At 38.7% G+C, this 129,861-nt stretch overlaps 2 protein-coding genes across 4 annotated transcripts; one reads left to right on the forward strand and one right to left on the reverse strand.

The window, feature by feature from the left end:
- Window positions 1-15,513: 15,513 nt before the first annotated feature.
- GDAP2 (ganglioside induced differentiation associated protein 2) lies at window positions 15,514-91,536 on the reverse strand. Its single transcript, XM_045801402.2, has 14 exons — window positions 91,359-91,536; window positions 82,770-83,012; window positions 81,394-81,533; window positions 72,812-72,965; window positions 72,321-72,409; window positions 67,000-67,076; window positions 65,340-65,499; window positions 61,421-61,577; window positions 48,997-49,073; window positions 48,174-48,250; window positions 39,176-39,315; window positions 38,436-38,490; window positions 27,663-27,806; window positions 15,514-23,504 (listed from the first exon to the last, which is right to left on the reverse strand). Exons 2-14 carry the CDS (start codon window positions 82,943-82,945, stop codon window positions 23,457-23,459), a joined length of 1,494 nt encoding a protein of 497 aa, XP_045657358.1. The 5' UTR covers window positions 82,946-83,012; window positions 91,359-91,536; the 3' UTR covers window positions 15,514-23,456.
- Window positions 91,537-91,647: 111 nt separating this feature from the next.
- On the forward strand, window positions 91,648-121,560 carry WDR3 (WD repeat domain 3). Of its 3 annotated transcripts, none has more exons than XM_045801400.2 (27): window positions 91,648-91,688; window positions 94,556-94,757; window positions 95,720-95,929; window positions 98,176-98,294; window positions 100,195-100,273; window positions 101,384-101,479; window positions 102,364-102,477; window positions 102,674-102,775; window positions 103,219-103,316; window positions 104,177-104,284; window positions 104,806-105,036; window positions 107,324-107,417; window positions 109,398-109,499; window positions 110,844-110,929; window positions 111,102-111,237; window positions 112,149-112,205; window positions 113,242-113,342; window positions 113,540-113,651; window positions 113,798-113,932; window positions 114,194-114,244; window positions 114,983-115,048; window positions 115,548-115,640; window positions 116,110-116,157; window positions 117,056-117,099; window positions 118,786-118,914; window positions 120,402-120,495; window positions 120,801-121,560. In XM_045801400.2, the coding sequence occupies exons 2-27, from the start codon at window positions 94,587-94,589 to the stop codon at window positions 120,954-120,956; spliced, it is 2,832 nt and encodes a 943-aa protein (XP_045657356.2). In that variant the 5' UTR covers window positions 91,648-91,688; window positions 94,556-94,586; the 3' UTR covers window positions 120,957-121,560. The 3 variants fall into 3 exon arrangements, with proteins under 3 accessions (XP_045657356.2, XP_087722327.1, XP_045657354.2); XM_045801398.2 differs by lacking the exon at window positions 91,648-91,688 and adding an exon at window positions 91,701-91,971; XM_087866201.1 differs by lacking the exon at window positions 115,548-115,640.
- Window positions 121,561-129,861: the final 8,301 nt, after the last annotated feature.

A 129,861-nucleotide genomic window follows, 5' to 3' on the forward strand; every position in this document is an offset into this window, starting at 1 on the left:
ATGATGGTACACTATATTTTCATACAATGCAACAATAGCAATCTTTAAAAAGAATGAGGCATCTCTATATATACTGACATGGACAGACCTTCAAGATATATTGTTTAATGAAAAAAGAGAAGGAGAAGACAAAAAGAATGTATATGTTATATAATATATATATTCCTTTTTTACTTAGAAATACTTCAAAACTTACAATAATAGTTGTAAAAAAATGGTATGAAGAACACCTATGTACCCTTTATACAGATTCACTTATTGTGAACATTTTACTGTATTCATTTTATCACTTGAATATATGTATAGTTTTGATGTCTCTGGAAGCTATCATAAGAAACCTGTAACAATGGCTACTTCTGGGGAGGGAACTGAATGAGTTCAAGGGAGGAATGAGCAGGGGAGGAAGGCTTTTTATTCTATGCCCTCTTGAACTTTTGAATTTTGTATTATATACAAAAAAGATAAACAAAAAGTTATAGGGGCATCTCTGTGAAAATTCTGAGGTATGTACTTTAAAATCACTATTCTAGTTAAAGAAGTCAGAAACCTGAGGTCCCCTGGGTGGCTCAGTAGGTTAAGTGTCTGAGTATTGGTTTTGGCTCAGGTCATATCTCAGGGTTGAGACTAAGCCCTGCATCGGGCTCCACGTTCATTGCAGAGTCTGCTTGAGATTCTCCCTCCCTCAAAATACAATAAGTAAATCTTAAAAAAAAAAAAAAGAAGAAGTAAGAAATCTGAAAGGGTAAAAGGGTAAAATGAAAGTCAAAAGATCACCAAAAGTGACCAAAGGGTGATAAGGGATAGTTTCTCTTAATAGAGATCTTCCAGCTGGTAAACAAAGAAAGAATGATAAAATTAGTTTATCAGCATTTGGAAGCCCTATTGTGTCAGTGGGTCAACAGCTGTTTACACCAAAAAGGACATTTCTATTTGTGTGCCCCCTGATGCATGTACACACCACTGCCCGGGAGGATTCATGCCAAAGTGATCCCACACTGGATTGCCTTCTAGATCTATTTATCAGTTAAAGGGCATACTGGGGTCAGAGAAACATGTTAGATGATAGTGTCTGTCCCTAGGCAATACTCACAAATGCAGAAAGATATTTAACCTCAAGAATATACAAACTTAGAAATAAGAAAGGGGAACTAACTACAAATATAGAAGAGATTTGAAATGGTGAAATGTAATATTTTATGCTACTAATTTGAAAACATTTTGAAATAGAGGATTTTCTTAGAAAATATTAGATGACCAAAATTAGAAGAATTAGAAGAAAAATTGACTAGTAAGTCTAAAAAAGGTTTCTGGGATCAGGTGGAATGCCCTCCGATCCACTATGTGCCCGCCCCCTGCTAGGCATTATCTTTGGAAGGCTGTCCCCTGCAGCATCTGCTTCCCAGGCTCCTGGTCATCTGGCTTCTGGTAGATTTAAGTAGTTAGCGATTGCTGGAAGGTACGCAGGAGGCTGGAGGTGGGGGGAAGAGAGAAGCCAGGGTCTGTCCTATCCTACTCTGCCCCTCATGGAGTCTCTTCCATTGGTTACCTCTTTTCTGGAGCTCAAGCTCCTGCTAGTTTACACCAACAGAATTCCAGCTTCCAACTCATGAGTTTAGCCTTCAGACTCCAGTAATACCTCTTTCTATCTTTGGTCCCTCCAGATTAGGGGTGACAGTTGTTTCTACTATTGCTAATTTCACTTCGTTGGCTTTTGGGTTCATTCTATCTTGATTTCCCTCTTTTTAAATACTGTGGGGGGGTTCTGTTTTCTTGATTGGGCACTGACTGATACAGATGGCTTTTTAGATTTAACAAATATTTCCAAGGTACATATTTTTTCAGAGCATAGAAAAGGGACCCTCTGGTCTTATTTTATGAGATCAGCATAGTCTTGATACAAAGTCTGTAAATGCAGCAGAATAAAACTATAAACAAGGCATAAGCAATGGTTTTCATATGGCTACCTGATTTGTAACAAAGATACCACTGCAATTCAGCACAGGAAAGGACGGTCTTTTCAATAAATAGTGTGGGGTCAGCTGAAATCCATTGAAATAAAAGGTTCACTGATCCTTTATTTCATACTCTATTTCACAGTATACCAAAAAAATTTTTTAAACATGTAGGCCTATGTATGATTGTTAAAGCAATAAGGTCCTAGAAAAAAAATACAGGCGTTATCTCTATAACTTTAGGTACGCAAACATTTTTAAAACAATATATAAAAACCACTAAACAAGAAAAAAAACTTTAAAAATTGGATTTCATTAAAATTAAGAACTATTCATCAAAAGACAACATTCAGAGAGTGGAAAGGCAAGTGACAGGCTGGAAGATAACTCCCTCCCTCCCCCATCATGACAAGGGCCTCGTCCAGAATAAAGAAGTACAAATCAAAATAAGAAGACTAAGAATCCAACAGAAAAATGGGAAAACACCTGAAGTAGGCATTTAACAAAAGAGGATATTCAAATGACCAATATGCATATGAAAGGGTGTTCAATGTAATTTGATCAGGAAAATGTAAACCATAATGTGGTACCATCACACTACCACCAAAATTAAAGGACTGATTAAGACCAAATGTGGTAGACAACCAGAATTCTCATACATTGCTGATGGAGTATAAATTGGTCCAACCACTTTGGAAAACTGTTCAGTAGGTTTTTAATTTTTTAGCTTTGAGGTATAATGCATATACAATAAATTGCCTATTTTTAATGTGTATACTTTGATGAGTTTGACATATGTCTGCACCCATGAAGCAATTACCACAGTCAAGAACATAAACACATCCACTACCCCCAGAAGCTTCCTCAAGCCTTTTGAAACCCATCCCTTCTCTCTATTCTCCACCACCTCATCCTCAGGCAACCACTGATCTGCTTTCTATCACTATGGATTGGTTTGTTTTCTCGAGGATTTCATATTCATGGAATCATATAGTAGGTATTTTGTATCTAGCTTCTGTTACTCAAATAATTATTTTAAAATTCATCCATGTTGATGTATCTGTTTGTTTTTTATCGCTGAGTAGTATTCTACTGTACGGCTGTAGCCCCATTTATCGTTCTCTCCACCTGCTGATAAGCATTTATGTCGTTTCCAGTTCTTTGCTATTACAAATAAAGCTGCCATGAACATTAACGTACAAATCTGTGTATGGACATATGCCTTATTTTCTCTTGGATAAATACTTAGAATGGAATGGCTGAGTCATAGGTAGATACATATATCTATATAGCTATAGATACATAAAACTTTCAAACAAATGAGCAGCAGTTTTTAATAGAGCTAAAGGAACGTATTCCCTGTGACCCATCAAGTCCACCCTGGCTCTATTCCCAAGAGAAATGAATGTGTATGTCCACCCAAAAATACGTATAAGCAAGTTCATAGTGCTTTATTCATAATAGCCAGAAATTGGACATATGCCCAAATGTCCCTGAATGGTAGCCAGAAATCCTCCACCACTGTGGTGTTCCTGAGTTGCTTTGAGCCAGTGGTGGGTATTTTGTTGTTCAGAAAACCTGACTGTTATAATCACTCCACTACACATACCCTCAATTCCCCTGCCCCTCTCTCCTGTCCGTGTTCTTAACTGTCACACCCGAAAACTCCTAAATTCAGATTTCTGCCTACTTTCTGCCAGCACCTGAGGAGCTGAACATGACTAAAGAAAAGCATGCTCCCTTGTGACTAATGTCTCAGTTCTTCTCAATTAGGAACGGTTCAGAGCACCCTAGGGGGTGTTTGGAAATGTGACAGGGAGCATTTTCGATCATCACAATCATTGAGGGACATGACTAAGGGCCAGGGATGCTAAATGCCCAGCAACATGCATACTCAAAAGCCAATAAGATCTCGACTGGAAAACACTGCTTGATCACAAACCTCAAGTGGTAAGTGCTGTCCATATCACGCTATAATTCTGTCATCAATTCCTTTTCCCACTCCCTTAGACGACTTTTATCTCTTCTCACTTCAAACCTCCCAAACCTTTTCCTTCCTCCTCATTTTCAGCTGAAAACCCTATCTCTTATCCAAAAGAAAAAACAGGAAAGTTCAGGAAAAAATTTCCACATTCTCTTGATATCTACCAATATACCTACAACTATACCCACATACTCAGTGTACCCTATTGTCCTGATGGGTACCCTGTCCAGGCTGTTTTCTGAGTCCTGGACTGGATCCCGTCCCCTCTCACATACTCAACAATTTCCCTCCTGCAATCATTGTGTCCTCGATTTCCCCCTCTCTTGCTCTATTATTCCCATTAAGATATAAACAATCAGTTTCATTTCACAACTCCCAAAATATTCTCCCTTGACATCATATGCCCCTCTCCACATTTTAGAAGGTGGTAACTTGCAGGGAGTCAGGTGACTTGGCCTTGCCACCATCTCACCAATGACCTTGGGTGTTTGGCCTCTGCACATCTCTTTTTCTCATCTATAAAATGAAAATGTGACACTAGTTAATCTCTAAGGTTCCTTCCCTGATTAACATTTGATATCTATGATGTATCACCTCACAACGTATATATGTGCAAGGCACAGAGCTAGGCTGTTTAAGAAAGGTGTTGCACAAGGAGTGCAGGGATGGGTAAGCCACACACTCTTCCGCTGGAGGAACATGGGGCATGGGACAAGAACAGAAGTGCCTCTTCTACAAGGAAAGTTAACAGTAGGGGCCTTAAAATAGGGGTCAAGTTCAGTGAGGGGGAAATCAATGAGGTTTGGGAAAATTGGAGGAGGTTTCTTGGAAGATAGGGTTTATGACAGGGCTTAAAGGATACTCAGAAGAACAGTATAAATTCAGAAATGGAGAAACTCTGGTAAGATTTAGCCCGATTTCTTTGGAGGTAAAGGAAAGTAGTGGAAAAAGACAAGGCTGTAAAAATGGCCTGGGGCCTTATTGTTGGAATTTTGAGGTCTGAATGAAAAACTTGTTCCTTTACATGCAGCATGGAAACTGATGCTGAAAAAACTATAGATGATGGAAACAAATATGTTTTACAGCCTGGTGAGTTCCACATCCAACATGAAATTGGTTTAACTACAGTTCCAGTCTCTAATAGAGTGGATGGGGCAGAGATAAAGAGAAAACCATCAGATTAATTTGGTCAAAGCACATCTAGAAATTGTCCAAAGAGAATAAATAAGTAATCCCAAAGTACTGTTGTACCAAATATATATATTTTTCTGACTGTAACTATATATTTAACTCTGAAACCTAGTCTCTCCATATCAAGAACATTCTGCTCCAAATTACCAGAGGAGAATGCCTATTTCTTATTTCATATTGGGACATGCAGTTATTTGGGTGGTTACCAAGGCAAGTCTTGTCAGAGGAAGGGCAAATGTTAAATGACAGAACAAAGTCTCAGTTCTAAGATCAAATATACATTCTCATTTAATTTCTAGCACATTCTTGGTTACTTCATATAAAGCTCAACACTTAACACTTGAACAGTGTTCAATAGCCTTCAACACTGGTACCAGTTGTAGGGTCCATAAAGCTGTGTGGGGAGCCCAAGAGTTTGAATTCCCATTGATCCCACCACCAATTCACAGGGTATCAGTAGGAAAGTAACTGCCTATCATTATTAGCTGACAAATTGGAGGCCTAGATACTTCAATACCAGGTTCAAATCCTGGCCCTGCCACTAATGTGACTCTGGGCCTTAATTCTCACTGTGCCTCCATTTCCTCATCTGCAGAATGGGGATAATAAGAGTTCTAGTCTCACAGGATTGTTGGGAGAACCAAATGTGTTCATCTATTTAGAATAATGCCTGGCATATGGTAAGGGATTATAAACACTGGCTACTCTTATTTACCTCACCACACTATTTCAGCCTCTCTCTGAGGCTATCACTGCTTACTGATGATTTTAAATACAAAAGGCGGGAAGATAGTTTCAGTAAACTCAAAGGACCGTGAAGCAGAATTTAGGATGCTCAGAAATGTGACCTTATACTTCCACTTCTTCTCCCAGCCTCACTGGTGTGTGTCCTATGATCAGAGACTCCTGGGAAGAAAGAGAGAAGTTCTGTCAGAATTCTTTCTTTGAGGTGGTCACACGCATCCTCTGATACAGCATGTTCTTCAGGAAAACTCTTCCTCCCACCCACCACGTTATCCGTTTCCATCTGCCTCCTTCAATTTTTTTGGTAGCTCCTTTCCCTTTTTTCCTTTGGCTGGTTCATTGATACCCATTTTTCTTTTCTTGCTTACCTAGCCCATTTTTTAAGTGTGCTTATGTGTATAAGGACAACAGGGCAAATGTGCCAAAGGTCAAAGCCTGATGATTGGGCCAGAATATCAGTTTATCTGGTAAGAGACTGAGAAAAAGAGTGCAGAGCCTCTTGGCTCACCAGTGGGAGACAGTGCTTTGGCAACCATGTAGTGGGGTGGACTCAGGAGATTTCTGTTAACCAAATTTCCTGTGCAAAACATGGAGAACATGCATTTTCTATTCCTGTGTGCCTTCCTCACACCTGATGCGAAGAGTTTTAAAAATTCAACTCAGGAGTGCCCATAGGAGTGTTCTTACACATGTTGCAAAATTCAGTTGAGCTCAACATATTCTCAAATATGATTTTCTCTGGAAAATCTCTGCAAGGTCACACCTTACAAGAACCATGACCAAACAAAGACATGATTACCATGTAATCTCTCTGGAATAGTTGCAAATTCATATAAAGTTCGCCTCCTCAAATGCTCACTTGCAACTGTCATATCACGTGTCCTAAATGTTTATTTGAAAAACACTAAGTGTTAAAACTATAAGACAAGAAAGTACAGTATGCTGCTTCTGTCCATAGGTCACCGAGAATAAAGGTCAGGACTAACAACTCTGCTGGAATGTGTTTGTTTTCAACACTTCACAGCAAAGTGAGATTCTTCAAATAAGACCATAATAATTTGGTATGGAGATGGCCAAACCTCCTGGCCTTTATCGCCGAACACAATGTCCTAGTCTACTCTAACTCATTCCGTGACATATCTGCTTGAGGAATCTTGACATTTTCGTCACTTCTTTTCTCTATCTCCAGGTTGGTTGCCAACCCTTGCTAACACTGCAACAGGATGTAATCATTGACCAAAACTCACAGGACTCTGTGAACTGCTTCTGTTGCACTGTGTTCTTTTCAGGAATTTGCCTTGGCGAAGTTCTTGCATTTATTATATTACATTTGGGTGAGCAGAAGCCTTTTTTAAAAGATGTAATTCTGGCAAGTTCTTACAACATCCAGAGTCAGGGGGTTAATCTTGATATATAAAGGATGTGATGATGATATTATTTCTAGTCGGATATTGTGCTTTCTAGTTCATCATTTACCTTCAGCTACATTTTGAGGTGATGCAGTATAACTATAAGACAAGCATAAGGTCCAGGGGCGCTTCAGTGGCTCAGGTGGTCAAGCCTCCAACTCTTGGTTTCAGCTCAGGTCACGATCTCAGGGTTGTGAGATGGAGCCCTGCATTGGGCTTGTGCCCAGTGTGGCGTTGGCTTGAGATTCTTTCCCTCTCCTTTTGCCCCTGCCCTCCACTGTCATGCACGATCACTCTCTCTCAAATAAATAAATAAAATCATAAAAAAAAAAGAAGAAGAAGAAGGAGAAAAAGAAGGGCCAGAGATAAAGGCCAGATAGGTGAAAAAACTGAGAAGCTGAGGTTCAAACCCAGGCTTTCTAATCCTAGAGCCTATGTTCTTTCTGCAACCCCACCAAGTTAAGTGGTATAAACAAGGAAAACAAGAAAAAGAATCTTCAGCCCATAAAACATAGCATACTATTAGGCCTTTCTTTCTAAACTGGGACAGACACTCTCTCATTTGCCAAAGAATGCATTTTTGATGAAAATACATCCATCTTTTATATCTTCTTTGCAAATAACACATTTGATACCAAAAGTCATTTAGCTACTTAGATAGTAAAAAAGGCAAGACTGATTTTCCTGCCTCCTCTTCTTCCTACCTTCTCCACCCCCTAGTTGTAATGCATGTCTCTGTAGATACATGCCTAATTGCTTTTCATGATAGTATTACAGTATAAAGTAAAAAAAAAAATAACAAAAACAAACAAGAAACATAAAAATGGGTGTGAAACAGTTAAATACTGCCCATACCCCAATAGTAAGTAGGCTATTTTTGAAATGTAGCGTAGTCAAGGAGTACAAATTTATGTTACGTCCAGAAGTAACTATAAAAGGCAGGGCTTTAATGTGAAAATCCAAGATGGCATTTAGCCCAATTAGTCAGTAAAAAAACAAAACAAAACAAAACAAAAAAAACATATTTGGTGCAGGTATTGTGCTCAGGGCTGTGAATACTGTGGTGCTCAAAATAGGTACTGCATAGTGTGCCCTTGAGTGTACAGTCTAGATGGGAAGTTTCTGTCTTTCAACAAAACCCATCTGGAGGGTTAATAAAACTCCTCTTGTTATTGCAGAAATGCAAAAAAAAAAAAAAATTATGTAGCAGGCAGCATCCAAAGCCCTATTTGCAGAACTGGCAAACATTGGTCAATGTGATTACTGCAAGGATTTCCCAAGAAGCAAATAGGTGGAGAAATGGCTGCAGCAATAGAAATACAGCTGCTGAAGATTTTTTTTTTTAAGATTCTACATTTTAAAGCTTGAACTTAGAGCAACTGCTCAAAGTGACAAATAACCTCTGAAATTAGTTGCTGTGTAACAAGAAGGTCATCAGTCTCTAGCATCAGGGGGTCCCACACCATTCTGGATCACACAAGAGGATGGATGATACAGACAGGCAAGATGAGAAAGAATCTAGATGAGAATGGGGCTCTCATAAATCATGTATTAGCCTCTTGATGACATTCTGCTGGAAGAGGGAAGGGTTAGCAGGGACTGAGTCATCACAAATTTAAGTGGGAAATTGGTGGCTCCCTTTCTGAGGATGGGCATATGGTCCCAAAACAAGCTTAAAGGGCAGATGTTAGTATCTAAAGAAAGATTACAGAGTGAAACATGGGACGTTTTGGACAAGGAAGATTCTTAGAATCACATGGAAAATAGTAAAGTGCACAGCAATAGACTTTAGAATCTGTCTAGCCCTGATTAAGTAGAAAGTCTATATATTTATCACCATGCAGTAAGTGGATCAATGATTCTATGTGCTTCCAGACATTTGTATATCAGATATAGCGCAGCTATGGTGAGTCAGGCAAATACAAAATGCACCAGTTCTATGAGAGTCCAGCACTTTCTCCCCCCTCCCCCCCAGCTGCCCAGGAGGGAGCCATGGTCATTCGCATTACAGTGATGCAAGCGGCTGCAGCTGTAATCAGTTAGGATCCCAAACATAACCTTTATGCAGCACTTGGACTAGGCTTTTTCCAGACCTCTCTTATGAGTGGGGAAAGACCTATTGATTTGTTCCCTATCAGGATTCTCCGGGGATCCTGGACTGAGTGAAGAGGAACATTCAGGTAGCTGATTACATTTTAGTGCAGATAGGAGGACTGACAGAATAGGTGGGCAAGAACTGATAGAACAGACATTTACCAGTCCATCCTGGCTAAGGATTTTGTCCATCCCCTGTTGTGATAGAATTGGTCATTAACATCAGATTCACATTTGTCCTGCATGTTTGCAAGAACATTTTAAAATTAAATGTCCCTACCAGGCTATAAGATGCATGAAATTAAGGACTATGACCCTCTTGTGCGAGACTGTATTCCACAGCCCAGTGCATGGTAGCTGCTTAACCTGTATCTTCTGAGGAAGCAGTAAACTTGTGTCTATTAACTCTTTAGTAGGACAAATGCAGTAGTGCCGTTCAGTTGCTCACAACTGCAATTGATTCTTATTCTTACTATTTGTGGTAGTTATGTTCTATAAAGTTGCTGGGAACACTAAGTCAGTGAATCCTGAAACATCAATCCAAGGATAAATACAATATGAGGCTCCTCTGAACCTCTGGTCAAACATCTTCATCAACTAATCAATCCATTACTTTGTTTTCTGTATGTTCCTGTTTAAAGGTCCCTTATACAGCTGACTCACTAACACTGAACTCATGGCCAACAGCACTGTACAACTCATGCCTGAATGAAGCTTATCTAGCCCATTTATTTCTTCCAGAAGGCACATCGCAACCTTCTTGCATTTAGAAATACTAGATAGCACTTTAGCGCTACACCAGGAGCCATTTTTAAACAGAGGAATCAACAAAGAACAAAAATGCAGAACACATGGCACCAAATGAACCAAAAACAGGAAACTTGTTTATAGCATGAGAGCTGAAATGAGAAGGCAGAGCGCCATCTTGTTCCACCTCAATTATTTTGCTGTCATGAGGAAGAAAACATAGAACTTCTTTGGTGTGATGGAGAAGAGTAATGGACCCACGAGGCAGTTTATAGTTAGCATCCGGGTGCCCAGCAGTACCCCCAAGCACACAGGGCCTATTGAAGAACTACTTTCATCTGGGGATGATTACTTAAGACAGGAGGCATTAAGGAGAGGAGTGTGTACTAAATAATCACCAAATTATAAAATGCTAGCTTTAGAAGTTACCTCTTGAACATTGAAAAAGATGAATTTGGAACAAATGGAAGATTATATCTCACAGAGTAAAAAGAAAAAATAACAGATGGCATAGGCTCAGAATAGCTTCAGAAGTTCAGGGACATTCACAGGTAGATATTAAGGAAAGGCAGGAAGTGTTAGGGAATTCTTAATAATGCACCACACTGAATTTTTTGGACTCTGCTGAGGTGATGTGAAATGCGTGTTGTCTGTCTCCTAGCCTGACAAGAGAGGCATGCTGACAACGGTGCCCAGGTTTGTGTAGGGGACCTTTACCTGAGACCAGCTCCGTGAGTAGGTAGTAAGCATCCACCAGTGCCTACTGTGTGTGTGTGTGTGTGTGTGTGTGTGTGTGTGTGTGTGTGGAGTGGGGGGGGGCGGATAGCTGTCAGGAAACAGGACCAGCTCTGGCCACTCAGGCTTTTGGGCTCGTTCTATGGGTGATTCCGTCTCTTCCATCCCAGAAGACTGCACAAAGCTCCACAGCAAAACTACCTCATCACCTCAGAGCTTTCCCACAGGCTTCCACACCTTGTTGGCTTAGTGTAAGATGTTTCTACCTCCAGGTCTCGTATTTGGTCCTTAATGAGGCAGTTTGGGACCCGAAACCCAATCCTCACTTATATTCAACCTTCCCGGGAAAAGCAAATTATTGAGTTAATTTTGTGAAGGCTGCTAACCAAAGGAATGATCATTTGGCTGCCCATTAAAAAGTATTATATAGGAATCCTCTCTCAACTCTTATGTCTTTCCTGCTCATATGACTCATCAAGTAGTTCCCAAATCCTGGCTGATCAAGTGGTTCTCCTGCTTCAGATCTTACTTCTTTGACACCTTAAGCATAAACACACTCTATTTTTTTTTCTATTAGCAATTATTTAAAAGTCTACTGCATGTCAGGGGCTGTTCAAGGAGACACTGAGAATACTGTAATGAACGAAACAGAAAGGTCCATGCCCCTAGTTATTCATACATACATATATGAATAGGTCAACAATGTGGTATTTAAACTGGTACGGCACTGGCACGGACCAATCAGAAGAGGTGCTGGCCGTGGTCTTGGAGTAGGGTTCTGGAGGGGCAAGTGGTATTAACCCTCTAGATTATGTGGAGAACCAGGGAAACTGGGGGAAGGTGGGGATAGTAACGGGCATTGGGAGGGCTCAGGATAGCAGGATAGATCTCTTATAGAAGTATTTCAGTAACTTTAACAATTGATGTGGTTGAATATGAGTCCTGGTAGTAAGTGCCATGGGAAAAATTAAATGGCACAACATGGCCAAAGTGTGAAGAGTGACTTGTCCCAGCAACATGAGAGAATACTCATGTTTTAGAATGGAACTTCTCCGGGGAGGCATGCAGTAAAGAGAGTGCAAAGAGAGTAGCAAGTGAAGGCAGTACCTGAATATTTTTTTTAAGTCTTCATAAGCAACACACTTTGTTTTTACAGCATTCTGTGAAAACAAAATACCCTTAATCTCACTGTTTACCTGAAGTGAGTCATGATCTCACGGTCCTGATGTAAAGGATGAGGGTATGTAAACCACGGATGCTTTAGAGGAGAAAATAAAAATTAGTAACATCTGAATTTAATGTCTAAATGTTAATAACCCTCCCTCTCATCGTCTTAACGGGTGACCATGGTATGGAACGTAACGTCGTAAGTAAATGACAGGAAGTAGAAGCAGCAGAAGGCCCATCCCGAATAATATACTAGATTCAGATTTGGTTGGCCTCCAGGCAGTGAAAAGTGGATATTTCCCTCACAACTGTATTTCTGAAGACAAAAAATTGAATGTTAGTCTGAATAGGCTGTGGTTTCTCACTTTTCATGTTGAAGCACTTGGGTCCAATAAAAGTCATTTTTAAGTAATAATTTTAAGAAAGTGACTTGTAAAGGAATCAAGAGTTTTGAGAAGTATATCTGGGAGCTATGAGTGCCTATAGAGAAGAAAACATTTTCGGTCTTGTTTAGTATCCTTAAGATCATAATTTCAGGAAAAGGAAAGAAATAAGACATCTCCAAATCCTGTTTCCATGCTTATGACAAGAACTATATTGTTCAGAGTATATGAAAAGCATCTTCTTTCAGTAGTTTGCCAACTACTTAACATAAGGTTTCTTAGTTTAAGATTTATCTGGAGAGATGATCCAGATCTTTAAATTGTTTGTCAGAGGTGTCCCTGACCTATGAAAAGATTAAGAACCACTGGCATAATGGAAAAATTCATTCATTCATTCATTCATTCATTCATCCATCCATTCATTCCATAAGCGCTTATGCACTGCCAATTATATACCAGGTACTAGTCTAGGCACTATTCTCATGGAGTCTGTATTCCATTGAGAGGATTGGAAGGGTTAAAGGGAGTCAGACACCAGGGTTTTGATACTGGTATTGTAACCTTAAGCAGATTATTTGCCTCTCTGAGCCTCCATTTCTTCATCTGTAAAGTAGGAATAAGAGAGTAAGAACAAAAACGATTCAACTATCTAGCACAAAGGCATAAATTCAATAAAAAATAATTATTATTAAAGTCCTGTCACCAGGAGGAAGTAGGTATAGGTGAGAGAGATATCACTACTTCATTTTTATAGATAAAAAGGTTAAGCTTAAAGGGGTTACGTGAATCATGTTAGGCAAGGGAGTGATTAACATAGCTAGCTAGTTGATAGGTTGACTGGCTCTTGATTTTCTTCCTCCACATTCTTTTCCTTAATTAGGCCTCTGCTGGATTCATCAGCTTTAAAGAACCATTGAATTATTTATTTAAAACAGGAGTTGGCAAACTATGGCCCACTACCTGTTTTTATATGGCCCTCAAGCTAAGTGTAGCTTTTTACGGTTTTAAACGGTTGAAAACAAGGAGAAATGGTGTTTTGTTATACTTGAAAAATCATTTGAACTTCAAATTCCAGTCTCCATAAATAAAGTCTTATTGGAACACAGGCACGCCCATTTGCTCAAGTATTGTCTGTGGCTGCTTTCATGCTACAGCAGCAGAGCTGAATGGTTGTGACAGAGACCATATGGCCTGAAAAGCCTAAAATATTTATGATCTGGCCCTTTACCAAAAAAGTTTGCCAACCCCTGCTTTAAAATGTCATTTTCTCCCGAAGGAAAGACATACCAAATACATCATACATCTTCTGAATTGGGGATGTGACATAATTTAAAATTGAAGAGCCAAGTGTATCTGGTAAGTCTGGAAAGTGAGATACTTTGATCACAGCAATTAGAATATTTAAATAAGACAATAGCTAGTATTTATGAGACTTTCAGAAGTATGAAGTCATTTGATCTTCACAATAATTCTAAGAGGTAAGTGCTGTTTACATATGAGAGAGCTGAAATTCAAAGAGGTTGGGAAACATGCCCAGGTCACATAGCCAGTCAACAGCTGATCTGGGATTTGAATCAAAGCCTATGCTTCTATATACCAGACTAAAGCCATATAATGGATAGACCAATGGTAGAAGTAAGAAACTCTGAATAGGTACATCTACCCAATCTTCTCTGCCTTTCCAAAACCTATTCCCTAAGATGACCTTGTGGCTAGTTTCTTTACTTATCCAAGATTCTTCTTTTTCTTCCGTAAAATGGGGAAAATACCTAGCTTGGAAGTTTACTGTAAGCATTAGAGATAATATATTTACAATGCCTGGTATCCTGTAAATGATAGCTGCTACTAGTTCATTACTATTGTGCAGGAAACATTTTTGTAAGGTGCGTGGGTAGCAAATCTGCTAAGGCAACTCTGGAAGCAGGGGGAGGTGGCAGCTATGAAAGAAGATCGGTAAATACATTCCCTTGTCCCTGAAAGGCCCAGCAAGCAGTCCCAGGCTGCCAGTTGCCTAAATTAGGCAGCTCTGTTTCCTGGAGAGGGTTTCTGTACCATGGTGAAGGAAAGGGGCAATAAAGGTTGCTGAAGTTGGGATGAGGGGCCAATTCTTTACAGCTGATGGACAGTGCTCACTTTTGTATGAAGTACGGGCCCTATGTGAGAACCAACATCGGCACATGGAGAGGAAGCAGCTATGATGCTGGAGAGGAAGCAGGGAAGGCAGCAGTTGGGAGGTTAAGGGAGAATAAGCAGTTGTAAGTTGTACTCCAGAATTCTCTTTTGTGAGAAAGGAAACTGGGAAGATTGAGCCACAGGAAAGTGCTATGCCGCTACCTTGAACCCTTAGGTTGGTGACCAGGGGAAACACTTGCTGCCAGATTAGACATTAGAGAAACGTAGCCGCAGGTATTTCACCTGGTCACCAACCCAGGGGTTTCTCTGTCACCCAGGAACAAATAGCAATTCCTTTCTTAGTGTGGGCCAGGCACTATGCCAAGTGTTGTGACCATATTTTCTCAGGTGATTCTCACAACCATCCGGTGAAGTAGATATTGCTAGCAACACTTTATAGATATGAAAACTGAGGCTTAGAAGGGCTAAGTGACTCCACTCCCAGAACAAAACTGCTAGTAAGTAAGCATCAGTATTTGAATCTAGTCTTTCGACATCTATTCCACAGCCCTTTCAATTACTCCTCGGTTGCTACCCGTGGCTAGTGACTTATGTGGGTATCAATTCATTCCACAAATATTTATTGAGGCACTGTTCTCCCAATAAGTCTAACTTGGAGATGTGCCTTAGGGGAGGACATACTGCAGTAAAGCCCAAACAACACAGAAGGGAGGGTGGAGGAGAGTGGGAATGGGGAATGACTGGTAATGGGTATTGAGGCTTCATTTAGGGTGTTGAAAATGTTGTAAAAGTAAATAGTGGTGACGGTTGTACAATGCCAAGCATGCTAAAAACCACTGAACTATACACTTTAAGTGGGTGAATTTTATATGTGAGTTACTTTTCAAATAAAGCTGCTAAAAAAAAAAAAAGAAAATTAAAGGATGAACATACCAAAAAAGGATATACTCCACAAAATTAGAAGAGAAATAGGCTTAGTCATGAAAGCTTTTATATCCAAAACAACATAATATAGGATGGTATTATATTACAATTTGATTTTGGTACATGTCACAATAAGTTATAAACATAAAAACAAAACAAAACAAAAATCCTAGATGCAGAGTGGTCTTACCCAGTGCAATGCATTCCACTATCGTGAACTAAAAAAAAAAAAGGGGGGGGGGCTCTTGCCTTTTTCTCACTTCCTGTGTAATTTCCATGGGGGTTATATGAGGCTCCAAACTGAATTTTCTAGGATAGCATTTTCCATAGCAACAGGATGGGCTCAACAAGGAAATGTTAGCACTTCGTAGTTCTGGTCTTATACTAAGTGCTCTACAAAGAAAACAACTGTGCAGCCCGTCTGGGCTTCACTTAGCAAACTTTAAGTTGATTGATAACCTCTGCTGCTAACTCTTGAACTCTGGTCCTCCCTGGAACTTGGCTGAGCAAGTGCAACTTAGATAAAAAAAAAATAAATGATAAATAATAAATTAAAAAAAGAGAACTTCTTTAGAGGACACGAGAGGGAATGTCAAAGCCAAGCAGCTGTGCAAACATTGTTAAACCACAGAGCTCTAGCTATCGATGGCAAAAGGTCACCCTGAAATTACCTACAACCTACATGATCTGGCTAGGAGTCCAACCTGCCTTAACCTGCCTGGGCCTCTACTCCCTCATCTGTCTGAGAACCAAGGTGCCCCTTTATAATAAGTTTTAACACCTACTTTACTATTAGAAATAAAATTCATAGATAACAACCCACCTACAAACAATGTTTTAAAAAAAATCAATGTTAGAATTTACAATAAGCATTTCAAAATGACAACGTCAGATGTATCTAAACTAGAAGACACGATGAAATAGTCAAATGCTTAGTATACCTCCTTATAAAAAATAAATTTGGATTTTAAAGAAGCAAAAGATGGGAGGCCATTCTATCCAAAGTTATAATAAACTGGTCTTATTTATATTTAATAAGACAAGTAGGGCTCACAACCCACATCAAGTAACACACTGCTGAAATGGAGAAAATCAGGCAGAACCAGGCCTTATCTGTAATGTGAAGCCAGAACAATTTTCTTATGCTGTGCTACGGCATGAGGCAGTGAGGTCTCGCACAGGACGTATCTTCCGTCTTGATAACCCACATGTATGGAGAGCCATGCATTCACTGAACTTAAAGATCTTACAGATGGGTTAAAGATGCTGGATCAGAAACACAATAATTTCCATAACACAGATTATTATTATGCTTCTATATAGGATGGAATAAAGGAAAAGTATTTTCAAAAACAGACCTTACAAAATTCAGTGACAGCCTCACATTTCAGGTTATCTCCACTACCTTAGTAATTTTGTGCAAGTATATGTTTTGGTAAGTGGGGAAAGAATTTGAATTTGATACATCCTATCTCTGTCAATAAATAACTGAGTTCCCCTTATAACTCTCTCCTGGTATTTTCTCCCAGCACCCAATTAGAAAAAAATGCAAAAGAGTAAAAAACCCAGCCTACAGGTATGCTTGTTCATTTTACAGAACTCCAAAACTTATCTTAGAAACTAAGAAGAGAGAGGACTTACTTGAACTATTTTAAAGGACAGAACAATTTTTCAAAATAGGTTTCACAGGTGAAAATTAAGATGTTTGCAGGCTACTTCTCAGAACCATCAAGGAATATAATAGTGGTGGGGGGGGGGATCTTTTCTCTGCAAACAAGCTCTATTGGGATTCAGGAAGAATCTCATGTTATCCTTAGTTACAGACGATCAGTGTGCAAGAGAACAGTAATGTTCTCTCTGAAGTTGAGCCCAATGGTCCTAATATCCTTTTACCGGACCACAACCTTAAAAAAAGATTGTATTTATCTTGTGTCAATTTCTTAGCACATTACACAACTGTTTAAAAAAACCTTAGCCATTTCCCCTCCAGAGAAACATCATTAATTTTATAATAAGAATTTTTGAGAAAATAAAATTTAAAATTAAATAGCTTTTTAAAATAAGCAACTTATATTGATGTTTTACATTATTTTTTATAAGAGTATAAGCTTTGAAGTCAGACTTGGATTTGAATCCTGATTCTATCACTCAATATATAAGATAGCATATATAAAGTGCTTAGCAAAGTTGAAGGCACATAGTAAGTCCTCAAATGTTAATATTATTTCTAATCAAAGCAATAGTAGCTGCCTTTTATAAACACTTAGTATGGATGCTTTGTATTATTGCGTTTTTTTCCCTTAACTAATTATTCAATGAGATTATCCCTGTTTAACACATGAAAACCCTGAGGTTCAGAAAAGGCTGAGAAACATGCCCAAGGTCTGAACCCAGGTGTCCAGGAGCCAAAGCATCAGTGCTAACTAATTAACCATCACTAAAAATTCTTGTGTGTGTGGAAAGGGTGCAGGGAATGTGAGTGTGTGTGTGGTTATGTTTGGTGGGGGATCCATGAGTTTTCTATGATTATCAGACATTTTTCATGCAGATGAAAAATGTAAAAAGTTAATATTCATGTTCTGATAATTAATATAACTGACTTAAAACCAAATTTTGCCAGGACATTTCAGTGCTGAGGTCTGCATTTGTGTTTACTTGCACAGTAGAGCCGGGTTCTGCTTTAGCGGGAGGCTTATGGAGAACAGAGGCTGACTTAATAGGGAAATGATGCAGCCAAGCTAGATGAAGACCAAATATCACTGTGTTCTAAACAATGACAGTAGAGTCTGAACCCAGAAACACAGCGGGATAACTGAGTCACCACGCGGCACACACAGCACCTGGCAGGGGCATGCAGAACTCAAAAGAACCCGTGAGACAGCACTCTGTACCGTAATCACGTTACAAGTGACAGTTTTGTTTTGGTGAAACGTCATCATCCACCATGCTTCACTAATGTTATTTTAAAGTTTATTGGTTTTATAGTTTTGCTCCTATCTATAAACTTCTTTGGGTTTTATACTTGTACAAGAGCTATGAGCATAAAGCAGTATACGTAGCTTTATGTTTATATATACTTAGGTAACAATAAATAATGGAGTAAAAACTGAGGAACTAAGAGAGCCCTTCCTTATTAAAAGCGATGTACATTATTCAAGTTTGAGAAACAAAGCTCGATACCGTCTGTACTGCCTGTATGCGTGGGCATCAGCAGGTCGTTTAACCACTACTATCTACCTCATAGGATTTGTAGGATTAAGTGAGATAATAAATGTGAGTGCCTGGCCCACAGAAGGGATTACGACAGTTGGGTCTCCTTTCCTCGAAAGAGGGAAAGTAGGGAAGCTGAATATAGTCTGGTCTTTTACTTGTGGTCTTGGGACCAGGAGTACTGATAATCACCTGAGCTTGTTAGAAACAGAATCCCAGGCTCGACCTCAGAGCTACTGCATCAGAATCTGCACCGTAACATACTGCCAGCTGATTTAATATATGCACGTTAAAGTCTGAAAACTACTAGTCTAGGTCCCCGTAGAGAAGGCTGACAGTAAAATTTACTGCATTTTGCACTACTCTGTAAGTTAATTTCAGTGATTAGAGACAAGCCAGGGTAGATGACCAAAACACTGTCCTACCCTGCGGCTCAAAACAAACACTATCATTTTACTACTGGTCCTTCATAGGCTATATTTGCAGAGTGGGATCCTCTTTAAATGGGATCTAACCTCTAATTCAGAAAGACTAAAATAAATTTTTAAATGCAAGATAGTCATAAAAGCATTGTGAATTCTGAATAAACAAATTTTAAGATCATGTCAATAAAACGTTTTTTGGTCTCCTGTGCCCAATAGCAATTAAAATTATTTACATATGTTAAGCTCATAATTAAATATTCTGGCCCACAAGAACTGGTCTGACAAAGTGCTGGCTCAGTTTATGATGACTGTGTGCTTACACTAGCAAAACACATTACAAAAAAAAAAAAAAGTATGACTATATACAAAATGTATTAATTTTAACTGCTGAACAAAAATATCAGGTCACATTCAGTAGTTACAATTTTGTTAGTGTAATTCACTAGAGAGTATCTATATTTTTCTCCTTGAACTCAGTGGCCCTATATATTTAATGCTTACTTACTTCACTAAAAAAGATGAGATACTGTTCCTGGAAGCAAAGAAAACAAAATTAATTAATATCCAAGAGAGCCACTAATATATAAAATGACCTTGATATCATCTGCTTAAGGGCTATTTTGATAGAATCCAAGCTTGAACTATGTTATTTATTGCTGTGTTCTCTATATATGGGCCACAGAAACCACATGCAAAGAATGTAATGCAAAGCAGATTACCATGTGAGTGTATACACACATATATATATCATGTACATACGCATGAAGGTACATATGTACGTGTGTGTATATATGCGATACATATATATGGTTTGGCCTACTAAGCAATTCTTATAATCTCTGATTTCTGATAAACCTAGATCACAGGTACAGTCCTCCTTTAATCCTTCATGGTTTTGGGCAATCCTGAGCCAAGAGTCAATCATATACCATGAAGTATATTAGTGCCAGTATAGGGAAAACACTCTAGTGCATGTTGACTATATGTCTGTAACTTAATAAGAGAATGACAATCTGAAACTCACTGGTCAACTCCAATTATAGAAGTGTATAGGTTATCTTGCAGTCCTTTGGGTTCTTAATACAATCAATTCACTGTTCTTAGAACCATACAATCCTTCTCTTTCTAGTACTTCAAATTCTAATAATTTCTATTCATATATTAATATAAACTCTATATATACACACACAAACAGGGCAAACACAAAGAGTGATTTTTAGCTTATACTGAAACTACATTTTATCACTTTCCTATTAGCTACTGCGAAGAAAAGAAACCATTACCTACAGTTTGAATTCATTGAATGATATCTCAGCAAACAGAAAACAGGTAGAAATAGGCAAGCCACGTTTTTCTACTAGAGCAGTTACACACACGCATCCCTCTCTAGAAATGCAAGATATTTTAATCCTTCTACATTTCAGATATTTGATAAAAAATCTATACCCATTTTTCCTAGCAAAAATACTCTAAAAATCCTCTGTTCTTTAGCCTCAAGCTAATTGGATTCTTTTGAAAAAATAAACAGAGTACCAGCCAATGAAATCTTATTACACATCTTATTTCATTAGATGTGTAATAAAGAAAAGAAAATCTTGAACCACTTGGTCTCTAAGCCTTAAGAGTCTAACAAAGACAGTTTTTTTCAAGAGGTTATTTTCACTATCAAGAAACTTGGATATAGATGAGTTAAGAAGAATCCAAATATATGCTGAAGAAATGTACTTGTTTAAGAAAATTCTATTATGCCTCGCATGAATTAATGAATTCACTTAGCATTTTATACCTTGTTTCTTCCTCAATTCAACTAGCATTTGGCATGACCAAAGTTTAATTAAATTAAGGACTTGGTGGTGCTTTGAATTAACATCAGATGCTAGTACTCATCTCCACCCAGTCATCCTTTTATCCTCTAATATGTCTCTGAAAATGGCATGTGTTCTACAGGCAACCCAACTTTTTGACAAAGGCAGATATATACTGAACATTACATAATCATTTCACTATCAAGGTCACTATGTTCCTTTGGTAGGATTTAATACATTGAAACAACTTCATTACATAACACTTCAGACAGCTATGAAAGCATGACCTTGGTCCCATACCAAATTTAGTTTCACTGAGAAGCACAGCCGTTATCTTTAGTCACCATTATTTTATGAAACGTGGTTGGTATGTATGTAGTTCCATACTACCTTTATACCCTAGGACATCAACTGAATGAGAATCTCACTATATATAGAATCCTGCTTGTGTTACTAGACATTAATACACTCGTATGAATATAGCAAAGGGACATTCTTTCAAAATTACTGCCTATGAGAAATTCTACACATCAATTTTCTTCTTTTCAAATGGCGAAGTAGCTTGCAGCCTCTATTATCTATAGAGGAAATGATTCAGGCCAAATGCCAATTTGAGACAGCCAAGTCCACTTTCAAAAAAGAAAAGTTGGCATATTTTTATAACTGCTCCTAGTGCAAAGATACCTCAAATATGATCTAATAACGGACTGGAGAAGATGATGCTAATTTTTCAGAGTTTTAAAGCTCAAGGCTTAAGGGATTAAAAGTAGTGCTGTTTGAGGGGAAGCTTACCAATAGACATCTGACTGGCTGTTTGGATCTGATGACCTAGGGAATGTAACATGAAACCCTTACCCAATAAGCATATACAAGGAGCAAGTGGCTTTGATTTCTGACACAAAGCAAATGTGTCCATTTCATGCAAAAGATACTAGCGCTTTTCGAAAGAATGTAAAGCTCCTTCTTGTTTGTAGCGGAAAATAGAGGATGGGGCTAATACAACTATAGGGGGATCTCTCTGTCATAAAAGAGGTATGTTTCCTTTATCCACTGAAGAATTAATTTGGGCACAGAGTAATGGGACCTTTGGAAGCACTGATCCTGAACATATTAGAACAGAAGAGTTCTACTTTTTCTTCTCTGAACTGCCAATGTACATGATAGAGTGAGGGAGATGGGGGGGTGGGTGCAGGAATCAAAAGGAATTTGAAGACACCCAGATGGAAATTATACTGGTTTGACCTCAATTCAAGAAGAAATGTTTAAAATGGCTAACAGATGCCTCTTGTTAAAGTGTAGCACTGGGGGAGGAGGAGGCTAGAAGAAATTCTGGACAAAGTAGGAAGGCGGTCCTCAGGGTTGGGATTTTTTCATAACAGCTCTTGTCCTAAGACAAGAAAAGTCACTCAAAAGGTGCCAAGGACAAGAGGAGTGCCTGGTAGTACCCTAAGTACATTTATTATCATTTAAAAACTAACTCAGTGACACCTACACAAACTCCCCTAGCATTTTGCACCCAAAGACATCAAAAGCCCTTTCTAACTGCTAGCCTTATGATACCTCTGTGAGGTCAGTATCATAATTCTAATTTTTATTTATAAGCAAGCTAAGGCACAAATAGAGCCTGAGTGGCAACAGCAGTCTGGAATTTTGTTCACTGCGATGCACTTCCTCCATTTTGATGTACGCAACTCTAGAGACACTGTGAGGAAATGTCCTTAGAGGGAGTCACTGTAAAGCCCAACAAAATCACAACTCTGGGGAGATAGCACCCTCTCTAAAGGCTCACCAATGGAGAATAGGAGATGCCTTTCACATAAAAGTGCTAATGAGTGCAGTCCTTTAGAAAAAGGACACCAAATCACCCACGATTACAGGAAAAAGGCGGAAGATACAGTCTTCTTGTTTTCCCCCACTGTTGAGACCAGAACAGTGACAATCTTAACAAATCATATAATCCAAAATCTTAATCTTCACTGGCACAGTAAGATTCTAAGACCTATATTTTGCTAATGATTTCAATGTTTTGATCAGATATATTTCCACATCCTTGATCCCAGATAATTCTCTTTTACCATAACCAAATTCTCTATATGAAATATAACGCCAGGATCTGAAGCAAACAATGCGTATGGTCCTCATACATTGGTTCTATGTATTTCGAGAAACATTTAAGTACACAAAGGAAGCGTGCAATGTTAAAGAGATGGCATGAACGATATTGGTGGCTTGTCTAATGGAAAACCCAGTGTCCTTTCAGGAAACTGAAGATACTCAAAAGTTGCTCCCCAATTTCTATTAACAACCCTCTAAAAATGAACATTTTCATTTGATACAAATATACAAATTTAAAATAAGTGTGCAGTTCAGAATGGCCTACCATTGTCAGATTGCTTATGTGCCAGAAAATATACAGTCAATAAAAAAATACCAGAGAGGTGGGGACAAAAGGCTCTCTGGATCTGAACAGCAAAAATGAATTTCACTTCAATAGGTAGCGATTCGTGGAGAAAGTGACGTCCTTGGAAACCAGTAGCACTAAAAGACGGCAGGTCACAAATCTGGTGACGGGGGATAAGATGTATAGTAAGGCCCATTTTCCTGTGGAAGAAAAAAAAAGACAAGAACATTAAGTAATAAAACGAATTTAAATGGGCATGTGAAAGAAAAGGATTTATAGTCAGTGATAGCATGTATGTAAAATGTCTAGCACATGTCTGGCCCTGAGCAAGGCGCTCAGCCATCAAAACAGTTCCACTGCAGGCAGCCAGAGCTGGTATAGAGCAGGCAGAGGTAATCAGGATGATAATACTTTTAAATAACATTATTAGTTACTGAATATTCTATATGCCAGACACTTTACAACAGCACTTTTCTTTCATTATCCCTTTTATCTCCTCACATAATGCCATGAGGTAGGTAACAACTTTTTGCAGAAGAAACTGAGGATCACGCAGCTTGAACAACTCACCTAATTTCACCTAGCAGTAACCAGAAGAGCCTGAATTGAAATCCTGGTGTATTCAAATCTAACGCCCAGATTATTTTGTTAGACTGGGCTGTCTTACTGTGTACTGAGCCTTAATATAGAATGATGGAACAAAACAGTATGTGTGAATTTTCTGACTTCGTTTTGGCTAACTTTATCTTAATAAAAATGAAGACAGTTAACTTTATGATAGATGGAACTTTGATTACATTTATGGGACTTAGGATTCATTTCTCATTTTTAAGAAAAGTATTTGACAAGTAACTTATTTCTCAGTAAACTGTAAACAGAAATGCTTAGCATTGATGTAGATAATAGGAATGGAGAATGAGACACAGATGAAAATAGCATTGCTTTATGGTATATTTACACTATTAGTTATGATGAAGCATTAAAATCTAACTGGTTTTGAACATAGTAGGTGGTTAAATGTCATTTGAGTAACTAAGGGTATCAAAAACTCTTGACTTTTTTGGGGGGCTTTCAAAAGGGTGAGCAAGAGCGTTGAGTGGGGCGGGGGTGGGTAGGGAGAGGGAGAATCTTAAGCAGGTTCCACACCCAGTGTGGAGCTCAACTCAGGGCCGATCTCACGGACCCTGAAATTATGACTTGAGCTGAAATAGAGTTCTACGCTTAATTGACTGAGCCCCCCAGGTGCCCCTAAAAGCTCTGACATTTTTCAGACTAGATGCTCTGGAGCAAGAACTGATGCTAGGATCAAAGCCAGGAAAACAAGAAAATATCTAGGAAAATCTACTGTCTGATTATAAATCTGACCAGGTATTAAAAAGATTTTTGAAAATTAGGTAGAAACAAATCCTAGGGTTGGCTGCATTTCAGGATACTTAAAAAAAATTAATGAAAACCTTTTCTTTCTTTTTTTTTTGTATTTTAGAATTTCCTATCAAGATCTGTTATACTAACCACTCCTATAACCTCAACATGCATTGAACCTATGCTTAAGAAACATGCCTGAAGAGATAACTCAATTTTGAAGTTCATTTGAAAAAAAAAAATCGTTCACTAACCATCTTGAAGATTTCTCTATTCCATTCTACTACCGTTATTTTTTTAGGTTTTCCTATCTACGTTAAATTGTGATAAAGTAAGAAGGGCAAATCTAATTCTTAATGCTATGAAACAGAGCTTTTTATATTAGTCTCACACTGTGCAAAAAGACTGCCGAGCAATCTATTTTCTCTATTTCTGGAAACAATCTTAGAACTTTGAAGAACTGTTGCCAGGTAAATTTGTATACTCTCTTCTTTGACTGTATTTTAAATCTGTAAGAATGCTGACTAGCAGCCCTTCTGAAATGGTCTCCGTAACATTTTGAAATAGATAAAAATTACCTTCTAATTACCTTCAAAGGTTCCTTTCATTCCTATAAAACTTATATCACTGTTCTAAGTCACACAAGACACAGAAAATAGAAGCCCACTGAAACTAGCCAACAATGACACATCATGCCCGATCATATCTACTATGTACAAGGCACAAGTGAACATGACAATAAATTAACCAATTCAATACTCATTCCCTTTTCTCTGATTATATTTTTCATTTTCCTAGCAAAGGCAAATATTTCCTTACAAGATAATATCCAACCACCTACTGGATCTCCACCTCAATCCTAGTGTGTCAAAAACTGAACATACCACCTGTCTCTTCTCTCCCACCCCCTCAACACCCTCGCTCTTCCTCCAAACTGCCTCTCTGGGGTGGCAGCAATACCATCCAAGTCATTGCCATCATCACTACTCCTGCCCCAGCTCTAGTCTCGTTTCTCCTCTGACCTCTGATAGCCTCTTACTTATCTATTTGCCTAGAGTGTTAACCTCTCTAGTCACTTTCTATGCTGTTTCTTTTGCCATCATTCTAAACAGAAATATAATGGCAGGTCTCCCTTGTGGAATACTCCCCAAAGACCACAAAGCCAAAGTGCTGCAAGTAACATGTAAAGCTCTAGTATCTAGTGACCTGCCCTCTGCTGGCCCTTCCCAAGTCATCTCTGGACACCTTCTTTCGTTTCTTCCCCATTTTTATTTTTATTTTTGGCCTTTATATACAGATGGCCTAATATCTCATTTCAGAAAGCTCTAGTACAGGCACACAGAGATGATCCAATCACCCAAGAGTTAGATTATAGGTTGCTTTTTGTTTTGTTTTGTTTTAAGGATTTTATTAGTTTATTAGGGAGGGAGGGAGAGAGAGTGCGTGCAAGCACAAGTAGGGGGAGAGGCAGAGGGTGAGGGAGAAGCAGGCTCCCCGCTGATCAGAGAGCTCAAGGCAGGGCTCAATCCCAGGACCCTGAGACCATCAACTAAGCCCAAGGTAGAGGCTTAACCGACTGAGCCACCCAGGCGCCCTGAGATTATAGGTTATTTTATGAAATTCTGATTAATCACATCATCTGATATACAAAATATAAGAAAAATATAAGAAAAACCTAAAACAAGCATACAAACAAAACAAACGAAGAAAACCAAGCTTGAGTGTGGTGTTGATACTTAACGAAAGTCAGTTTTATAGGCTCTTAAGTATATAGAAAATGTGTTGGCTTAAAAAACAGCCATTTGGGTTTTCTAACCAATGCAATCCAACCTGTACATTATATCCTAGAAAATAAATTATAAATCCAGACACTAGCTCTGAATTGTCATTCCAAGTTTTTTGATCACAAAATGTCTTTTAGTATTTTTCATTTCCTGCTATCCATTTTTTTAAATTATTAAGAAGAGAGATGTATACTTCAAAAGAATAACAATAAGGCCATTTTCTACTCCAGCAATCTACAATAAACACAAACTGATGTTCTTTTCCCCCCTCCCATTTATTCAATAATCTTTGTATCTATGATCTAGCTGCTTCAATTACAAATCCTCTCTGTTCAAAAGCCAAGCATGAAATTTTATTAGCCATTAGAACACATTAAATACTTTGCTCTTCACATAAAGGGAGACAGAAATTATAGCTGAAGTTAAAGAAATGGTAGAGAGAAAACGTCTTGCAGAATATTTATTTTAGTGTATACATGCTGTACAATAATTAGGGAAAAACAATTCATATCAAACTTAATATAACCTTCAAATATATTCCCTGATTCACGCAGAAAGATATGTAATCAGCAACAGTTAAATAAGGAGATTGATGATCTTCTGGCCAAGCATGTTACTTACTTTTGTTTTTTTCTAACTACTGAAGTGGTAGCATGAATAAACACAATGGGATGGAGCTTTAATGAAATTCAAGAGTAGCCCTTTATCATTGTTTAAGTAATATATTCATGAATGCATCGATAGATCATAATACTAATATTACTGGTTGATACTCTTAAAAACATTATATAAACTTTTAGCAAAATGAAACTTAGGGTAAAGACTACTAAGCTAGGCCACCGTTTTGAATTAATGCTGAACATGTCACACACCAACAGGTTCTTCTGCCTCTACTTATGTAAAGTTATTCAAGCTTAAGAAAATTAGGCAGAGGTGGTAGAGAACAGACAATATAAGCAAGAACTGGCTTCAAACCAACAGCAGGAAAATCTCCCATTGAAAAGTTTACTGGGGAAAAGGTCCTCTCTTAGGACAAACTGTTTTCCTAGTTACTGGAAGAAAAGAATCTTAAATGGTACTATCAAGCTTACTAAAACCTGCTAATGGCATTAATATCATCTTCTACTAAAAGGATGTTGTGCCCAGCAGCAGTGCCCTCTTATAGAACAGCTAAGATACACCAGGTGAGGGAGAACTCCTGGTACTTCTTACCCTGGCATCATATTCAAGGACAAAAGGAGGAAAGTCAATCTGTTCTGGTGATATGGCAGAGAATAGCTGGTGGAGGCTGTCCACATGGTGGATTTTGTCCTTCAGTCCTGAGACAGAAAAGGTGGTAAAAAACCATGTTGATACCTGATTAATAGAAGAGAAAAGCACTTTAAGCCAGTGACCAAAGTTAGAAATACAAACATGATTCTGAAAATTTATACTAGATAGAAACTATATTTCAAAATTGAAATCAATGTCAGAAAAAGCATATAATAAGTAATGTTTTTCAAAGTGAGGGTTGTAGTTCATCAGTGAATTATGCAGTCAGTTTAATGGATTATGAACAGCAGTAAAAACAACAATAAAAAGGAACCACACTAGAGTAACAATTACTGGGGAAGGTGGTAAGGGTGAGCAAAGTGTTTCATGAAGCTTTTGTTTCTGTGTAGGTGTCTGTACGCTCCTATGTGTGTAATATGTTGTCATGTAAGAGTTGCTTTTTACTGTGCGTTGTGGGCAAAATCCCCTGCATTATTTGGTAGAATAATCAATTCATTGGTACTCTGAAAATGGTTAACATCTCCAAATTCACAAACACTTTTCATTTTTTCAAATGAGACTGAAAAGAAAGGTCTGACAATATTTGATACATTTATTTTTCAGCTGACATTTGGCACGTGGCCTCTTTCTTAATCAATCAATGCAAATCTTCTGGGGCTATACAGCCACCTTTGCTCATTTCACTTTACAACATGTAATCCCTCTATAAAAGCTAGTCTGCAAAATTTGTTGGCTCCAAAAACAGAAAAAAAAAATCTTAATAGCAAACAATACTGACATAAACTAGGCAACAGCTAGAACTCACAAATTATTGTTCATCTATCTAAACTGCCAACCAAACTAGTCATATTACTAATGGCTTACACAATGGTTCTATGAGGTAGATACAGTGTTGTTGCTCTCCCCATTTTATTTACGGAGGGAAACATGTGCATATGAACACGGGCACTGGGATAGTACAAGTGTATAACGGGGTATATTATATATACACGACACTCTGGGCATCTGCCACTGATGCCAATCTTATCACCTTTTCCAGGTGCTGTCCCAAACCTTTCACATATTCCATGCCCCTAATATGACATATTTTCTTCGTACCTCCTTATGAGAAAGGGCATGAAATAACAGAGACAACACCGTACTAACTTATCAGGATCCTGTCCACATCTGCATTTGGTAGAGACCCACTTCCATCATTATTTCTCCCTTACAGCGCCAGATTATCTCTTCTATTGAGTTCTTAATACCTGAAATTTCCATTGCATTTAGAGCACTTATTCCTTCTTCTTAGTATTTCAGTTTCTTATGTCCATTTCTATAATCTCCCTAGGACTTGGCAGACAATCATAGAATAACAGTCTAAAGTTTTATAAGATACAGACAGAACCATCATTCTGAAAGTATTTGATAAAGAATGAGTAAATAAAAATAGGACTTATTTTACAATGATTTTTATAGCCTGAGTCACTATTTTGGCTACACTACCAATGACTGGCATAAGGCCTCAAATATTAACATTACCCTCTGTACCCTCTCCCCTCTCATCTTATCAAGTTTATTTGGAGGGGGGTGATGGAAAGGAGGGAAGGCACCTGGCCTTGCTAGAACCATGTGGGTTAATTTAAATAAAATTAAACAGTCACTTACTTACATACCCCGAATCAGCTAACATCAGTTTCTTTAAAGTGCACACCGTTACATGCCTAATTAATATAAACTTCTGCAAACTAGATTAGTGACACTTCCAGATTAGGAGCTCTACAACCAGCCACAGGGGTAGCTAATAAACCAGTAAGAGCTATGGAGAGGTCACAGACATTTTACAGATTCCAGAAGGAGCTTAAGGAAATAGGAAGATTGTAGAGTCTGAACAGAGAAGCACCCAAACGCTATGTTAAGAGGTTAAATGTGTGTAAGGGGTTAAACATCTACTGGTCATCTGTGTATTAAGCACTGAGTTGTAGGTGATACAGAATAACAATGATAGAGCCATTCCTCTTAAGGGGGCTTGGATTCTAGTAGAGGAGCTAGGTTAGAAGCATAAGCATAACAACTACCTAAGGCAAAATGTATTAAATGCAATGAATGGCCCACAGAAACATGTGAATACCTACATACACAAGGAGCCCCTGCTACATGGAAAAAGGGAGAAAAATACAAAACTATAAGGGCCTAAGCAGAAAACTCCTGTGCCTTCGTTCTTGTTCCTCAAAAGCTTTTTACATGCTGCTTTTGTATGCCTGGCAATTGTTTTTCAGAGCTCAGATCAAATTCACCCCAGTTAGGAGGTCTTCTTTGATCACCCTCCACCCAAAATTGGAAAGAAGCTTCTAAATGTTCCAACAGTTTGTTTACTCATGTTATTGCATAATTAGCATTCTGTATTGTATTATCTGATTCTCTAAATAGACTGTAAACTCCCCAATGCAGGGAATGTCTTATTCAATACCATATTCAGTGTGTAATTAAAGCCCAACAAGAAAAGAAAGGAATTTAATGTGCTGGAAGAATAAACAAGTGGAGGAGTGAGAGTTTCTCAGTGTATTGTTTTAATACTGTTTAGGAATGGTTTAATATTTTTTCATTCTACAATAAAAACACATTGCACTTCAATCTGCGCCTCAGTTTCCTCCTCTATAAAATGAGCAAGTTAGACTTAAATGATCTTTAAGGTCTCTCTCAATTGTATAGTTCTATAAAAGGACTCTCGCATATGCCACACCATAAGGACATGGTGGGGTGGCGGTGGTAAACTCAAAGAGAAGGCTGGGTTGGGGAGACTAGGTAGTGACCTCAGGCATACAATCTGCGAAAGAGAAACACATTTCTCTGTCCCATTTTCTGCCATTACCACCTTCACATCCTCCAGTTACTGGCAAGAGAAAATTACTCAAAGTAGACAGAAGGAGAAACCCAGTTAGAAGGTTTCTGTTCAGGGACACTCAAGAGCACTGTCTTTGCTTTTTAAAATTTTAGTTTTACATAGCTTAGCTTTTAATTTTCAATTACTTATAAGTCATAAAGATACATTTACGTAAACTTGCATTACTTAGTATCTACTATTTTAATAAACTGATGAAAATTTAAAATTTGAAAAAGGACTGCTGTGATATTATACAAATGCTGGAAATTCTTTCACCCAATTATTCACAAATGCAAAGCCAAGAGCACAGGATCACAAAACAATATAAAGTAGAAAAAGGCTGTTCACACACGTGTGCACTAAAATAATCTACTGGAGCCAGAATCAAGAGTGGGTCTAAATTCCGTTAGTTTGCCTTGTATTAGTAAACTTCAAAGAAAAAGAGTAGTGATTTATATAAGCAGTCAATTTATTACCACTTTGGGTGGAGTGCCCTGGAAAAGATCTGACGAGTACTGAAATCAGAACAGTGTGATTCAATTGTTTTATTATCCCTTGATTTCATCTCATTATTTTATAATTACGAACACCCCACTTAGAGTTTTTGACTTAGTATAAAATAATGGTGGATTTCATTACACATGGGTTTTATTCTCTCAATCCTCCCTCATTTTCCCCATTCTTAAATGTTATGAAGAGGTAACATAACGCTTTTCACTTTATACATCTGGTCTTCAGCCTCTGCCAGCCTGCCACTGACTCCTATCTGAAGCAATTCCAATGTGTGACAGCCAAGGCTAGTGGCTCTAACACTGAAATTTCTGGTAATGTGCTTCCATCAATGTCACAGGGTGGATAGCTATTTATAGACTCTCTACTGTGGAGGAGGAGAGATTAAAGTCATATCTTAGCAAACAGTGGTTACACAGTGTTATAAGTCTGGTACAAAGGAACACTATTCTGATAAATCTGAATTTGTAACAGAAGTAAAGAAAATTATGAAAATGTTCAAATATTCACAAAGTTAAAAGAATTTTTTACAGTAAACACCAGTATAGCCAATCACTCACATTTTCCTTACGTTTTCTTTAACACATATCTACCCATCCCTCTATCCATCTGTTGGTCCATCTTACTTTTTTGCTGCATTTCCAAGTAAACTGCAGACATCAGTAAGCTGTCCCCAAATACAGCATTCATATCTCTAACTAGAGTTCAAAGTTTGTTCAGTTTCTTTGCTATAAAATTTACATTTGATGAAGCGCACAGATTTTAAGTGTACTTTGCTGTTTAGGCAAATACATATTATGTATATAAAACTCCTACTCAGATATAAAACATTTTCGTCACCCCAGAAATTTTCCTCATGCTCCTCTTTCTTTATGGCCCCCTCCACAGAGGCAAATGATGTTTTGATTTTTTTCTACCATGGATTAGTTTTGTCTGCTCTAGAATTTCATATAAATGGAATCATATAGCATAATTTTTATGTAAGGGTTCTTTCACTCAGCTTAATGTTTTTAAGATTCTTGTATGCGGTTTTGTATATCAGTAGTGTGTTCTCTTTCATTGCCAAGAAACAGTCCATTATAAGAACATGCTAGAGCTTAATTATTCATAACACTATTGATGGGCATCTGGGCTGTGTCCAGTCTTTGGCTGCTATGACTAAAGCTGCTATGAACATTCCTACAGAAGTCTTTTTTGGCACATACATTTTCTTTTTTTTCTTTTTTAAAAGATTTTATTTATTTATCTGACAGAGAGAGAGACGGCCAGCGAGAGAGGGAACACAGGCAGGGGGAGTGGGAGAGGAAGAAGCAGGCTCCCAGCAGAGCAGCCTGATGTGGGGCTCGATCCTAAGACCCTGGGATCACGCCCCGAGCCAAAGGCAGACGCTTAACGACTGAGCCACCCAGGCGCCCCTGGCACATACATTTTCATTTCATGTGGGTAAATACTTAGCAGTGGTGCTGATGGGTCACAGATGAGGTATATATTCAGTATATAAGAGATTTTCATAACTTTTTTCAAAGTAGCTGCACAATTTCCAATTCCTACTTATGATGTAGGAGAATTCCAGTTGCTTCATATCATTGGCAATATTTGGCATCGTCAGTCTTTTAAATTTTGGCTATTCTGGTGGCAGTGTAGTGGTCTCTCACTGCAGTTTTTTTAAAAATGTATCTTTTAAGTAAGATATAATTGATATACAATAAGCTGCACATAATTGAAGTATACAATTTGTTAAGTTTTGATATATGTATACACCCATGAAACCATCATCATAATCAAGAAAAAGAACATAGCCATCACTCTCAAAGGTTCTCAGGGTCCTTGGGTCCTTTGTAATTCCTCCCTCCCACCCCTCCTTCCTGTCTACAGGTAATCACTGCTCTGCTTTCTGTAATTACACATTAGTTTGTATGCCCTAGAATTTTACATGAATGAAATCACACAGTGTGTTATATTGTCTGGCTTCTTTTACTCAGCATAATTATTTTGAGATTCATTTGTGTTGCTGCATGTTGCTGCAAGTTCATAATTTTTTATTACTGAATAGTATTCTATTGTAGGGATATACCACCGTTTGGTTATCAGTTCTCCCAGTGATGGGCATGCGGGTTATTTCCAGTTTGGGGCTATAACAAATAAAGGGCCTATGAGCATTTGTGTACAAATCTTTGTATGGATATGTTTTCATTTGTCTCAGGTAAATACTAGGTAGGAGTGGAATGGCTGGATCACATGGTAGGTATACATTTAATTCGTTAAATAAACTGCTTTAAATTCTTTAAAGAAACTGCTAACGTTTCTGTAACATTTTATATTCAGATAAGCACTGAAGGGGAATACCTGTTCTTCCACATTCTCACCAACATTTGGTATGGGCAGTCTTTTAGCCATTCTAACAGGAGTGCAATGATATCTCATTTTGATTTAATTTGCACTTTCCTAATGACTAATTAGGTTAAACATTTTTTTATGTGCTTATCTGACATTTATATATTTTCTTTGGGGAAATGTTTGCACAAATCTTCTGCCCATTTCTAAATTGAGTTGTTTCCTTATTAGTGATTTTTGAGGTTTACTTATTCTAAAGAGAAATCCTTTATCAGATAAAATGTTCTATTTACAAAGATTTTCTCTCAGGCTGTGGCTTGTCTTTTTACTCTCTTAACTATCTTTAAAAAGGCAGAAGTTTTTAATTTTGATGAAGTCCAATTTCTCTTATGGATTGTGCTTTGGTGTTGTATCTAAGAAATCTTTGCTTTACTCAAGGTCACAAAGCTTTCTCTATTTTCTTTTTGGAAGTTTAATAGTTTTACATTTTACAATTTAGGTCTTTGATCCATTTCCAGTTAATTTTTGTATGTGATAGAAGACACAGATCACAGTTCATTTTTTTTTTTTTTGCATATGGATATCTAATTGTTCCAGTACCATTTATTGAACAGACTCTCCTTTTCCCACTGATCTGACTTTGCACTCTTCTCAAACACCAGTTATCTATATACACATGAGTCTATTTCTGGGTTCTCCATTCTGTTCCACCAATCTATACATCTATCTTTATGCCAATACCTCACATTGTCTTGAGGACCGCAGGTTTAGAATAAGCTTTGAAAGTGGGGAGTGTCAGTTCTCCAACTTTGGTTTTCTTGAAAGATCGTTTTGGCTATTTAAATTCTTTGCATTTTTTATTGGTCAATTTCTACAAAAGAAGCTTGCTGAATTTTTGGTTGGCATTGAATCAACATATTTAGCAAGCACTGAGAATTTCACAATATTAAGTCTTCTAGTCCACAAATACAGTAGATATCTTCCTATACTTAGGTCTCCTTTAATTTCTCTCATGAATGTTTTGCAATGTACCTAACTTGTACAGGGCATAGGTCTTTCACATCTTTTGTCACATTTATCCTTAAGTATTTAATATATTTTGATGCTAACGTAAATAATATTACTTTTTAAATTTCAGTTGAATTGTTTGTTGCTAATATATACAACTGATTTTTAAATATTGATGTTAAACCCTGAAGCCTTGATGAAACTTACTCATTAATTCTACTAGTTTTGCTGAGGATACCACAGAGTTTTCTACATAGATGCTCATGTCATCTGTGAATAAAGACAGTATTATTTATTCCCCTCTAAATCTAGAGGCATTTTATTTCTTTTTCTTGCCATATTACACTGGTTAGAACCGCTGGTACAATACTGAATAGAAGTGGGGAGAGCAGACATTCTTGCAAAGACATGCTAAAAACCAAGCTCATCCTTCTGTTTATCTCCATTAAAGAAAAAAATTCAGTAGCTACTGGATGAACAAAATATAAATGGATGATGAGATGTGGGGAAATAGTCAAGCAGTATCTTTAAGTGCTACAGAAAGAAAAAAATCAGCCACCCACTGAGCATAACAAAATAGTGGAAAAGTTGATAATAGACATTATCTGATAAGACCATGTAATCAGAACTTAACAGAGTACGAAAAGTCCTTCACTTAACGGACTGTTCCACTGTACTTTACTTATTTATTTTTTAAAGCCTGGCTAGTGTTCTCATAAGCATTTAATTAGCACTTACTAAGCTATTCTAACACTGAGGGACCAAAAGGAAATTTGCAACTTTTAAAAGAATTACTTAAAATATTTCATGCAAATTTTAAAGATAGTATTTGGGTGAGAAAGTCAACAATTTTGTAAACAATGAGAAATCCCAAAGTGAAAACCATTCTCTCAATAAAATCTTCACTCATCTATTAATTATGAAGTGTAATGAGGACTTTTCATTACTTATATTTAATTTCTCCACAGTGCTTTAAAATAATGACTACTTCTACCGTCTTTGATGCTTTTCCTGTCCACTGGCTCCACTAGCCTGTCCACTAGCATTAGTCAATCTTGGCTCGCCTGCTGATTTTTAGATTACTTTTCCTTGATCCCAGGGTTCTGTCCTTAGCTGTCCTCTTTGTGACTTAATTCATTAACATATTTAAAGAGTTAAAGCTTTATTTACTTGATGGGGACTCTCAAATTTATATCCCAATCCATGATCCCCTTTATCTGATGACACCTGGGAGTCATGGATGACACAGCCCTTTCTCTCAACCCTACTCATCTAATAAATAACTAAATCCTGGGCTTTATGCTGAAATACGTCCTTTTTTCTCCAAACCCCACTGAAATAATCAGCTTTTGTTGTTGTTTTTTGTTTTTGCCTAAACCCAAGGTTGGCCAACTTTGCAAAAGACCCTCTAGTAAATATTTTAGGCTTCATATATTAACATTATAAGAAAATGTCATTAGGCAGGCCTGAAGGAACACTGCTACACCAGAGACAGGACAATATGGACACTGACTAGGAGGTAGCTATGTCCTTTCAGATAAAAGATGGTGGTGGCATGAACTAAAGTAGAGGCAGTGGGACTAATGGCACAGGCACAGACTGGGACAACAGCAAGCACACAGAACTGATGCAATATGATGTTTCCCTGGTTCCTGGCTTAGGCACCTAACAGGCAGTGGTCCCATTTACTAAGACAGGAAATATAAACAGAAGTTTGGGAGTGAGTTGGGGAGGAGGACAATGAGTAGTTTTGTTTTTAAAATGTTGAACTTCAGGGGCCTGTAAGACATCTCAGTGAAGTATCTAATCAATAGCTCAACATGCCTGTCTAAGCACAGGAATGATGATGACCATGATGACAGTGGTAACATTTATTGAGCTTTTATTATAGGTCAGGTAATGTTTTTAAGCATTTTATACATATTAACTAATTTCATCCTTCCAATAACCCTAGAAGGTGGGCACTATTATTATCCCCATTTTATAGAAGATGAAATTAACACACAGAGAGGTTCCATAACTTGCCTGAGATGATTAACTGGTAGATGGTAGAGCTTGGATTAGTAACTCATTCCGAGTCTTGGGCCCATGCTTTAAACATTAGGCTTCGCTGCCTCCCAACATGTATTTGGGAATTGAATATGATTTCGAGCGTTGCTGAAGATACAGGAATGAAAGAACATATAGAACGAAAGAAAAGAATGAAGGCTTGGGAACATTAACACTCAAAGGATGAGGAGAGAGAGGGCACAGCACAGCGGACTGAGAGAGAGCAGCTAGAAGTGGTAGAGAACTCAGCAAGGTAAGTTTCGAGGAAGCCAAGATAAAGTGTTTCAAGGAAGAAGGGACCACCTACAATTAAGGCTGCAGGGAAAACAGGATAAAGATGACCAGTGGTTTTGCTGCGAGTAGCTTTAGCTGTCAGAATGGGTTCTGAACCAGATGGGAGTAATTTAAGGTGTATTAAAAAATGCAATGAACACAGAATGTGGATCACAGTAAAAAATTTTGGTTGTTAACAGGAAGAGAGATAAGTGGAGGCTTTAGCATGTTTAAAAGTTGATGAGTTAGATCCAGAATAATGGGAGAGGAGAAAGATAAAAATTGTGGAAGAGAAAGTCCTGAGGAAATGGAAATATATTGTGTAGTTATGAGTGGAGGCTCTATAATTAAAATATTTAGATTCAAATCCAGCCTCTGCTACTTATTAGTTGCTTACCTTGGAAAAGTTATTTAATCTCTCAAAGCATCAATTTCTTTACCTATAAAATGGGCATAATACTACTATCTCCTTCATAGATATAAGGCTTAAACAAGATAATGCATGGGAAAAGCTGGAATATAGTAAGTGCTTAGAAAACATTAACTGTAATTACAATGGGATCCAGACCACAGGTAGAGGAGCTGTTCTTCATTAAAAAGTAACACATTTTTTTTATGACAGAAAAGGAGACAATGACAGAAACAGATGGCAGAAAGTCTGGGGTGGGAGGGAGAAGACTGGCAACTTTTTACTGAGGTTTTCAATGTTCTTGGTTAAGAACAAGGTCAGGCTAACTGGTGGATGAGGAGCTGCTAATAGGGCTTGAGGAGAGCAGAGAACCTCACTGGTACACTGTCCAGTGAAATACTTGGGGCCCCTTAGCAGTGAAAGCTCCATGAGTCTGCTTAGAAGCCCAAAATCACACAGCTCTAAGACTTCTCCATCCATGCTCAGCAACCCAGATACAGGAATGAAGAAAGCAGAGTGATAAAATTATCTCATGATCAGGTTTTGACGGGCAAGTGTGATGAAAGAGTAAGAGATCATAGGTTATTTTAGGCATTAATAGCAGTGACTGAAGTGATAGAACATGGGTTTTAGGCTGGATAGGAAATAAAGACCAAAAAAGGATGACATTTTCAGAAAAAAGTAAAAGGATCAAAGGAATGCATGTCTTGATGATGTCAAGATGTAGGATTAGATATTAGGGATATTAAAAGAGCAAAACAGCTATATTCTAGCTCTCACAAACTTTGCAGGCTACAGTAAGGTAGAAAATTGAACAAGTAATTAGAATTAAAAACAGCATGATGATAGAGACTAAAATCTTAAGAGAGTACAATGCAGGAGTACCTACTAGTTGCAGAATTGGTAGGGGAAGGTTTCCTATGGAAAGTAATTGTTTAGCAGAAATCTGAAGGACAAACAGAAGTTAGCCATGAGCAGGGGAAGGAAAGTATATTCTGTATCAAGAACATGAGCAAAGCCCAAACAAACACAGAGTAGGAAGAGGCAAGGACCAAGGGGCTTGTATGAGTTACCTACAAAGACAATGGAGTTTACATGGGACCAAAACATTAGGACCACAACTCACTATCACTTAAAAGGAACAGTAAACAAAGAAATCAGCAGGCACAGTGGTGATAGTAAGAATCAAGATCTTGAAAAATAGCATAATATGCTGGCATGCAGTGCACTCAAAATCAAGATGTAGCTAAAAAGAAACACACCGTACCTTTGAACGAAATGTTGGATGAACAAAATAAACAGCCTTCAAATTCCTCTTGTATCTGATTCGAAATAAAAACAAGGGTCAGTATGTCATGCTATGGACATTTAACTCTTTGCTAGAGTGCAGAAATATATTCACAAAGGAAAAAAAAAATTAAAAATAGCCCTAGTTCACTTATTGAATTTTAGGTGAAATGTCAAAAAATGATTCAGAGAACATTTCATTATTTAAAGTATTTGTTTTATAGAAGATATTGTTTTTCTTGGCTGTGACAGAGCCACCTACAGGTAGAACAAAGTAAATTCATATATAACAAACATTTATTGTGTGCCATTTTTTTATATTGCACTAGAATCTCTGGGACCAGATTATGAATTAACACACTCATGGGTCACTGGGTCAAATGAAATAATATTTATATACATATTTTGAATAAGAGTAACACACCTTATTAATAGAAAGTAGTATTTTTGTTATTTTATATACAAAGATTGTTAATGATCCTAACCATTTTTCAGGATGTTTAAAAGCAGGAAAAAGTTTACATATGAATTTACTTAGATGCAAAATACGCTGGAGTTAAGGAGGGCCTCCTCATATTAAAATATCTTATCTATATATGATAAAATTCTATGTTACATGAAAGATGTTTTCGCAGAATATGCACCAATATTTGCTTATTGATTAATATTAGGAAAGAAAGAAGCTATCTCCCCTCTTCATAATTTGCAAAAATAACTAACTTGACATCAACAACATCGTAGAGTTTCTTCAGGAAGTCAGAGTCCAGGTGATTGTATTCGCTGGTCAGTGTGTGAAAATATACTAATACATACTCCTTCACAGCAATGTGATCCATTACATGGATAAAATATAACAGAGCCTAGAAGAAAAAGAGAAGTAAAAGTAAGATCATCCTGCACAGTGGTCTATTTCACAGAAGCCAAGAGCGAGGCAAAACCCAGAAGATTAGTCTAATGAGATGCCCCCAGCACTGCAGACGGACATCTCAGACTAATGAGTATCAATTCTCTTTTAAAAAGCTTCAGGAAAGTGAACCATGCCAGTGTTTAGTAATTCTCAGAAATAATACAGTAGGATCCCTTTATGCCTTGTTCTAAGTGGTGGAAGAGAACAATCAGTCTCTATCCTCTCAACTCTTCATATACTAAAAAGAGTGCTTCAGTCAGATGCCAGGTTTTCCCTCTCTAGGATATCAGTATCATTAGAAGTATCTGCTTGAACTCAGTGAAAATCTTTACAGTCTCTACTGGGATACAGACTTAGGGCTCTCACGTAACCAAGAATTACTATACAAGGACATTAAGAGTGATGCCTCCCTCCCATGGCTCACTTGGAGGGCTAATTTTCTTGGCATCTTTAATGTTGACCTGAATGAGAAAAATGAGAACAGGTTTAGTCAGTAGATGGCAATGGACTGGGCAGCACTTCTAAGGCTCTGAAAGACTCAAATTTAATGTGACCCAGATCACATTAGAGAAATATTGGAGAGATATTCCATTACAAGAAGGATGAAATTTAAGAGAAACATTAAACACAAAGCAGAGATACAATATGGGCAGGGCCAGGATGACCCAGTGGTGGAGCTATAAACAATGACATGGAGGAAGCTAAGAGTTAACAACTGAAAGATTATTATCAAACAGGCGATTTCCCAGTTCTCCTCAGGAGAGTCCTTGGCATTAACATGAGTAGACTAAGATGGATTAGTATCCAACTGCTACCAGAGCTGACAGAGGAGGGCACTAAGAAAACACAGTATCTTTCCAGTTTGTTGGTCTGGACCTTACAATGTATCTCATTATATTTTATGAAATAATATATCATGGATATCCAGAACACCAAGCAAGTGCACACCAAAATCAAATGCAGAGATTTATGTTTTTATTGGTTTCAATCACATTATTAACAATGAGAATGAATGTCATACTGATTGTTAATAATACAAATGACTATAAGTAGAAACTTACTAATGATATCATTTGCATCAGTTGAGTTTTTCCTGTGTGTGTGTGTGTGTGTGTGTGTGTGTGTGTTTATTATTTCTGCTTTTACCAGATTGCTTCTGGTCCTCTTTCTATCTACTCCCTACTCCCTCCCCAGAGCAATTAAGATACTCATTTTCAGCTTTAATTCCCCATCTTAAACTTAAATTTTTTTTGCTATAAGGAAATATAGCCATATGACAGAAAAATGTAGAAAACAAATTCTCCCTAAAACTGTGAAATCCATTTTAAATTTTTACATTTTGAGTTTTTACCTTTATGCTTAAAACAAAACAAGTTAAGATCAGTCTATAGGCAACTTAATGTATCACTTTTTCTCCTACTGATATTATATTATAAAGATTTCTCTATAGTACTTGCCTTTAGAAACAAAATTTTTAAGGGTCACAAAACATTCCTTTTCTGGATACACCATAATTACCTGTTAGGAATTTAAGTTCCAATTCCGTGCTACAAATAAGCCTATGGTAACATGCCAGGTCCAATACTTCCACAATTTTTTTTTTTACCTAAACACCAGTGACCAGGAAACTAAGGGCTTAGCCAGAAGCAATTACCTGCTTTTGTGTAACTGTGTTTTACCTTAAAAAATGGGTGCAATTTTTACATTTTTAAGCACATAATTTGTTACTATGTTAAGAACGATTTATTAAAGTGATTCTCCTCTCTTGCAGTCAGTTTCTAATAAAACTATGTTCCAGGACAATTTGCATATTTATTTTGTAGATTCAATAGTCCCTTGCCCAAGTATTCCGATTTAGGCAGTTTCTGGGTCGATACTACTTCCATACTTCAGATTATTTCCTTAATACAAATTCTCAGGAACAGAGTTCCAGGGTCAACGGACGTGACCACGTTTATCATTTTAATTCATCTTTGATGACAATGATTATTATTTAAAAGTTCTGGCTAGTTTTGAAAGTGACAAAAGGTATGTCATTCGCTTTTTTTTTTGGATTACTAATCATTTCTAAAAGAAGAATCAGGGAGGAGTTAAGATGGCGGAGGAGTAGGAGACACCGTTTTCAGCTGGTCCTCCGAGTCGAGCTGGATAGGTACCAGACCAGCCTAAACAACCACGGAACCAGCCTGAGACGCAGGAAGACGCATCTGGATCTCTACAAATGAACATCTCCAGCGCTGAGTATTGAGGTACGAAGCGGGGAGCCATGAAACTGTGCACAGATATCGGAAGATAAACGGAAGGGGGAGGGAGCCGCCGTGTTCGGGCGCTGGGAAGCGGTAGCCACTTGCACGGGAGAGCGGGCAGGGCTCGCGGACGGCACCCGCAAAACAGCAGACTGAGACCGTGAGCCGGGTGCGCGCGCCACCAGGCATCTCGCGGAACACCGGAATCCCGGTGCGCTCACTGGATCCAGGCTGAGACCGGGAGATCCGGGAGCGTGCGGGGCGGCTGGCGGCTGGCGGCATTAGAAACACAAAGGACAGAGACACGCCGGCCCTGGAAGTGAGGGCTGGGACGCCAGGTGTGGGGCGCACATCCCGGGACGCTGCAGGGTTGAGCAGCACCAACAGAAACAGAGTTAAAGTGGCCAGAACATTAGTAGAGAACGGGCCGCAATCCCTCTGTTCTGTGACAGAGGCTGAAATTTGGCCGCTGCTGCTCTGACTCTCAGAAGAGGCACAGCAAACCGCCAGGGAAAGCCGCCAGAGAACAAAAGCCTGGAAATACCGGCTCAGGGAGTGCCCATCCCCATCCCCCCTCGCAGGGGACGCCGAGACTCTACCCAAACATGGCTGCCTGAGTATCTGCGCGGCAGGCCCCTCCCCCAGAAGGCAGGCCGAAAAATCAAGAAGCCCACAACCCGGGCGCCTGGGTGGCGCAGTCATTGAGCGCCTGCCTTCGGCTTAGGGCGTGATCCCGGCGTTCCGGAAAGGAGAGCCTCATCGGGCTCCTCCGCTGGGAGCCTGCTTCTTCCTCTCCCACTCCCCTGCTTCTGTTCCCTCTCTCGCTGGTTGGCTGCCACATAAATAAATAAATAAAATCTTTAAAGAAGAAGCCCACATCCCTAAGATCCCTATAAAACAAGGGGCACGGCCTGGGACCCAGTCAATAATTTGGGCTCTGGAAACCCCGCAACCTCTCTTCATCAGAATGACAAGAAGGAGAAGCCCCCCCCCAGCAAAGAAAAGACAGTGATTCTGTGGCCTCTGCCACAGAAATAATGGATATGGATGTAACCAAATTATCAGAAATGGAATTCAGAGTAACGATGGTCAAAATGATGAGTAGAATTGAAAAAACTATTAACGAAAAGGTTACTGAGAATATAGAATCCCTAAGGACAGAAATGAGAGCGAATCTGACAGAAATTAAAAATTCTATGAGCCAAATGCAGGCAAAACTAGAGGCTCTGACGGCCAGGGTCGCAGAAGCAGAGGAACGAGTTAGTGAATTGGAGGATGGGTTAATAGAGGAAAAAATGAAAATAGAAGATGGTCTTAAAAAAATCCACGCCCACGAATGTAGGTTACGGGAGATTACTGACTCAATGAAACGATCCAATGTTAGAATCATCGGCATCCCCGAGGGGGTGGAGAAAAACAGAGGTCTAGAAGAGATATTTGAACAAATTGTAGCTGAAAACTTCCCTAATCTAGGGAGGGAAACAAACATTCGTGTCCAAGAGGCAGAGAGGACCCCTCCCAATCTCAACCACGACAAACCTACGCCACGTCACGTCATAGTGCAATTCGCAAATATTAGATGCAAGGATACAGTATTGAAAGCGGCCAGGGCAAAGAAATTTCTCACGTACCAAGGCAAAAGCATCAGAATTACGTCAGACCTGTCTACACAGACCTGGAATGAGAGAAAGGGTTGGGGGAGCATATTTAAAGCTCTTTCAGAGAAAAACATGCAGCCAAGGATCCTTTATCCAGCAAGGCTGTCATTCAGAATTGATGGAGAAATAAAGACATTTCAGAATCGCCAGTCACTAACCAATTTTGTAACCACGAAACCAGCCCTACAGGAGATATTACGGGGGGTTCTATAAAAGTAAAAAGGCCCCAAGAGTGATACAGAACAGAAAGTCACAGCCAATACAAACAAAGACTTTACTGGCAACATGGCAACATTAAAATCATATCTCTCAGTAATCAGTCTTAATGTAAATGGTTTGAACCATCCCATAAAACGCCACAGGGTTGCAGATTGGATAAAAAGAAATGACCCATCCATTTGCTGTCTACAAGAGACTCATTTCAAACCCAAAGATGCATTCAGACTGAGAGTAAGGGGATGGAGTACCATCTTTCACGCAAATGGACCTCAAAAGAAAGCTGGGGTAGCAATTCTCATATCAGATAAATTGGATTTTAAACTACAGACTATAGTTAGAGATGCAGAAGGGCACTATATTATTCTTAAGGGAAGTATTCAACAAGTGGATATGACAATTATAAATATATATGCCCCCAACAGGGGAGCAGCAAGATACACAAGCCAACTCTTAACCAGAATAAAGAGACATATAAATAAAAATACATTAATAGTAGGGGACCTCAACACTCCACTATCAGAAATAGACAGAACACCCTGGCAAAAACTAAGCAAAGAATCAAAGGCTTTGAATGCCATACTCGACGAGTTGGACCTCATAGATATATATAGAACACTACACCCCAGAAACAAAGAATACTCATTCTATTCTAATGCCCATGGAACATTCTCAAGAATAGACCATGTTCTGGGACACAAAACAGGTCTCAACCGATACCAAAAGATTGAAATTATCCCCTGCATATTCTCAGACCACAACGCTCTGAAATTGGAACTCAACCACAAGGAAAAATTTGGAAGAAACTCAAACACTTGGAGACTAAGAACCATCCTGCTCAGGAATGACTCGATAAACCAGGAAATCAAAAATCAAATTAAACAATTTATGGAGACCAATGAGAATGAAAATACAACAGTCCAAAACCTATGGGATACTGCAAAGGCAGTCCTAAGGGGGAAATACATAGCCATCCAAGCCTCACTCAAAAGAATAGAAAAATCTAAAATGCAGTTTTTATATTCTCACCTCAAGAAGCTGGAACAGCAACAGAGGGACAGGCCTAATCCACGCACGAGGAAGCAGTTGACCAAAATTAGAGCTGAAATCAATCAAGCAGAAACCAGAAGTACAGTAGAGCAGATCAACAGGACTAGAAGCTGGTTCTTTGAGAGAATCAATAAAATTGACAGACCACTGGCAAGACTTATCCAAAAGAAAAGAGAAAGGACCCAGATTATTAAAATTATGAATGAAAAAGGAGAGGTCACGACGAGCACCATTGAAATTGGAAGGATTATTAGAAATTTTTATCAACAGCTATATGCCAATAAACTAAGCAATCTGGAAGAGATGGAATCCTTCCTGGAAACCTATAAACTACCAAGATTGAAACCGGAAGAAATTGATTCCTTAAACAGGCCAATTAATTATGAAGAAATTGAGTCAGTGATAAACAACCTTCCAAATAACAAAACTCCAGGCCCGGACGGTTTTCCTGGGGAATTCTACCAAACATTCAAAGAAGAAATAATACCTATTCTCCTAAAGCTATTTCAAAAAATAGAAACAGAAGGAAAGCTACCAAACTCATTCTATGAGGCCAATATTACCTTGATCCCCAAACCAGGCAAAGACCCCATCAAAAAGGAGAATTACAGACCGATTTCCCTAATGAATATGGACGCCAAAATCCTCAACAAGATACTTGCTAATAGAATCCAACAGTACATTAAAAGGATTATCCATCACGATCAAGTGGGATTCATACCTGGGATGCAAGCGTGGTTCAATATTCGCAAATCAATCAGCGTGATACATCATATCAACAAGAAAAGACTCAGGAACCATATGATCCTCTCAATCGATGCCGAAAAAGCATTTGACAAAATACAGCATCCTTTCCTGATTAAAACCCTTCAGAGTGTAGGAATAGAAGGTACATTTCTCAATATCATAAAAGCCATCTATGAAAAGCCTACTGCAAATATTATTCTCAATGGGGAAAAGCTGGAAGCCTTTCCCTTAAGATCAGGAACTCGACAAGGATGCCCACTCTCGCCACTGTTATTCAACATAGTACTAGAAGTCCTTGCAACAGCAATCAGACGACAAAAAGGGATCAAAGGTATTCAAATTGGCAAAGAAGAAGTCAAAATGTCTCTCTTTGCAGATGACATGATACTCTATATGGAAAACCCAAAAGAAGCCACTCCCAAACTATTAGAAGTTATAGAGCAATTCAGTAACGTGGCAGGATACAAAATAAATGCTCAGAAATCAGTTGCATTTCTATACACGAATAACGAGACCGAAGAAAGAGAAATTAGGGAATCCATCCCATTTACAATAGCACCAAAAACCATACGTTACCTTGGAATTAACTTAACCAGAGACGTAAAGGACCTATATTCTAGAAACTATAAATTACTCTTAAAAGACATTGAGGAAGACATAAAAAGATGGAAAGATATTCCATGCTCATGGATCGGAAGAATTAACATAGTTAAAATGTCCATGCTACCCAGGGCAATCTACACTTTCAATGCTATCCCGATCAAAATACCAAGGACATTTTTCAAAGAACTGGAACAAACAGTCCTTAAATTTGTATGGAAACAGAAAAGGCCCCGAATCTCCAAGGAACTGTTGAAAAGGAAAAACAAAGCTGGGGGCATCACAATGCCGGATTTCGAGCTGTACTACAAAGCTGTGATCACAAAGACAGCATGGTACTGGCACAAAAACAGACACATAGACCAATGGAACAGAGTAGAGAGCCCAGAAATGGACCCTCGGCTCTTTGGGCAACTAATATTTGATAAAGCAGGAAAAAACATCCGGTGGGAAAAAGACAGTCTCTTCAATAAATGGTGCTGGGAAAATTGGACAGCTACATGCAAGAGAATGAAACTTGACCACTATCTCACACCATACACAAAAATAAACTCCAAATGGATGAAAGACCTCGATGTGAGACAGGAATCCATCAAAATTCTAGAGGAGAACATAGGCAACAACCTCTACGACATCGGCCAAAGCAACCTTTTTCATGACACATCCCCAAAGGCAAGAGAAACAAAAGATAAAATGAATTTATGGGACTTCATCAAGATTAAAAGTTTCTGCACATCCAAGGAAACAGTCAAAAAAACTAAGAGGCAGCCCACGGAATGGGAGAATATATTTGCAAATGACACTACAGATAAAGGACTGGTATCCAAGATCTACAAAGAACTTCTCAAACTCAATACACGAGAAACAAATAAACAAATCAAAAAATGGGCAGAAGATATGAACAGACACTTTTCCAATGAAGACATACAAATGGCTAACAGACACATGAAAAAATGTTCAAAATCATTAGCCATCAAGGAAATTCAAATCAAAACCACACTGAGATACCACCTTACGCCAGTTAGAATGGCAAAAATAGACAAGGCAAGAAACAACAATTGTTGGAGAGGATGTGGAGAAAGGGGATCCCTCCTACATTGTTGGTGGGAATGCAAGTTGGTACAGCCACTCTGGAAAACAGTGTGGAGGTCCCTTAAAAAGTTAAAAATTGAGCTACCCTATGATCCAGCCATTGGACTACTGGGTATTTACCCCAAAGATACAGACGTAGTGAAGAGAAGGGCCATATGCACCCCAATGTTCATAGCAGCAATGTCCACAATAGCTAAATTGTGGAAGGAGCCGAGATGCCCTTCAACAGATGACTGGATTAAGAAGTTGTGGTCCATATATACAATGCAATATTACTCAGCTATCAGAAAGAACGAGTTCTCAACATTTGCTACAACATGGACAGCACTGGAGGAGATAATGCTAAGTGAAATAAGTCAAGCAGAGAAAGACAACTATCATATGATTTCTCTCATCTATGGAACATAAGAACTAGGATGATCGGTAGGGGAAGAAAGGGATAAAGAAAGGGGGGGGTAATCAGAAGGGGGAATGAAACATGAGAGTCTATGGACTATGAGAAACAAACTGAGGACTTCAGAGGGGAGGGGGGTGGGGGAATGGGATAGACCAGTGATGGGTAGTAAGGAGGGCACGTATTGCATGGTGCACTGGGTGTTATACACAACTAATGAATCATCGAGCCTTACATCGGAAACCGGGGATGTACTGTATGGTGACTAACATAATATAATAAAAAATCATTTAAAAAAAAAATAAAAGAAGAATCATTTTCTTATTTTTTTTGCTAGTAATACCATTTTTTCTTTTATGAATCAGCTATATCTGTCCTTTGTCTCCAAATGAAGTGATCGTGGCATTATCACATCTTGGGTTAACTCTATCTCTGACTTCTCTTCAGATAGATATTCAAGAGCTGATTTTTCTTTTTTCAAGAAAAGCAGTATTTGATTGTTAGTACAATTATAACCCAGAGTGAGTCCAACCCAAAACTTGCCAGTTGCGTCATTTCTGAAACAGAGCAGGTGCATTTTTGGATCACATTATGGCATTCTAGTATTTTTTGTTTCTCCTACAGAACAAAACCAAACCCTTAACTTACTGAAATTGTATGTGCCAACATGCAGAGCCAGGCCCGCTCCTCTGCCCAGATACACATAATTCTGCCCCATCTCCTATTCTAAGATCTGATTCCAAATTCATATCCTACTAATCATAAAAATCAACATTATGTGTAAAACAGAGCCTTTTTAATGGCTTACCTTGTCCATATCTATTAACGTGACAGGAATGTTTCTTCCAACCACCACCATTACTGTGCGACCGCAGTTATCAACACCTGTGAACAGGAAACGTGATCAGTGCCCAGAGACTTTATTCCAAGACTGGACTCTGACATTATAAAAATAGTCTACACAAATATAAAAGATTGAAAATCAAGAACTTACGTTTTTTTTTAAATTTCATCTTTAGATGTCTTTCACTATGAGGAAACCAATACTTTTTTTTTTCCCCCTTCATGAGGTTTTGATGACTGCCTTTACTTTTAAGATAAGGCTTCTTACAGGTTTTAAATCAGGGATAGCCAAAGGTAAAGCTGCAGGACACAGACCTTTTTATAAACAGCTTTTTGTTTAAATTCACTACAACTTTTAATAACATTAGTGATCCAGGAAAAACTACTTGGAGCTCAACTCTGAAAATTAACAAATACTGTCTGAAAAAGAAATTTAATGTGGGAACGAGTGGAAATCAGGGAACTTTCACCATTTCCATCATATATTTATGTAAGGTTTGAATACTGTATAGCAGTGGATAACATTTTCAAAAGCAGAAAAAAAATGTTAAAAGGTAAGAAAAAGGACATTAAGAAAAAATAAAGTTGGCTCATGTAGAACTACAAGATGAAAATTTGTAGGTTGAGATGTTAGTTTTACAATCTTGATGATGAGCAAAAACTATCCCCATTAGTAATAAAACATTTTTTCATAGATAAAACGAAAAAAATCAGAGAAAAATGAAGTTTCTAACAGCATGCTAGGGAGGGTCCTTAATTAGTAAAAGTGATTATGTCCTTAAGCTCACCTGTTTGGTATAAGGCTTTTAGAGAAGCAATATCAGATAGATCCTCAGATCTTGCTTGACATAACCAGCGATTATAACTAGAGAAATAAAGGACATAATTATTATAATAACCCCCTGTAAATTAAATTTACAAATGGAATCTGTTTCTATCTTTCCCTAAAGGATGAGATTTTATTATAATGTGCAAGGAGTTAAGGAGGTCATTATATTATGCAGAATCTCTACTAAAGTGTTATTGATAAAATAAACACAAATGAGTTTACTGAGTAACTGAGAAAGGAAGGTGTTCATACTAAATGATTTAAAAAGTCACTTTATGATCAAGTGAAGACTACTCATGTAAATGGCAAAGATACCAAGTACTCAAATTAACACTGTTTTCAAATACTATTATTTTCCCTTACTAAAAAGCATGCAAATAGAGAAATCCTAAAGCAAAAGCAGTTATCTAAAATAGATGTTCACTCATCCAACAACGATTTGGTATTGAGAATCCTACAGTGAACAGACATGGTCAGTGCTCTCAAGGAGTTTACTTTTCATAAGAAAAACACCTAGGTAAGTGTTGAATATGTTAATGTGGGACCACAAAGGAACTAGGTAATTTTATGTGGTAAGTCCAGGCTTATTTAATGATTGGTTAATCAAACCAGTTGCACTGATAACGCATACAGCAGATCCTAGGGACCGCAGCTTGGCTTTAGCTAAGAGGGCATTAAAACTGGAAGAGACAATAAAGATCTCAAAGAGGGTAAATGACCTGCAAAAGGTCAAGCTAATCTTAGTTACCAGCCAATTACTGGTAGAACTGAATTTGAAGTTGTACTCAGATCTCCAGATTTCTGAAAAGGTCAGTATTTTTTCTACTATTTCATATTGCTTTCTTAAAATTCAAAGGGCCACTTATTTGCAAAGAAAGCTTTCAAGGCACTGAAATGCATGAAAAGGAACTTTGAAGCATCTAGGTCATACAGGGCAATATCCTATAACATAAGGAAAACTAAACCAGGAGAGGGAGATTTCGTTTCTAATCTTATTACTTTCTGTGCAACCATAGTAAATAAAGCTGTTTCACCTCTATGGACCTGTTTCCTCATCAGCCACGCAGTGTTTATGTAGAACACTTTTCAGCTATAAAGTACAATCACGCAGCTAAGGATATTTAACAGGAAGCCTATTACATTTGGATTATAATCAAATGATACACCTGCTAGTATCACAGAAATTGTTACTGCCTGTGAAAAAAACACCTGGTATCACACAGTTCCATAGTTTTCCTTTTTAAATTTAGAAGCTTGGGGTGCGTGGGTGGCTCAGTCTGTTAACAGTCCGACTCGTGATTTCAGCTCAAGTCATGACCTCAGGGTCATGAGATCAAGCCCCAAGTCGGGCTCTGCCCTGGATATGGAACCTACTTAAGATTCTCTCTCCCTCGCCCTTTGCACGCCCCCCCCCTTCTCTTAAAAAAAAGGGTGGGGGGAACTTGCCCACCTCTGTAAATTGAAAAGTCAAAGAGAAAACAGCTTTAAATTTTGGTTTAAGACACAATTTGCAAGTCAAGAAGACTTATGTTTACGGTAGTTCTCCTTATCGATATGCACTGTTCCATACTTTTACACGGAGTCACTTCCCTGGTTATTCACACTAAATCCCCAATTGTACTGTTTTCTAATTGTCTTATGATTAAGTCATCTTCACAACAAGACTGAATAGAATGAATCTTCAGTGTCTTACGAGCATCACAGGTCCTAGCACAAATCATGTAACAGGAATTCCATAAATGTGTTAATTTCTATACTCCATTCTTGTATTCATTAGCTCATTTTTCAAGGATATACTATGTACATGTAAGTGCCTGCATCATAGTAGGGACTCAAATCTTTGTTTAATGGAATAATAAACATGACCATTATTCAAGATATTTGGGGGGAGCATCTGAGAAAAGGTCCTTGGCTTCAAAGAGTTTAAAGCTGAACATATCAGATGGACACAAAAAGAATTAACTCTGTGGTAAGATGGAATGAAACAAGCAATCCAGCAGAGGTCTAAATATTCTATCAATATACTGAGAGGAGGACTAGCAGGGATAGGGCGGGGAATGCAGAGTGAGGGGGAGCGGAGTGGAGGCAAGGTCCAGACATGTAGAACTAACTGCTCTCCCTTCTCTACACCATAGAGATTAGCACAAGGCTTCACTCACTTACTGCCAGTGTTTACTTCTACTCTTAGACAACAAGACAGGGAATATATCTTATTTGTCTCTATATGTCCAGGCAATCTCTAGGGTTACTCCTGACATTAAGTAACAATGTGTTCAATGAACTCTGAAAAAAATTTTTTTCGAACTGGAATTCAGGTGCACAAAACAGAATTAACCTTGGTTCAAAGCACTCTCATCACCGGTACACACACCATTCTCTTTAAAAAACTGGTTATCTAGGGGCACCTGGGTGGCTCAGTCAGCTAAGCATTGGACTCTTGATTTCTACTCAGGTCATGATCTCAGGGTCAAGAGATCAAGTCCCTCATCAGGCTCTGCCCTCAGCAAGGAGTCTGCTTGAGATTCTCTCTCTCTCCTTCTCCCTCTGCCCCCCCCACCCCGCTCTTGGGTACACTCTCTCTCTTTAAAATAAATAAAAATATCTTCAAAATATTTAAAAACTGGTTATCTAGTTACTTTTAATGAAGTAATAAGTACTCTGAAACCTACTGCCCCAAACAAAAGCTAGCACCCTTGCAATAATCTACCTCTAATCATGTGGTCATTCCCCTTCAATTCTAGCCCCTGCCCCCATAACCAGTCTCTGGAATCGCCCATCCATCATTTTCTTGCTTTCCTTTTTATATCCTTTTGGTTCATCTGATGTATTCCCAAAAAGTTTTTTGGAAAAAGTTTATTATGCTATATGTAATCTTTTGGGTCTCATTTGTTTAACTTACCAGACTTCTAAGATCCATCTGTATCATTGTGTGGCAATGTTGTTCATTCACTTTGACAACCATATGATGTATTTGTACCATATGAAAACTATAGTTTTTTTCATCCACTCTCTTACTCGTGGGTACTTGGACTGTTCCCAGGTTTTTGTTCCTGTGAGCAGTGCTATGATCAACTTATTGAACATGTTCCCTGGTATATGTGTGCATGATTTCTCTTGGGTAGATACATAGAAGTTGAACTGCTAGGTTATACTTATATTCAGTTTTAGGAGATAAAGACCAGACCTCTTTTCCAAAGTGCTGTACCCATTTATACTTCTACAAGCAATGAATACGAGATCCTGTGAATCCATGTGCTCCTCAACACTTAGTATCAGCAGATGTTTAACTTTTGCCAACTGGTTTTGAAATGTTATCTCATTTCTCTGGTCATTAATGATGCTAAGATCCTGTTCAATTTTAATGGACATGTTTCCCTCTTCTGTGAGATGCCTGTTCATATTGTTTGTTTTCCATAGGGCCATTAGCTCTTTTCTCACTTATTTGTAGGAATTCTGTATATATTCTTTTTTTTTTTTTTAAGATTTTATTTATTTACTTGACAGAGCGAGAGACAAGCAGCGAGAGAGCGAACACAAGCAGGGGGAGTGGGAGAGGAAGAAGCAGGCTCCCAGTGGAGGAGCCTGATGTGGGGCTCGATCCCAGGACTCTGGGATCACGCCCTGAGCTGAAGGCAGACGCTTAATGACTGAGCCACCCAGGCGCCCCCTTTGTATATTCTTGATAGTAATCATTTGCCAGTTTTGTTTACTGTGAATACTCCCATTCTATAACTTGTTTTTCACTTTCTTTAAGATTCATTGCCCCGCTTGCCAAAGTTCTTACTTTTAATATAGTCAGAGCTATTTTTTTTCTTTTAGTCAATGCTTTTTAAGAAACCTGTCCTTTCTCCAAGGTATAAAAGATACTAGCCTACAACTTCTTCCATGGATTTTAATTAAAAAAAAATTAAGTCCTTAATCTATCTAAAATTGACTATGGTCCATGGTGTGAACTCTGAAATAGCACGAACTCTAAAATGTTTTTAACCTTGATCTGTGACTAACAACTTGAGAACCTAGAATAGATTTTGGTTGGCAAAAGCAACATCTATATGAGCATGTTCAAGGGAAGAAGGCTTATAGCTTACATGAGATTCTTAAAGGCTTTGATTCAAAAAAGGTTTAGCATCATTGCTGAGACACTGGTGCTGCTCCAGTTTCTAAGGACTGAGATGAACTCCAGGGCAGCAACTCAGGACTGCCATCTTCATCTGGTTTCTTCTTTATTCTTATTAAGTCTCCTCCATTCCCACTACAGATTATGTAAGTTTGATTTGGTTATCTAGTCAATCTTCTTTTATTTTTTTTTTTAAAGATTTTATTTATTTCTTTAACAGAGATAGAGACAGCCAGCGAGAGAGAGAACACAGCAGGGGGAGTGGGAGAGGAAGAAGCAGGCTCCTAGTGGAGGAGCCTCATGTGGGGCTCGATCCCGTAACGCCGGGATCACGCCCTGAGCTGAAGGCAGACGCTTAACCGCTGTGCCACCCAGGCGCCTCAGTCAATCTTCTTTTAAATAAGTATTTGGAAGGAGGGAATAAAAGCAAAAAAATGTTAGTTTTATCTCCTCAGCCAAAAGAGAAACAATGCTCCATTTCCCTCATCTGTTCAAAAAATGTTTTAAAATTGCCATTATATCTCTTATATATCTCTAAACTGCACCTCATTTTTTGCTGTTGTTTCTGCATTTCATTTCAATAAAGATATGAAATCTTTTATTCCAATCCAACCACCAAAACAAAAGCTAAAAAAGGAAAACATCAACTCAAAATAGTTTCTTTTCTTAGAGCGTATTCCAAATAAACAGATTTCTATTACTTGCTGGATAAACTACAGTAATCACAGGTAAACAGTTTCACACACTACGGCAAAATGGCAGCAAAGGTGGCTACTATAGGGCTTGAAGACACAAATACTGAGTCGACAGGTTCTCAACAGGTTGCAATCAACTAAGGTTGTTTGCTGTCCTCACAAAGCTAACAAAAGGCAATTTCTTCCACTTAATCAAGCACTGTCCACATGCATAGCCACAGGTTGAATGAAAATTTACTCTAAAAACCGGGGATGTACTGTATGGTGACTAACATAATGTAATAAAAAATCATTAAAAAAAAAAAAAGACTAATGACTAACCTATTTGTGTACAACCGATAGCCTGGGTTTTGGAATCAACAGAAATTTTTCCTGGCCTAAGGCAACTGCCCCACACTGGACTTAGTTAGGGCCCTTGTTATATACTTATTGCACCCTGTACTTTAACATACATTATTCATATAATGATGTGATACCACATTTCTCTCCTCTGCAAGACCCTAAGCTCCCTGAGGGCTGGGGTTGTATGTCTTTTGCATGTCACTTTATTATGTTTTCAGCATGACACTTGGTACGTTGGTAAGGGCTCAATAAATAATAATGAATGAGATAAATTTTATTGTGGGATATGACTTAAGAGTTGTAGGCAATTGGTCTTAAGCTGACCAAGGGACACTAGTGAAAAAATTACTGTAAAAATAATTTTAAGCGTTTTAAAAGTTCTATCTTTGAAAAAGAATACTGCCTCCTAATTTTTGTAAGTAAGCCAACTTCTTCCTTATGATATACTCAAATCAGTGTCACAGATGGATAGAAAACCTAGAAATATTAAAAAGAATTAGACAACATGCCTAATTTTTTCAGATGAATTACCACACAGAGATAATGATGTGGCAAGGCAATGCCATGAGAGCAATGATCTGACCCAATGCAGCCAATCTATGGGACTTTTAGTTTTGTTACTGATGGAATAACTGAAAGCTTTCAAAAAGATGTTGCTAACTAAAGACCTACTTCCTTAGAAATTAAAACAAAAATTATCATTTGCTCAACTTGATCAACTAACATAATTAACAGAAAACCAGACTCATTATATCTAAATAAAGCTAGAAAAAATAAGAGAAATAAATTAAAAAAATTTCCACAGCCTTCAATCTTAAACATTTAGCACATGGCAGAGTATGCAACAGATGACTCATAGCTCAGTTATATCATATAAACCCCTACAAGGAGCCATCAATTTTCAAACTTTTTGGTCTCCGGACCCTTTTATGTTTATGTCAATTATATCTATCAATATTTACCATATTAGAAATAAAAACACGAATTTTAGAAATAATTATTTGTAACTCTAAAAACAACAGAAAGTTTAATGTGAACATAAATAACTTTTTATGATAAAATCTGTGTTTAGGGAGAAGAGTTAACACTCTTCAATGTTTTTCCAAATCTCCTTAAGTTCTGGTGGATTCTCACATCTGCTTCTGCATTTAATCTACTACAATGTCACATGGTAAGTAGCTTCTGGAAAACTCCACCAAACACTGTGAGAATCAGAAGGAAAAGGGTAAATATGTCTGAGTAGCATTATAAAACTAGTTTTGGTCTCATAGTCTCCTTGAAAGGGTCTCTGGTTCCTTCCACACTTTTGAGCTGCTATTCTGAAGTATTCTGCAGATAGCTATGAGACAACACCTCATCTTTAATCATCAGAGGCACTGGAGACTTATATGGGAAATCTGAAAACCTTTTGATTCAGACGTAGCTTATCACTCAAGAGAATTGTGTGAGAGACACCTAGCCTGTTTCTTGGTTCAGGCTTTGGGAGCTACAGGATGTGCTCTTCTGTCAGCCAGCAACTACCTGCTGACTACCTATGCACACAGCCTGACCACGTTCAGAACACACCCCTGACATCTGAAGGCCATGTGGCTCACTCATGAATTTCAAAACAGATGGACTACCTCATTTATCTGGGTATATTTCAGTACCTAGAATATTATCTTGTACAGAGTATATAGCCAATGTTTCCTGAACTGAATGGAAACTATCGACTGTGTAACCAATATGAATCTCAAGATCAAGGCCCTCTACCAATAAGGACAGTGCTTTCCATGTTGCATTCATATTCCTTCCTAGAACCTATCCCTTTGCTTAGGACTCCTTTCCAGAAAGGAATGAATAGATTTATTTTAATTCTGGCTTGAACTAGTCATTATTAAGTGAAACAAATTTCCTCATTAAAGAGAGAAAGAGACAAAGACAAGTCTCCAGGCTAAACACAAACTTCAAAATTTCCAGATTATCTATACCACTTATGAAGAAATGAAAAAGGTATGAGGGGTGTGTGTATGTGTAAGAAAGAGAAAGAGAGAGAGACTAGATTGGCTGATTTGAGAAAAGTGGTAACAGTGCAGTTCTTTGTATATGAATACAAAAAATCTCTAGTCCTTTGCCAACTTGTCTGAAGTTGGTTTGTGTAAGTGGGCTAATGAAGGTGGTAGAGAAGGGAGATATGCCACAACAGCCACTCTGGGCAAGCCAGTCTAGGGGATCACTTACCCCCTGTAAAGTAAAGGAGACAGACAAGATCAGTGATTTGGAGCACAAAAGAATCACCTAAGAAACTAGATTTCTGATCAGGAAGTTTGGTGTGGGGCATACACATTTTTAGCAAGCAGCTCTGGTAATTCCAATGCTTACAGACTGGGTACTCCACTTTGAATAACCATGTTAGATGATCACCAAAACTCCTTTCAACTATAAGGTACCACAGACCAGTGGTTTTCGAAGTGCGGTCCACAGTCCTGACACTTTTTCAGGGGGGTTGCAAGATCAAAACTGTTTTGAGTTTCACAATCATACTGAAACATCATTTGCCTTTTTCACTATTTGACATTTGCCCTGACAGTGCAAAAGCACTGTTAAGTAGACTACTGGTGCCTTAGAATGAATCGAGGTGGAGGAACCAGATCGCACTAGCAGTCATTGTGTTCTTCATTGCCAAAATTCTCACAGAAAAAAAAAAAAAGAAAGAAAGAAAGAAAGAAAAAGAAAAAAGCCAGTTTTATTTAAAAATATATTTGATAAGGAGGTAAAAATTATTAATTTTATTAAATCAACCCCTGGAACACATCTTTTTAAGATTAACGTATCATAAAATGGGAAGAACACATAAAGTACTTCTGCATACCAAAGTATGAGGTTGTCTTGAAGAAAGGCACTGTATGACTTGTAAGCTAAACTCACTGCTTTTTTTCATGGAACACTGTTTCTCTTCAAATAATGACTGGCAGACGAACTGTGGTTATTCAACATGAGTATCTGGCAGATGTTTTCTCAAAACTGAATAAAGTGACCCTGTCATTTCAAGAAAAACAGCCAACGGCATCTCTTGCCAGTGATAAAATTTGACCTTTAAAATATACATATATATATATTTGTACATATATATATATATATATGTATATTTTGGAAAATCTGTATCCATCCCCAGAAGCTTACAGTTCCTAATACTTAAAGACTTTTCTCTTGAGATCAGTGGCAATATTAACAAATGTATTTTTTTGATATTGTGTAATGAAATGTATCAATATTTAGGAGATCTGAATAATTCACTGAATCAGTATTTTCCAAAAGACAATGCATCATGTTATAAATTCATGCTGTAAATTCCTATTGTAAAATTCATTCAAAGAGCAGGATAGAATAAACATTTTAATATAATAGAACATAAAAATTCATGGATATGCTTTGAGATTCCATATTACACCTGAACTTTAAGGAACTACCACTTATCGAGTTATGTTGTAATATCAAAGAATATCATAAGTTATTTGAAAAGGCTATTAACATACTCTTCCCCTTTCCAATTATATATGTGAGTGAGGTTAGATTTTCTTTATATACTTCACCCAAGATAACTTATTCCAACACTTTGAATGATGGTATGAGAATCCAGCTGTCTTCTATTAAGCCATTTAAACATTTGCAAAAATGTAAAACAGTGCCGTATCTTCTCACACATTTTTTAAAACAGTTATTTATCAAAAAAAACATGATGGGTTCTTTTTAAATAAATTAATAAATAATTTCTCATATGATTAATATTGGTAGGTACAAACCATGTAAACAAAAGCTCTCTGGAGTTCTCAACAATTTTTAAGAATACAAAGGGAATCTGAGACCAAATCATTTGAGAACCACTGCCTTCAACTAAAAAAAGGTACCCAGACCTAGCAGTGCATGAATCACAATGTGAAAAAGTTTCAAAATATATACAGATGCCAAAGTCCCAGTCATGTGAGGGAGAGCCCCCTCATGTATTTAAGAAAAATGTTTGCCAGATGATTCTTACACATGCCAAGTTTAGAAACCACTGAAACTATCATTTGATTGTGACTGCCTTTGGAAAAGCTATTCATTGCTGTCCCCTAGTGGTAAATTTGCTTTCATTTCTAAAAATAAAATCAGAATAAAATGAAGACCAGAAACTCACCCAGACACAACATTCTAATTCTGTAAGGAACTCCAGAGGTCATCCAGTGCACTGTCAGTTTATGGATGGAGACTTAAAACAACCACACATCACTGCAATATACTGTGATAAATGCTATGCTATGCTTTGGTTAAGTACAGGGCATGAAAAAAAAAATACAGGAAGAGGCATCTATTCCAGACTTTTCTTCCATCTATTCTGGCATATCTCCAGGGAGATAAATTTCCAGAGGCAATTACTTTGAAGCTGAAACCCAGAGAATGGGCAGGAATTAAAGGATGAGGGTAATCCAGTCAAAAGGGATGGCAAGCACCAAAGCTAAAAGGTAAAACAGACCATGATTTGCTCAGTACTGAGGAGAATAGCAGTGACCAATTTTAAGAGCTTGCTAAATACCAAGTGCTCACATCACAACAACCCTATGAGATGCTAACCTATCAATCAACCCTGTAAGGTAAAGCTGATATGAACTGTTTAAAGTTTATCATTTTTCTTTCCTTTAAAAGCTTTTGAAAAGCAGGTAGCTTTCCAAGAACTGTTAATCCTTGGAAAAACTTACTCAGAAATACATAAGCTGCTTTCCTTTATTCTTTAAAAAGGACTTATTCAAAATTGCTTTAGGAAACACCATAAGATACCTAGGAATAAACCTAACCAAAGAGGCAAAGGATCTGTACTCTGAAAACTATAGAACACTCATGAAAGAAATTGAGGAAGACACAAAGAAATGGAAAAACATTCTATGCTCATGGATTGGAAGAACAAATACTATTAAAATGTCTATGCTACCCAGAGCAATCTATACATTCAATGCAATCCTTATCAAAATACCTTCAACACTTTTCATAGAGCTGAAACAAATAATCCTAAAATTTGTATGGAACCAGAAAAGACCCCAAATAGAGGAATGTTGGAAAAGAAAACCAAAGCTGGTGGCATCACAATGCCAGACTTGAAGCTCTATTACAAAGCTGTAATCATCAAGACAGTATGTTACCGGCACAAAAACAGACACATAGATCAATGGAATAGAATAGAAAACAGAGAACCCAGAAACGGACCCTCTATGGTCAACTAAACTTTGACAAAGCAGGAAAGAATATCCAATGGAAAAAGACAGTCTCTTCAACAAACGGTGTTGGGAAAATTGGACAGCCACATGCAGAAGAATGAAACTGGACCACTGTCTTACATCATACACAAAAACATGCTCAAATGGATGAAATGTGAGACAGGAATCCACCAAAATCCTAGAGGAGAACACAGGCAGCAAACTCCCTGACCCCGGCTGCAGCGACTTCTTGCTAGACACATCTCCAAGGGCAAGGGAAAAAGCAAAAATTAATTATTGGGACTTCATCAAGATAAAAAGCTTTTGCATAGCGGAGGAAACAGTCCACAAAACCAAAAGACAACCTACAAAGTGGGAGAAGATATTTGCAAATGTCTTATCAGATAAAGGGCTAGTATTCAGCATCTATAAAGAACTTATCAAATTCAACACCCAAAGAACAAATAATCCAATCAAGACATGGGCCGAAGACACGAACAGACATTTCGCCAAAGAAGACATTCAAATGGCCAACAGACCCATGAAAAAAAATGCTCAACATCATTTGGCATCAGGGAAATACAAATCAAAAACCACAATGAGATACCACCTCAGACTAGTCAGAATGGCTAAAAGGAACAAGTCAGGAAACAACAGATGTTGATGAGGATGCGGAGAAAGGGGAACCCTCTTACACTGTTGGTGGGAATGCAAGCTGGTGCAGCCACTCTGGAAAACAGTAGCTACCTCAAAAAGTTGAAAATAGAGCTACCCTATGACCCAGCAATTGCACTACTAGGTATTTACCCCAAAGATACAAATGTAGTGATCCAAAGGGGCACCTGCACCCCAATGTTTATAGCAGCAATGTTTACAATAGCCAAACTATGGAAAGAACCCAGATGTCCATTGACAGATGAATGGATAAAGAAAATGTGGTATATTTATACAATGGAATATTACTCAGTTATCCAAAAAAAAAAAAAAAAAAAAAAATCTTGGGGCACCTTGGTGGCTCAGGCAGTTAAGCATCTGCCTTTACCTCAGGTCATGATCCCAGGGTCCTGGGATCGAGCCCCACATTGGGCTCCCTGCTCAGTGGGGAGCCTGCTTCTCCCTTTCCTGTTCTCCCTGCTCGTGCTCTCTGTCAAATAAATAAAATCTTAAAAAAAAAAAAAAAACAAAAAAAAACTTGCCATTTGCAACAATGTGGATGGAAGTAGGTATAATGCTAAGCAAAATAAGTGAATCAGAAAAAGACAATTATCATAATTATGATTTCACTCAAATGTGGAATTTAAGAAACAGAACAGAGGAGTACAGGGGAAGAGAGGGAAAAATAAGACAAAATCAGAGAGGGAGACAAACCATAAGAGACTCTTAATCATAGGAAACAAAGTGAGAGTTGCTGGAGGGCAGAAGGGGGAGATGGGGTAACAGTGTGATGGACGTTAAGGAGGGCACAGGATATAATGAGCACTGGGTATTATATAAAACTGATGAATCACTGACCTCTACCTCTGAAACTAATATACTATATGTTAATTAATTGAATTTAAATTAAAAAAGAAAAAAGAAAACACCAGAAAGAAATGGAATGGCTTTATAAGGTCCTTGGGATAAATCTGAGAAACAAAGTGCTTTTAAATTTAACAAAACTGAAGATTATGCTTTAATTACAAATACAGTAAAGTAAAAACTTTGTAACTCTGCCTTTCCCTTTCCCTGTTTCTACTTTTAGAACCTAACTTCACCCAGAAGCACTAAAATTACAGCAGGAAGATTAGGAGCTCTGAAATCAAGTGTGCATCTGAATACTGGCTTCACCACATATTAACTGTAACCACTGATAAAATTAATTATGAATTTCTGCATCTACAAAATGGGGATGGTATCTTCCTCACTGGATTGTCATGAAGAATAGATGAGAATACATTATATGTAGATCATTTAGCAGATGTAGGCTCCTTGCTTATTTCTCATGTCCTTCTAGGTCTATCAGTCCAAAGGGATTTGCCTTACTTTCTTTGATGCTGCTTCTGCAGGGCTGCCTCTGATAACTGTCCCTGAAGGATCAGTCTTCTTTGCTTGTCAATATCTCCTTCCATTCGAGCAAAAGCATGAGAGCCGATGAAAGAGAGGTCAACTCCCAAGCCTTCAGCCTCCTCTTCTTGGTTGTCTGTAACAAAAATACTATCAACAGAGAGCTTATAGCAGAACTTGACAGTAAATGCTACAGACTGTGAATGCTGCAATAGGGATGACTGTGACATAATCAAAAAACTGGGGTTGAGGGTATTTTTTTGAGAATCAAACTGAAATCACATTTAGGCATCTGAAGAACTGATATAACACAAGAAACCACCTGTCCCCGTGTGACAGAAGTTTTAGGAATACATGAAATCAAATCAAGGTGACCTGGGTGTAACCTTAGGAAGGAAAGAGCAGAATGTAATGATAAGTCAAAAGACAGAATTAATTACACTGTATGTAGGTTTAAAGAAGGGCTACAGCACTGCACCTAACAAAAGAGAAATATGAAGAACACATGTTTGGGGTCATTTATCCAGAATTACGTAAGGAGGGAGCACATGATAAATTGACACAAGAACTGGGAGTCTCTTATTGAGGAAGACATAAAAAGATGGAAAGATATTCCATGCTCATGGATCGGAAGAATTAACATAGTTAAAATGTCCATGCTACCCAGGGCAATCTACACTTTCAATGCTATCCCGATCAAAATACCAAGGACATTTTTCAAAGAACTGGAACAAACAGTCCTTAAATTTGTATGGAAACAGAAAAGGCCCCGAATCTTCAAGGAACTGTTGAAAAGGAAAAACAAAGCTGGGGGCATCACAATGCCGGATTTCGAGCTGTACTACAAAGCTGTGATCACAAAGACAGCATGGTACTGGCACAAAAACAGACACATAGACCAATGGAACAGAATAGAGAGCCCAGAAATGGACCCTCGGCTCTTTGGCCAACTAATATTTGATTAAGCAGGAAAAAACATCTGGTGGGAAAAAGACAGTCTCTTCAATAAATGGTGCTGGGAAAATTGGACAGCTACATGCAAGAGAATGAAACTTGACCACTATCTCACACCGTACACAAAAATAAACTCCAAATGGATGAAAGACCTCGAGGTGAGACAGGAATCCATCAAAATTCTAGAGGAGAACATAGGCAACAACCTCTACGACATCGGCCAAAGCAACCTTTTTCATGACACATCCCCAAAGGCAAGAGAAACAAAAGATAAAATGAATTTATGGGACTTCATCAAGATTAAAAGTTTCTGCACATCCAAGGAAACAGTCAGAAAAACTAAGAGGCAGCCCACGGAATGGGAGAATATATTTGCAAATGACACTACAGATAAAGGACTGGTATCCAAGATCTACAAAGAACTTCTCAAACTCAATACACGAGAAACAAATAAACAAATCAAAAAATGGGCAGAAGATATGAACAGACACTTTTCCAATGAAGACATACAAATGGCTAACAGACACATGAAAAAATGTTCAAAATCATTAGCCATCAAGGAAATTCAAATCAAAACCACACTGAGATACCACCTTACGCCAGTTAGAATGGCAAAAATAGACAAGGCAAGAAACAACAATTGTTGGAGAGGATGTGGAGAAAGGGGATCCCTCCTACATTGTTGGTGGGAATGCAAGTTGGTACAGCCACTCTGGAAAACAGTGTGGAGGTCCCTTAAAAAGTTAAAAATTGAGCTACCCTATGATCCAGCCATTGCACTACTGGGTGTTTACCCCAAAGATACAGACGTAGTGAAGAGAAGGGCCATATGCACCCCAATGTTCATAGCAGCAATGTCCACAATAACTAAATTGTGGAAGGAGCCGAGATGCCCTTCAACAGATGACTGGATTAAGAAGTTGTGGTCCATATATACAATGCAATATTACTCAGCTATCAGAAAGAACGAGTTCTCAACATTTGCTACAACATGGACGGCACTGGAGGAGATAATGCTAAGTGAAATAAGTCAAGCAGAGAAGACAACTATCATATGATTTCTCTCATCTATGGAACATAAGAACTAGGATGATCGGTAGGGGAAGAAAGGGATAAAGAAAGGGGGGGTAATCAGAAGGGGGAATGAAACATGAGAGACTATGGACTATGAGAAACAAACTGAGGACTTCAGAGGGGAGGGGGGTGGGGGAATGGGATAGACCGGTGATGGGTAGTAAGGAGGGCACGTACTGCATGGTGCACTGGGTGTTATACACAACTAATGAATCATCGAGCCTTACATCGGAAAACGGGGATGTACTGTATGGTGACTAACATAATAAAAAATCATTAAAAAAAAAAAAAAAAAAAGAACTGGGAGTCTCTTTGTCAGAAAACTCTCAATGGCAAATGGCTGGACCAGGAGTGCAGGGTAGGATCCACATTCACTAAGATATGTTTTTATTCTAATTTAGCATCCTGGTTTTCTACACTGGTCATGCCTATGTAATTATCTGACCCATAAGAGTTCTAGTTTCACTACAAATTAATAAATCAACTTTCTAATTTATCCAGATGATCATTTTATGTTTGGTTAGAAGTCAGTACTTTGGGAATGGGTCATCTTTTAGTGTGTTCCCCACTGCCTTACTAGCTTTGTTAAAAAACATTTTTTTTTTTATTTAAAGAGAGAAAAACAAATGCCTTGGACCATGGGGAGCTTCCCATGGCAATGCCACTACTTGAAACCCAGTCAGGTGGGCCATCCACCGGGGACTTCCTCACATCTACTTCACTGCTCCTCAAACTGTGATAGGCCAACGGCTGAGAAGAGTCTGCTTTTATGAAAAAGTACCCATGAACAAGTCAAGTAAAGCTGATTTTACATCTATTTTAGCAGACTGAACATTCTAATTGAAAATATTTATGAATACTAGGGCTTACATCTATGAGGTAATTAAGCAATCTTTGAAAATGGCAGACACAAGGAACTCTTTGGCTAATTAGTTAGCCTAATCTGCTGCCCAGCATTATGATCTCCAATTGGGTTGGCAATTGTTACACCTTGTCATACAAAATGCATTTATGCATTTAGGAAACACTGTATTCTACAGTGGTGGTCATGATCATGAGGATTTCCGAAAAACTCTGGGCATACCGTAAAGTACACGGGTAGCCCTCCAGCAAAGCTTGGTTCAGACATTTCCACTTACAATTCCCTCCATTTGATTTAATGCTGTGTACTGGTAATAAAAAGCAGATGAACAGCCTTCAACAGATTTTAATTTGATGCTCATTTAAAAGTGTTCACAGTAGGAATCTCATAGATTCATAAGCTGCTGAATTTTCAGATCGAGTTCTGACACTGAAGCTTGTGAGGCAAGTCTCCACACAAGGGAGTAATGACCTTAACCATGTGCCCATGAAGATCAATATAAGCTGTCATATTGCACAGATTCAGAAAAGCTCCCACCCTACCATGCTCTACCATTGCTTCAATCTACATAAGAATATAACCTAAAGAAACAAAACAGTGGTAATGGTATTCTTGTTTTAGTATTTAATGTTAGGTCTGGCTTCTGGATGGTATTGTTAAAGCTGCTGAAAATTTTAGATGATTATGTACTTGATTACTGTCTCAACAGGGTCCTGCATACAATCATAGACTTCACAAGCGTGCAAATGTTGTTATATCCACCTCTGGATCTCTACTGCCTAACAGATTTGATGTTGTGTGTGTGTGTGTGTGTGTGTGTGTGTGTGTGTGTGTGTGTGTGAATACATATATTTTAACTTAAAAGACTAAACGTTAACAAGAATAAGACTCTAAAAACATCTAAGTTGGTCTTGAACTTAATGTCACACCCACAGAGAGCTCCCCGAAGGTAGACTGTGTTTTATCGGACCCTGATAAAAGAGGGAAATTAAGAAAAGCAGAACTCACCCTCCGGGGCACCAGGTTTTTCACTTATTCTAATCTGTCGTTCAGGTACCACAGGCTCCCCTTCTGCATTTCCAATATCTGCAGGTAGGTATGGCAATGATCGATATTCCTCCTTCAGTGACCTTGGGAAGTACAGAGGTAGCAGCTTTTGGTAAGTAGCCTGTGTCAGAAAAGCAAGACATTCTGTGAAAAATAATGAAGTAATGAAGCACGCGAGCTTAGTGCTGTTCCTGACACTGTGAAGACAGCTTCCATCAAGAATAAAAACCTTACTACTACTTCTTTTTTTTCAAGTTAGTCACCATACAGTAAAGTTTTTTTGATGTAAAGTTTTTGATGTAAAGTTCCATGATTCATTACTTGCGTATAACACCCAGTGCACCGTGCAATACGTGCCCTCCTTACTACACATCACCTTACTACTTCTAAGCTCAGCTAGATGCTATCTGGGACCCTCAAGCAGTTCTTATGTTAAAGGTCAGGATATTGTCAGGTGGTCAAGTTAAAAGTGACCCCCATCCTGGCAACATCAGGTCACCAAAGCTGGAATGCATAAGTCCTGCTGCTCCTGTCCTATTGTCAATTGCCCCTCCCTTGGAATATCTTACTTATTTTTTACGATGATTTCAAGTTTATCACCTCCCATGGGAAGCTTTCCTAACCCTGTTCAGGCTGGAGTTATGTGTTCCTATCCATTCCATACCTCCATTAATGCACTTATCATAATTATCCTAACTTATCTGAATTGTCTGTCCCTACCAACAGACAATGGATTCTTTGAGGACAACGACCCTCATTAGTTGACTGGTATATTCCCAGAATCTAGTGTAATAAACCTGGATGCTATAGACACTCAATAAAAGACCACTGAATGAATAGGTAAACAAGAAGAGATAGCAAACAAGCGTATGTGCCTCATTTTAGCAATTTCAAAGGTATTTATATATCATGTATACAGCTATTAATACCATGAATGGATATTTCACATGTGTTAACTCATTCTTCACTAAACTCCCGTGATATAAGTATTATTAATACTCCTTTTTTATCAAAGCACAGAGAGGTTAAATAACTTGCCCAAGGACACAAAAATGCAAAATAATACAAGCTGAACTGGACAGAGCATCCTAAAACTAAATAAAATTTAAAAAGGGTTAAAAAAAAAAGAACTAGTTTTCTAAAATGGCTCTAAATTAAATTGAAACATACTAAACCTAACTACAGACAACATAACAAAACAAAACATAAACCTCACAACTTAATCAATGCTAGTCACTAGGCTAGGCTGTCATGTTTCTAGGTAAGGTAGACCCAAAGCTTTTCCAGCACAGCAATTTTCCAGTTACACTGCCCAGAAACCCAGTACTTGGATTATAAGGTGATGTCTCGAGATGTTTTAAGAGCTAATACAGGGAGCAAATCAGAACAACTCCACCTTAGTAAGATTTCACTAAGTGAAAACAGTTTAGCAGTAAAAACATGATCAAAATGCTCCTTCTTGACTTGTTTGTAGTCTCTAATATGTGTTCTTTTCAACAAAAGATGGTATGCCCCAATGCCAAATACACACACAGGTATCTGCTGGCAATTCAGTAATGATGAGACAAAGGCAAACAAATAAAAATAAGATTTAAACAATGCAACGTAATTAGCAAAATACCTCTTCTAGTTCAGAGACAGCAAATACTACTTTTTCAATGGTCTCCCCGTGAATTTCTAGAAATCTCCTTACAGTGCCTAAGGAAAGAAATAGAAGAAATTATTCAATAAATAAGAAAACTCTTCAACGTTTTATTTTTATAATGGATCACTCCTCATTTCAGTCAGTTCTCTGCTCAATGACACCTCATCAGTGAAGCCTGCCCAGAGTACCATATTAAAAAATCCTTCTCTGATTTGCTTTCCTCCAGACCAAATATTATAGACATTTTGTGGAGTTTCTTGTTTTTTTTTAAGATTTATTTATTTGAGAGAGACAGACCGCCAGCGAGAGAGAGAACTCAAGCAGGGGGAGTGGGAGAGGAAGAAGCAGGCTCCCAGCGGTGGAGCCTGATGAGGGGCTCGGCCCCGGAACGCCAGGATCATGCCCTGAGCCGAAGGCAGACGCTTAAAGACTGCACCACCCAGGCGCCCCATCTTGTTAATTTTATATCTTCTTTGCCCTCCCTGCCCCATCCACTAGAACCAAAGTACCTCAACAGCAAGAGCTTTATTTTATTTACTGCTTTATTGCCAGCTTCTAGAACAGTGCCTGGCCATAGAAGATGCTGATTCCAGACAATTCTTCCTTATCCAGTATATTTTTATTCCCTGGGGCCTCTCTCTCTGACCATCTATTTAGTTACAGTATTCAATGACCTACCCAGCATTGCATCCCTGTCAAAATCCCATCGACCAAAGGTGAATTATTTTTTTAATTTCTGTGTTATCCTGATTCTTCCCTATCAATATCCTATCAGTGAAACCTAATGGCCTTTTCTCAGTGCTTACCTCACTAGAGATTTCTCTAGCTTTAGTTTTACGTGCCCATGCCCTAACTTTTAAAAATATTGTCCCCCGTGGTTCTGCCTTCCACATTTATTTTCTTGATATATATATCAAGAAATATATATATATGTGTATATATATATGCATATATAAAAAAATGTATATTCTCTTTAGCTCACCGATTTGCTGGCTTAGCACCAATGTAAATACTGACATTCTCAAATATTTATATTCTGTTTTCTAAATAAAAGAGCTGAATTTCCTACTGCCTACTGGGCATATCTGCACAGATAACCCAGAGACCTCAAACTCCGGAGGTCCAAAACTGACCTCCATCTTTCCCCCCAAAATCTGTTCCTCTACCTATGTTCTTTATCACATAGCAACATCAAATCACTCATCCAAGCTCAAATCCTGAATTTTTTAACACTTTTTTCACCTCTTCCTCCAATCTGAATTTTCAATGGGTTATCATGTCCTTTAAATTCTACTGCTATTTCTAACATCCATTCTGTCTCTCTTTCAGTTGTTCTCAGGATCTTAATGCTCATGAAGCCTTCAGCAATAAGCTTTTAATTGTTTTCTTGTTTCTCTCTTTTCCAGGTCTATATATTCACTGTTGCCTAAGTTACCTTCCTTCCCTTGTCACCTTCCTTACTAAATAATTCTGAGGCTCTGCACTGCTTGGAGGTTAGGATCTAAGTCCGCAGCATGGTTTGCCACAACTGGACCTCAACTCTCCACCCCTCCAACCCTGCCCTTTGGTCCTATTTCCCATTATTCCTCCCACAGACCTTACTTTCAGCAAACTGGCTTCTTCGCTGTACTCAGAACATTCCACTTAACTTTTATGCTACCCTGCCTCTGCTTGCATGGTTACCTTTGACTACAATATCATTCATTCACCATGATCTTCTATTAGTGAACTCCTACTCATTTTTCAAGACCAAGTCCAAGGCCATCTGGTTTGTACAGAACTCCACCCTTCCTTGTGTTCTTCCTATAACCTGAACGGCCCTCCATTTGTGAACTTCTCATTGCATTTTACAGCTAGACTGTGAGCTTTCTGAAGCCCAAGTATATCTTACATTAATATCTTACAATTAATATTACCAGAACCTAGCACATCTTAAGATATGGCAAACAACTGTTCAAAAATAATTAGTAGCTAAAGTAACATTTTATGGGTCTGGTTATCTACATATTGCCTACTTTGTTTACTACTGTATCTCGAGAATCTAACAGCGCAGACCCATTTGTTGAATGACTAAATTATTTAGAATTCTCCCTCTGTTAGGTGACAAATTTTTCATTTCTCTCTCTATTCTGCTTTAACGATTTTCTAAAACTGAATTTTCAGAAAGGGATTTTCTCTATTTTGACACCAAGGTTTTTTCTTTTTTTTTAAGATTTTATTTAGAGAGAGAGAGTGTGTGTGTGCATGTGCGAGCAGGGGGAGGAACAAAGAGGGACAAGAAGACTCTGCACTGAGTGCAGAGCCCAAAGTGGAGCCCGATCCCACGACCCTGAGCTGAAACCAAGAGTCATTTGCTTAAGGGACTGAGCCATCCAGGCGCCCTGACACCAAGTTTTAATTAATGTTCAAATATAGTGGTTTCCCAGCACATAACTGTAGGATTCCCACTGGAAGACAAAATACAATACCAGATAGTAACCAAACTGAATTCCCTCAGAATTCATTAAGAAAATTAATTCTGCAAAAAGGAGAAAAGAAAGAGTGAAGTCATGGCTATAAGACTTTAGTACCAACTGCCAATCCAAACACTTTCTTTCAGAGTTTCATCTGTGCACTATTCTTTGCAACCAACCAGGATGTCATATACCAAACTTTTAGTGAAAACCCTTTAACTGGGGAGAAGGACATGTGGGGGCTTTAAAATTCCCAACATGGAACCACAATAAGAACAAACAGTGCCATCTTTTTTCTCACCACTGTATTCTCTTCTATATAGCACAGGGCTTTCCACACAATCACTCAGAATTTTGCTGAATTAATAGATAACCTGATAAATTTATTTCAATGCAGAGGTCTCTTTAGGCTTCTAATGGAGAACTGAACTGTACATGAACCAAGAAAAAAAAGACAGTCTTGATACATCTATCAAGAGGATATTACTTAGGTTTCAAATGAAATAAATTTTGGTAATAGTTTAATAACTAGGAAAGAGTTTGGTACTAAGGATTTAGAGTTACATTTATTAGATTTGTTCTTGGCCCATATATGGTGCAAAAGTATACAAGCCATTGATTTCCCAAATGCTCAGAAAGTATGTGAGTAAAGGCCACAACTGTTTACATATGTGTATTTTTTTTTAATAAGATGCTACAGTTTTGCTATTATATTTAAGGTGCAATAAGTCAAACAGGCCTTATAAAATATAAGTTGACATGTCTATCTTTACATTTTCCATTTCATTTGTGCTAATTCAATTCTTAGAAATTGCTTCATCAAATATGGCCACTGTTGATTTTCACCTGCTCTTACTACAATTACTGCTCAAAGTTGACACCTCTAGAGTAAATTGAGTGATTTATCAAGTGATTTAGCTGGGGCCACAAAGCTGGTAAGACTGGTAGAACTGAGATCAAAAACCAGTCTTCTGAACTCCTTTTTCAGAGCCTTTTCTATAAAATGTTGCTGCCTCTTTAAATTCTGACCTATATAATTACTTTAATAAGAAACAGAGACATAAAAAAAGACTTAGCTCAATGTAAATGATGGTGGGGCAAGGACTAAGGAATCAGAGAATGTTGAGACCTGACAAGAGCTCTGCCAGGAAGAATTATACAAAGGCAGGAACTTCGCTTTGGTAAGGCACCATTCAGAATACATGCAGAGTGGTGATAACATAGTAGTTTCCTACTGAACTAGCTCTAACCTCAAGCATAACTGGATTGTCTAGTATAACACACAAGTTACTAGACTTGGGAGTCAGGAGTCTGCATAACCTTGAGAACATGATAAATTTCTGAGCCTCTTTATTTGTAAAATGGACACCTAAAACACAGAGCTATTGAGGAAACAAAATGGAACTTGTTTATGCCTTTTTAAAATACGTATTTCTTAAGCAAGTATCATATGTAAAGCATTCTTGACATATGGAAGCACTGGAAATGCAAAGATGAAAAGATTTCTACTCCTCAAGAAGCTCAGTCTAATATATATATAAAGCATAACTACAAAATATATAAATTTACTATAAATCCCTTGAGCAGTAAGATCTTAAGTCTTAAAAGTAGCTAATTATTAAGTAAGATTATTTATGTCCTCGCCCTAAATTCTAGGCTGTAAAATAACAGGCTAATAATAATTTTATACATTGGAATATCTTTGTTAATTTTTTGGTGGATATAAGACTTTCAGCTCCTCCTCTTTAAATTCTAGAGATAGAAAGCGTTCTTAAAGATCATCTGGTGTAGTTTTCCTCCTCAATGAGGAATATCTGCAACAGATGTTCATTTAGCTTCTGCATGAACATTCCCAGTGATAGGAAGTTCACTTAAAATACCCTTCCATTGCAGAAAGTCCTATCTCAAGTGGGACCAAGTCTCCTTCCTTGTGACATAGCCTTAGACCTGCCTTCTACCGTTGGAGGTCTTTACAGTCCTTACAAGAATCTATGAGCTTCTTGAAATTGCACACAAATTCCCTCTAGATGTACATTCCTCTGGGGAAAGGGTGCACAGCTTTCTTCCATCAGATGCTCAATGTAATTTACGATGGCTCCCAAAATGGTTCAGAACCACTGCTCTAAAAATATAGCACAGAATAAGTTCACAATGAGACTCCTTTAGATACTCAAAGATGAGAACCATATATGCTTAAACTATGCATGGTCTTCTTTAGGAGAACTACCACTAATGTTCCAAACTGTTTGCTCTCCAGTTTGTCAGTGTCTCATTAGACAGGACACCCAGAGCTACATACAAATATCTAGATGTGGTCTGAACCTACATATAATACAGTGAAATCATGGTTTCTCTCGAGCTAAACATTCTATTTTTATATCACATATATGACATTCTGTCTCATTATGATTGAGCCCAGTCTTTTTTAAACCTCAACGAAAGGATTTATACTCAAATAGCATCTGTGAAAGCTGCTGTTTCAACTGCAAAGTGCTATATAAATATTATATTATGAAACCTGTTTTGACTTCATTGTAACAGCCTGTTATGATTATTCTGAATATTGATTCCAAAACCCAATTCGTTGGCCATACTTCTTGGCTTGGTATCAATTTCCAATTTAATAGGCAAGTCTGTAAGACTTTTTGGAGAAAAGCAGAGAAAACGTCAACCTGAGAAATTAAATTGAGCTCAGCAACTTATCAATACAAAGTTCCCTCCAGGATGTCATGATCTGTTCATCAAGAGATCATTGGCTATAACTACTCAATTTATGTACAGCATCCCAATCCTACTTACAAAGTGCTCAGTCAACATATGCACAGAATCTCCAATGTTACTTACGAAGTGCTATGTGTGTTGCATCCTCTAAAGGATAACCTCGTTTTGCAGAATTGATGACACAGAATCCCACAGAAGACATTGATTGCTCTCTGCGATCAAACAGAAAACACAAACCACCAACATTCATAATACATACATATGTAATTAATTTAAAAATGCAACGCAGATCAACTTCTTTCCCTACCCCCTCAACAAATCTAGTATAACAGTTAATCCAGTTAACTTTTTAATAATTATATCAATATTATACCATTTGGGGGAAATTTACTCCAAGTAAAGACTGAATAAAATGGGAACAGGTTAAATTCTTTAGTCACCTAAATCCACTCCTTTTATCCTGCTAAGTGTGTGAAGATAGTTAATTTTATCTTCAGAGTCCTCTTATATGATTTAAATCCCTCAAAATTGACTTTCACAGCTAGGTTTCATTCTGAAACTGGGGCCTTTAACAATGTATGGTATGCCGCTTCCAGGAAGTGAATAAGCCGTACTTGGCCAGCTGAAGCACGTTTCTGTAGCAGCTGTACAGGGAACTCTCAGCAGCTGTGCGATAGCGGCTCTTGTATTTAGGTCCCACTGTGTGAATGATGAACCGGGCAGCTAGATTAAATCCTTTTGTCAATTTTGCTTCACCTGTCCGGCAACCTGGGAACAATGGAGCATACATAAGTCATGGAGGTGTTAGAAAAAAAAGAAAAAGTCAACAAAACAAGGCATAAAACAGAAAAGTAGTAAGAATTTTGAGAAATTTCAATTAAAAATATGGGTTGAACACAATCATTTATCTCTGTTCCCAAAATGACAGTGAAGCAATACAATAGGTATAAAAAACAGAGACAAAGAGAATGGGAAAGGACATGAAGCAGATAGGCATCATCAAAATTCTGGAAGGCAGAAAGTCAGTGGCCTAGAAATAACTGATTTAGCAAGCAGAGAAACCTAACTGCTCGTAGAAATGGGGTCACCAAAACGAAGCAAGCTGGTTGTACTGAAAGGCAGTGTTGGATTCAAGATAGACTGCTTTGATTCAAATCTTAAGTCTACCACCTTCCTGCTGTGCTACCTGGGCGGGTGCTTGGCCTCTCCATGCCTCAATTTCCTATTTAATGGGAATACTACTAGTACTTAGTTCATGCAAATGAGTTAATGAGTTAATACATGCAAAGCACATACATGCATTATCTATTATTCTTGTTGTTGTTGTTACTATAATAGAACAGTAAAGGCTCAAAAATTGGAGGCCTACGTACTTCTAAAAGCTATAATACAAAGTGGGACTAAAAAGAGGAGGCTGAGTTAAGTTTGCACAGAAACGGTCAAATCTGCAACAACCCTTTCCCCAGCCACCACAGCAAGGTGATGATTTCTTTATCACCATAGCAGCAGGAAGGTTTACTCTCTGGAGATGGTGAACTAGAGTTTCTGGCCTCCAGAAACCCCAGGCATGGCTGAAAAGAGGGTAAAGATTTAGTTAAAGTGTTACACTCAACAGTGATAGCTCTAGCCCTCTGCTCCTAATTGGCTTCTGAAACACAGACGCCCACACTTACACCCCTGAAAGATTCCTTTGCAGGAAACTAAGAGGCCTGTACCAAAGGACTCACAGACTGTGACAACTAAGGCAGGTTCCCCAACAAAACAACAGGGCTCCTCCTCATCCTCTGCTTCTAGATCCACCAAGCAGTAACTTTTGCTCACGCACACAAAGCTTCCCTTCACTTTCTCAGTTCCTCCCTTGTAAATACAACTGACACACTGACACTCAAGGATCACCAGGAAGTGAGCAAAGCCTCTGACCACACGGGGTCAAAGCAATGCTTAAAAAGGAGAGAATGCAACTCCCAATACCATAATTACTACTGTCAGAGAGGTAAGAGAAGATACAGTACCTCTGAAACAAAACTAGAATGTTGTAAGAAAGAAACATTCAGAGCAGGAAAAGGTGCTTATATAATTTATAGCCAAGTGAAAAACATGATAGCAGGAACAAAAAGTTCAATAGATGGGTAAAAGCTAAAGTTGAGGAAATCTTCCAGAAAATAAAAAGCTGGAAAATAAAAGGTAAGACATGAAAACTGGGAGATTAAACAAGGAGGTACGACATCAACAGAATTTCTTCAAAGAGAGAACAGATAATACAGAGGGAAGGAAATTAGGAAAGAAATAAAACAAGAAATTTTCTGGAACTGAAAGATAAGTTTCTAGACCAAGGAGTCCACAGAATACCCAAACCACAGCAAGGCACCTCACTGTGAAATTGAGAACACCCGAAATAAGATGAGATCATAAAGTTTCCAGAAAAAAAACCAGTAACATACAAAAGAATCAGGAATAAGAATAGCATCTGATTTTTCAAGAGCAATAATAAAAACTGGAGCAATGCCTTCAAAAACCTGGAAAACGATTACCAACTTAGATTTCATTTCCAACCAAACTTCCAATTAAGTATGAAGGTAGAAGATCTCAGCAATTTTGCCCCCATCCATTCTCAGGAATCTCCTGGTAGATTTACTCACAAAAATTAAGGAGTACATCACAGAAGAGTAAGGCATGAGAACTAGAAAATGAGGGGATCCAATCCCCTAAATAGAAAAAAGGATTTCTTAGGATGTTAACTGTAAGCAGGCATACAGAACAGTCTAGAGAGGAGAGAGAATGGGGATTCCAGGAGGGGACTTATCAAGAAAAAAATGGAGCTGAAAGATAAACAGAAGTTTTTACTTTATTGAGAGGTTTACAGTTGTTATTTAAAAGTCTGGGGTTGAATCGATAAGTTAATCAATTAGAAAATTAAGTAATCACATCAACAACTTAGAGGAAAATAGTTGTACAAAAAGATCACTAACCAGTTTTGTAATCAGTGGTAAGTAACATTTATTCAGTCACAATGTTAATGCTGAATGTGGATTTAATAAAAATTTGACAGGCCAATTTGGGAACGTGGTGAAGAGGAATAAATGTGAGTATTTTATGTATACGTAAAAGAGGGGAGTGGATGAACAAGAGTTTAATCTTTAATTTCCACAATAAGAAGTCAACAGATAGGAGGAAAATTCAATATAGTAGTTATAACATACATTTGGAAATAGAAGGTAAATAAAATAAGGAACTTGAAGGTTTGAAAGTATATGCCCCTGGAAAACAGGAATCAAGCCAGGGAAGGGAAAGGCAGAGAACTATTGCTTCCCTCTGTACATCTAGACATAAAATTCTTTGACTTTTAAAACCACATATACGTTGGGGCGCCTGGGTGGCTCAGTCGTTAAACGTCTGCCTTCGGCTCAGGGTGTGATCCCAGTGTTCTGGGATCGAGCCCCACATCAGGCTCCTCCACTGGGAGCCTGCTTCTTCCTCTCCCACTGACCCTGCCTGTGTTCCCTCTCTTGCTGGCTGTCATTCTCTGTCAAATAAATAAATGAAATCTTTTAAAAAAATAAATAAATAAAAAATAAAACCACATATACGTTGATCCATGAAAAGCCATAAGCACAAACTGCACTCAAAAAAGAGAAAGGCAGAAAAACCTCATTTGGCACCATTAGAGGCAGCTATTAAACCAATTCTTTAATTTGAAAAATGGTAATTGAAAGAAGTAAGCATTTACCCTGCCCTCTTAAAGAAACTGTAATTCAGAGTAACCACATGTCAGTTATTGAGGAAAGACTCAACTCTACAGGAATGTTAGCTAGTAACCATGGATATAATGACAGGTTTTAAAAAATACTTCACAATCTTAATGAAATTACTGACTCAGACAAGGACTATAAATAGTTGATAAAACCATTATGTGAAAGTGTGACAGAGAACTAGACATTCACAGAGCTTAAATAACCCCATAGTGATTACTTTCCAGTCACGAAGAGTAAAACAACTGTTATAAATAGAAGAATCAAGCTGTCATCACTCTACACCAGAGAGCTATCTTAGTGTCAGTAATGGTCCAGTAGTGGGTCAATCAGATTTTATACATTTTCCAATATGACACATTAAGTACACAATACAACATCACCTATGGAACACTTAAGCCAAACCTGATTCCATTAGATATAACTTCCAGGTTATAGGAGATATATGGTATAATGCAAGAAACCAAATGGCACCTCAGAGTAATGAGATAAATCCAGAAGGCGGGCCATCTTGGAAAACATCTTGGCCTACCTAGTTCACTCAACAAGTCAGTGTCTTAAAAAGGGAACTGAGTTGGATGAAAAAAATTTTTTAAAGGTACAACAATTAGATGTAATGTGTGACCCTGGATTGGATATTGGTTTGGACAAACTAGCTGCAGAGGGCATTTCAGGGTCAACTGGAAATTTAAACTATGGTTTGGTATTAGATGAAGTAATTTCTGAAGCCAAATGTGGAATTCATTTGCTGAAGAAAGCAGACAGCAGAACAGTATGTGTACAATTATCTTATTGTAGATAAGGACTATATACATATAATTATTTTATGCTGGTAACAAAATATTTTAAGAATGTATGCATATACCTACAGAAAGATCGAGAAGAATACGTACTATAGTACTAGTACTGGTGATCTTTCTGTGGTGGAAATGTTAAGTTTTCATTTATTTTGTAGCTTCTGTGCATATAATTTCTACAATTTACATTTATTGTTTCTGCAAGTAGAAAACAATTATTCAAAAGAAATGATATATATAAAAAAATAAAGCAAGCAAGCAAACATGTATTTGGGCAGTCCGCAGAATTGATCCTGAAGATCTCTGAGGACAGACTACAGAAACAGAAAAGAATTGTTAAGTGTTCAGGATACTCTAGTTTTGGGAATCCCTGCTTTCCTTTAATAATTGTTAACCAAAACTCAGAACGCTGGAGACTAGATTTAGGCTAAGTACTGCTGCATTGCCTCCCATTCTTCATTTGTTCTTTCTAGGGCCAGATTTCTTCTAACCTAAAGCCCAAATCCTGAATCATTATGAACAGTTAAACACAGTCCTGAGAGTACTTTTAATTCCTGTAAAACAAATACAAATTTACTAAGTTTGAGCTCACTCCAGCTGTTAACTCTGTCCAGCGTGTCTTTTATCCCTGACCACATCCTCTGCTGAAGCATCTGCTGCAATGAGAACCCGAATATATCTGAGCCTTAAAGATCAGTTAGGACTTTTCAACTTCACTTACTTCTCTCTAAATCCCAACATCCATAGTAAGAAACACAAAAGCTGTCTTAATACTTATAGCAAAGAGTCCTATTCATTAAGAGAACAGAGCAATCAAAAAATGTAGTGTAAGTACTTCCACCTTAACAAACCTCCGTATTTAAGTACCAAGTGATGGAACATTTAAGGAGCAAAAACTATACAGTGATCCTGATGGGGAGAAGAAAGTATTTTTCTCATTTTGCACATGGAAATACTTAAGCTACTTAAGTATCTAATACTTAAGTACTTAATTACATGTATTCTTGCCCAGAAACAAGTAGGCTAATTACCAGATGCTATTTTGACTCTAAAGCTGAACATCATTTATCAATCTCTCTTATCACACATTCTTTACTAAAACAACATCCCCACACAGATTTACATTCATAAAATTCCTAAATTCAAAGACTGTATATAAGACTGAGATACACACACACATTTTTTTTTAATTTGGATATAATAGGCCAAATCTGCCCATTCCATTTTTAGGAAGCTCTATTTCTTAGAAAATTTTCTCTAAATGAACTGAAATGAAGTTTTATGTATCTTCCCACCAAGGACTCTAGGAACACAGTAAGATTCTCTCTCATTCTCTTCAGTATGAACCTTTTTCAAGTGTTTGAGGAAAACGATGTTTCCCTCAAATCTTCTCTATGCCAACCCTAGCCCTTTAAACTATACCTTCAAATGATATGGTTTCCAGTGTATACCATGCTAATCATTTTCTTTTAGGTATACCCCAGTTTATCATCACTCTTAAAAAGTAGTAATAAAAATAAGATGAATACTGACTGTATATTACAGGTCCTACCAAAATAGAATAAAGGACAGCCATTCTTGACTTTAATGCTGTGTTTCTTCCCCCCCACCCCCACCAGCTTTATCGAGGCATAATCAACACGTAACACTGTATAAGTTTAAAGTGTCTAACATGATGATTTGATGTGTATACACTGAGAAATAATCACCACAATACGGTTAGTTAACACATTTACCACTTCAAATAACAACCTTTTCTTTTAATGAGAACATTTAAGATCTACTTTCTTAGCAACTCTCAAGTATATAACACAGTACTGTTAATTATAATCACCATGTTGTACATTACATCCTCAGAACTTAATCATGTTATAGCTGGAAATGTTTTTCCTTTGACCAACATCTCATTTCCCTTACTCTCTGGCAACCATCGTTCTCCTGTCTCTATAACTTCAGCTTTTTTTTAGGTTCCACGTATAAGTGAGGTCATGTAATATTTGTCTGTCGTATTTCACTTAGCATACATAATACCATCAAGTACTATGCATGTTATCACAAATGGGAGGATTTTCTTCTCTCTTAAGGCTGAATAATATCCCATTGTGTGTATGTGTATATATATCTATGTATAGATAGATTAGATAGATAGATAAACGGATAAAGAAAGTGTGGTGTATGATCCTTTTAATGTGTTGTTGAATCTGGTTTGCTAGTATTTTGTTGAAAATTTTTGCATCTATGTTCATCAGGGATATAGGACTGTAGTTTTCTTGCAGTGTCTTTACCTGGCTTTGGTATTAGGGTGATGTTAGTCTTGTAAAATGAGTTTAGAAGTGTTCTTTCCTCTTTAATTCTTGGGAAAAATTTGAGGGAAATTGTTTTCTTTTTAAATGTATGATAGAATTCAGCAGTGAAGCCCTCAAGTCCTAGGCCTGTCTTTGTTGGGAGGTTTTTGATTACTGATTCAATCTCCTTACTCCTTTTGATCTGCTTAGATTTTCTGTTTCTTCATGATATGTAGTCTTGGCAGGCTGTATGTTTCTAGGAATTTATCCGTTTCTTCTAGGTTATCCAACATGTTGGCATATAATTGTTCATAGCAGTCGCCCATGATCTTTTGTATTTCTGTGGTGTCAGCTGTAATAATACTGCCTCATTCATTTATAATTTTATTTGACTGCTTTTTCTTGGTTAGTCTAGCTAAAGGTCTGTCAATTTTATCTTTTTAAAAATCAATTCTTTTTTCATTGATTTTTTTCCAAATTCTTTTTAGTCTCTATTTTTTTAAATTTCTGCTCTACACTTTATTATTTCCTCCCCTCTGCTAATTCTGGGCTTAGATTATTCTTTATTTTCTAATTCCTTGAGGTTTGAAGTTAGGATGTTTATTTGAGACCCTTCTTTTCTCTCTTCGAACTATTTTTGTGCATCCCATAAATTTTGGTATATTGTATTTTCATTTCTTTTGAGATACTTTGATTTCCCTTTTGATTTCTTCTTGACCCACTGATTATTCAGAAATGTATTGTAATTTCCACGTACTTGTGAATTTTTTAATTTTCCTATTACTGATTTCTAGTTTCACGCCATTGTGAAATCAGAAAAGATACTTGATATGATTTCAATCTTCTTAAATTTGATTTGTGGCCCAATATATGATCTATCCCGGAGGATGTTCTGTGTGCACCTGAGAAAAATGTGTATTTGGTGCTGTTGGATGGAATGTTCTGTAAACGTCTATTAGGTCCATTTGGTCTATAGTATAATTCAGGCCCTCTGTTTGCTCATAAATTTTGTCCGGATGATCTATCCAGTGTTGAAAGTGGTATTCTGTGCTTCCCAACTATTACTGTATTGCTTTCTGTTTCTCCATTTAGGCCAATTAATATTTGCCTTAAATATTTAGGTGCTTCAACACTGGGTACATACATATTTACGACTGTTACATCACTGATGAACTGACCCCTTTACCACCATATAGTGACCCTCTCTATCTCTTGTGACCAATTTTGACTGAAAGTATATTTTATCTGGCCTAAGTATAGTCACTCCTGCTCTCTTTTGGTTTCCATTTACACAGATTATCTTTTACCATCCCTTCACTTTCAGCCTGTGTGTGTCATTAAAGCTAAAGTCAATCTCTTGTAGACACTATACTGTTGGATCTGTTTTTTTATCCAACAACCACTTTATGTCTTTTGATCGGAGAATTAGTCCTTTTATACTTAAAGTAATTATTGCTAGGTAAGGAATTACTACGGCCCTTTTGTTAATTGCTTCCTGGTTTTTTTTTAAGTTCCTTGGTTCCTCTCTTGCTGTCTTCCTTTGTGATTTATTTTTCTTACTGGTATGCTTTAATTCCTTTATGTTTTATATATCTATTATAGGTTTTTCTTTGTGGATACCATGAGTCTTACATAAAACATCTTATAGACATAATAGTCTATTTTAAGCTGATAACAAATTACCCTCCTCTATGATGCTATATTTCTAGTGATATAATCTAAAAATGTCAGTGTTTTCAGTAGAAATGAGATATTAACACCACTGAGTCTAGTTAATTAAAATCCCAGAGAATTTCTAGTCATTCATCAGCTACTTAAAGAATGCCTCCACTATTCTTGTTACAGGGCCCATGGAGACCAATAAGACATACAGCCTCTGTCCTCACGGAGGCCAAAGTTTAATGGGAACATTGTCATCAGGTCAACAATTTATGAAATTACAATTGTGATAAGAGCCCCAAAAAGAAGTATTACAGGCTGGGAATATGTATCATGAGGAGACTGGCCAATTCTGAGGTGAATGGAACAAATCATGATAAAAATTTTCAGTTTAGAGAAAGGATAGTTGTTTCACGAGGCTTATTAGTGCAAGAAAACTATACAGCCAAGAAAACGCTACCAAATATTTAACTGGCTACAATGACTGTCATTTTCAAATTCAAGAACATGACAAAGGAATTTACTAAGAGTAAAGTCTCAGTGTCCTGCTTCTAACGATGTGGGGTTTTCAAAAGCTGTGTTTATGAAGTTTAAACAACAACAAAACAGCTACATCTACTCTTCTCACTAAATGTAAAATATGCTTCTTCAAATATCAAAAATAAACGTTTCCTAAACAATAATACACCTAAGAAATCTCACTCACCCTTAAGTTTCTGGAGGTCCTCCTTCAAATCAGGTCCTGCGAGCATGAAGATACTCTCTGACACAGGGTTCTTATCTGTGAGATTTTCATTGCTGGTATTCACAATGGCTGTACAGTTCAGTAATGCCACATCTCCTTTCCTAAGGAAATGATAAACAAATAAAGAACAAGTGTGGGGAAGAGGAGGGAGGTAAGAAAGCTAACAGCTAATTCTTTCAAAACATTCTATCCTCACTCCCCTCATAACATTGGTTTTGGTAGCTCACAAGCTTAAGCGATAGTAGAAAAGTAGTTCTGGACTCACAGAGGCTAATCTGGCATCTTAGATCTTCAATGCAAATGCTACAACCCTGAAACCCACAGAACCCTCATGTTACTCTTTGCTGCTTCTGTATCTCTTTCACTGTAATAGAATGCTTATACAGCTGAAGTGGTTGGTTTCAAGAGTATACAACAGCAGCGTTACTTATGATAGCCAAAAGTAGAAACAACCCAAATGTCTATCAACTGATGAACTGATAAACTGATGAATGTGATCGGTACAATAGAATATTATTTGGCCATGGAAAGGAATGAAATACTGATCCATACTCCAACATGGATGAACCTTCAAAATGTTATACTAAGTCAAAATTGATTCCATTTACATGAAACGTCCAGAAGATACAAATCTATACACAAAGAAAGTAGATTAGTGGTTGGCTGCATCTGAGAGATGGGGGAAATGGGGAATGACTGCTAATGGGTACAGGACTTTGGGGTGATGAAAATGTTCTAAAATTGACTGTGGTGATAGTTATACAACTTTGTGAATACACAAAAAAACCACGGACTTACCCAATTTAAACTGCTGAACTGTATGATATACGGATTATATCTCAATAAGTTTTTTTAAAAGGTATTATTACTAACAGATGCAACAACATAGATGAACTTCCAAATAATTATGCTGAATGAAAGAGGCCAGAATAAAAAAAGAGTACATGATTCCATTTATATAAAACTCTGGAAAATGCAAACTAATCTACAGTGACAGAAAGATCAACGGTTGCTCAGGGATGTGGAACTGGGAAGGGGCAGGAGGCAGAATGGATTACAAAGGAACACAAAGAAATACTTTTGGAGGTGATAAATATATTAACTATCTTGATTGTGGTGATCAAAGTGAGAGAGCAGGTTCATGGATACATACATGTCAAAATTCACCAAACTGTACACTTTAAAAATGTACAGTTTATTATATGTCAATTATACCTCAATAAAACTCTAAGTATAAGCAAAACAATATTTCCACAATGCTAGGGCTTACAAAAAAGAGTTTAGAAGAAATTATGAGGGTATTATTGTACCATGATATGATTTAATCAAAGAATTACCAAAGAACCACTTTCCCGTTGATATCCTTATTGTAAAGAAAAGGTGATCTAATAGTGTCTTCCTGAAACGTTTCAGGTGCAGTATCAGAAGTATTTAATTCATCTTCCCATGAGTCGCCCCAGCTTGGTAGTGTATCCACATCCACAAACTGGGAAGGTGCACCCAAGGGATCCATGGAATGGGAACTTCAGCTTGTCTTTCCCCAAATTCCTCAGCAATTCAATATTCACTGCAGACTTTAGCTTAAAAGAAAAGAAAGAACTGTTTTAATAGAGAAGTACAGATACTACTTTACTTCTATTAGATCAAAAAACAAATCTCTACTGTGAAATGCTCTAATAGGACATTGTGTGATTAGTTGCTTAAAATACTCCATAAAAACCAATATACAACAAAGAATTGCTATGGTTTCTCTAAAACAGGAAGAAAGGGGGATTATTTCAGCACAAATTCTTTTCAAAGAATCACAGCCATTAAAATAATCACATGGCGCACCAGTTCTACTTTCCAGAAACACAGGACAATTCATTCAACATTCACTGAATGTCTGCTATTGGGGGAGGGGAGCTTGCTAGGTGCTGCAACAGATAAAAAGATAAATAATCTGGACAATTTAAAGAGCTCAGTCATATGAAGTAAAGAGTTCAGTCAAATGATAATATGGAGATAAGATCTTACTCAATTATCACTGAGAAGCTGGGAGGTTCCTGCAATCAAGTAGTAAGAGATAATAAAAGTTTAACTTAGTAGGAGAAGCTGAAGGAGAAGAAGGCATGGATTTGAGAGGCAACAAAGGAAGAATTAACCGGACTGGACAATTATAAGATATGGTATGAGACACTGATAGAGTAGGATGTTGGCTGTACGGAAATACACAAACTGGAAGGGAGGATGTTGGAAGACACACAGTATCAAGTATTACAAAAAGAAGTAAGGATATTAATTTTGCCAAGAAGTCAGACAGCTGTTTCAATAAAATGTAGATTAATTCATTCACAAATCTTTGTAAGCATCTAGTACGTGTCAGGTACTGCTCTAGGCACTGGGGATACACTGGTGCATAACACAGCAAGTCCATGCACTTACTGAGCTTCTGCTTCCTGGAGAGTAGATGATAAACAATAACCAAACAAGCAAGCAGGTATCCAATGGAATGACTGGAAGCAATAAGTATTATGAGAAAAAAGGTGGTACCTGAGGAGAGAGCTAAATAAAGTGAGAGATCAGGCCATGTGAAGCCCTGCAGAGTGTTTCAGGCAGAGGAAATAGTAAGAGAAAAGGCCCAAAGGGCAGGCAGGAGCTTGGTGTATTCTGGGAAGGGCGAGGAAACTGATCTGGTTAGAACTGAGTAAGCTAGGTAATGAGTGGTAGGTGATGAGGTTGATGGGAGAGGGAAAGGCTGGATGATGCAGTGTGTAAGCCATGATAAGAAGGTTTGGTCTTATTGTAAATACGGGGGGAAGCTGTTAGAGGATCTTGATAGAGGGAATGATTTAATGTAAGTAACACTTGGTCAGATTACTCTAGCTACAGTGAAATCCAGTGGCGGTGAGAGTACAACCAGAGACCAGTAAAAAATGGCTGCAGTGATTTAGATGAGATGGTGACGAAGGTGATGAGAAATGACTGAATTTGGAAAGTATTTTGAAGGTACAGTGAACAAGACTTGCTAAATGAATATGAAGAGTGAGGGAAAAGAACAGAATCAAAGGTAACTCCTAGATTTCTTAACTGAGTAGATGTTAATTCTATTTATAGGGAAGGGGAAGGCTGGAGTAAGTTGTATGGCAGAGTGACAAGCAAGGTCATTCTTCCTCACGTGTTTTTGCACGTGTGAAGTTTGAGATGCCCCTCATTCAGTCACGTATTGATGTCAGACATGCAATTAGCTATGTGAGGCTAGAGCTCAGAGGAGAGGTTGGGCTAGAGACATAAATATGGAAGGCTCAGCCTATGGATGGTATTTAAGGCTAAGGGAACTGGACATGATTACCAAGAGACACAATGCAAATGGAGAAAAGAGATCGGTGGACTGAGTCCCTAAGGCAAAATTTACAGGCTGGACAGAGGATGAGTCAAAAAAATGAGATAAAGAAGATTGGTAAGACAGGAAGGAACACCAGGAAAGTATGGCAGCGTAAAAGCAAAGGGAAGAAAGTATTTTGAGGAGTGCCTGAGAAGGATCAGTTAGGGTAAATGCTACTGAAATGCTGAGTAACAGGACTGAGGATTGATTAGTGGGTTTGGTAAGGTAGAGGTCACTGGTAACACTGAGCAGACACATGATCACGGAGTGAAAGCTGCCATCTGAACTTCTTGTTAGAAAAGTTTTTCTGTGTGCTCCTGATGTTTGTTGTTAGAGGCAAGGAGAACAAACATGCCTTTCTACATCTAATTTCTTGGTGTTTCTTGCTAAGAAATGTGAGATACCAAGTGGAATGAACCATGGATCAGGCACAATATGTTAATTCCTGTACCAGCATTGTGGAATAGGAAATGCCATAATTTATTTAACAATTTCTGAAAGGCCTTAGAGATTACACCATGATAAAACTGTATAAAAGGATTATTCTTATTTGATACAAAATACTCCTTTGAAATTATTTTGAAATAAAGAAACTAATTTATCTAGAAGTTGATATTTAGTCCATCCAATTGGCTTTAAAACTGGAGGCAACCGTGAGATCTGTTGATCTGTTAAAAAGTATTCAAACCTGAGATAGACAAGCCGAATAGAGGACAAATAGAGACTACATTCATTTTCCATGGCTGAACTGCCTGAAACTCAATGGAATGATACTTTGCAGAAATTCATACTTTAAAAAATTATTCACAGATTTTTGAGGACAATGACTCATGCTAAAATTTTTTTTTTTTTTTAAGATTTTATTTATTTGAGAGAGAGAGAGAGAGAGCATGAAAAAGAGAGCACAAGCAGTGGGGAGCGGGAGAGGGAGAAACAGACTTCTGCTAAGCAGAAAGCCCGGTGTGGGACTCGATCCCAGGACCCTGGGATCATGACCTGGGCCAAAGGCTGACACTTAAGTAATTGAGACACCCAGGCGCCCCATGCTAAAACTTCTTAACTATAATATAAGAAATTCCATTAAACATTAAACTTAGTTTTCATTTTGCAAACTCGAGTGCTAACTTTCAGGACAAAATTACTTCCTTAAAATAACTTTTCTTTCTACGTAAAACTCACTTATAGAGCACTTAAGAAAAAAAAAAAGTTAAGAAAGGAAAAACTCCCAAATTTTAATGGAGTTCCTATCTTTTTCTAGGATAGGTGAAATCATAATGTATGTACGATTTTGAATCTGGCTTCTTCAGTATTTTGAGATGAATATTTCCACATGCAATTATACTGTGAGAGAGAGGTAGGGTGGTGCAATGTGAGAGTTTGGGTTCTGTTATCAGCAGGCCTGAGTTTAGGTCTAGGACCTAACAGCTATGTTACTCTTGACTATAAGCCAGGGTTTCCTTATTTCAAAAAAAAGGGTAATACACTCTTAGGGTTATTGTGAGGATTAAATGATATAATCTGGGGGCGCCTGGGTAGCGCAGTCGTTAAACGTCTGCCTTCGGCTCAGGGCGTGATCCCGGCGTTATGGGATCGAGCCCCACATCAGGCTCCTCCGCTGGAAGCCTGCTTCTTCCTCTCCCACTCCCCCTGCTTGTGTTCCCTCTCTCGCTGGCTGCCTCTCTGTCAAATAAATAAATAAAATCTTTAAAAAAAATAAAATAAAAAAAAATAAATGATATAATCTGGCACAAAGCAAGGCACAATAAAAGTTGTTACGACTTTCTCAGAGCCAAAGTGAAAGTCACCTGCACTGCTGTTGAGATAAAGATATGTCTTCATGTGTGGCAGAGACTAAAACATTTGCTGTCAAAGACTATAATGAACACCAAAAACCAAACACAAATTGCTGAATTAAGATACACTTATCTCAATGTTTGCCCTTGAAATGATTTGTTAATCCCTAACACCTAGATCAATCCAACATCTGTTTTCTCTAATTCTGCTCTTATGCTACTAGAAAAAAAAACAAAAAACGAAACAATCAGTAATTATCCTGTTTGCTGCCAAGACATATGTTTTCCAATGTCAGCTGGGCTCTCCATCAACACTATTAGGAAACTGTTTTAATAATTCTTAGGTGACTCTCTATGCTATACCACATAGCATCTGTGGTTAACATCCTCCAGGGGCGCCTGGGTGGCACAGTCGTTAAGCGTCTGCCTTCGGCTCAGGGCATGATCCCGGTTCCAGGATCGAGCCCCACATCAGGCTCCTCCGCTGGAAGCCTGCTTCTTCTTCTCCCACTCCCCTTGCTTGTCTTCTCTCTCACTGGCTGTCTGTCTCTGTCAAATAAATAAATAAAATCTTTAAAAAAAATCCTCCAATATTTCCTTCAATGATACCTGCTTCCTGATATCTATGCCCCTGTATAGCTGCCTCCTATAATGAACAGGGCTGACCCATGTAACCAACAGGATACTGTAGAAATGACAGTATGACTTCCAAGGATGAGTCATAAAAGATATTGTGCTCTTTCTTGGAGTGCTTGCTCTGGGGAAATTAGCTTGCATGATGTTGGACACTCGAGAGGCCTGTGAAAGGCCCCATGGGAAGAAGCTGAGGGTTCCTGCCAACAACCAGCGTCAATAGCCAGGCAAGTGAAGGCATCACCTTGGATCTTCCAGCCTTAGTTGGGCTTCAAATGACTTCAGCCCAGTTGACATCCTGACTGCAACCTCATAAGAAACCCTCATGAGCCAGAACCGCACAACTAAGCTGCTACTGAATTCCTGACCCATAGAAATTGCAAGATAATAAATGCTTATTTGTTCCAGGAATTAAATTATTCAAGCATTGTTAGGTGAGGAGACACTAACGGAAGAGACAGGCACACAAATATACATAATCACAGAAATAAACACATAGTTAAAATCTATGGGAAGTGTTCTGTAAAGAAGAACAAGGTGGAAAGCTAATTTAGATTTGGAGAAGCAGAGAATGTCTCTTCCACAAACTGACAGTTGAGACGAAAAGTAGAAGAGTTTTACAGGTTAGGGCACATCTGGGAGCCACATGTTAAAGCCGGCCAAACTATCTTCATTTATGCATTTTACTCCACTTCACCAGCTCTCCTGTAAGAGAATGTCGTAACTCTCCCTTCACAATATCTGCTCTCTCCTTCCCCTTGGTCCTCCTATTCTCAAAAAAAAATTTCCTATCCCATTTCTTCTTCAGACACCAATGAAACTCCTCATTCCACCACTTAACTTTATAAGCATAATCTGTTTTGAAGCTCTATTTCCTTTTCTCCCATTTATTCAACCTATTGCAATTTTGCTTCCGTCTCTGTTAACAATGCTAAAACTGCTCTTTCAAGGTCTAACTACGACTGACCAAATGTCAATCCAGGAACTAATCAAATTTTTGTTGCATTAACTATTGATTATTCTTTCTCTGAAATTCTATTATCTTCTTTGACAGTACACTACTGGTGGTTCTCCTATATCTCTAATCATATCTTGTCCATATAATTTGTTGGACCTTCTTCCCACATCTTAAAAGTCATTGTGACCCATAAAATATTGGGTACTTAATGAGTAATAAATACAGTTCAGAGCTCTCAAAGTTTAATGGCATTATATAGAAAGTGTCATGACATTTAATAAAGGGTAAACTCTTTTTCGGCTCCATCTCTAAGGTGCAATTGATTCTTCTCACCAAAAAGAGATTTAAATCTCCCTTCTTCTCCAACACAGCAAAGCCAAGCTTCGCAGGAAAATTTGATCCCTAATGCTTAAGGTATAGTGGTTCTTAACATTCTTGGGGTCACAGATCCCTTTGAGAATCACATAAGGGGTCAAGACCTTTTTACCGCCCAAAACGTGAGCACATGACGAGCTCATACAAGCACAGAGTTGCAAATAAATTTGAGAAGGTTCCCAGACTCAGAATATGAATCCCAGTGATAGAAAGAACACAGAGTGCTCAGTTGAGGGAGGGGGGAAGGCTACAGTAATCTATAGTAAAGCAAGACTTGCCACTGACTATCAGTTGATCAGTTCTGTACTTTGAGCACGTTCATAAGCAACACTAAACCTTAGTATTAAAGGCTCCTGAGGCAAAACATCTATGTCCAGGATCAAAAAGTCTACATGAGACAAACAGAAGATTCCAGAATGGATCATATCTATTTCCTTGGCCATCCTACGTTAAGGATTACCTTCAGTATCTTCATAAATGAAGACCTAAAGACAAAGAGAACTCTCTATATATCCTTTATAATTCAAACGCATAATGAGTATAAACCATTCTCATTACCCTGCGGCTTGCCTTTTTTCTCAAATACTGTCAACGTTTAGGTTAAGTGCTCATTTTTTTAAAAAACAAATCTTGCAATCTTTTAGTTTAAGAAGTCCTCTAAACAATGCTTTATATGAGTAACTGGATTGGCTAGAGAGGTTAGATTTTTATTGTTCAAGACTAGGCAGAATCAGACAGAATACCCTGGATCGTGGTCTTGGCGTAACCTGGTTTTTGTCTGGATAAAAGGAAAATGGTATCATTTAAAAGAGAAAAACAGGAACTTTAAATCTGTTCGCTTGTTCTTCAAAATGCTTACATTGATTAGAAAGGCCTGGATAAAAGTATAAAGAGATAAATTAAGGTTTACTATTCTTTATGCCTTGTATTTCAATATTTAAAACTTCAGGGCACATTAGATATTGGTGTATAATACCTCCATCCCAACACCAAATCTATTATAATATTTAAAAATCATTCTATGCAAATGGAAATAAGCTTTTTTTTAAGTTACTTAGGTGGAAAAACAAACAGAAGCAGTTAGATATGTCAACAATAAATACAGCATAACAAAAATATTTCTAAGTGGTATCAATGGCCCAGAAAAATTTAATATGGTCATTCAAAGACATCCAAAGCACACATTCCAATGGTGAGTTTGTGTACCACCTTCACATTAAAAGAAGTTTACTACATCTTAATTAAAAGTATTACTACATTGAACAATTTGAAATTTAAATTAGAAATTAGGGTTATACTCTTTGAAAACTGTATGATTTGGGAATTTTATCAGATGCATTATCTTAGCACACAGTTGCTCTTACACCAACTCTTATTAAAATAAATTATTTTTTCCATTTGTGATTGTCCCTTTCCATAATATTTCATAACATTAAAAGGATTTTTTAAAATAAAATCATGACTCATTCAAATATGAAAATGTGTTCAAAATTTTATTTAATTCAAAAGAGAACCCGTCAGGTGACAGATAAAAGGAATCCCAAAAAGGAATCCCCAAATTGAACACATTAATAGATCAGGAATATTTAAGTGAACGTACAAGAAGGCAACTTCCACTGAATCTCTAAGAGGACAGAATCTGCATGTCTATAGACAAAAATTATTTAGTACTGACACTAGTTATCTATAGTTCACAGAGTTGTAAAATAGCTTTCTTGGAATAGCTTTCTAGATAGAATCTAGATTATGCAGTTTTCTACTGAAGAACACATTTTTCCCTGTAATAATATAATGCACATCTCCTATGAAAGATATTAACCATACACACCCACCTAAATGCTCCCTTCCCCATGAAACTTATTGAAATAAGTCTGTTGCCACAATTTCCTCCCTTCTCATTCATCCAACCCACAGTAATCTTGTTTCAAAACCCCTACAACATCTATGTACAGTCTCATCATATCCATTTGCTACTACTGTAATTTTCTTGACTATGGAAGACTGGCTGCGCATATCTTAAGAACTCAAGGAACGTCCGAAAATAACCAGGTAATTTAGACATAAGTCTAATTTCTAGGTTGGCTGCAGATATCTTGTTCAATAAGTGAAGGCAGAGGCTTATTTCTTTTGTACAGCTATACCTTAGCTTTAATTTTCCACATCATTTTTTAACATTTCTGTACAGCCCAAGAATAGAAGCGGACAGGGCTGCAAGAGGAAAAGCTAGTTTCTACCTGGTGACAGACCACCTAAACCTCAATTACCAAGCAAGGAGGAGTCAGCCCTGGTCACTTCCTCCTCAAGTGGCCAGGGAGCGGAAACACAAAGCCAGACCAATGTCACTCCAGGGACTGCGGGGATCCAGACGACTCAGCATCTTGGGCTTAGCGCCTTACCCATCCCTGACTCGAGCTGCTCTCAGTTTGCGGAATGCCGGGTCCACAGGAGCGGCAACATACATTCGACCCTGGGACTGTGACCCCCAAAGGTCCCAGACGCCCCATCTCACCTGCATTAGGGCGCGTACATCCCCAGTGAGCTACAGCACCCCTGTCCCTGGTGCCCAGGTCCGCCTACCCTCTCTCTTTTCTTCGACACGTCGTCTCCGACAGCGCCGCGGGCCAGAGAAGCCCGACTAACCTCTGGGGAAGAGGCGGCAGGCTCATTCTTCCAGAGAGCGGACAGCACTAACCCTCTCTGCCCGCACCCACGGCCCGGGCCGAGTCCGAGAGCCTTCCGCCGCGCCCCCAGCCCGCTCCACCCCGCCTTCCCTCCCCGCCCCGCTTCCAGTCCCGCTTCTCACAGCACTCCGGCGGTCCCATCCGGGCGGCAGCAGGGCGGGTTAAGCTCCTCGTAGAAAGCGTCCGAGCGGCATCCCCGGACACCCCGGGCCAGGAGCTCGGCGGTCAGGCGAGTCAAAGTCCCAGGAGGCTGGAGTGACCAGCTTCAAGAGCTTTGAGTGGCGAAACACTGACTTCCGCTACCGGGCGGTCCTCACCAACCAGAGCCCGCCTACGTCATTTCCTCCTTGAAGGCAAAAGGAATGCCGGGCGGAAGTGGGTCCCGAAGCGGACCCGGAAGGGGTAAGTCCCGTGGGCGGGTCCTGGCGGCCTGGAGCCTCGTGGAGGTGAAGGTGAGTACTGTAGGGGCTCGGCTTTCGATCGCCTTTGCTAGCGGCTCGGAGTTGCGTGGTCCTGGCTGAGGCCTCCTTGGCGCCAGCAGCAGATGAGGCGGGGGCATTTGCGGCCGGTTGCTAGGGTGGCGACTGGGAACCTACCGTCCCTTGCGGCTGCCTGCAAACGCCCGGGGCTGGTGCGTGCACCCGGTCTCCGGAGGATGCTCAGGCAGCATGATCGGTGTGCGGAGCACCCCCTCACTCTGCCTGATTGAAGACTCGGGTTAGGGACGTCTGACAGGTCTGTTACTACGCCCCGACCCTTCAGTGCATCATAGAAGCAATATGTTTTGGGGCTCCGTAGGTAGGAAGCAGGGATGGTAGTTCTCAGAGGAAGGTTAAGTCGTGACCTCTCTCCAAAAGGTGGTGAGATCCGTGCTCGTGAGACACAAAGGACTAGTGCCAAATTGTATGGAAGATACTTTAAATATTGAGGCAATAGAAAAGTCTGCGAGAATGGTCTAGCCTCGAAAAAAGTGGGCCTCAGAGGATGACACGGATTTAATAAAATAGGTTAACATGACAGTGCACGTTATTCTAGGTGAGAGGAACAATATGAAGAAAGCAAGGTGGCAGGACAAGGGAGGAAACCAACTAAGCTGACGAGAACCCAGTGATAAAGAGCTGGAACAGAAAGTAGTGGAAAGAGAGAAAAGAATCCTACTTCAGAAAACCGATGAGTTATGTGGAAGTTTCAGACAAAAGAAAGGACAAAAGCAAATAGAAGCAGTTTAGCTTAGTGGTTAAAAGAAGAAATTTTGGAATTTGACTGGATTGGAACCTGTCTTTAGCACTTAAAACTGGGTATATGACTTTGGGCTAGTTATTTCACATCTCTTTGCTTAATTTCCTTGTCTGTAAAATGGAGGTAAGAATAGTACCTAGTTTGTAAGGTTACTGTGAATAATTTTTTTATCCTTATATTTACAATATTCTAGATGCTTTTTTTTTTTTAAAAAATTTGTTTTAGAGAGAGCATGAACAGGGAGAGGGGCAGAGAAAGAATTTCAAGCAGAGCCCCCCACCCCCACCCCCCATGAGCTTGAAGCCTGGGGCTCAATCTGATGACCCTGAGATCATGACCCCAATGGAAACAAAAGTCCGGGGCCCAATGGACTGAGCCACCCAGGCATCCTTGGATGCTTCTCTAAGTGCTTTGCATATATTAAGCCTTTTGATTAACTCAATTGCTGTATGTAATTTAACAACTGCGCATGTTTACTCAGGTGTATACATTTAATGTATTGCCATATAGTAAGTGCTCTTTAAGTCTTGGCTGCTATAATAATATTTTTTATTAATGAGCCAAAGTTTGCTACAAGGTTTATGAGCCTGAATGGCAAGGGGGATTGTGTGTCTTAGAATAAGGAAAAAATGAGGGGTTCAGGAAGCAAGGTAGGTTCGGTTTTACCCATGTTCAGTATGATGCTGCAAGGTATTTGGATGGATATCTCATGAAAGTTTTTGGAATTTTATCATTTGTATTCGTGTATGTGGACAGGACTAGAAATAGAGATGTAGGTGTCCCTAGGCCTAGGTGTGCTATATGAAGTCTCCAAGGAAAATACTGTGGAAAGAATTGATAGATGGCCAAAGACTACCAAGAGGAGCAACTATAGTTAAGGGGCTGGAGGAATAAGGAATTGGGGAAGAATTGATCAAATGACCTAGGCTAACAGCATTATCACCATGTTAATATTCTTTCCTTGATTTTTAACTGGCTTTTGTTGGTTCTTAGGAGAGGAAAAATGAGTGATTACTAAAAGGAAATATTAAAAAGAATTGACATTGAATATTTTTCTGTTAAGGTAGGCTAAAACAGAGTGTAATCAGAAATGGACCCTGTAGAGTTAAACTAAATGTACAAAGCAACAGCAAAAATCAGCTTCCCAAAAAAGGGTGTAACTTCTGTCTAGTATTGTGTTTTTTTTAAGTTGCGTGGGTGTTTGGGGCACTTTTCACTCTTCCATATCAAGACCAGACAGTCTTGACTTAGTATCTCCTTCACTTGTTGTCTCTTTTATCTATAACCAGTATTTTCAGTGAATTTGATTTAGGGTGAAAACTAAGTCATCTTTCAAAAATAATGTGCCATGTTGCTGTGTCATTTTTCTGTGCCAAGGGTAGGTAGCTGACTTGATTTGGAAATCAAAGAAGGACCTACATGTACTAGAACTGTAGTTTGCCAAGTGAGGAACCACACAAGCACAGCACCACTTGGGAACTTCTTAGAAAGAAAAATCTTGGGTCCCACCTCATACCTACTGAATCAGAGTAGGTCCTGGGGAGGTTTGGTGGACATGGTTCCCAGCAGTCTGTTTTCATAAGCCCTCAGGTGATTCAGATGCATACTAGAGTTTGAGAACAACTGTGCCAGATGTGTGCCATGAGGTTAGGGATTTTATTTTACTCATCACCCTATCTCTAGTGTCTAAAACAGCGCTTGTCTAGGTAGTAGGATTACAGTAATTGTTCATTGTAAATATTTTCCGACTCAGTCTGTCAATCTCAGTGTAAAAACTTTGATGGTGGTTGAATGAACAGAAGTGAATTGTTTAGCTGCACTAAGGTCATATGTCAGTTACTTGTGAGGTAGGCAGACAAGGTGACCAGTTTGAAACTTGAGGAATGAGGGCTTACGTGTTGAGTCAACAGCAAATACAAAATGATGATGTCCAGGTATTTATGTCAGTGCTTTATTCAGAGTAAGTAAAGTTAAGAAGTCACAAGTTACATGCTTTCACCACATGATAAATGGTGGTGTTTGCTAGCCTCTCAGAACCAAGGCACCCAATGCACTGACTTTTCTTTGTGTGTGTGCACAGCTGCCTCACTTGCGGTATCAGACGTTTGAACATGGGGCTCACAAAGCAGTACCTACGCTATGTTGCCAGTGCAGTCTTTGGCCTTATTGGCAGCCAAAAAGGTAATATTGTCTTTGTGACACTTCGTGGTGAAAAAGGACGCTATGTGGCAGTACCAGCCTGCGAACATGTTTTCATCTGGGACTTAAGAAAAGGAGAGAAGGTAAGCCAGAGATCAACTAGGTTGATGACTGATGTATAGGTATTTGAGGATAGAGAGGCAAAAGTGGGAGAGCTCTGATTTATCATGCACAGATTTTTTTTTTATATATGTGCCCCTGGAAGAGAAATCTTTCTTCTTTGAGTCCAGGTAGCCAAGTATCAGATTCTCTTGTGTTCTTCTGCACTGAATTCTGAAAACCACGACCAAATAGGAGCTTATCTCTTATGTATCCATTTGTAGTATTTACAGGTAATTATTTGTAATCACAATTCCCAACGTGTTTGGTTTTCTCTACCAATTCCTTATTTTTCAAGTTCTTCTACCTTCCCTCAAAACCAGTTATAAAACAGTAGGCATTTTAATACTCAGCTGTGTTGGCAGAACGTTTTTTTACTGATACAGAGGAGGCCCAAGTTTGTTAAACTAGGCTTTGATACTTTGTGTCACTGAGTTCCCTAAGCCTACCACTTCTACCACACCAAATACAGGCATCTTGATCTTACCAGGCCACTCTTGTGACTCCCAAGAGGTTAATACTTTGATACTTGTTGCCAGCCAGTTTCTTGGGGATAAACCATGTAGCACCCTAGTGCCATACAGATCGGTTTCTTTCAAAATGGAGCTCAGTTAAAGCAAGGAGGTATTTATAAATCTTTATGGAATGTCATTTGGATAAGGACTTAGTAATTTATTGCTTGGGAAATTTTTGTACATAAACTATGCTCATGTAGAGCTTTGGAAAAAATAATTTTACCCCTTCTTGAATGTTTCATTGCCCTCTACAAATAATAATTCCTATATGAAAGAACTTGAGATGGACTGCAGAATTTCTTTATTATTCATAAGAATGATATGGAATTATTGATGCTTTCAATTTTACTGTCCCTGATTATTCCCACACTTTTCGTTTGATGACATGCTTAACTCTACCTGTACATTGTTTATGATTCTTGTGATTTCAGATCCTCATCCTTCAGGGGCTTAAGCAAGAAGTCACTTGCTTGTGTCCCTCCCCAGATGGGCTGCACTTAGCTGTTGGTTATGAGGATGGGTCTATCCGAATCTTCAGTCTCCTGAGTGGGGAAGGAAATGTGACCTTCAATGGACACAAAGCAGCCATCACTTCCCTGAAGTATGATCAGCTAGGAGGCAGGCTGGCATCTGGGTCCAAGGTGAGACCTTGAATTAGGTGCCCAGATTTTAATCTAGTAAAGGAATATAAGGCTTATGCTGAAGGAGGTTGTTCACAAAAGCTATTGGGTGAAACAGTGGGTCTTCGGTGTACAAAATAGTATAGGTGGTAGAAATGGGGGGGGAGGAGGATGTGTATGAATTGGGAGGTTCATTTTGTTGCCTGTCACATTCTCTGCTAAAAGCCTATTAGGTATAGGAACAAGACGAGGATGCCTCTGATAACTATTAGAGAACACCATTGTAGAAGTGCTACTCAAAACAGTGCAGTAGGGGAAAAAACAGATGGGACAAGGAGAGACAAAACAGTCATTCTCTGCCATAAAAATTGGTAGCTTTCCTATGTTTCAGTCTTCAGTTAGAAAATACAATGTAAAAGATTCCATTTACAATAGTATATTAAGTGACAGAAAAATACTATGAAACTGTACAGAAGAATGTAACAGAAGACCTGAACAGAGATACAAACCATGTTCTTGAAAGGGAAGACAAAGATGCTAGTGTTTTCTAGTTAATTTATATAGTTACAGCAATGTAAATAAGTGTCTCAAAAAGGTGTTGTTGTTGTTGTTGTTTTAATAACATGATCAAATTATTTAAAAGGGTATATGGAAAACAAATGAATCAAAAACATCAGAAATTTGGAAAGAGGAATAATAAAAGAGGGCTGCAGATTTTTTTTTTCAGTTAGATATTTTTTATAGGAGGTCTCATGTTAAAATGCATTATGAAGTCATAATTAAAATGTGTTAAACTAATCTGCTATCAGCACAAAATAGGTAGATTATTGCAACCAAATGTGAATCCCAGACACAAATCTACTTTCCTATTTCTAATTATATTCCAGAGATGATGTTTCTGGTGTATATGAAAATGATGAATTACTTTTAAAACAGTGCTCAGACAATTGGCTAAGTATGTAGAGGGAAGTTTTAAGTTAAATCTTTATGCCATCTACCAAAATGAGTCACAGATTAAAGACTTACATATTGAAGATATTTTAAGTAAACTAGAAGTAAGTATTTATCTGATCCCCAGGTAGACAAGCATATCAGCAAAGAAAGATATTATAAAGGAAAAGAGTGATAGATTTGAATATTTAGATGTAAAATATTTGTACATTTAAAAGAAATAGGAAACTTGTTAAGAATAAGTTTCAGAAGTTCTTCTCACAAGGAGGAATTGTTTTTAGTCTTTCTTTTTGTTCTGTTTGTATGAGAAGATGGATGTTAGCTAAACTTGTTGTGGCCATCATGCTGTATGTACGCCTTAGACTTACACAGCGATATATGTCAATTATTTCTCAGTGAAACTGGAAAAAAGTTAAAGGACACTGAAAAAGTGGAAGTATTTAATATTTTCAATATAAAAAGGATTAATATCCTTCATCTCTTAATAACTTACAAACAATCAAACAAAAAGTAAGACCCAAAGGAAGACGAAGGACAGGACTTAGCATTTCACGAGAGGTACGTGTGGCCAGTAATCACCACAGAGCATGGACAGAATTTCTCATTAGTATTCAGAAATGTAAATCCAGTAACTACTGAGACAACATTTGTAACTTCTGACGTCACCAGTGGTTTTTGAGAAACTAATAATATCCAGAGCTGAGGAGATGGGAAAACTGGCCTTGTCATTCATATCCCTGGTAGACCTATAGATTGGTGCAATTTAAAGAGATCACCTTGTCATGGTGAATTGCGGACCTTAAAAATACAAATACCTTTTAACCCAAGAATTTCCCTCTTTAGTATTTATTCTGATCCGAGGCATAGACAAAGATTTATGTACAAGAATGTTCACTTCCACATATTTATAATAGTAGAAAATTGGTAACTACCTAAATGGCTAAAGTAGAAAAATGTTTAAATGGATTATGGTATATCCTTAGGATTGATTACTCAGTGATCATTGAAAATGAGAATGGTCTGGAGTGACATGGAAAAACAAATATTTTAAAATAATGGGGAAAAAACAGGGGAGGTTTATAAAATGATATGCATGTCATGATCCCAGTTTTCTGAAAATAACCTGGATGTTGGATTGGAGTGGTATAAATGGTGGAATAATTGACTGCTGTTTATGCCCTCTAAACTTTTCTATATGTTTTCCAAATTTTCTACAAGAATTACCTATCACCTTTGTAATAAAAATATTACATCATATTGTTTGTTGAGCCCTGAGGTGGTAAAGAAAATACTTTTGTATTATCTGATCCCTTTAGGACACAGATACCATTGTGTGGGATGTAATCAATGAAAGCGGCCTCTACCGTCTAAAAGGGCACAAGGACGCCATCACACAAGCACTGTTTCTACGAGAAAAGAATCTGCTAGTTACTAGGTAAATAACAGTTTCATCTCCAGTTCTTTTCTATGTCAATGCATTGGAGAGGGTTTCAAAGACAGAATTTGCATCATTCTTCCCTCATTCGTCTGCACTACCCTCAGACTCCTGTGCTAGCTCCTCTGTCCTCTGCTTTCCTCTCTCCTTCCCTCTTCTCCCAGTAGTATCACAGAAGCTATCCATAGAGTTACTTCTAGCATTTTTAATTCCCTTTTCTGATTTGTCATTATTATCCTCTGGTACTAGCTTTTCCATGTTCCTTAAACTTTGACATGCCTTTTATAGAATGAGCTTTCTGCTTTCTGGGTCCCTAGAAAGTTAGGAAAGCAGAATGTGGAGTGGTGGGCACAGGTGAATACCAAATGTTTGATTTACCTGCCTTTTAAGAACAGACATACTCTCTATGTAGGCTTTCTGAACATCTATTAGGTTGAGCCGTTTGAAGTTTCCGTTTGTATAGGTCAAACGTGATAGGTCAAATATCAGCAATTTCATATGGTTCAACCTAATTATTCATCCTAAGTAATTTCATATGGTTCAACCTAATTATCCGTCCTAAGGAATGGCCACCCAGGGAAGTTTGGGATCCTAAGGTTTGCCAGCAGTAACTAGAAGAACTTTAGTAATGACTTGGAAGCAGTTGTGAAGGAGCACTGAATGCCATACCATTGGTGGGTTAGTTCCTGTGGGATGGTACATTGGTGTGTCTTGGTAGATCACACAGATTCTGTGAGAGAATGACTAAGGTTCTACTAGAATATACAGTTAGCTTAGGGGACAGTTGGTCCTTGAACAACAGGGTTGAATTGGTCAGGTCCACTTGTATGTGTTTATTTATTTATTTTTCAGTAAATCCAGTACAGTACTATAAATGTGTTTTCTATTACGATTTTCTTAATATTTTCTTTAGCTTGTTTTGTTGTGAGAATATTACATACAAAATACATGTTAATGAACTGTTCATGTTACTGGTAAGGCTTCTGGTCAATAGTAGGCTGTGAGTAGTTGAGTTTTGGGGGAGCCAGGGGTAATGTGGATTTTTAACTATACTGGGGGTGAGGGAGTTGGCACCCCTAGCTCCATCATCCTACAGGGGTCAACTGTGTACAAGAAAGGAAATAACACAGTGAGGTGGGATTGTATAGGTAAGACTTTATGAATTGGGTTTTGGAGTTTTTTTTGTTTTTTACCAGTTTGGTCATGAAGGAAGATTATATTAGATTTATATTAGTGAAGAAGCAGGGGAGAGGCATTTGAGGCAGGAGGAGTAGAGCTCATTGGCAGGGAGACTCAGAGCCAATGAATGAGAAGTTTCAAAAATGGTGCTAAAGAGCATGATTTTGATTCTATAGAGAACCTTGAGCTAGTGGAAGTTTAAAAATTGAGATTATCTGATTGTTTACTGGATGTTATGAAGGCACAGCAATGGAAAAAGAGACCGGATGAGCAACTGTGAAAGTAGTTCATGCAGTAGAACTTAAATTCAGGTTCGCGGACAGAAATGGATTGGAAGGAGTCAAGGCCTCACAGAGGAGGCGTTTTCAGGAAGTGGAGACTAGCTGGACATGGGAGATGGGAACAGAAGAGATGTGAGAGATTTCTGTGTCAGACAGTTGGTGGAATGTGGGTTCTGTGACGATGGGCACAGGTCAGCGTCTGTGTTCCTTGACACTCTGAATTCAAAGTTATTTCTGTGCTTACAGGTGAAACATTCTATTTCCTACCTAATAATGGAAAGTTAGGATTCTTTACTTTTTAAAAAGAGGTGAGATAGAGTGGTAGCATTAGACATAGTTGCTACGTGTATTTGTTTGAAGGCAATACATGAGTCCTTGACTTCCTGTTTACTGATTTTTCCTAATAAGATTTTTCTCCTGTTTCTTTTTTTTTTTTCCAGTGGAAAAGATACCATGGTGAAATGGTGGGACCTTGATACCCAGCACTGCTTTAAAACGATGGTTGGCCACCGAACCGAGGTACATGTAGGATCATGGGCCAGGGAAAGAATGGCAAGGCAAAAAGATGGTTTTCTTCCCTGGGCCTTTCATGGCCCTTTGTTTTTACTGCTCGCAATAATCATGAGCTGTCTTGAGAGACAGAGAGGTTAGAGTGGTGGAGGAAGCACCAGCTGTCGGAGCAGATACAGCTACTCTGGCATTTAGTAGAAATTGCCCTTGGATGAGTTTCTAATCCATGAATATGAGTTTAATTGTTTTTAAATAATGTGTCCACCTTTTTGATGATAGGGAGGTCTAATGACACTGTACGTACAGTGCTTGGCCCCATGACATGTAAACAGCAAATCGTAGTCATTAGAATAGTTATCTGAACATAGACATTTTCAGTAGAGATCAGGGAATATTTTATATCTTTGCATCCTCCTCCATGCTTTTTTCATATCAGGCTTTCAAAAATATACCTGAAATTAATTAATGACAAGGAAAAGCAAATTAGATTCTTGGACTGTTGATTCACAACAATACTGTTCTTTTCATTGTTTTTAGATATTTGAGGCTGAAAATTATACGATAGACATCAGTGGGGTATCTGCAAGGCATGGCTGAAAACAAAGAAGTACCGGACTTAAAGTCATCATTTGAGTGGATTCTAGTTAGGATGTGTGTTGAACAGCCATTATCTAAATTTAAGGGTAGGAAATTACAGAGAAACTTCTAGTTCACTGCATAATCAACAGTTCTACCACAGATCATGTTTTCTTTCCAAAAGTAAGATTTCTCTCTCTCTCTCTCTTTTTTTTTAAGATTTTATTTATTTGATACAGAGAGAGCGCAAGTAGGCAGAGCGGCAGGCAGAGGGAGAGGAGAAGCAGGCTCCCTGATGAACAGGGGCTCAATCCCAGGACCCTGGGATCATGACCTGAGCCAAAGGCAGATGCTTAACCAACTGAGCCACCCAGGCTCTCCAAGATTTCTCTTAGTGTATTTTGAAAGGGTTACCTTAATATTAGGCTTTGCAAATGTCAGAGATTTCACTACAGACAGTATACTTAGATTTTTGGAATGTCTCATCATATAACCTGGAGTCTCTTAAAAATCATACTGTTTGAATCTTTTTATACCCTGTAGGTGTGGGGGTTGGTGCTGGTGTCAGAAGACAAGCGACTCATCACTGGGGCTTCCGACAGTGAGCTGAGGGCTTGGGACATAGCCTATCTACAGGAGGTAATTGGGTTTTTTTTGGTCATGGGCAATGCCATGTTTTAGCAGTGTCACAGGCTCACTGAATTTTGAATCAGATGTAATTATTGACTACTTCCCATAATACTAGAAGGAATTTTAAAACTGCTAATCAGAATTTTTTCTTCATTATTAGCTCAGTTGCCCTCATTTATTTGAGCTCGAGGCAGGATGGTTTTAGGCTTACACCTGGTGATGCTAATGTTTTAGTTTGTGGGGTTCTTAGCCCAGAGTTCCTGGACCTTTGGGTGTCCATGGATGGAGTTCAGGATATCTGTGACCCTCTCCCCTCAGACAAAAATCTGTGTAAAATTTGTGTGTGTATAAACATGTTCTGAGAAAGATTGATAACTTTCTGAGATCCTCAAAGATTTTGTGTGGAAAAAGTTTATGGACCTCAGGTTTAGCTGGAGTTAGGTGTGTAGCGTTGTGTTCAGTAGCTTTTCTGGCGGGTTCTTCTATTGTAGTCTAGGCCTTATCTTTTCTTCATGTCTGGATTGCCTTTGTAGTTCTCTGTGCCAGACTGGCATCTTTCCTCCACAATATGGAAGCTCTTTCACATAAGAAAGTTTTGAAGTTCATGAAGAGCCAGTCATCATTTTTTTACCTCAGTTTAAATTACTGGGTTACTAAACCATAGTCCATATATTTTGGAAAGTTACCAGAGATAGTATAGTGAGCACTGTTTTGTTTGCATTTGCTGTAGTCCATTTTTAACATACTCTGGTTAAGCACCCCACTGCCGAAGAGTTTGGTCAAAGAGAGCACTTATTCGTGTCCATAAGAACAGGTTTCTAAGTCATTAGGGTTAGGAGTCGCCTCCTGGGACACATTATTTCAGCTTCTGTTTTCCCATTTTTATAAAACAGGTGGAAGACATAGAAGAACCAGAGCCCAAGAAAAGCAAAGCGTCTTCCCCTGGAATACAGGACACACACGAGCCTGAGGAAGGCACCCCGGAGACAGACGAAACTCCTGAGGATGTAATTCTTTTTCTTATCTTCACTTGTGTTGAGTCATGGGAAAAGCGAGAATTGGAGATTTTTAAATTTAAAAACTCGCAGTTACCGTCATTTTAGGGAATATCTTTGTTACCTGTGTCTCTTTAGAATCGTACCTTTTCAGAGGTCTGACAGAACTTGCATTTAACCTTGGTCTTCTCCCTTGCTTCTTCCATAGCGCATCCTTACATGCAGAAAAGCTGGTTCCATCATGCGGGAGGGAAGAGACAGAGTTGTGAACCTTGCAGTCGACAGGACAGGCAGGATTCTAGCTTGCCACGTGAGTACCAGTTATAGGAGAAAACAGGGATGGGGCTGTTCTTTCAGAGACTCATGCTTGTTTTATATTCAGTGTAGAGATTAATTTTCCCCCAGTCGTGTTAACAATTCATTATGTGCTGCTGTGTAGACCTATAATCCCCAGCTTCTGTTAGCATAACACAATAATAGTTACCATTATTGTTCTTATTGTTAGCAAGCATTGAACGTGTGCTTTTCTGAGCAATTTAAAAGCATTGGCCAGCTTCTTATTTGGTCTTCAGAGCAATGCTGTGAGTAGGAAGTGGTATTCCCACTTAGCACGTGAGACAGCAGTCCCAGAGGAAGGAAGCTGTCCGAGGTAATGCGACAGTAAGGGAAGAAAAAGGAACGTTATTGTTTAGGTCCTACTGAGAAAAAGCTACATTGCCTTTCCTGGACTCACGCCAACTTTCGCCTTTCTAGGGAACCGATTCTGTGCTAGAAGTGTTCTGCATCCTTTCTAAAGCGGAAGTTCAGAAGAAAATGGATAAGAAGATGAAGAAAGCTAGAAAGAAAGCAAAGTGTGTTGCCTTTTTCTTTTTTAATATTTACTATTAATAAAGTATCTTGGGTAGGCCACATAGCTCTGATAGAAAACTATGGTTTCTTTAAAGAAGTAATTACTCTTAGCAATTACTGTTAAAAGCTAGAGAAGATATTTGGAGTGCCAGGAGTCCATGTTTTACATTTCTGCTCTTTAGTACAGTTTCATAACTAGCATGTTCCTGAGTTGTGAGCTCAGAACCACGTAGAACTAGAGAGGCTATACAGATTTTTAAAAATGGCTTCTGAATGATTTAGTTCTCAGGCCAGCCTGTGTCTTCAGCGACAACAACACTGGGTCGCATAATGCTAACCCTGGGGGCTGTGAGGAGAAGGACTCTAGAACTGACATTTGGGGCCAACATCACCTTGGAATAGGTTATTATAAGAACTAAAGAAATCGGTTCCTCAGTGGTTGAAATTTATCAAGGCTCAAAGAAAAAGTCACCTTGGCAAACCTTGTGAGACCTCTGGCTTGACATAGTTGGACTGATAAGTGCAGGTTAATGGATCCTCTAAATAAAGTCCTGAAGTTAGAAAAGTTAACCAGGTACATTTCATTGGAACAGTTTGAATTACGAAGACTTGCCCCAGGAATCTTTATGGGCTGTTGCCTTCAGAATCCACTTACTGAGAGTACCGATTAAATGGAATAAAACTTCACGACACCGTAGTTCACAGACTTCATACACTGCATTATCTAACTCTCACGGTAATCCTGTGTGGTTAAGTGACTCTCCCAGGATCACACAGGTTGTCGGTTGCAGAGCCATAATTTGACTCACGTAATAGCAAAGCTTCTTCTAGAAAAGTCATTGTTTTTTTTCTCCCCCTCAAGATTAAATTCTTCCAGAGGGGAGGAGGAAGACCTTGAAGTGAATGTCGAAATGACTCTGCAAGATGAAATCCAGCGGGTGACTAATATCAAAACTTCTGCCAAAATCAAGTGAGTAAAAGTGTAGTATCTGAAGTACCTGAGAGCAGTATTGTAAAAATAGTAAGTGGCAAAGTTGTTTTGGCTTTTTCATGCTCTCTGTAAGCAGTCTAGAGGAATTACGTATTTGGCGACTGTGATCGTGGGATACCTGCCCTCACCATGGGCCGGCTTATTCATCATCTCATATTGGTTCTATTGTAACACTGTTTCTATTTGTTTAGTCCTCTTTCCTGCTGCCAATTAAAAAGAAAAACGTGTATCCCGTGTTCCAAAAGGATTTAAGGTCACTTAAAAAAATTACATACATAAAAGCAAGACACATGTCAGATCCAGTATCTGAGCCCAGGTGTTTTTGACTTAAAAACCCATACTCAACTACCGTCCAATACTCAGAGCACTTCTTGTAAAATTCTTTATACTTGCTCAGATGTCACATAGATTGAGGACACGATGAAGTCTTTCTACTAGAACAGTTAACCTTGTGAGTGAAGATGGTGGCTAGAATATTTATGAATTATTTTCTCACGCAGATCGTTTGACTTGATTCATTCACCTCAAGGAGAGTTGAAGGCAGTCTTCCTGCTGCAGAACAACTTGGTGGAGTCGTATTCGCTGCACCCATCCGCGCCTGCTCCGCAGCCTGTCAGGACGAGCAGAATCACCATCGGGGGTCATCGCAGTGACGTGCGGACCCTGTCTTTCAGCTCCGACAACATTGCTGTCCTTTCAGCCGCGGCAGATTCCGTGAAAATATGGAACAGGTTTGTGAAATGGTGCTTTCCATAGTTTTATCCAGTAATGTTTTCTTCCCTGTGAATAAGGTTTTAGTACTCTTGATGGTTAGTTGTTAGTCTCTTAAGGCCCTCCATACAATTCCCTCAAAAACGTATCTTGACTGTGGGCCTGTGGAGTTTAAAGTTGGAAAGCTTGCTTTTTTAAATCTGGTGCTATAAGTAGATGCAAGCTTATTCCATGTCTGAGGTTCGTCACTGTACTTGGCTAGAGAAAAACACACCCAACAGCAGCTACTCCTTAAATTCTAGTAGGCTCTTAGTGCTGTCCAGTATTTTTACTGTGATTTTTCATCCCTTTCCCAGATGACTGTTCCACACTTCTTCTCTCCTCAAGCCCCAAATACCTCTAGCGCCTTTAAGCTGGTGACCTTGCTTCCTGATTCACTGAAAAATGGACTCATCTAGAAAACATTCATGTGCTCCCAGCACATCTGCCAGCTCAGCTGTATCTATGCCCACGTAGTCTGTCTTCCCTCCTGTTACTGTGTTTGTGCTCCTAACCAACGGTAACCACGACTTGTACCCATGCTTCTGTCTCTGCTCTCCTGCTAGCGGTTGTCCTCCTCCTGCATCTTTAACATTCCCGCTCTGTTGGATCATTCCCATCAGTGTACAGGTATGCTGTAATATCTCCCATCTGCAAAGAAGTAATAGCCCTGTCTCCTCCTCAGTCTCTCCAGTTACATCCCATCCTCTGATTTCTTTTCTCTGTTCTGTCTTCATCTGTCTCCCGTCAGGCCTTTCCCCACCTTTTCGCCACAGCAGCTCTTGTCACCTCATCAGTGATCTTCACGTTTCTGAATCCAGTGACCCGTAAGCTTCATGTGACACTCTCTCCTTGAATTGATAACTTTCTCCTCTTTGAAGCACTTTGACTCTTATTACTTCTTCTTCCTCTGCTGGCCATTCGCTCTGTCTGTGCTGGCTCCTTCTTACCTTTCTGACCTCTAAGTGTTGGAATACTTCAAGGCAGTCTTTGGACCTTTTCTGTCTACATTGACTTTTTGCAGCTTGATGACGCATACATTTTTTCCTCTAGCCTTAGCCTCTCCCTGGACACCAGACCTTTACCTCCAAGTCTTTTGTTTGTATCACCACCTGGCTGTCCAACTGGGCATCTCCATTTTTTATATGGCCCAAAGCAGGCTTGCGATCTTATTTCTCTCACGATCTCCCCACCTATTGCTCCTATAGACTTCCCTGTCTTCGAAAGTAATTGCTTCCCTCCAGTTGTTCTCCCCCAGATGCTGTGGCCATTCTCTCATATCCTACGTCCAGGTCACTAGCAGATCCTGTCGGCTCCAGCTTCAGAATTTAGCCAGTCTCCAAGCGCGTGTCGTCACCTGGGCTGCCGCCCCCAGCTCCATCTGCCATCTCCTCTCACCAGCATTGTCGCGATAGCTTCCTGGCGGGTCTCCCGACTGCGTGCCCCACTGTAGTCTGTTCTCCACACGGCCACCAGTGTGATCTTCATGATGAAAGCAGTATCCCTCCCAGTAGCTCCACCTCACTCTGCCTAGAAGCCAAAGTGCTCACAGACCTCACCTCTTAACCCCGCCCCCCCTTCTGCTGCACTAGAGCCCACTGGCCTTTTCTTGTCCCTTAAACACAGCAAGAACGTGTCTTTGTTGTGGTTGCGCTCCTGTTCTTTGTGCCTGGAACCGTCTACCACCCTTACCCTCCTCCTCCCGTTCCCCCAGTGTTGTTTCTCCACGGCACATGCTGTCACCTGATAGACCAGTATGTGTTTGCCTCATTCCTAAAGAATGTGAGGGTTTACAAGGCTCAGGGCCATTTCTGTTTAACTCATTGTTATACCTCCAGCACCTAGAATAGTGTCTGGCATTCAGTAAGTGTTGATTGAAGTGGGCATTTGATGTATATCTGTTGAAGGGATGCGTATTTATTGTCAATAAAACGAACTTCTTGTAGAGATACTTAATAATAGGCTAATATGATTTGTAATCCTTTGGGCTTAATTACTTGTTTATGGTGGCACACTGAGCTCTGTTGAGCCCAGCAGATGTTTTTTATTTTTGGTCCTGCTTTTATATAATCTCTTCCTCAGGATTAGGAGGCCCCTACCAAAAAAAATGAATAAATAAAGGTGCCATTTACATTTTTCTCCCTTGACTACGATTGGGTCTGAGCCAAGCTCTGTGTGGCTAGGTGTGTATTGAATGAACACACTGTCCTCCAAGATGGGGACGCAGCTTCTCTTAACATGAGGTTCTTTATTCCTTCTTTCTTACAGGGCCACGCTACAGTGTATCCGCACGATGACCTGCGAATACGCACTGTGCTCATTCTTTGTACCTGGTGATAGGCAGGTGGTCATAGGAACAAAGGTAAACTGAGACTTTTTCTTGGGTTTTGGAGGTTTTTCTACTCAGTATTCTTAAAGTTGTTTGAGAACTCTGGTTCCTTTTTTTGCATATTGGAAATGAACGAGAGCTGGATAATATGAGAAAGTTGGTAGTCCATTGCTTTTTTTTGAGGGGTTTTCTTTTTAGTTTTGTTTTCTTTGGTTTTTAAAAAATCAAACCTTATGTCAAATTGTGAGGAAGGAAATTACAATCATGACCTTGAGGTAACTGCCGTTCATGTTTTGGTGGTCTGCTTTTCGTGCGTCTCTTCACGAGCACATATGTGATTGTGTTTTGAGAAGACTAATGATAAAATATACACAGTACCTAGTGTCGTGCTTGGCAGGTAGAAGCATTCAGTAAAGACAGGCTGACTAGTCCTCATTCCCAGTTGCCAGTCAGATTGGGAGACAAACGTGTGGGATTTGGATCCAGAGTCTCCCCCTTTTGGAATGGGTAAATTGCTGCAAGTCCTGAAACCTCTTTTACTATGTTTCCTTATCTATGTAATAGGATGACGACACGTGCTTTTCGACAGTGGCTTTTGCACTACTTGGGCCTAGGTTTGAATTCTAGATTTTCCACTCACTGGGTGTGAGAACTTTGGGCAAGTTACTTGCCCCTGTACTCCTTGGTTTTCTCATGTAAAATGAGGTAAACAACCTATCTCACCTGATAGAAAGCACTTAGCACAGAAACTGGCTCACAGCAAATAACAAGTAAATAAGAGCTGGGAGCACAAGTACTGATAGTAGGAGGAGTAGCAGTAAGAATAAAATGGAATAAGGTCTTTGGAATACTTTGAAAAGTGCTTTGCAAGATTTGTCATTGTCGTTCCCCCTAAACTCGTGCCATATGTGCACGATGTTTTATTAGGAAACCTGTGTATCGCAGTGGGTATTTTTTGCCCAGCTAAAAGTATAAAATAAGCCAGAGAGATTTTAGGGTCATTGTTGAGGAATGAACATTAAATTCCAATTACAAGTTTCTCTCATTTTTCATTCATTCTTTCAACAAATGTCCCCTCTATTGTTTTTGTTAGGAGAACATTTTGTGCATATTTTCAAAGTCTACCTGTATGGCTAACATGCAATCCGAAGACCCCAGCCCATTCTCTGTGTGGGGCAGTTAATGTACATGATCTCATTTAATGCCCACAACCACTTTGAGAAGCTGGTGCTTTAAACCCCATTTTATAGGAGGGAAAAGAGGCTCTTGGAGGTGAATTGAACAGTCACAGAGTTGGAAAGAGACAGCCCTGGGACTCAAGTCTTCCTTATACTCTTGCACCCCACGTGTAGAAGCCCATCATAGGGCAGGATTTGCCTCTGTGTGTATGCCTTGCTGGCACTGCAATCACGTTTTTTTGTTTTTTTGTTTTTTTTTTTTAGTTTTTAAATTATTTATTTATTTATTTTGATTTTTCATTAGCCAAGTGCTAAGCAGGAAGTGTGGCTCATTGTTTTCTAAGCTTTTGTGTTTTGTTTTGTTTTTTTAACTCCATTGGCCTCCCTAGCATCTTAGGTAGGTTCGTATTTCTCACTGTCAGTGTATTCTAGAGGAGGAATCCAAAACTAGATGGGGAAGAGTTGGTTAAGCCAGTTACCATTTAAACTTGATTGAACTTGAAAGGTTTTTAGGTGTATTTGCTGTTGTGTGTCTCCTGATATGCCTCTGGCCATGCTATTTCCCTTGTAAAGTTGGAGAACCAGTGAACGTGACAAGAGGGGGCCAGACTGCCAGGTTTCATGCCGCCGAGCAACCCTGCCAGAGTTAACCCAGCACATCAGCGGCATTCATTCAGATAGGAGGCACAGAATGCGGAATGTGGGATCCATTTGCAAGGCCATCAGCCACGTGGTCGCTGTTTGGCAATGAAATCCTTCCTAAACTGTGTAGGCATGAATCTTGGAGGTTGTGGGAGTGCTTGTTGGAGCTGTGCTCATTTTGTGTCTTCCTCAGACAGGAAAGCTGCAGCTTTATGACTTGGCCTCAGGAAATCTGCTGGAGACAATAGACGCACATGATGGGGCTTTATGGTCCTTGTCTCTCTCTCCAGATCAGGTAACGAAACCAGATGTTAAGATCTGGACTTGAGTTCTTCCCCGTTTCTTACATCAGGTTTTACTACTGCCTAACAAAGATTTCTTTGGGGTTTCTTTAAAGAAATCCCGCTTCTTGTCTAATCTTTAGACTTTCTATATGATGGCCAATCGTGTGCCTGATAGTACGAATAGCTGTCATTGTCAAATGCGTTCTCATTCAGCTGCTCTTGGTCATCAGCGCATGACATCTGATTGCTTACCCTTGTGAGTTTTCACCAATGCTTTGTGCTACTTCCTAAGAGGACGTATTTCCTTGGGCAGCACAATGTAGAGTATGGAGTAGACTTTTCTATTCCCGTTTTAGTCCATACGTCTATGACTATATGAGTCTAGTGTTTATAGCCAATATATCAGCCCTTTTAAGTCAATAATGGGGTGCTTCCCTTCATAGGAGTCACCTTGGAGAACTATAGACTTACTTTAGTCATGGTGCTGTTGCTCAGGACATTTTTGAGGTATTTTTTAGACAATAATAAGAGATTGTGGCCCATTCATTTGAGTCTTCTCAATAGTGGCAAACCTTCATTCACTGAAAGTAGATACCATTTTTGGAAACAATGGAATCTGGAATTTAGAGTGGGTTATACCATATGGGATCAGAACAAAACAGCATTTAAAATTTAAATAGTAGTAACATCTTGCATTCGTAGAGGATTCTCTTTCTGCAAAGCATTTTTACATCCATCCTGTCATTTATTGTTATTTTTTTAATGTTTTATAAACTGGATAGTGTTTTTCATTACAGCAGCACTAAGGGTCATCAGAAGGTTGTTTCTCATGTTACTAATCTCAAATGGCAGAATGAACACTTGAGATCTAGTTTTCTGACCCATGTTCTATATACTCTAATACTACAATGTGATGGGACTAATTTTCTTGATATTGGACAGCAGTTTCAAACATATTTTAAGCAGGGACATTGCAAGGATAAATTTATACCCTTTTGGGGGAAATACTTTGAATAAACTTATTTTGATGATGCAGTCTCTGTATATTTGTCTAACCATTTTATTACTTAATAGCAAAATCTTTTGACTGGTGCTTTCTTGGGTGGAGCAAGAAACCCTACAATGTTCAGAATCTTCCTGATACTGAACAAAAGTATAACTAGAACTTTACACTAGTTACCATCTGTTTAGCCCCAAAAGAGCAATGAAAGGGGTTAGGGAGGAACCACATTTTTCTTAATTCTTCTCCCATGCTGTTATTTAAAAATGGTCTTTTATACAATTTTGATATATAACTTCTTACCAAAGTTTCTATAATAAAATATTTTTTAATTGCAATGTCATTGGCTTTTCAGCGTGGCTTTGTGACAGGTGGTGCAGATAAATCTGTCAAGTTCTGGGATTTTGAGTTGGTAAAAGATGAAAATAGTACCCAGAAGAGGTGAGTAGACATTTTTTAATTTGTGTCCTTTCTTTGGAGTGAGAATGGGAACCACTGAATGGGCTTTCGACATGTGTATTTCTTTTGTGCTCCAGGGAGTTTTTGGAATTTTCGTCTGCCTTTGTAGAACCCTCATTTATTTTTTTTTTCTTTATGCTTTCCATCGTGCTAGACTTTCTGTGAAGCAAACCCGAACCTTGCAACTAGATGAAGACGTTCTGTGTGTCAGTTACTCTCCCAACCAAAAGCTGTTGGCTGTGTCTTTGCTGGACTGTACTGTGAAAATTTTCTATGTTGACACTTTAAAGGTACAGTGATTATGCCTGGAAATAGTTTCTGTCTTTCAAAAGTGGCCTTGAGTATGCCCAGCAGTGGTATGTTTCTAAAGATGTATGTGTGAATCAAATCATTGTAGGTGCACTAAGAAAGGTGGCGCTTTTAAAGAACCCTTTGGGGGGCGCCTGGGTGGCACAGCGGTTAAGCGTCTGCCTTTGGCTCAGGGCGTGATCCTGGCGTTATGGGATCGAGCCCCACATCAGGCTCCTCCACTATGAGCCTGCTTCTTCCTCTCCCACTCCCCCTGCTTGTGTTCCCTCTCTCGCTGGCTGTCTCTATCTCTGTCAAATAAATAAAAATCTTTAAAAAAAAATAAAATAAAAAAATAAAGAACCCTTTGGGTCATAAATTTTGCTTAAAGCAAGTTATATTTCATAAGCTCAGAAAATCTGTAGACAGAATATCCTGCTGCAGCGAGCAGCTGAAGAGCATCGCCTTGTGTCCTGGGCAGTGATTCCACACTTGGCTGTACATCAGGATCATTTGGATGCTTTTAAAAATTATAGATGACTGGGCCCTAGGCCCAGAGTCAGGAGGACTGCAGCAGGCCTGGGAACATTGTTGGGAAGCGAGTGCTCAGAGTCTTTGCAGCTAAGAGATGCAGAGGACATCCCCGTCCCCTGTTCGACTGAGGCAGTAGGCTTCTGGGGCACGGGCTCCTCCATTGTGAGCGTTCATGGCACGTGCATACAGGGTCCCTGTGCTGGACACGGTATGAGCTGCCTTCCATGGTTTGTCTTCTTTGAAAATATAAATAGAAAGCAATCCAGAGCAGTGTTCAGGATTGTATCTTAAAGTTCTATTTTAGATCCACATGTAACAATGACTGTATCTTATAGACAGATGTGGATTATTTACATTCTTTTTTTTTTTTAACATTTAGTTTTTTCTTTCACTCTATGGACACAAACTGCCTGTTATATGCATGGACATCTCTTATGTAAGTAAAATTTAAACTGTCCTAGTAAGAAGCTGTCTTTTCTAAAGCACCTTCTTTGTTCTTGGCTTGCTATCTTCATTTTAGAGTATTTTTTCATCCTGTTGTATATCTTTCTCCCCAAAAAGCCCTAATGTATATTGTAATCGTACCTCATATGTATATATATATATGTGTGTGTGTGTATATATATATTACTTAAGTGCTTTCAGAATATGCTTTACAAATATCTGAGTTAATCCTTACAACTAACTCCCTGTTGTGGATTCCCCAGATAGTATTTTGTTGTCTAAAATACAATAATCAGTAGAGCACCCTAAAATACAAAAGACTTTTAAAAAGGCATCCCCTTTGTTCTGAAAGATAATGCCAGTGAAGAAGATAGCTTCATATTTGGGCATTTACAGTATTTTGCACTATATCTATACTGCTAGTCTCTTGAGCAAAATCATATTTTTGCACCATCGAGTTATGGGTAAGAGAGGGAATAATGTATTTAGAGACAGCGTCTAGTCTGTGTGAAGGGAATGCCTGCTCTGGCCGTCTGTGGTCAGTACATTAATAGTAAGTGGGCGGCACAAGATATTTCTGGTGGTCTTGTTATGCTGACGACTATTCGAATGAGGCGTTGACATAGGAAAGGTAATAGAGGTAGAGAACGTGGGATAAAAGGCTGGGTCACAAACATTCTAGTAGGTTCTTCCTCAGACTCTCCTTTCCTCCTCCTTCCCTCTTCACCCAAATCCTGTGACAGAGATGAGTGAGTCCTCTTCCTATCTGAGGAAGTTAAGTAGGTAACAGATACCAGGGCGCAGTACCGCCCTGTAGCAGTACAAAAACTCTGGAGCCTTCATTCAGCAAGCTTTTTCAGGAAATCTTAGGTAAAAGCAAAGAAATAGGTGCTCTTAATAGAGATGATTGGTATTGATTTTAATGTTTCTGAAAGAAATGGACTTAATGTTCTGGTTAGGCTTGCTTTATCTAACCGTAGAGTTTCTGATAATCAGGTAAAGTAATGGTTCCCGTCTTTTCCTCGTAGGATGGAGCACTAATAGCAACGGGCTCTGCTGACAGGAATGTGAAAATCTGGGGTTTGGATTTTGGGGACTGCCACAAGTCTCTCTTTGCCCACGATGATAGGTAGGTGTAGTCTTTTCAGAGATGTCCCTTTGAGTCCTATACGTGTCATCTCCCTTGAGCGTCTGTGTCTGTTCAGTCATAAACTTAAAATTCTAAAATATAACCAGGCATGCTACAACGAGCTCTTCAAAACTGTGTATGAGGTTCCTCACTAATGTGGAATTTGGTGACATTTGATCACTTTTCTCACTTTTCAGTGTGATGTACCTACAGTTCGTGCCCAAGTCCCACCTCTTCTTCACCGCTGGGAAGGACCATAAGATTAAGCAGTGGGATGCGGACAAATTTGAACACATACAGACTCTGGAGGTGACCTTTTGCCTGCTTTGCTTGCTCAGTACTTCAGAACTACTTTTAAGACCAAACGTTGATTTCCCACTCGGATAGAGCAGGTTTCAGTTAAGGAATAAGGTGTTCCTTCTCAGGGTTTCTGTTTTTGTGTCTTCTTTCTCCAGGGGCACCACCAGGAAATCTGGTGCTTGGCCGTAAGCCCCAGTGGAGACTATGTTGTGTCATCGTCGCATGACAAATCTCTGAGACTTTGGGAGAGAACAAGGGAGCCTCTTATTCTTGAGGAAGAAAGGGAAATGGTAAGGACTCGGGCTTATACAGAATGTGCTGGTGGGTGGGTGTCTGGTTCTGTCTAGTGGGGCCACCCCTCTGCCAGTGCACATCCAGGCACCTCCCGGAGAGGTTTTCAACACCACTGTCAACCATTTCAGCAGCACACAGAGGTGGAGATCCCATTAGGGGATTGCATTTTGAAAGAGGCAGCTTTTCACTGTCTCCTTTCACTTCATGTAGAGACCATGTTTTTTCTTCCAGATTAATTTATATCTGTCTCTTGGCAGCAAAGGGAAGCAGAATATGAGGAGAGTGTGGCCAAAGAAGACCAACCAGTAGTAAGTAAATTTTTGGGGACCCTGAGTTTGAGCCCTGTAAATATCTTCCTGGAATTTACGTTAATTTCAAGAATTTCTGGGGCACCTGGGTGGCACAATGGTTAAGCGTCTGCCTTCGGCTCAGGGCGTGATCCTGGCGTTATGGGATCAAGCCCCACATCAGGCTCCTCCGTTATGAGCCTGCTTCTTCCTCTCCCACTCCCCCTGCTTGTGTTCCCTCTCTCGCTGGCTGTCTCTATCTCTGTCAAATAAATAAATAAAATCTTTAAAAAAAAATTTTTTTCAAGAATTTCTGGTAAAATTAGAATTGGGACCAGATAACAAAGTCATCACCAGCTGATGTGGTAAGCAATCTGTATAGTCCTGTTTGATTCAACTATATATCCTGATTATGTGGGACAAATGACCAACCAAATTCAATATTGGAAGTTTGTAATTCTGGCTTTTTTTTTTTTTTTTAGAGGAGGCTTCAGAGAATCATAGAACAAAAGTAAAAATCAAAAAATTTTTTAGAAATTGGGCATTCTCTTTATACTTTTCGAGAGTAGGATATTCTTACGATAATATAAAATACTTAATAGTGTCTAGCACTAAGTACTTCATTAATGGTAATTGTTAGCACCATGTCACCATTACCATAACATAGTGATGCCTATTCTTTTTCTGGATATAAGATGAATTTATTGGTTCTTTAGTGCCTGTCAACAATATTGTCAAGGATCTCTTTTTTTCTGGCAGGTTCCAGGAGAGACTCAAGGTGACAATTACTTTACTGGAAAGAAAACTATTGAAACAGTCAAAGCAGTAAGTTGATATACATTTTGTATCTGTATCTATAGTTATATACGTTTTTAAGGAGGATCCCAACTTTTTGGTAAAGTTTTTATCAACCAGGTAGCCCTTTTGTGGCAAAAAGTTGATGAAATTCATAGATGGAGCTCAGGACCTCTGTTATCCTCCTTTGTAACCAAGGACAGGAGTTGTGCTGAGTCGGCACACGGTTTCTAGAAAGGAAAGTTCAATCTCCTGGAAGCAGCACCCCTCAAGGGTCCTGGGAGCTGCCTACTCCATGTGTGCACACATATACCACCTCACCTAAACCCAAGACACTCCGTCTCCTCCCTGTAAATTAAACAGAAGAACACGAGAAACGTCATCACATGCTGTTCGGCACTCTCTTGGCACACGTTTATTAAACTGATTCAGGCTAGTTGGTACTTTTCTAGTCAGGCTTTCCAGTTGCAGGGTTCCAGGCTGTGGGGCGTGTGGCGATGACTTCTCTCCTTTGTCACCATCCACGTAGGCTGAGAGGATCATGGAGGCTGTTGAGCTATACCGAGAGGAGACTGCAAAAAGGAAGGAACATAAAGCCATTTGTAAAGCTGCAGGGAAAGAGGTGAGATAGTCCATGGAGTCACACTCTGAGAAACATGTATCCATGGAATTCCTGAGAACACCATTGCTGTGGCTCTTACTGACTCAGGTCAGGAAATGACATAAATGTAATAGAGCCTTTTCTAATTCAAGTATCAGAAAGGAGTTGAGGGACTGGGAAGGGGGGAGCTGGGTCTTCATAAAAAGTGAGGGGGAAGAAATCCCAGACTGAGGTGCTCAGCCTATGGAGCAGAAACTCCTGCTCCTGCTCTGGTTTCAGATGCACCACAGTCGTTACAGATTTCTAGATGAATTCTGTCTCCTGAACTCATTAGCGCTATGGAAACTAAAAGGCCTGATAATTCTTGCATATTCTTTCAGTTTGTAGGGTCTCCCTTTTCAGAGCTGTAGAGTGCTGTCGTCGCCCTGCCTGTGACAAGCATTGTCAAAGTCTTGTTTTATAACGACTTGATCTAATGATTTCTTCACAGGTTCCTCTTCCCGTCAACCCCATCCTGATGGCTTATGGCAATATCTCTGTGAGTAGAGCGTCTACCAGTTCCTCCTTGGTTACTCAGAGGTTACTTTCAGGGACAAGAGAGGGACAGTAGGAAGTGCTGAGGCATGATTTGAGGCTGGATGTGTTGGGAAATACTTTGTCATTAACATCCTCTCTGTCCTCCAGGGTATTGAGCATTTTAAAAGGACCGTTTTAGTGTAACTTCTCAGTCATCCGTTTTGGTCAGATTGGACTGGCATTCTCATATTTTTTTTTTTTTTTAAGATTTTATTTATTTGTCAGCGAGAGAGAGAGAAAGAGCTTATAAGCAAGGGGAGCAGCAGGCAGAGGGAGAGGGAGAAGCAGGCTTCCTGCTCAGCAAGGAGCCCAATGAGGGACTCGATCCCAGGACCCTGGGATCATGACCTGACCCAAAGGCAGACGCTTAACCAGCTGAGCCACCCAGGCGTCCCACATTCTCATATTTTCTAGTGCTTATTTATGTTCAGTATCCAAAGCTGTCTGAAGATTCTGTTCGTCTAAATTAACTTTGAAATTGAGGTTTTTGGAGGAAAAGTTGATATAAGTCAGCTAAAGAAGGAGAGAGAGAGAGAGATGTATGCTTACGTAGCAGTCTCCAGTTACTTAGTACTTTACTCGCATGTGTCATTCATTACGGGCATCATGTCAGTCAGTATAGCCTCAATTTACAGATGGGAAATTGGCCTGACTCACAAATAGAAGAGAACAGATTTGGGAGTGGTGGAGCTGGGCTGTGAACCCACATGGGACAAACTCAGCCCGTGCATGTGTTGCCATCTTAGAACGCTGTTTTTCCTGTGAGTGGGATCCCTGGTTTTTAGGAGATGGGAAGTAGGAGCTTCAGTAGCAACCAACCGAGATAGAGTATCACTAAGGCTCTTACGCTTCGTTTACAGCCTTCGGCTTACGTGTTGGAGATTTTTAAAGGAATTAAGTCGAGGTGAGTCCCAGTGTACGACGACTGTAATTTGTCAGCTAACAGCATGTATCGAATGCCTGTCTGACCATGAGATAAACAGAAGTTATAATCGATGGTTATTTTCCTTATAGGTTTAATTATGTCAGCATTTTGGTGAAAGTAGTATATTATAATGTCCTGAAGCAGAACTAGGAGGCTCCTCCTAAAGTATGAAGGGAGATACTTCTAGAGACAAATGAAGGGTAGTCCTACTTTATATTCTAGGTAATGAAATCATCTGTTGTCGGTCACAAGGACCAACTGGGAACCTTTTTTGGTTGTATATTTCCTTTGACTTATTTTTTGTGTATATACACAATTGGAATCCTGTGTATATGATTTTATATCCTGTTCTTTTTCACGGAGTATTTCGTGAGCATTTGCTCAAGTTACTAATATTCTTCAAAAATGCATTCATTGAATTATGTCAAAACATTCCATTGTAGGAAATTACTATTGGATTTCCTTTTGTTTTTTGCTATTAATCAGTACTGCTTCGGTGAACACCTTTACATAGGAATCTTTGTCGTCGCATAACAATAACTGATCAGCGGGCATCAGCTTTTTAAAGGTCTGCGTTGCTGAATGACTTTCCAGAAAGCTTGTAGTGATTTTGGCCAGGCTTTAAAAAATTCTTTGCTAGTTCAAAGGCCACGGGTTGTATTGTATTTTTTAATTTCTTTTGATTATTAATGAAACAAAAGTTTTATCTTTGTTGGCCATTTGTGTTTTTTTCTGTGAATTTGTAATTACTTATCCTTTCTTGTACCCTTCAGTAGTTTCTTACTGGTTTTTAAGAATGCTTTGTATCTTTTGTCATATATTTTAAAAATACTGTTTCTTGTTTGTGATTTACCTTTGGATTTTACTTAGGAGTTTGGCCTACTGAAAGTTATTTTCATAACAGTTCTTAATATCTAAATCTGTCCCTTACAACAAGAAATAAACAGACCTATCTGAGGATAATGATGAAACTTCCCTGGAGAAATGTAAAACTAAATTAATTGAAGTGTTGTGCATTCCTAGAAAGGAAGATTCTGTGTTCTAAAGATTTAGGTTTGTTTGTTTTTTAAACTAGTTTATAGCTTTGTGAGTCCAGTTGAAGTCCTCTTGAGATTTGGAATTGGAGTTGATGAAATGATACTAGAACTAGTTCAAGAAAAGTAAAACAAAACAAACCAGAAGAAAACAAGCGAGAGCTTTTCTCCTGGATTAAAAAGCTATAAAATTAGCGAAACTAAAATACTACAGGATTGTTGTCAGAATCAATCATTAAAACACACTTGAAAGCCCTGAAACAGGATCTCATATGTTTCAATGTATGGCAGAAAGAAGTATCATATAAAGGTGGAATAGTCAACAAAAGACTGGAGAAATTAGTTATTTCTCAAAAAAAAAAAAAAAAAAAAAAACCAAAAACCACAAAGTTATATTTTCCTATCACGCCATGGACAGAATGCATCAAATAGATTAAAATATTAAATACAAAAAAAAAATTGAAAAGAGGGAACTATTCAGAATATAGATGAATAGTTAATTTAGCCCTGAATGGGTAAGATCTGTTCAAATATAAAAGCAGGAGGAAAAAATAATAAAAGATTTCAAAATTGAGCATGTCGAGAAATGTGGCATTTTTAATGTCTTTTTCCTTCTTCCCTTCTTCCTCAGTGAGCTGGAAGAGTCTCTGCTTGTGCTACCTTTTTCTTACGTCCCGGACATCCTTAAGCTCTTTAATGAATTCATCCAGCTGGGCTCTGATATTGAACTCCTGTGTAGGTGCCTCTTCTTTCTGCTCAGGTAACAGCCTTTCCAGAGAATACTGTGTCTGCTCGGCCTAACTGCTCCGGTGCTACTTGAACGGATGGTATCAACACTCTGGGATTAAGAAATCTGATGTTTCAGACTGAGAGGTGGTTACAGGATTTCATTGTTGTGTGACATAAATTGTTATCCTGTGGAATCAGTCTTGTCCTTAAACAAGGAGAGTGATGGCCCGTCTCTTCTAAGTCACAAGACAGAGCATCGCTCAGGGAAGCTTGCATAAGCATAGGTCTCCACGTTGCAATAGCTCTGCTCCTTGTCTTTTTGCTGAGAGCCCATTACTGACTGGCCAGTTTGTCTCGTTTGTGGTAGCTTTTTAACTGTGTAAGCAAAATGCTTTAGTTTTGTCCTCATAACAGCATCGTAAGGAATGGTGCCTTTATTTTTCAGGTCTCTATAGAAACAAATGGAAAAGTAAGGGCATACGTGGAGGGAGGGAAGAAACAAAGAAAATATGTTTATTATTCTTAAATATAAACAGGTCCTCTTAATGTGTAATTGAGCAGAATATATTTACAAGAGTTTAAGAATATACTCTTCTTGAATCCTGCTCTCTGCCCCTCAGTCTCCAGCTGTTACAGCAGAGAACAGATACAGGGAGATTCAACACTCTTTAAAATGCTGTTATGAAGAAAAATACAAACTGGTCAGCTAATACCAAATAGTTAAAAAAAAAACAACAACACACAGACAGGTATATTTAATGAATGGTATTTGATCTATTTTCATGCTTCTTAATCCTCTGTTCCTTTTATTCCATCAAGATAGTAGCAAAAGAAGAACAGTGACATGTTTATAGTATTCTGTTGCCATATTTATAATTTGGGGCAAGTCCCGAGGCCTTAAATTGGTACTCAACATTGTTGAGTCTCTATGGCATCTATACTATTGAAATCAGGGTTACTGATTGTAAGTGCGACACCATGAGTGCTTCTGGCATATCAGGGGCTCATAGATGGGGAGTGCCATACAGGTAGCTGTGGCAGCCCATGGGTGAGCTTGAGGGTCCGCACCAAGGAGCGTGGGTTCATGGACGTCATCTTGGTACCCGAAGTCAGAGTCTGACTGATCAGTGACTCTTTTTTTGCTGTGGCTTCACTAGAAATATTAATAAACCTTTGTTGAGTTAGTATTTCTTCGAGTGCTCATTTCTCTCTTGAGCTTTCCGTAAAATACTCTGCGAAAAGAGCCAGCTTTGCAAACAAGTTGAATGTGTCATAACTTTTATAATAGTTGTGTTAAAATTGACATCAGGTAAAACTGAGTGGCAGGGAAGAAACATCTTTAGCTATGCTTTGCCAGAAGCATTTCTGTACTGCCATGATGATATGGTAAAATGGATCTTTTTCTGTTTGGGGGGGGTTGTTTTGTTTTTTACTTTGATATTATCTGCTTTTCTAGAAGGGGTGAACAGAGCCGGAACCACCTCTCTTTGTAATGTGACCGTTTTGTTTTTCTGTTAGGATTCACTTCGGGCAGATCACTAGTAACCAAATGCTTGTGCCAGTGATTGAAAAGTTGAAGGAAACAACTATTTCAAAAGTCAGCCAAGTCCGGGTAGGTATCCTTGTAGAAGTACAGTAACGAGGAAGTCCTGGCATGTGTGTGACTTGGAAGTAGCATAGTGAGCTGTGCTTGTCTTTGGTGGTATTAACCAGACACATATCGGTATTTGAGATAAGATTTTCGTTGGAGCTCGTAGGAGTAGAGAGAAGAAAACAAAACAAAACCAGAAAGACCTTAGACAAGGAGGGATGAGTAAGAACACCTGAAGCATTGGTTCTCCTGACTCGTATTTGCTGCTGTATTGAACTGAAGTGGGAGAAAGGTCGTTTAATCTTTCTTCTACCCCCACCCCCCAGGATGTTATCGGCTTCAACATGGCAGGTCTGGAATATCTCAAGAGGGAATGTGAGGCAAAAAGTGAAGTTATGTTTTTTGCTGATGCGACCAGCCAGTTGGAAGAAAAGAAGAGGAAGAGGAAAAAGAGGGAGAAGCTAATTTTAACATATACTTAGAACACAAATGTGGTGCCCTTTTCTTTTTATTTAAAAGGACTTCTAAACTAAGCCGTGGAATTGGTGTCAACTTGAAAATAACCCAGTAACAAAGCTCACTGTGTTACAGAAGATGTCAGGATGTGGTTCCCAGCTTTGCCTGAGGAAATGCCCAGTGCGGGACTGTGGGCGCCATTTCTTGGACTTAAGGCCTGATAGTTTAAAATCTTTCTGTGCCCTCGAAGGTTGAGCCCTTCAGTAGTTGTTCCCATTTTAGTCTAGCAGAGAACAACGAACTTTTATTTTTTACTAGTTGTTTGACTAGAGCTGAAATGAACATTTCAAAACTTTTTCTTATTTCTGTGATAACAGAAGATTTAATGTGTTACTCTTTGTATTCCATTTTAGCTCGTACAGAGACTATCAGGTGCACAATTGATTGCCCTCTCCCATTAAATGCAGAGTCTTGGACTTACAGAGCTGAAAAGGACCATAAAAATTCTCTAAAACACCCTCCTTCAACTTCACCTCTTAGAGGTGGTTATATCTGTATATAAAAATATCTAATTGCTAATTGTTTCTACTTCTCTAAATAATGTTTCTAATTAAAGTGTAGTCAAGCTGAGGTGTCTTGCTGGGCTTCTGGGTGATTAATACCATACACATACATAAATACATATGTACTTGCATGGTAAGAATTTGGGGAGGTGGGAATATTTTAGAAGACATGGACACATAGAAGAAATGGACACATTCCTTTGGGCCTGGCTGCTCTTTATGGGAAGTTTTTAAGTTACTGCTCCAACTTCGTTGCAGGTCTGTGCAGATTTCGGTGTTGTCTTTTTTTGTTGTTTTTTTTAAAAGATTTATTTAAATTCCAGTTAGTTAATATACAGTGTAATATTAGAGTCACACGTCCAGCACATTGATTCAACACTTCCATACAACATCCGGTGCTCATCACAAGTGCCCTCCTTAATCCCCATCACCTGTTTAGTCCACCCCCACCCCTCTGGTAACCATCAGTTTGTTCTCTGTAGTTAAGAGGCCATTTTTCTTGGTTTGTCTCTTTTTTTCCCCTTTTCTCTTTTGTTTTTTAAATTTCACATATGAGTGAAATCATATGGCATTTGTCTTTCTCTGACTGACCTACTTCGCTTAGCATTATATTAGCAGGCTGCATCCACATCATTGCAAAGGGCAAGATTTCATTCTTTTTTATGGCTGAGTAAAATTCCATTGTGTGTGTGTACACCACATCTTCTTTATTCATTCATCAGTCGATGGACACTCGGTCTGTTTCCGTATTTGGCTATTGTAGGTAATGCTGCTATAAACATCAGGGTGCATGTATCCCTTTGAATTAGTAGTTTTGTATCCTTTGGGTAAATACCCCCTAGTGCAATTGCTGGATCATAGGGTAGTTCTGTTTTTGATTTTTTGAGGAAGCTCCATACTGTTTTCCAGAGTGGCTGGACCAGTTTGCATTCCCACTAACAGTGCAAGAGGGTTCCCCTTTCTCGCATCCTCGCCAACACGTTTCTTGTGTTGTTGATTTTAGCCATTCTGACAGGTGTGAGAAACCACATTGTGGTTTTGATTTGCATTTCTCTGATGGTAAGTGATATTGAGCATCTTTTCATGTGTCTGTTGGCCATCTGTAGGTCTTCTTTGGAAAACTATTCATGTCTTCTGCCCATTTTTTAATTGGACTATTTGTTTTGGGGTGTTGAATTTGATAAGTTCTTTATATATTTTGGATACTAACCCTTTATCAGATAGGTCAATTGCAATTATCTTCTCCCATTCTGTTGGTTGCCCTTTAGTTTTGTCAACTGTTTCCTTCACTATGCAGAAGCTATTTATTTTGATGTAGTCCCAATAGTTTATTTTTGCTTTTATTTCCCTTGCCTCAGAAGACATATCCAGAAAGAAGTTGCTATGACCGATGTCAGAGAGGTTACTGTCAGTGTTCTCCTCCAGCATTTTGATGGTTTCCTGTCTCACTAGGAATTTTGAATTTTTATATTTGGTGTAAGAAAGTGGTCCGGTTTCTTTCTTTTGCATGTTTCTGTCCATTTGTTAAAGAGACCATCTTTTTCCCGTTGGATATGCTTTCCTGTTTTGTCGAAAATTAATTGACCATATAGTTGTGGGATTTTTTCTGGGTTTTCTGTTCTGTTCTGTGTGTTTATTTTTGTGTCAGTACCATACCTAGGTATCTTTTTTTGGTGCAATTGTAAACGATCGATTTCTTGATTTCTCTTTCTGCTTTGTTATTGGTGTATAGAAATGCAACAGGTTTCTGTACATTGGTTTTGTATCCTGCAACCTTACTGAATTTGTGTATCAGTTCTAGCAGTTTTTTAGTGAAGTCTTTCAGGTTTTCTGATAGAGTATCATGTCATCTGCAAAGAGTGAAAGTTTGACTTCTTCCTTGCCAATTTGGATGCCTTTTATTTCTTTTTGTTGTGTGATTGCTGTGGCTAGGACTTCAGTACTATGTTGAATAAAAGTGGTGAGAGTGGATATCCCTGTCGTGTTCCTGACCATAGAGGAAAAGCTCTAGTTTTTCCCATTGAGGATGATATTAAACTGTGGGTTTTTCATATATGGTCTTTATTATGTTAAAATATGTTCCCTGTAAACTTTGTTGAGGGTTTTTATCATGAATTGATGTTGTACTTTGTCAAATGCTTTTTCTGCATCTATTGAAAGGCTCATATGGTTCTTATCCTTTTTTTTATTAATGTGGTGTATCACGTTGATTGATTTGTGAGTATGTTGAACCACCCTTGCAGCCCAAGAATAAATCCCACTTGATTGTGGTGAATAGTTCTTTTAATGTAGTGTTGGATTTGGTTTGCTAGTATTTTATTGAGAATTTTTGCATCCATGTTCATCAGGGATATTGGCCTATAGTTCTGTTTTTTAGTGGACTCTTTATCTGGTTTTGGTATCAGGATAATGCTGGTGTCATAGAATGAATTGGAAGTTTTCCTTCTTCCATTTTTTTTGGAACAGCTTGAGAAGAATAGGTATTAATTCTTTAAATGTTTGGTAGAATTCCCCTGTGAAGCCATCTGGCCCTGGACTTTTGTTTGTTGGTTATCAGTCTGCTCAAGTTTTTCATTCTTGTTCCAGTTTTGGTAGTTTATATATTTCTAGAAATTTATCCATTTCTTCCAGGTTGTCCAGTTTGTTGGCATATGATTTTTTATAGTATTCTCATAATTGTTGTTTCTCCTCTCTCACTTGTGATTTTGAGTCCTTTCTCTTTTTTTCTTGATATGTCTGGCTAGAGATTTATCAATTTTATTGATTTTTTTCAAAGAACCAGCTCCTAGTTTCATTGATTGGTTCTATTGGTTTTTTTAGTTTCTATATCACTTGTTTCTGCTCTAATTTTTATTACTTCCCTTATGCTGGATTTAGGCTTCATTTGTTGTTATTTTTCCAGCTCCTTTAGGTGTAAGGTTAGGTTCTTTATTTGAAATTTTTCTTGCTTCTTGAGGTAGGCCTATATTGCTATGTACTTCCTTCTTAGGACCGCTTTTGCTGCATCCCAAAGGTTTTGGACTGTTAAATTTTCATTTTCATTTGTTCCCATGTATTTTTGATTTCCTGGTTAACCCATTCGTTGTTCAGTAGTATGTTGTTTAACCATGTATTTGTGGTCTTTCCAGATTTTTCCTTGTGGTTGACTTCCTGTTTCATAGCATTGTGGTCAGAAAAAGTTCATGGAGGGGCGCCTGGGTAGCGCAGTCGTTAAGCGGCTGCCTTCGGCTCAGGGCGTGATCCCGGCGTTCCGGGATCGAGTCCCACATCGGGCTCCTCCGCTGGGAGCCTGCTTCTTCCTCTCCCTCTCCTCTGCTGTGTTCCCTCTCTCACTGGCTGTCTCTCTGTCACATAAATAAATAAAATCTTTAAAAAAAAAAAAAGAAAAAAAAAAAAAAAGAAAAAGTTCATGGTGTGATCACAGTCTTTTTGTATTTATTAAAGTCTGTTTTGTGACCTAATATGTGATCTGTTCTGGTGAATGTTCCATGTTCACTTGAAAAGAATGTGTATTCTGCTGCTTTAGGATGGAATGTTCTGAATATATCTGTTAGGTCCATCTGGTGCAGTGAATCATTCAAAGCCATTGTTTCCTTGTTGGTTTTCTGTTTAGATGATCTGTCCATTGATGTAAGTGGGGTATTAAAGTCCCCTAGTATTATGTGTTATTATCCATATAGTTCCTTTATGTTTGTTATTAATGGTTTTATATATTGGGGTTCTCCTAACTTGGGGGCATGAAGATTTACAATTGTTAAATCTTATTGGATTGTCCCTTTTATGATTATATAGTACCCTTCTTTGTCTGTTTTTATAGTCTTTGTTTTCAAGTCTAGTTTGTCCAATAGATGCATTGTTACTCTGGCTTTCTTTTGACATACATTTGCATGATAAATATTTCTCTCCACCCCCTCACTTCCAATCTGCAGGTGTCTTTAGGTCTAAAATGAGTCTCTTATAGGCAGCATATAGAGGAGTCTTTTATTTTTATCTGTTTTGATGACCTGTGTCTTGATTGGAGTGTTTAGTCCATTTACATTCAAAGTAATTATTGATAAACATGTATTTTTTGCCATTTTATTATTTTGTCATTTCTGGAGAATTTCTCTGATCCTTTCTCATCTTTGTCACTTTTGGTCTCTCCTTGGCACTCAGAGTCCCCTTTAATTTTTGCAGTGCTGGTTTAGTGGTCATGCAGTCCTTTCATTTTTGTCGGGGAAGCTCTTTCTCTTCTTTTATTCTGAACGATAGTTTTGCTGGATGGAGTATTTTTGGCTGCAGATTTTTCCCATTTAGTGCTTTGAATATATCATGCCACTTTCTTCTGGGTTGCCAAATTTCTGTTGAAAAATCTCCAGCTAGCCTTATGGGTTTTTCCGTGTAATTTAGGGACTTCTTTTGTCTTGTTGCTCTTAAGATTTTTTTCTTTATCACTATATTTTGCAAATTTAATTACAACATGTCTTGGTGTTGACCTGCTTTTGTTGATTCGATGGGGGTTCTCTGTGCCTCCTGGATCTAGATATCTGTTTCCTTCCCCAGATGGGGAAGTTTTCTGCTATTATTTCTTGAAATAAATTTTCTGCCCCCTTTTCTCTCTCTTCCTCTTCTGGGACACCTGTGATACGAATATTATTACATTTGATGGAGTCATTGAGTTCCCTAAGTCTATTCTCATGTTCCATAATTCTTCTTTTTCTTTTTTTTTCAGCTTTACTATTTTCCATTATTTTGTCTTCTCGTTCACTAATTTATTCCTCTGCTTCTTCCAGCCTGCTCTTCATTGCATCAAGCCTGTTTCCAATCTCATTTATTGCATTCTTTATTTCTGATTCTTTTCTAACTCCTTTATCTCTGTGGTAAGGGTCTCACTGATGTCTTCTATTCTTTTCTCAAGCCCAGTGAGTATCCTTATGATTGTTGCTTTACATTCTCCATCAGTTATGTTACTTATATCTGTTTTACTTTGATCTCTGGCCATGGCCTTATCTTGTTATTTCATTTGGGATAAATTACTCCATCTTGGCATTTTGTCTAGTCTCTGCCTTTTTCTGTGTTTAGAAAAGCCAGTTATGTTTTTGGCTCCTGTAAGTAATGGCCTTTATGAAAAAGAGGTCATGGAGTGCCCAGAACCTGGTGCTTCAGGGAGTGTCTCCAGTGTGTGCTGCCTGCACTCTGCTGTTGTCTTTTAAGCCAGTTATCTGCAGAGGCTCTCCTTGCCTGCTGTAGGTCCCTGGCCTGAATGTGGTGAGTTTTAACTAAGTGTGCTCTGGTCTGCTTATGAAATGAGTCCTGACACCACTTCCACCAGAACCGAGGCCCTGCAGAACTCTCTGGTGGGGAGATGCAGGGTGGGCAAGGGTTTGTGCTGGTCTTCTGGGGTAGAAGCCCACCACGCTGAGACTGAGGCAAGCTTGACTAAGAAGGCAGTCCTGCCGGAGCACAGGAGTGTGGGGTTTGTTGTAAGCAAGTTAGGCAGCCAGTGTCAGTGCTGAGCTGCTTCCTTCTGGTGGCTCTGTGTTTATCCTGAGGAGTGGTATGTTTCCTTTGTTCCCGGAGAGATGTCTCTCAGTGTTGATAATCCCCTCCCCCCACCTCCCATGTCCCAGGCATTTTTTCAGATGGCTTTTTCCATGCTGTCTACCCCCAGATTGTTTGCCTGCCTTCTCTTCTGGAGCAGCACAGTGCCCCCTGGGCTCTATCCCAGCCAGGCCCACTGACCTTTAAAACTCTAGGCTTTAAGCCCCATTGGTTGCAAGAACTTACGAAATTAAGCCCTTCTCATTTTCCAAGCCAATGGCTTTCAGGAAATACTCTCCTGGTGTGTTCCCCTAGCTGCACCTCTATCTTGCCCTTCACGACTATGGCTCCCTCCCCTCCATAACAACCATGATCCGCTTCTCCCCTAAAACACATCTCCTTACTTCCAGCTTCTTTGATGTTGCCTCTTCTCTCCTTTTAGCTGTGGAGCTTGTTCTGTCAGTCTTAAGGTCAATTTCTGGGGTATTTATGCTGATTTTATCATTATCTAGTTGTGTTTGTTGGACAAGATGAACCTGGGGGTCCTCCTACTCCACCGCCATCTTCCTTTCTCTCTCTCTGTCTTCTTGAGTCAGTTTCAGTGGTTGGTGTCCTGTGAATTTGTCCATTTCATTTAAGGTGCTCTGTTGTGGTGCCACCATTTTCTTGCCAGTCTCAGAGCTGCAGTTCTTGTATGGTTATCTGAGGGTCCCTAACCACAAGTCTAGTACTGTTCCTGACCATAACAACACAGTCACTGAAGTAAAGTAAGGAACATGGTGGTGTTATTCATTGCACAGAATATAAGTAAAGATTATTTTATCTTAGAGTTCCTGAGGCTTAAGTACAAAAAGGTAAGAAAAGACCTAATACGGTGGATTCTAGGTGCTTCTAGTCCAAAGAAGCAGCTTTTTCTTTAAACATCTGTTCCTGCTACTAAGGAAAGGAGTTAGTTACTTATTGAAAAATATCCTAATTCCTGAATGAACAAAGGCTGGATCTATATGTTTTTGCTTCTTTTTTTTTTCTTTTTAAGATTTTATTTATTTATTTGACAGAGAGAGACATCCAGTGAGAGAGGGAATACAAGCAGGGGGAGCAGGAGAGGAAGAAGCAGGCTCCTAGCGGAGGAGCCTGATGTGGGGCTCGATCCCAGAGCACCGGGATTATGCCCTGAGCCGAAGGCAGATGCTTAACGACTGCGCCACCCAGGCACCCCTGCTTCTTGAAAATGTTCATCAGAACATAGGAAACTGCAGCATTTCCCATTAACGTTTTTGATGTTTTCCAAACCAAAACAAAGTCAGGAGGGTACTCTACTTGTATTTAAAAGTGTTGCTTTCCCATAGCTTTGCCATCAGTTAAGATGAACAGTAGCAGGGGATTTAAAGGTGTTTCTGTTTGGTAGGTATTACACAAATTAAAGAGGAGAGTTTATGACAGATGAAATGATGTATATAGGAAGTAACTGAGCTCCAACTTTTGGTCAAAATACTGAAACTCCTTAAGCCTAAAGGTTTGAGGTTAACCAGTCAGTTAAAAAGTAAATTTTAGGGGTACCTGCATGGCTCAGTTGGTTAAGCGTCTGACTTTTGATTTCGGCTCAGGTCGTGATCTCACAGTCGTGGGATCAAGCCCCTCGTTGGGCTCCACGCTCTGCAGAGTTTGCTTAGATTCTTTCTCCCTCTCCCTCAGCCCCTCCCCGCTTGTGCTCTCTCTCTATAAAAATAATAAATACATAAAATCTTTTTTAAAAAAATAAATTTAAAAATTTTAAGCCAAGCCAGTTTCTAGTCATTAAGTCAGCATTTACTGGCTTAGCCAGCCATTGGCTAGGTATAATCCTTAGTACAGGAACCATGTAATGAGTAATATATCTTACAAATCATTCAGTGTTACCTGTAGAAGCTGGTGATGCCATAAAGGAAAGCCTCATGAATGGTTTATTGGGAATATAACATCTGAGCTTTCAAATATTTATATACGTCTCTATGTAAAGAAGAAATGCTTAACCGTTTTGAGATTCCCTGGCTGAAAGTTAGGTGCTTGGTGTACTTAGTTATTAAACTGTGTCTCAGTTCAAGTGTCCTAAGTCATAGCTCTCCCGAAATCTCTAAATCTGGCAGATGACGTAGGACAGTGCATTGGTGTCTATCGTCGGGCCCAATACTGTATCTAGGGTTCCACTTACCTACCAGCACAATTGGTGAGCCTGCTCAGTGTAGTCTTTCCAGGCCAGCCACGAACTCAGGAAGAAGCCACCTGGCCTACATACACTATCCACAATCTGCCTCCTTTCCTCACAATTTAAGTTCCTAAGTTTTAAAATGAGACAGGTTCTTAGGAGTAACATCACCTTATATTCTAAGTCCTGTCACTATTTCTGAAATGTGGGCTTCGAGCAGTTCTCATGTGATTTTAGGACCAAGCACACATGGTCCAACAGCCACTGGCCCCATCCCTTGTTAGGTCAAGTGCAAGTTGCCCTTGTATAATTCCTTCCCTGTGAGTGTGGGCAGGACCTAGTGACTGGCTTCTGAAGAACAGAATACAGCAAATGTAATGGGGTGTCTCTTTCGAGATTGGGCTACAAAACACTGTGAATTCTGCCTTGCTCACACTTTCAGGCTCTTGTCTGATAAATCAAGCTGCCCTGCTGTGGGATTCCCTAAGGAGAGTCCCACGTGGCAAGGAACTGCATCCTGCCAATGACCACCTGAGTGGGCTGAAAGCACATTCATTCCTAGTTAAGCCAGAGTAGCCAACTGAGCTCTGTCTGGATTCTGGAACCACAGAAGCTATGAGATCTTAAATGTCTCTTGCCTTAAGCCACTAAGTTTCAGGTAGT

This window comes from Ursus americanus, chromosome 12 (assembly GCF_024610735.1).
Source record: "Ursus americanus isolate L20-20 chromosome 12, mUrsAme1.1.p, whole genome shotgun sequence".
NCBI classification, from domain to species: domain Eukaryota; kingdom Metazoa; phylum Chordata; class Mammalia; order Carnivora; family Ursidae; genus Ursus; species Ursus americanus.

Excerpts from the sequence above, each read along its gene's own strand:
- GDAP2 (XM_045801402.2), bottom strand. The coding sequence starts at position 82,945 with ATGGATCCCTTGGGTGCACCTTCCCAGTTTGTGGATGTGGATACACTA. Across the intron at positions 72,966-81,393 it reads GGACCTCCAGAAACTTAAGG|GTTGCCGGACAGGTGAAGCA; the intron begins GTGAGTGAGATT and ends CATTGTTCCCAG. Across the intron at positions 39,316-48,173 it reads CGTTAATAGATATGGACAAG|GCTCTGTTATATTTTATCCA; the intron begins GTAAGCCATTAA and ends TTTTTCTTCTAG.
- WDR3 (XM_045801400.2), top strand. The coding sequence starts at position 94,587 with ATGGGGCTCACAAAGCAGTACCTACGCTATGTTGCCAGTGCAGTCTTT. Across the intron at positions 102,478-102,673 it reads CAGACGAAACTCCTGAGGAT|CGCATCCTTACATGCAGAAA; the intron begins GTAATTCTTTTT and ends CTTCTTCCATAG. Across the intron at positions 112,206-113,241 it reads TATGCATGGACATCTCTTAT|GATGGAGCACTAATAGCAAC; the intron begins GTAAGTAAAATT and ends TTTTCCTCGTAG.